General features: G+C 43.2%; 3 protein-coding genes across 5 annotated transcripts; 1 reads left to right on the top strand and 2 right to left on the bottom strand.

The window, feature by feature from the left end:
- Positions 1–39143: 39143 nt before the first annotated feature.
- IFTAP (intraflagellar transport associated protein) lies at positions 39144–107172 on the bottom strand. Of its 3 annotated transcripts, XM_075927509.2 has the most exons (8): positions 107042–107104; positions 96638–96693; positions 86576–86723; positions 67432–67589; positions 66135–66206; positions 64337–64403; positions 54595–54725; positions 39146–40714 (listed from the first exon to the last, which is right to left on the bottom strand). In XM_075927509.2, the coding sequence occupies exons 3-8, from the start codon at positions 86679–86681 to the stop codon at positions 40544–40546; spliced, it is 705 nt and encodes a 234-aa protein (XP_075783624.2). In that variant the 5' UTR covers positions 86682–86723; positions 96638–96693; positions 107042–107104; the 3' UTR covers positions 39146–40543. The 3 variants fall into 3 exon arrangements, with proteins under 3 accessions (XP_075783625.2, XP_075783624.2, XP_075783622.2); XM_075927510.2 differs by lacking the exon at positions 96638–96693 and having other exon boundaries at positions 39144–40714; positions 54595–54722; positions 107042–107172; XM_075927507.2 differs by lacking the exon at positions 96638–96693 and having other exon boundaries at positions 107042–107172.
- RAG2 (recombination activating 2) lies at positions 103535–110424 on the top strand. The gene is made up of 2 exons (XM_006124471.5): positions 103535–103784; positions 108008–110424. Exon 2 carries the CDS (start codon positions 108022–108024, stop codon positions 109621–109623), a length of 1602 nt encoding a protein of 533 aa, XP_006124533.1. The 5' UTR covers positions 103535–103784; positions 108008–108021; the 3' UTR covers positions 109624–110424.
- Positions 110425–118287: 7863 nt separating this feature from the next.
- Positions 118288–132115, bottom strand: RAG1 (recombination activating 1). Its single transcript, XM_006124470.5, has 2 exons — positions 132026–132115; positions 118288–125875 (listed from the first exon to the last, which is right to left on the bottom strand). The coding sequence occupies exon 2, from the start codon at positions 125829–125831 to the stop codon at positions 122712–122714; it is 3120 nt and encodes a 1039-aa protein (XP_006124532.1). The 5' UTR covers positions 125832–125875; positions 132026–132115; the 3' UTR covers positions 118288–122711.
- Positions 132116–144179: the final 12064 nt, after the last annotated feature.

Genomic DNA, 144179 nt, shown 5'->3' with positions numbered 1-144179 from the left:
TAAGATATTTTCTTAGATACCAAAGATATTTTAATATCCTTGCTACTATTAGATATTTAACCCTGGTGGTGACTCTTACTCCTGAGTTTGAGGGTGAATACTGATCACTCAATTTAGAGAAGTGAGAATTTTCCCCAAAGACACTTTGATAGGAATCGCGAAGGTTTTTCATCAGTGAGCACAGGGCAGCCGTTTGGTTCAGATACATATCAAGATACAATTCCGGTGATTAGAGTGGTAGGCACTGCAAGATGTGACCTCCAATCGCCTCATCCCTATGTCTCCACAACAGGAACATTTTGTATCACCTTTGCTTTCTCTCCTTAATGCTAAGAGTTGGCACTAAAATAATATGACTGGACATTTTTTAATACAAGAAGTATAGAATAGACTCTTAAATGTCCCCAGCTCTTAGCAATAGGGCTAAGGCTTCGGAGCTTCCCAGATCCTCATTGCATACTCCTCTTTCCTTCTCTTATTAGAAAGATTGAGACAGATTTATTGACAAGTTAGGGTTCAGTACAGGTGTTGGCTACAGTCAAACTAGTAGGTCTGTGATGCCAATTTATACAAGACTTAAGCAACGATAAAATGTTGTCTGTGCCAAGAAATGTCCAGTTTTAAATTTGATTAGTCGCAAAGGTGTCTCTGTGGATTAATTACTGGAATTTCTTGTGAAGAATTTGGCACAGATCCAGTGTCTGCCTAGAATAGCCAAAAAGTCATTCTCATGAAATAGCTGAAAGTCTTAGAGCAATGCAATTCTCCCCCCCCCCCCCCGTCACACACCTCCCATTAATTTCTAAAAATTGTCAGCCTTCAAAAATCATTCTTTGTATGTTACAGATGGTTGGTCTTTGTTCTAGAAAAGTCAGTACATGAAATCTAGAGGGGAAAGGAACAAACATCTTTTGAATGTTTTTATTTTGCTTTTTTTGCCCCTCTGTGAAATAAACCCTATATGTTAATTAATAATTGTGAAATTAAATTGATAGGGTGCAGCCCAGCAATTCATATTCAGGGAATATTCCCATGGAAGTCCATAAGGTTACTGAATGATGGATATTTCTAGAAAAATTAGACCCTTTATATTTCTGCTTCTCTGTTAGCTTTTAATCTCTTGCTGTAAAACATGAATCCGTGCAAAAATAAGCAAATCTTTCATGAAGCTTGCTACATGCCTATGTGATGCTCACATACTTGTGTTAAGTTCCCATCCATTCTTATTTTTCCCCTAAAACAAATTTCTGGTTTTAAGGCTATGAAATACAGCTCCTGAATGAGTCTGCTGCTCTGCAGTTAATATTGCTCTTTTCTGACATTTAATTTAATGCTGCCAACTCCTTCCCATTTCCTTGCATTCCCGTCCCCATCTCACTTAGATTTTTTATAGCTTTTGAGAAACACGCCATCAAATGAATAGTATTGTGCGATTTACTCCTGGTAGTTTTTCCCTAAGGACTATTGAAATTAAATTCTTCATTAACTGTTTTATGACAACCAGAAGGTTTGGTAGAACTTCCAAATATTTCCTGCTCTTGGGTTTTGGGGGGTTTTTTTTTAACTTAAAATCTCAATAGTCTCACTGGGAAAGAAAGCCACAATAAGCTTTAAGGGGCCTTAAACTAATGAATGAGACACAGTACATAAATAATGTGGGCTATCTGTAACAGCTATAAGTAATGGTGACACTACTGTAAACTACCTACTATAAAAGAAATGTCATAAATGAGGCAGAAGCAAAGAAAACTCTTGCATGCTTTGCATCTGATTAAATTGATTGATGGCAAGAAAGACAAATATAAAAAAGGTATAATTTTGTTCAACAGCATGTCAAGAGAAAGCTGAGACAGTTGCAGGGAAGGCCAAAAGGCTTACATTTCCCAAAGTGACTAGAAATTTTGGATGTTCCAGGTATTTGGTATACATTTTGAGATTGAAAGAGGCTGTTTCCACAGAGTGCTGAGCATCAGCCCTCTGAAAGCCAGAATTCCTCACTGGAATGCAAAAATGAGGAACCCAAAGTCCTTAGTCACTGGAAAATTAAGGCCAACATTTTCACTCAGTTTTAGGGCACTTATGTGATATCTTGAGCTTGTGTTTCCTAAGTACTGAGTTCCTATAGCTTTCCAATGGGAGCTATGGTGCTCAGCACATCTGAAAAATCAAATCCCAAGTGCTCCTATGCGGTGTCAGAAGCATTCTAGAAGGGATGCAGCCATCCAGTATTTCCCCACATTCCCCAGAAGTCGCCACCAGGTCTCACGCTGATGGTAAAAATTGACCCAAACCAATACATTTTGGTGAAGAAACATACCATTGATCATAACATTGATTTCTTCCAAGCTATCTGAGCTGTTTTTCAGTACACCCAAGGAGCTGAATTTTCTGAACTGTCCAACTAGTATTATTACATTTATTTTGGAAAGGAAAGGAGCAAAGTAAAGAATTAATGCGGAGACACAAAAGTTACTTGGAAAGGAAATATGTTAAGTAGCAAATTGCTCAGCTTCAGGATAATATTTATCAGCCAAATCCTTTCTGATCCACTCTGCAGCATTACATAGTATTTTACACCCTATGTAAACAGTTCCAAAATAACCGCATCTTAACAGCGTCTGTTATTTCGAAAAAGTGCTATTTCAAACTAGCACCATAAAGCGAATATGCAAATGAAACACAGGATATTTAAATCCTGACTTCATTTGCAATTTCGAATGTCTTCATTTTCATCCCTCTCTCAAAAGAGGATGCAAGTGTAGACATACCCGTAAACCAACAGTTAAAAAATTGAAGAACGGATTACAGCAAGCCTTATACCAGATCTAGCAAAATGATGGCTCTAATACATAAGGTAATTAAACCAGATTGTAAAAAAGCAACTGGAAGAGCAGCTGTCAAGTGCTGGAGAGGAAAAATGCATGAGAGGTAGGGAAGGGGTCCTCTTGGAGTTAGAGATCTTGCATGGTAGTTAGAATGAAGTTTTCAGTAGGAATCTGAAAGAGAGGGATCAGTTAGGAGAACAGGCAAGCTTTGGAATGGAAGGCAAGATCCGAGAAATGGTGCAAAGACTGATATATGGGATAACTGGACGTCTGAGTGTTCTGTGGGTAAAGAATTCCACAGTGTTCCCAACCCAAAGAATTATAAAATCATGAGTCAGGCCCTCAAAAATCATGAAAATGACTTTAAAATCATGGAAAAACTTAAAATCACGATGTGTTCATAAATAAATAAATTACTTCATTTGGGGCTCTGGAGCCTTTAAGGTTAATATTTTCAAGCTGTTCTTTACAACTGTGAGGGTAAGAAAATGACTTTAAAAGTGAAGATTGGTTTTCTCGTGTAACCCCATGACTTCCGGTTTCTAAAGCTACTTTAATCAGCACAAGATTTCTGACAAAATCATGAGGGTTGGCAATACTTGTGCTGTGCTGCTATCATTTTGTCTTTGACCCCAGGCCTTGCAAAATCTTAGGGAGTCTAGTCACCACTTTGATCTTTTGTTTCAGCTCCAATTAGTCAAAGAGAAATGAAATATTCATACTGAAGGTTCCTAATTTTGGAATATTTGTCGCTCAGATTCCCAGGTCATGTAATGTATATTATGAATCTTGCCTGTCACTAGCTGTACAGTTTTGACAAATAAAGCATAACAACAATCTAACATGGACTTTATGAAGCCACAGGTAGCATTAATCTTTCATCTTCATGAAAACAAACAGAAAAATAGAATAACCCTCCTTATCTGCAAACTGCGGAATAACTAAAAAATCTGAAAGAAGTCAAGAGGAAGGAGAAGGATGAACTAACACCATTTTTTAAAAATTATGCGAGGAAGAAAAAGGCCTCAGTATCAATGGAAAGATATGAAATACCATTCTCTGTGTTTGCACAGAAAATGTTCCTGCTTCTAGACAGTAAATTTGATCTGTAAAAGCCTCTAGAGGAGCTCAGCTCCCAAGTAAAATGGTTGAAAGTGAACTTTATCATGGTAAAGATCAGGCTCAATAAACTGTACAGCTATTTTTTGGGAAACAATAGGCTGAGACAGCATTATGTGTCTCATCCCCAAATTGCCCCAACAATGGACTACAGTGCTGTACGGAAGTGTATTTCATATACTATTTCACAAGTCACATGCTTACTATCTCGCTATTCACAGTGCACAAACAACACCCTGATCTTTTCAAAGAAGTCTGCACAATTCTAACTTCCAGAACAAATAATCCAAGGTCTTACTGATCGCACCAAAACTGCACAGGTTCAGTATCAGAGCCTGTTTTGGAGGCTGAAATGTTCTTAATCTTTATTTATTTATGTGTTTATTTATTTTTAATGCTGACACGGATCTAAATCACGAGTAATGTCCATTTAAATGAGAATTAGGTCCAACTTCTTTCAACACCAGGCATTCAAATCTTCACTTCTGTATCAAAATTTGGCCTAAAAAATGAACAGTAAAGCCAAGAAGAGCCCAGTTCTCTTCTGGGTTTTGTACATCACTGCATTAATCAACTCTTATGCCGAAAACCAAGCCTGGAGCACTGTTTCAATACCAACTCAAGGTATAGCTACATTGAGCTTAGCGATGTGATTCCCAGCTTGCATGGCTATACCCACACTAAGGCTACATCTACACAGCTTCCCTCTTCCACAAAAGCCTATGCAAATGAAGCACAGATTAGCATATTGCCGTGCTTCATTTGCAGAATTAATTACGAGCCAGTTTTGCGCAAAAAGGCACCGTCTACACAGCGCCTTTTTGCACAAAACCCCCTCTCTTGCGCAAGAGCCGTTCTTCCTGAAAATATGAGGCCCACAGAGGTGGAGGGCCAAGGGGGCAAAAAGGGGCCCAAGGCTCCTGGCAGCAGCAATGATCTGGTCCCTTTAAATTGCTGCGGGAGCAATGCATGGTGCACTGAGAGCCCCGGGTGGTGCACACTGCACTCCAGACAGCACTGGAGGAGGGATGGTCCAGGTGGCTCTGAGGGCTGGTAGCCCACCCTGCCCCTTCTGCCTGAGGCCACAACCCTTCGGAGAATGTGGAACTACCTCCCCAACTTGCCCAGGGCCCAGCGAATATGCCAGCTCCCCTGCCAGAGTACAGGCTGGGAATCACACCTCTCAGCTCAAATTATTATCTCTATATATCTCATTCAATCAGTTTCAGACTCCAGTGCACCTCTTTCTCTACTATTAGCAGCCTGTGGCATATAATAGTCCAGTCTTCTGTGGGCTGTAATACTTTGATCTTATTTCTGTCACTGGGTTTAGAGTGCAGATATTTCATGATATTGGTGGCCTGTGATAAAGGGGTCAGTCTAAATAATCCAGTGGTCCCTGTTGGCCTTAAAGCGTATGAGTCTCTGACAACTTTCCTGTGTCTTTGCATTGCCTGAACAGTGCAAAGTAGCCAGATCTGGCCCTAGATGTAAACAAGGTAGTTCAAGAGCTGTTTCTTATACATGTAATTTTCTTATGCTGTATGACAGAACTCCTAGGAACTGATGTTGCTCCTGTACATAGATATATAAAAATTTTCTTTATTTTCTTAATAATGTATCTAGATTTAGCCTCTCCTTTGCAACAAACAAAATTAAAAATAGTAAATCTGCCTTGGACTATGAGCCTATTATTAATATGGGTGTGCTTACTGCATGCTAAAATACTATTGCATTCCCTAACACTTTCAGTTCCATTTGCATGAGGGAGAGTGAGTTCATCAAATTGGAAATAAAAATGCATGACCTCCCGAAATGAATGTCCTGGATGAATGAATCCTGCTGGTTGCACACGCAGCCCAATGTGTTGCTTGTATGCTCTTGTTTTTCGTGCCGGTGAGTAATAGAAAGTCCCGTGTTCAGCGGCTTCTTTTGCATATGACTTACACACAATAATAATCCAATGCCAAGTGTATCTTTTCTAGAGAAACCTTAAGCAGAAATCCAGGGTGTTACCTTTGCATTGCTCCCCTTAAGGTAGCATAAAGGTTCTATTTGTAACCTACCTTCATTGGTTTGCTCCAAAATATGCCAGATCTCAGCCAACTTCTGTAAATACAATTGTCTACGCTTCATGAGCTATACTTTCAATCTACAGAACATTTTAAAATATTTCAACAGCTCTGTTCCAAGCTGTGATTATCCAGGAAACTAAAAGTGAAGCACATTTACTGGCTAATGTTCACTGCATCTTCTCTTAGATTCACTACTTCACTGCCTGTTAGCTTCTTATGTGTGTACATGTGCCCTTGAGAGCCTATGAATGAATCCAAAATATTAACTCAGCAGGGTATATTGATGTGAAGGCTACAGAAAGGGTATTAATGGCCCTATGTGAAAATTTCAAGCTGACCTAAACAACTCATTCAAAATCTCCAGGTACTATGCTGTGAGGAGGAAGAATAAAAGACCAAGCATTTCTTTGGCTGATGCTAGAAAGAGTACCTTCCTAATTAATGGCTCAGCTATTGTTCCCTTAGCTCTTCTATTCTGTCTCTAACTGTTTTTTTCTTTCCTGTTTGCTCTTTCTAATTCAATTCCATGTATTCAGAAGCATAGTATCAAGCGAGTAAATTGAGGCATGTATATTAACAAAAAATACAGATCTCCATACCTACATAAAAAGGGATTTTTGTCTTATAAGGAGCAGCCATGTTACTAGCCAAATGGTGTGTCTACACAGCAGGGCTTAACTTGAAATAAACTACGCAAACTGAGATATGTCAATATCTTATTTCGAATTAGCTTATTTCTAAATAGGGAGTGTCTAAATAGCACTTATTTTGAAACAGAGCACTCTTCCTCCGACTTCCCTTATTCCTCGTACAATGTGGGTTACAGGAGTCGGAGTCAGAAGTCCTCCAGCTTGACAGTATTTTGACACTATTTCAAAATAACTGCCTGCTGTGTAGACACAGCTGAAGTTATTTCGGAATAGCGCTAGTTATTTTGAAATAGTGTTGCAGTGTAGACATACCCTAAGTTACCTTCTGATCACTACAGTTATGTTACAAACATGGCTGGAAATTATTTCACATCTTAGGTCCAAATATATCCCTTTAGTCACTTCACTGACTCCAATCTCTATTGCTCTCAGTGCTCAGTCAGTTTATCACCATGTTTTAAAGGATGCTTTCTTCATTCACATCACCTCCAGGCAGCTCCACCACCATCTTGCTCCACCAACATCATGCCCTCCCCAAGCAGCTGCCAATCCTTTCCAGCACCAGCTGTCATCCATTCTCCATGCCCTTCCTCAGAATCTTCAGCACCTCTCAACCTAAGTACCAGCATGCCCACGATCCATCCGCTCCTAATGTAACCCCCTATGATGAAATTTGGATTTCTTTTCAGCTGTCTAGACCATCCAAATAGTATATGTATCCATATTATTAGTGTTTTCCTCCATAATGGGCCATTAGAGATAAAGTAGGGTGATGACTTGAATCATGGCTGACAGATCCTCCTATATTTTTACCTAAATTGTCTAGATTTTACATTCCCAAAAGTACTGACAGAAAACTAGTCTGGTTTCTAAACATCAATATATTTGTAATAGTCTGTTACATCTGCTGTAGAATTTGGGAAATAAACCATTTCTAAACAATAAAACCCTGAGTTTCTATCCAACTGTAAGTAATAAGTAGGACTGTTTGTTGTCCATAATTATTTTTCAAATACCAAATGGTAAACTCCAACTTCATATTAATTTCCCACATGAAATGACTCTATTGATTGTAAGTTGGTATTGAACATTCAGCTTCCAGCGTAGGCCTCTGTCACTTGAACTAAAGGAACAAATCCATTAACTGGTAGAAATAGTAAACTGTTATCCTCTATACATTGAGCACGCAGTAGGGGAATGCACACGTAGCTATTATACTAAATCATAATCATATACACGTAGCCATTATACTACAAATACAATTGAGGACTTCCTTAATGATTATTCAGGCAGGATTACAAAGCTGTGAATAGATATTCACAAATTACCTGGTAATGTCCAGCAAAAGATCATTTTAGAGATGGATCAAGGGAGCAGTAATCAAATGTGCATCCAGAGAGATGCATTATAAATTTAGGCCTGGGTTGAGCCATCTGTACTAGAGAGTGTACAAAGAAAGGGGCAGATAGAGAAATAGAAATAGAGAGAGAGAGAGAGAGAGAGAGAGAGAGAGAGAGAGAAATGTCTGGTCTAACCTGTAAGCAGCATAAGTACATAATTTTAGTAATTTCCACCTCTGTTCATTATGTATACATCCAACCAGTGGACCAATTAGACCATCACACCACAAGTATGAAATGAAAAATGTTAGAGGACATTGAACATGATTATTTAGTGAAGGTAACTTTATCTGTAACTGTGATATGCTGAGAAAAAAACCACAGTGTTTAATGGACATCATAAAGGCCGTGTCCAGACTCAGGGGTTCTTTCGAAAAAAGTAGCCTTTTTTCGAAAGAACTTCCCCTGCGTCCAGACTCAAGCCGCGTTCTTTTGAAATAATTTCGAAAGAACGCGGCTTTTCTTTCGATGGCGGTAAACCTCGTTTCACGAGGAAGAACGCCTTCTTTCGAAAGCTCCTCTTTCGAAAGAAGGCGTTCTTCAATGTAAAGAGGCCGTCTTCGAAAGAGAGCATCCATACTCGCTGGGTGCTCTCTTTCGAAAAAGCGGATTTCTCTTTCGAAAGATCCGCCTGCAGTCTAGACGTGATCTTTCGAAAGAGGCTCTTTCGAAAGAAGCCTGCAGTCTAGACATAGCCATAGAGACTTGTTTGCTTTCTAACATTAAAGTATACTAGACTGTAAGGGTATGTCTACACTACCCCCCTAGTTCGAACTAGGGGGATAGTGTAGACATACCCTAATATACTATGAAACATGCAAGAACACCAGCTGGCTTGGCACCTGGTTAGAACAAAATTTGCTATTATTATTATTATTTATTATTTAAGTGCCTGTCTCTCTTTTTTTCTTTTTTACATTACAAATGTAAGAGGGAAATATAATGAAGCATAGATATAAATAAAACAGTGATATCTATTCCACCCTTTCAGCTGTGTCTGATCCTGCAATTGCTCTACATTTAGAATTCCTGTTGAAATTAACAGAGCCCTCCTCCATGCAATCTCCTTCAGTCTATTCTCTATTTCCATAAGGTGAAGGATTGAGCCACTGGCAGAGCAGGGCTCACCAGCATCAGTGCCCCTACTGCATAGAGAACTTAACACCAGACAAGCATTTTGCACCTATGTGTCCCCTCCACCTATGTGTCCCCTTCTAGGCACCAGCAAATCAAGCACGTGCTTGGGGGAGCACATTTCCAGGGGCGGCATTTCCATGTAAGCAGCTGCCCCTGGCAATGCCCGGCCCCACCCCACCAATTTTACACGGCTGCGTGAGACTCCACTATCCACTGTGCAGCGCTGGCACCATGCGCACCCAGAGCCTGCTGGCTGCTCTCTGCCTCCTGCTGCTGCCCGGCTCCACTGCCTACTTCAGGTCAGCCCTGCCCACAGGGAGCTGGGGCGAGTTCACGGGGGGATGGCCCTGGTGCAGGAAGCGCAGTCTCCCCTCCGGCCAGGCCCATGGCGGCTGCTATAACATTACACATTATTTTAACATTACCAGTATCAGTGGCTTCTGGTGAGCGCAGTTTCTCAAAACTGAAATTACTAAAAAATTATTTGAGGTCTACCATATCTCAAAATCATTTGTCAGGACTCCCATTAATTTCAATTGAAAGTACCATTGCAGAAAATTTAGATTTTACAGAATTATTAAAAGGGCTACGCAAGTATAAAACCCAAAAAAGTTCAGTTCATATAAATTCTTTTAATTTATGAGAAACTGGGTGCACTGGAAGACACTAACATTTTTCATTACAATGTATAGTTGAACCCAAATTGTTTTTAATTGTGATTGTGTTAAAATTAAATGAGTTACACTAGTAGGAAATTGGTTTATTTCACTAACTAAAAATTTTCAGTTTTCATTTTTTTTTAAATTTTAAACAGTCAAAAACACAAAAGAAAAAAAACATTGCAAAGTGCAAACGTGTAAAAGCCAACAAAAAAGGGGGGGGCAGCCAAAAATTGTTTGCTTGGGGCAGCAAAAAACCTAGAGCCAGCCCTGATCCCCTCCACCTGTTTGTGTAGCAGAAGCATATTAGATTCATAACCAGGAGACTCTCTGAGCTGCGGATTTCTCTCGGGTGTTCCAGTTTTTCATTCTGAAAGTGGAAGAGCAGGGGCCAAGAGGAAAGGGAACCCATTTCCTGTCTACTTCCCTATTCACCTCCATTATTGCCCACTTTGACACAGCCCCCTTTATTTCCCACCACAGCCTGAGCCACTTACAGCAGAAGGAAGGAGGCTAGGAATGGAGGAGGGGAGCAGGCCACCTGCAATGTTTCATGTATTTTGAGTGCCATCCACCATGGGTACATACCAGCTCTTTTTTTTTTTTCTTCCATTTTATTATCTTGAACAAAGGCCAGACAATGATGGACTTTTGGACCAACAATGTTTGCCAAGGAAGTATCTAGCGGGAGGGGGATGCAAATTTCCAAGTTCAAAAACAAAAGCCCGAGGTTTTTTAAACTATGCACAGAGGAAGGGACCATTGTGTACTGATTACATGTTCCCAGAATTTGAAACTCAAAATCAACCGCTTTTCCGGAAAAAGTTGCCAGCTGTCTACACTGGCCGCTTGAATTTCCGCAAAAGCACTGACTTCCTACTGTAAGAAATCAGTGCTTTTTGCGGAAATACTATGCTGCTCCTGTTCGGGCAAAAGTCCCTGTTGCGCCAAACTTTTTGTGCAAAAGGGCCAGTGTAGACAGCTGAGATTTGTTTTGCACAAAAAAGCCCCAATCGCGAAAATGGCGATCGAGGCTTTTTTGCGCAAAAGCGCATCTAGATTGGCCACGGACGCTTTTCCGCAAAAAGTGCTTTTGCGGAAAAGCATCCGTGCCAATCTAGACACTCTTTTCTGAAAATGCTTTTAACGGAAAACTTTTCCGTTAAAAGCATTTCCGGAAAATCATACCAGTCTAGACGTAGCCTAAATGTGCTTGCTTAGAAAGAGCTGTGTGGTAACTGAAAACTGTGGGCAATTATACTGTCTATATCCTCAGGAAAGAGAGCAAAGAACAGATTTAGGCAATCTGGATTGGGAATAACAGAGTGTAGGCTAAGAACTCAGCAGCCTGGAAAAATCCCCCTCCAAGAGAAAGAAAGAGCTGGGCCTCTGCCCAAAAGAAGTGATAGCTGAGGATGTGGAAGCTTAGGCTACATCTAGACTACATGCCTCTGGCGACAGAGGCATGTAGATGAGGCTACCAGGCATAAGAAAATGAAGCGGCGATTTAAATAATCGCTGCTTTATTTAAATTTACATGGCTGCCACGCTGAGCCGATCAGCTGTTTGTCGGCTCAGCGCGGTAGTCTGGACGCGCGGGTGTCGACATCAAAGGCATTTGTCGACCACCCAGGTAAACCTCATCCCAGGAGGCTTACCTGGGTGGTCGACAAATGCCTTTGATGTCGACACCTGCGCGTCCAGACTACCGCACTGAGCCAACAAACAGCTGATCGGCTCACCACGGCAGCCATGTAAATTTAAATGAAGCGGTGATTATTTAAATCGCCGCTTCATTTTCTTATGCCTGGTAGCCTCATCTACATGCCTCTGTCGCCAGAGGCATGTAGTCTAGACGTAGCCTTAGAATGGGTGTCCTTGCTCAACTATGGGGAGCGAATACAGGCACAGTTGCCCTTAACTGTGACAAATATTAGAGAAAAAAGGGGATAAAAAGAGAAGTCTGACATAAAAATTCCTTTTTACATGGAAGATGATTTATAGAATATTTCAAACCCTTCAAAATCAATTCCAGAACTATTCAGAACAATAAAGGAATATGACTCAATTTCTTGCTGTAAGATAGATGACAAAAAACCAGCAGCGATGGTGCTAAACAACAGGTAAACAGATAATACTAGTATTATAGATATAGTTAAATAGAACGAAAGGGGATTGAAATACATAGGAAACACAACTAATGCCAGCTTTCAATGATTCATTTACAGAACATTAAAGTGAATGATTCCAAAGAATAAAAGATTATTTAAATTGATGAGATAACTCTAGTAAAGATAAGTCAGGCTAATAGAAATAATCAAAGGTCCTAGGAATACTGCATTTCTTCCGATATTTTCTACCCAACAATACCTGATAAACACATCAAAAGATTCATATGAACCAAAAACTATGGAAGAGTGTCTTGGCCAAATCTATGACTATGCTAGTGTATACATCAAGTTTATGATAGACTCAATCAAAGATAATGAGATCAACATGGTTACCAGATTGGAAAAGGTGAAACATAATTAATAACATTGAAAGATGTACATATTAGTCAAATAAATCAGAAAGAAACAAAAAAAATACGGCAAATAATTTGTGGATTTCCAGGGTACAGACAATATAAGACACACTAATGTGTTTATAATGTCCCATATGGCTGAGACTTAATTTCACAAAAGATGTAATTATAGAATGATTAGAATATATAGTAGTCAGACCCTGCCACTCTTATATGGGGGCTGGTCCTTAGTTTATTTACATCAATGGACAGACTGTCATAAATTTCAATCTGAGGAAGTGGGTCTGGCCCACGAAAGCTCATCATCTAATAAACCATCTTGTTAGTCTTTAAAGTGCTACATTGTCCTGCATTTTGCTTCATAAATTTCAATGGCCTTTGGATCCATTAATTCATTCTGTAGTATCAGTGACTGTGTATGTTGGACCAGATTCACATTTACTCTAAGGTCCCGGTCTAGCCCTGTAAAGAGATCTTATTACAAGAGTCAGCTATGTTGCCAGGGTAGTATTAATGGACTTTAGTGGAAATGACAATCTCTCCCATTAAAACCAGTGATTCTTGGTGATAGAATCTAGTCCTAGGAAACGTATTGAATGGCACGAGAAATATGTTCCTAAAACAGGGCTTTTCCATCTTATTATAGTGACTGCTTCTCCCCACACACCAGTGTAAATCAGAAGCAATTCCACTGAAGTCTGTGGACTTTTGCTGGGGTAAAATCAGAATTATACCCTGTATTTACAAAAATCGTAAGACCTGGAGGCTATTTAAATCCGATTAATCCTCAGTAGAGAGCTATGTGCAGAAATTTTAAGAGACGGTCACTAGTGACAATTTTTTTAAAAAGTAGACACATTGTTTTCAGATTTCTCTACAGAACTATAAGGTCATATTGATATCATGCAGCTATGTTGGGGGAAGAAAATGAACCAACAATCTCTCTGGAGTGTTGGAAGAATATAATGCGTTGTACTATGATCCCTCGCAGAGTAAATACCAGTAGAAAATTTTCATTAGATACATCAGTCTTAGACATGGCACATCAGTCTTAGACATGGAATTCAGAGCAAAATGCTCAAAGGAGCCTGATAATACTGGGAAGCCAATTCATGTAACCTTTGGCCAGAACGTGGCCCTCGCTGCATGTGTAAGAGGGAGTCAAACCTTGGGTCCAGGTGCACAGAAGTCAGTGGGCCTGACTGTGTACTCACTACTTCTGTGAGCTGTTGGGTGGGGAATATGGAAAACCTGGGTTCTGCTCCTGCAACACACCAGCCAGTGCAATTGAACCCGTACATGATGGAATAGTAATATACTTGTGATCCGAACCAGTAGTATTTTGCTATCACCCCGGAGCAAGGGCACAGCAGAACCAGGAGGCACAGTTTTTTTTATGTGTTGCTTCTAAAGTATTACTCATCACTGTGATGGGGTGAGGCAACTCTACACTGACCTGGGATGCTGTGAGGGCCGGGACAAGAGACACCCCAGCAGGGATCCCCGCCGGAAAGCAGTTGGGGACGATATTCCTGTCCCATTGGGGGACTGGCTGGGGTCAGGCCAAACGCTGGCGCAGGCACAGAGAGCGCAACAGGCGCTGGGGTGCTGGGCGCCGGCTGATGAAGTCACCCAGCAGTGAGGTGGTGACATCAGGAGAGCGCCGGGAACGCCACGGGAGGGGAGGAAAGGCCCTGGATCTGATCGGGGAGGGGTTAAAAAGGCCGAGGATTTGCCAACAGGACGAACGGATAGGGGCGTGCTGAGGAAGGTGCAGCCACTACGGTCGGGGTTAAAAGGGAGCACCCTTTGCTCCAGCGGGGGAGAGGGAAAACAAACAGGTGCCAACATGGAGGTAGGAAGTAGCCCAGGGTGGGGTTGTGGAGCCTGCAGGCTGATATGTTTAGGGGCAACTCCCCCGTCAGCCAGGCCAGGAAGGAACGATCCCTGCCTTAGGGCCCTGGGCTGGGACCCGGGAGAGGGAGTGGGCCCGGGGCCCCCTACCCCACCATTTGTGGTCGGGTGTCTCTAATAGGGACACTGTAAATGCTGATAAAAACTTGACAGATTTCGGGACGTATGGTGCCGAGGGGGTACAAATGGTGATGGGGCGATCACAATAAAAGGAGCCTTAATAGAAACTCCAAAAGTGGTCTGCGTACAATCACCCTTTAATTATGGCTGGAAATAAAGGGGCAATTTTGTCTGTTGGCTTCACATACATAACACCTACTATAGAAATGTGGTGGGCAAGAATAAAAGAATTAAACAAAATGGAATGGCTTCATTCTCTTATTGGCACTATTGGAGAAAGCAGTGGACCAAGACAGGAGAGATGATTAAAAAAATAAACCAATCACATTTTTGTGTGTGGCAAATAATAAATAATAATAAACTTTTTTCAAAGCAGCCTTGTTTACTATAACCCATATATATTCAACTCTACAGTATGCCCTTAGCTACAGCCAAGCCTAGGCTGCTTATTTTGAAAATATCTTTTACTGTCAACAGTTCTGTTTTATCATCAATAAAAAAATGGCAACAAAAATAGATGGTGTTTGATTTCCTTAGTATCATTTTAAGAAATCATACACGCCAAAGTGTAAAACTCTGTTTTCTTGCAACATCTGGGCAATTTCTGTGTGCTATGTTTACTTGGTAATGTGCATATTATGAGTTAACAATATCTTAATATTATTATGGCAAATTGGTAGCAGCCTTCTTACATACAGGGTCTTAGGGAAAATATTATCAGAAAATGCAGGTTATATGTAAATGGAGAAGGATGAGATTTTTTCTTAAATGAAAAGCTGGGAATAAAATTGTAGATAGAGACAAAATGTCATGTGGGAATCCTTTTGATTTGTGATCAATATGAACCCATAATTTCTGAGTTCCGAATAGGACTCCTTTATAAAGAGTTTGTTTAGCAAGAATGTGGGTGTTACATTTTTCCATGTCGCAAATTCTAATCCCATCTGGATGATTTATGTTAGATTGTTGTAAACAGCCAAACAAGGAAAAATAAAAAAAGTCAACATAACAAAGTACAGTGTGTCCCTCTAGCATGCGGCATCTGTTCTACTTCACAAAATGGAGCTGGCTGTGGACACGGCAGTTCTCAGAAATGTAATGGAGCCATCAGCAGAAAACAGGATTGTTACACTTATTTAGTTAAATAAATCAACGTGAGTACCATGGCATGGTTTCTTTGCTGCATTATTCCCTTACGTATGTGAGGATGGCAGCCCCTAAAAAATCAGAAAATTCCTTTCCCTCTGACAACACAGCTAATTCTTGTTCCAGGCAACATTAGGCTCCAATGTAGTTCTGTGCACCCACCATCTTCACAGGAAGTTAATACCACAATGTGGGCATTGATATATTTCTAAGAATATTATCATCCAGAGCAATTTGTTGTAAACTTAGAAAACCATTTCAGATTGAATGCTGCTCCCCAGCTTCTCTTCCCCTTTGCGGTGAAGAAGAACATCAGCCAGAGTCATTGCCTGCCCTCCTGCCCCCCAGTCCACCTTCTTGCATGTCTTTCTTATATGGGCATAAGGGAAGGGGAGCACTGGGTCTATAGCTGTGGTAAGACACTGAAGAGTAGCTTGGTCTTCCCTGTAGCACAGCCATTTGTAATACCTGAAATCAAAAAGTATTAGAGAAAACTAGACGAAGTAGCCTAGTTAGTCAGGAAAAAAACAATGTGAGATGCTGAGTCAGGACTTTGTTCCCACGTAGCTGTAGTCTTCATGAAACCTAAGCATAACTATCTTCTATTATTGGGAAAGGTTACAATCACAGTGCGTCATTCCATGCCATGAGCGGGCACAAGATAGCCCACACAAACCAACTTTCTGACATCAGGTAACTAGTTCAGGAAATTTGCATGGCAAATTCCACCAGAATGGAGAAAACTATGATGCAAATAACTTCCATGTGTTAGACAGTAACCCAGACACCCAAAAACCTTGCAATTGGCTTCAATGGTGACCTCATACGTGCAATCTCAGGTTGCCACTAACCAAAAAAAAATGCCATTGCTTCTGCACCTATCTGCATGAGAAGACAGATAGATCTTTCAGCATGAAGTCATTTAATAGAGATATTCTGATCTGGAGACATTCACATGTGGTCCAGCCTTTTAAGCTTATTGGCATTGTGGAGTTGGAGCTGATGGTATGAGACATGAGCATCTGCTTGAAAACGTTGCACAACAATTCATCAGTATTTGAGATGTGACATCATGTTGCCACTAGTGATGTAAGGGAATGGTTGAGTAGTCGACTACTTGCTTCCCCATCCCCTCACTGCCTCTGTATCAGAGAGAGCGAGGCGGGGAGACAGGAGCTGGTGCTGGGGACAGCCGGCTTAAAATCTGGTTCCCCCAAGCACTGTCCGGCAGCAGCCCCTATCCATGGGGAGGGTCCAGGACCACTGCAGCTCTGCCTTTTAAAAGTAGTAAGAGCCAGGAGGCTCCTCCTGGCACTTACTACATTTAAAAGGCAGAGCTGCAGCAGTCCTGGCTGTCCCAGCTGTCAGGGTCAGGAACCTACCCCAGCTGCAGTTCTGTAATTTAAATGTAGTAGCAGCCAGGCTGCCTGCATGTCCAGCTCCTACAACATTGAAACTGCAAAGCCGCAGTGGGGGTAGCTCCTGGACTGGCGCGAGCCAAGACAGAGCGCCTTCCCTTATCAGCTAATTGTGTAGTCAATACAAGTTGTATCGACTACATGATTAGTCAGTTACCTGCCTCTTAACATCTTCGTTGCCACAGTACAAACTTTTAAATGATTTTCTGAACCAAATCTCCAGCATTAGAGTTGCATTTGTCAGAGTCAAATGCAGCTGGCTCATTATGGACAATATGCCCACTCCTGCTCGTGATACATGTCTGCATACTTGAGGTCACAGATGAGCCCTTATGCCATACTTGTCTCCGTTTTAGGAGCTATGTTTTACACAAAATATTCCACCACCATAATGCTTTTTCTCCCTCAGTTGCATTCATTTCCAGTTTTCATGAAGCTTGCTTTCCAGATAGTTGGTTAATATATTTGCACTTCGTTCATATGTTAATCTCTGCAAACTCCCTGACATTTCTGCCTGCTGTTCACCTAGTCACAAATTATTACTTAATTCATAATATGTTATGAATCTATGTAATTCTAGTCATTCTAAATATAGGTAAAGTAAGACTTCAACTAGAACCTCACAAAATAAAACCAGCTGAAGGGAGCTTTATTCACAAATATAGAAGCAATGAAGTTTTTTTTTTTTTTCAATGTTCAATCTAATGAGCATTAGGGAAAATATTTTAAAGTTCAGCAAGTAGTTTTGAATTTTAATATACACATTTACTAATATAGTTCTTAGATGTGGTTTAGAATTCTAATCAGGATGGGAAAATGTCAGTGCACTATGAAGTAAGGAGTCATTTAATCTCTTCTGTCTTATCCCTTCCTCTATTCAATTTTCTATTACTAACAAGAGAATGCCATTAGGTTTCTCCAGACCCTGTGATGATATTATTTATTTCCCATCTGTAAAATGCAGTTCTGTATTAAAATTTAAAAAAAAAAAAACAAAAAAACCTTGGCTGGAGTTCACCAAAATCCATTGTTCCATATTACTGGTTAGAATGCATTGAAGCAGGAGGGGGAATGCTTGCCTCCACATCAAGAGAGAGAAGTCCTTTCCGTATGGATAATGCTACACTGCAGCTGGAGCCTTGTCTACACTATGACATAAGATAGAATTTATTAAGGTTGATTTTTTGGCACCAGATTTTGTAAAGTCAACGGTGCATGTCCCCACTGTGCACAAGAGTTCGCGTGGGTAAATCTACAGGGGGTGCTGCTGTGATCTAAGCAGCCAATGCAATCAATACTCAGCTACAGAGAGAAGTAACTCTGGGAAACTGCAGGACAAAGTAGATGGCTTTGCTGTGATGGGTTCCCTAACTGTGGTGGGGTGACAGATGGGATGCACACTCCTATTCTGGCACACAGCCACCTTGCCAAAGAGTACATCAACTGCAACGGGTACTTCTCAATGGTGGTGCAGGCACTCGTGGATCACAAAGGCTGTTTCACCAACATCATCTGGGATGGAAGGTGCATGATGCACGCATCTTTAGGAATTCTGGTCTCTTCAGCAATCTGCAAGATGGAACATTCTTCCCAGACTGAAAAATTGCCATCAAAGGCTTTGAAATGTCAATAGCGATCCTTGGAAACACAGCCTACCTCTTGCTCCTGCGGCTCATGAAACTATTCCCCAGCAGCTTGGACCGCAGTAAGGAACAGTTTCACAGTTTATTGACTAGGTTAGACCTCAGCGAAACCCTGTGTACCTTTCCCTCCCGTGCAACATAAGCAATAAAGTACCTGTTCTTGAACTTGAAAAATCATGTGTTTTTATTTAGGGAACATAAGGAATCAGTGACAGAAAAGGAATTTGGGGGAGAGTATCTGTGTTTGCAAATGGGGGGCCATGGTGGCATGGCAGTAGGACAGGACAGAGGCTCATGTAGTGACCATATGTTTAGCACCCCCCATTTGCCAGGAGAGTGCAACTTTCCCTTCCCACAGGAGCCTACAGGTAAGAAAGGGGGTCCAGGCATGGTGGCAGGGCAGGTGCTCAAACCAGGCTTTACTGGGCATGAGCAAATGGAGGTGCACTGCCAGTGGTATGAGTTACATATGTAGCTTTCCCTGCTTCATCATCTAGGTTGCCATGTGAGATATCAGTCTTCTCTGAATCACACAAAGTGATAGGGAGCAGATGCTGAGTGAATGTGGCCAGAAACCTGGACCTTATTCTGCAATGCCTTGTACTGCAAGGATTCCAGACCACTGACTGCTGGCTTGGGGTGGAAAGGTGCCCTACCATGGAGGATAGAATAAGGCAAGCCTCTCCAGAAACCCTGTGGGGAGTCCCCACTGTATAGGCAGAGTGGCCACCACAGATCACACCCCATTAACTTACTTAAAGCATGATTTAAAATATGAATTCGCCAGAAGTGCCCTCCCCACCCGGAAGACCTGGCATCGATACATTCTGAGAGCAGGGGATTGGCTCCAAAGTTACGAAAAGGTCATTCGTAATCTGGTGTGCTGCTGGAGTGTGATGCCTGCTCTGAGGTCTGCTCACCATGCTGGCCAAACAGAAAATGAAATTCAGATTTTCCTGGGGCTTTTCCTATGCTCTTGGAGTGCAGCAGAGTTGAAAGTGTGGGCCAGAGCGGTCAGACTGAGGCACTGTGGGACACCTCCGGGAGGCCAAGAATGTTGACTTTCACAGTGCTGCATCTGCACTCCCCTAAAGTCGAGCATGCAAGGCTGAATTTACCATTACTCCTTGTGGAAAGTAGGAGTACCAAAATCAACGTTTTTGGTCCTTACAGTTGGCAGAACTTGGTGGTTTAAACTCATAATTTAAAAAATTGATCTAATGCAGCTAAGTTCAATCTAAATTCTTAGTGTGGACCAGGCCTGGGCAAATGGACATAGGCTATCTCTGCTTGAGCTAAATAGCAGCATAGCTGGGATAGTCCAAACAGGTTTGAACTCAGGCAGGTAGCCTAACTTGCTGCCTATGCTATGCATGGCTATGCTGCTATTTTCAGCTTACCAGCTCAAACAGAGCTAGCCCACATCTCTCTAGCCACACTGAGAAACACATAACTGCAATGTAGATATAACCTATACTTGAAGCAGAGAAGGAGGAGCTGTACTACCCTGTGACGGGGCTGGCCAGCCCCGCATTGCCATGGGGGTGGAGAGCCCACCTACTGAGCAGAATATGCCCCTCCCCCGCAGCCCTGCTGGGCATGCTCGCAGTGCAGCCTCGGTATAAAAGGTTGCCGGGCTGCTCAGTTTGGGGTGGCCATGGGAGGGGAAGGAGTTCCTCTCCAGGCACCAGAGCCACAGCTGCAGCAGCTGGACCAAGAGGCGCTAGACCAGTTACCCCTGCTGCTGTTGTCTCCGGGACGAGCCAGACCGCACCGCCGGCCGTGCTGTGCAGCCTCCAGCTGTCTCCCAAGCCACGCCTGCCGACGTCGCAGCAGTTGCCAGACCCGCACCTACAGGTGGGACCACCATCAGACCGAGCGAGGGGGTAGGAAGCAACTCAGGGCGGGGTCCAGAAAAGGGCCCCACGGGCTCAGCAAGTTTCGGGGAGGACGCCCCGCTGAGCCAGTGGTGGGAACCACCCGCCACTGATAGGGCCCTGGGTTGGGGCCCGGTGGAAAGGGAGGGCCCGGGCCCCCCATCCCTTCCTCCCAGATCCCGGATGATGAGGGGATCCATTTGAAGGAGTAGGCCCCCGGGCCTGCATTGAAACGACTAGGCTGCTGGGCCTGCATTCGAAAAGACTAGGCCTCTGGGCCTGCATCTAAAGGACTAGGCCTCTGGGCCTGCATTTAAAGGGACCGGACCTTGAGGAGAAGAGGGCAGGGCTGGTGAAGCCGCCACACACCCACACAAATCTCACTTATTTGACTCCTGCATACATTCCAAAAATCTTAAAATTTCTTTTCTTCTGTGGGTGAATGTCATTGAATAATATTGAGTTCCTGTAACAAAAACGTTTAAAAAACTTTGCATTGCTGAAGGCCAGGATTTATGTTAAGGTCTTTGGTTACTAAACAATTAGAAAATCTACCCAATTCTGCAGTGGTGGTATTGGAAAGGGAGGCAGAGAGGTATATAACATAGTAGCTGGAGAATGGAAGGGGAGGACTTCTAGTCTGGACACTAGGGAGAACCTCTACTCTGACAAAACTGATGCAGGATGTTAAACATCCAAGCAGAGCAGACAGGGTACGATTTTTAAGAACAAACCAAAACATAAAATACAACCCAGAGTAAACTGCACTCTATTTAACTGTTTTTAGAAGGTTCTGAAGCTGTGATTCCAGGAATTTTAGGTGTTTCAAAGAAGATGTTTAAATTACTAAGCCATTATCATTTGACAGCTTATCTACTGCAGTTATACTGTTATCTGGAGGCTGATGCTTTCCACCATGTTAGATTCCCATGAAAATACTTTACATGAAAATGGCTAATGCAAAACTGCAGCTGTCAAGCGCCTGCGTATTTGAAAGTGGTTCTGAGCCATATTGTTAATGCTGGTGTAGAGAGTGACTGACTAATCATGGTTGTATCTTGCATTTTACTATTAATTAATTATAGTGACTCAGAGCACTGGTTGGGGATAAGGCACAGTGTCCCTGTACAATTTCAGGCTCAAGTTTGGGAATGTGGCACATTCCGTACCTATGGTGACTACTCTTGGGCTTTTTCTAAACAAAGACTTCCAGCTATGCAGCATTGTAGCCAACTGTGAGGTGGATTTATGAGGAAGACAAATTTCCAGTGTGGAATGAGTTCTTATCAGTAAGCTTAAGTCTTGAGCAGCAAAAGGTGGTGCAAATGACTCCCAACAGTTATTGTGTATTTTCCGAATACAGCAGTCTTATTGGTTATTTTAACAACATTGCATTATCTAGCCCAGTTCCTAGATTTCATAGATGACTTGATCACTCCATGTTTACTTACATTCTCCATACTGTATAGTGATATTAGACTCCTGTGTCTCCTTGTTCAGCAACTCAGGATGCCTTTTTTGTCACTGATTGTCTCTATTAGCGTTATTAGAGGCCTATTTCTTCCTTTTCCTATGTGAAATCTGGATAAAATCCAGGCTTTATTTTATTACAGGAATTTTTTTCATGTGAATTCTTTGCTTTTTAGAAGCCAATTACAGTAGTTAATCGTAAAGCATCTGAAGACTTCATAGGTTATAAGTGGGGTGCAATAAATAAATGTCAAGTCTTGCTGCTTCAGGCTAGAAAGAAATGCTCCTTATGTAATGATGTGTTAGAAACTGAAAAGGACAGAGTATTTCTAGGCCAAAGTTTACTAGCGACATTAGTGCCTTTATTCCTGAAATCCAGCAGCATAAAAGCTGAAACCAGTGTAGTGACCTTTTGTTAATTATTTTTTCAAACAACCTCAGTTACCTCAAGCAATAACATTTAAATTAAACAAAAGTTGGGAAAGGAGGGTTTTTCCATAGTGAAGATAGCTCTTTCTTTCCATTTCGCTCCTACAAATGTCTAGAACAGCAAAAAATCCTTTATAGCAATGCCATCATGTATCCATCACAGAAACTAAAACGACCGTCATTCCATCATGGATGGGGCATACCCCAGGACCTTGTCTGCTAAGATACCACACGACATGTGAAAGGATCAGGACACTGAGAGGGCTGTACCAATGGTGTATTTCTGTTACACTTGGTCACTCAATCAAGACTTTAAGTGATTTGGTCAAAAATCTCCATGTCATTTGGGCAAATGGTTAAAACTTTCAGACATTTGGTTAAAAAAGTAAAAGGAAATCCAAGTGTTAAGTCCACAGACTTAAACAACCCAAGATCAATGAGGGAAAGGCAAAGAGACTAGTTCTTATGATATGATAGCACTGATGCTAGCACTGGACTCTGGGGTCACTGCGAGATAGCACATGCCCAGTCTCAACTTTAGGTGCACGTGTGCACTGTTGTTTGTATCACGGCCACCTTCAAATGTCGCTTCCCCATATTATATCTTCGGGAAAGGTCATGCTAATGTGTAGTGCAGGTGGCAGAGCTTGCTGCAGTGGAATCTTCTTTAGCGAGGTGGTGAATTTCCTCTTAGCATTGCTTCATATGGGACCATGACACCTAAGTCAAACAAATCATCTCTTTGTTTCCCTGGTTGTACCCTGATAGCTCCCACCTGTTGCTTCTGAAATTACCTGATGGCATGAGATGTCCTTTCCCTTCCTGGGGGGGCAGGGGCAGGGGAGTTGAGGGAAAGGGCTAATCAAAAGTGTCTAGGAAACAGTGTCCAGAAGATAGCATACTGATCAACTGATGGGACTTGTTCATGATGTAATAAGGCATCTGTTATCACTCGTTACCCTGTTCGTCTTTATGTTCTTTGTTCTCCTACCCCAAAATAGGACTTAGCTTATTGACCTATTCATTATTATGTTCTTTGTTCCTCTGGCCCTGTAATAGGAATCAAGATATGCTATGAGGATCCCCTCTCCGAATTTCTGTCTGATCATTGCATCAGGAAAAGAAGCTTTCCCCTTGCAGAATGGGAGAGGGTGGAAGGAATCTAACCACCCCAAATTTGCAGGTATGGGGAAGGTCAGGCCTGTCCACACTGCCCAAATATCTACTCCAGCTCTCTTCTGCTCCCTGTCAGCATGATTTCCATGGAGCCACACTGACAGGGCTTCCTGTGCAGATAGCTATCTCCGGAACCTTCTTAGGGCATGTCTACACTAGGACATTATACTAAAATAACTTATTTCAAAATAATAACTCCCAAAATAACAATTTTGAAATAGCATGTCCACACTATGGAGAAGCCTCAAAATTAGTCCAAGGCAGGCTCCGTTAATGTGGACACACTATCTCAACTTAGAGGCCTAACGAGCACTGGGGAGTAATTAGTTTGAATTACTCTGGGGAGTAGTTATTTCGAAATAGCAGCACCAGACTGTCCACACTACCACTATTTCAAAATAAGCATTTAAAAATCAGCATTATTCCTTGTGGAAAGCAGGAATTATTATTTCAAAATAACCAGCCCCTTATTTTGAAATAATGGGCTTGGTAGTATGGACACCCCAGGGCTCAGTGCAGAACGGAGGTGCACAAGAGTTAATACAGCCTCAACTCATATCAGCCTCAAAGTGGATGGTCTAGTGGTTTCAGAGGGTGGGAGAATGAGGGGAGGGATAATTCATATAGCACAGCCATACCTCCACCAGCTTTTTCCCTCCTGGCTCCATTCCTTCCTACGTCTGGATCTCCTTAGTATATGGGAACAGACATAAGAACATAAGAATAAAAGAACAGCCATACTGGGTCAGACAAAAGGTCCATCTAGCCCAGTATCTTGTCTGCCGACAATGGACAATGCCAGATGCCCCAGAGGGAGTGAACAGAAACAGGTAATCATCACGTGATCCCTCTCCTGTCACCAATTTCCAGCCCCTGACAAACAGAGCCAAGCGACACCAGTCCTACCCATTCTGGCTAAGAGGATTATGTTTGTGCACAGGTGGCTGACTCCGTTTCTCTGACTCCAGTTCCCAATTAGGAATTTACTAGGTTTTCATCCCCTCTATCTTCTCAGAAGGAATTTGGCCCTAGGTTTCAAAAACCATCGGTATGACTCTCTGGAAAATCAAAGTTTTCAAAAACTGGTAATGCCCATATACTCACAGATAGTCTTTGCTTCCACAAAAACAAGATGATAGATCCATAAGACTCAAGTAAGCATCATACTCTTCTTTCTACTATGTATTAGTCTCTAAAAGAAAAATCACACAAATTTTCTGTCCCTCAGGCAATCCTTTTTAGAACCTGCCCTCAAAGTTGGACTATCTGTAACTATTTCTCTACCCTATAGTTCACCTACTGATGTATTTCCAGCTGCATAGTGGAAATAAATCTGCATGCTCAGGAATCCTTGCAAATGATTCTGGGAATGTGTTTCCTAATATTCCTCACACCATCCTTTAAGCTAGATTGGCACAGACCACTTGCAGAGGATCATTGTGACTTTAATATTTATTTATTTAAATATTTTTACCCCACCTTTCTATTTAAAATATTCAAGCCAGCTTTAATATAAAGCTCCGAGGGCATAATTTGTTTTCTTAATCAATATCAAACCTATTCTTCATAGTGCTTGTTTGAGACCACAGACCTAATATATTTTACCAATGTACGGGGGGCTGGGGAGGAGGACAGAAACAGTCCAAAGCTTTTTTTAAAAAAAAGGAAAAGAAGAAGAGTGGAAATAGTAAGGAATGAATCTTAATGTCCTTTTTTAAAACAAAAAAAATATATTGGGCCTCACATCTCTGTAGATCACAGGTAGTAGTTTTTACAAAAGGGAAATGATTTTCTTAATAATAGGAATAAATGTGTTCCATTTCATTTTCTGAATCAATTCAGAAAAAAAAGAAAGCATGTAACTCAAATTGTTTGGAGGTACAGAGGTTGCATATTCCTTGTGCCTGTCCAGATTAGGGTCAAGGGCACATAATGAAAATCCTACTCCTTTGTAATCCTCACAAGACAAAAAGAACAGCCTGAGAGGCAACAGATGTTGAAAATTGCACAGTATAGTGCAATTGCAAAGTAGTATTTAAGAAGATATAATGCAGATGTGAACTTGGAAGAGGCAGAATAGGGAAAAATTTTAAAAAACCCTTTGATTAAGGACCATAAGAGGTGTTTGTTATTTGTTTTGTTGTTATTGTTGTTGTTGGGGTTTTTAAAAGGAGGTGAGAAAGCAAGTTTCAAAGAACAAGATATATGTTGGGACTGATAGCAGGAGGCAAAGGTAGTAACCTGTATCAATCAACTCTGGTATATAGTGCCATCTGAAGGTTATTTGTTGGCTTGTGTGAAATGAATGTGATGGTCTCTGTCCCATTTCTAATCAGACCTCTAAGATAGAGCTCATTTCAAGGTAGGCCACTCATTTTAGTCCCAAAGTTACCACCATTCCACACAAATTTGGCTTCTCACTTGTCTTGTTGAAACTTACTAATGTCAGAAATAAAGAATCCTAAAACTCAGGTTAAATACATTGGTAGCTACACCTGCACCATAAGGAATGACATTTCAAGTTTCCTGCATGAAGAAATGTTCTGGGACTTGGTAAGTTCAGACACATATTTCTAGTTCTCTGTCTCAATTCTGAGACCAATGACTGTATGGATACTGAACTCCTGATTAGCAGTCAAAGTGGCCTCTCCATCTACAATTTGAGACAGTGATAAATGAGGAGCATTGCTCTATTACTACTAATACTGTGCTTGTTCTGTAGATAAAAAGAGAATGTAACAGTTCTAGGATTGCCAATCTTCACCTTAAACAGGCATAGGCAAAGTACCTTTTACATTACTTTTATAAGCCAATAGGTTCAAAATCATCCCTTGTGTAACTCCAGTGACTTCAATAGAATTCCCCAGGGATGACTCTAGCCAGCTATCCTCTTAGATGTGTGACAGAAGGGGATGCTTGTTTGCCTGCTTCCCAAACTTATTTTCCTCTCTTATGTATGGAGATGGATTATTCATGAAGACCAACCTGTACAGATCAATTTGTAGGTACTGTATCGTCGTCTTTAATGAGAGGTACGTAGTTCCCCTGCTATGGATTGTCTTTCAGTGCAAAACTTGTGCCCTTGCCTGCTTTTATTTATTTTTATTTTTAATGGAGTTTAGCAAAGCATTAGTTTTGAACCCTAGAAATCAGAATTGTCCCTCTCATGAGCTCTCTCAACCTATCTCCATTTTAACCCAGAGCAAGTCTGATATTCCAGCCCTGGGCCTCCCCTGATCAAGCAGTGGGACTGTTTTGAGGAAAATAGAACGACACTAACCAAACAGTTTCTCTTTTCACCAAAATCAGGATTTGAATTCAGGTAGATATGAATGGCTATTTTAACAATTCAAGGGTGACAGGTTGTAGCACTCCCTTAAAACCTACCTATCTTAAAAAAAGTCCTCTTAAAATGTTACTTTAGTGGAGGTGAAAGGTACTGATGTATTTGACATCTAAGCAGGGCATATAGCTACAGGAAAAGCAATGGCCTCCTCTTTGTGGCCACAAACATAGAGTCAGCTAGTGTGGGGGAGACAACCGAACAAGGGCAGGCACAGGTGTAAAGTCAAAGGTACAATAACAGAGCAGAATATCATGAAAGGTGTTAGACTGATAGTCCTGGAAAATGAAATGACAGTGCATGCTTCTCCCAAACTACTTGAATGTGCATCAGTTGTGGCTTTGGAGAAAACTCCTGCCAGGCTGAGAGGAAATTGAAGATCTATGGCCCATCAATTCTTGGATTGCTATATGGACTTTTTCAATGAGGGTTAATTTTCATGCCAAAATAGGTGGGTTTTGTGATATGGACAGTTACTTGCTGGCAACTGGTTCAGCAAACGCATGCTAATATCCCTCTTGAAGCTTTTCCTGTTGAGCTACATGAAACATTTTGCATTGGCACCATTTTTGAAAAGACATGTTTGGGCATTCAGTTCTAGAGAAGGGAAAGTTTACATTTAGAAGAGAGCTTTCTGATATATATATATATATATAGAGAGAGAGAGAGAGAGAGAGAGAGAGAGTTCATGGTAAGCACATTAGAACACCTTCTGAGAAGCAGAAAGACCTATGTCTTGTAACATTGGTGTGATGGGCTGCTGCTTTCTTTGTGTCCTTGGTGGGTGGTTTGTTTTATTACATTACGTGTTCCTCTCAGGCAGGTACTGTTGGTTTGATGCTATAAAACTAATTAGTTAGATTTTTTTTGCAAAACTTGGGATGTTATTGCTACAGAATTCAAGCTGTATCTGAGTTTATTATGCATTTGAATTATACAAGTGCAATAAAAAACAAAAATGTATTTTTCCCATACCATACTGTATATTTTAATAAGAAAACATAGTCAGTGCTACCAAGCACAAGTATAATGTTCTCTGGTTAAAACACCACTGTACTACATCTGCCTATTTATTGCTTAGTAAATTAATATTGGTTGAGTAAGTACTCTGAACTACTGTGTACTCAGAGATGGTGCAATATTGCCACCAAGAGTTCTCAAATGAGAATTTTTTTGAGATGTCAATGCCATTTTCCTGTTTTCTATCTTAAGCAGTTCTAAAAAAATAAGTGCTTCCAAAGGATGTATTTTTCCATTACAACTTGGATGTTTATTTTGAACTTAGAAGCAGGAAATCCGTACATAGAAATATCAAAGTAATGTGCTAGGACTGTGAAATGATGCCAACCAAAGGAGCCCAATATTAATGTTGTAATCAAGTTTTCCACACTCACATTTTTGCTCTCATTCATTTAATCTTTCTTCCTCCACAGACAATAGCTTCCTAGTTAGTAGCCCTTGTTCTACCCTCTTGTCATCAAGCTTCCCTGAAAGCCTGACTATCATCCTCTAACCTCTTATGGCAGCTCAACAACACTAGAATCACACTTCATATTCTCCTTCTGGTTTCCTCTATTCTCAGGGCAAAATTTGAGCTGTTAATTAATGATCCCTGATGCGAGTGGGAGACTCAGAAATCAAAATATACTACGCCCTGAATTCCCAAAAGATACAAAAGGACACTACCAATAATATAGTTGCTGAAACTCTGAGCCAAATTCATCCCTAGTGTCACTCTGTTGAAATTACATTTGAGTTACATTAGGAATGAATTTGGCCTTTAGTGACTGTGTTAGGGACCACAGGTAAGGCCTTTGCAGTTGTGGTTCTTCAGCTCTAGAGTTCGTGTCTGCCAAAAATTTACCTTGAGGGCATGCTGCAAGAAACATTTCTCTTTTCAGGATTTTTCCCTAGCTATGAATGTTAGCTTCCCTTTCAGACTTAGTCTCTGAGGGCACATCTGCACAGCAGGGCTAAAGCCAAAATAAGCTACACAACTTATGTAGCTTATTTTGGCTGTTGGTGCTGTCTACACAGCAGGAAGTCTGAGTTAGAGCACTCTTTCTCCAATTTCCCCTATTCCTCATAAAATGAGGGTTACTAGAGTCGGAGTAAGAAGTCCTCCAGCTCGACATTATGTTGACATTATGTCAAAATAACCGCTTGTAGTGTAGATGCGGACTATGTTATTTTGGAATAATGTCAGTTATTCCAAAATAACGCTGCTATGTAGATGTACCCTGACTTTGGTTTGCTCATCTCTAAGAAAGAAGAAATGGATGATAAGAGTGGGCTACAGTGAGAGTATTGTTCCCTAATCATGAAGCTTTTTTCCAGCTAGATTATATGAAAGGTGCCTGCTCTGGGATATTGCTGTGATAGTGAGTTCACCTCGCTTTGATTTCTGTGGACAATTACATAAAACAGAGGAATGTTCCAGTGGGGCATCTTCCCTTCCAAACATTTAATCCCACTACAAGATTTTCAGAATATTTCATTGCATAATACATCAAGAAAGCCACAACTGTAATTTGAGTTTGTGCAGATAATTACAGAACCAATTCATAAGGACCAGAAAGAGAAACAACCAGTCTAATTTCACTGGTCTAACTGAACAAAGTGTGAAAACAAACAAACAGTGGAGATACGTAAAGGAGATTTTTTTACTTTCTTTTTGTTAAATAATCTACTATGATATTAATAACACAAGGCCATATTTTCGTAAATACAGTGTCTCTATAGGTATGTTCCATTTAGAGCATAAGGAACTGGAAATATGTAAATCTTTCGAACTATTAACATGTTGGGGCACTGACTGTATTTTCTGTTGTGTTTGGTAAATATCTCGATACTGTATATGCTACCAGAAACTAATAAAATAAGAATAGTATTAATCCAATTTTTAAAAATAATAATTGTGTGATTATTTGGAATTTTTTTGCTTATCATGGAATCATAGAATCCTAGAACCAGAAAGCACCTCGAGAGGTCATCAAATCCAGTCCCCTAACCTCATGGCAGGACCAAGCACCATAGAACATCCCTGACAGGTGTTTATGTAACCTGCTCTTAAGTATCTCTAATGATGGAGATTCCACAGCTTTCCTAGGCAATTAATTCTAGTGCTTAACTATTCTGACAGGAAGTTTTTCCTAAAGTCCAACCTAAACCTCCCCTATCGTGATTGGACAAATTTATAAACCAGTTTGACTTCTCATTTGAACCATGTTCAGCCACTGAGCAGCAGAAATAAGAATTTGGATCCAGAGCTGAACTTTTCCAAAAATCTGGTGTATTTGAATCTGGGCTCAGAACATGCAATAATGTTAGCCAGCTGTGAAGTTCAAATCCCAAACTTCTCTAAAATTCAGAGGTGCCCTGAACTAGGGAGATTTGTGTCAATATCATTTCAACTATGTAGGCAATTTGTTTACTACTTCTACCTTCTAGAATATAACACAGTAATAATTTTTGTTTTTCCATGCATGGTAATGAACAGCTAATGGTGCCAACTCAGCAAAAGTGAGACTGAATGAATGAGCAATATTTATTTTCTACAGGAGACAAATATTGGTGTCAGCTAATTTAATCATTCCATGATACCATTTAGCACCACCATAACATGTATCAAATTAATTAACAGGCTTCCCTTCCCGTCAAAGGTATAATCAAGGCTCTTTGCTTCAAACATCATCAAGAAATTATGTAAGGTGATCTTAGCCATATGAGGCATTTTTTTCATGCTGAAAATTTAATTGATTTTCTAACATTTTTTCCTGTGGGATTCAAATGAAGCTCTATAAAAGTTGTGGTGCTTTTATGTGTAATTAAGCCTCTTGAGATCTTTGAGATTACTTCAAATTAGACTGGCAAGCTATTTTTTTTCTTCACATCTTGTGACAGATTGCATTGACCATCATAAAAATGTGATTTAGAAGCCACTGTAAACCCAAGTGCATACAACAATTTAAAATGCTGAAACCTTAACATGAGATAGCAATCAGCACTTTCTTTTACTGAATTCTTCAGCAAACATCTTTCGGAGTGCTAATAAGATGGTGTTGGTTTGAAAGACCCACAGCTTTGTTTCATCTGTGCTTGTGGGTTATGTAAATTCCATGTAGGAACAAAAGGTTAGGAAAGGTGATCTGCAAAACAAAATTGAAAAGTGAGCTAAAAAGCAGGTGCATATGCCGAATGAGCAGTCTAAAGTATTTGGGATATGCCCATTACCATAGCAATGGTGAGCACTCTCTAACTATGCTTTTCTTTGTAAAGGGTAGACATAGACGTGTACATGTGGCACAAAAATCAGATTCACCTTTTTAAAAGTCTTTTCTTCTCTGTGAAACCTCCTTGGTACATAATTGAAGTTATTCCAGAAAGAATGGCTCATTATATGAGATCATAAATACCATGGATTGAATTTAGATTTCTGTGATTTCATATACCAGTTCTGGGTCACCTTCAGTGAAGCAGGAAGGGCAAGAGGATTTCACAGGGGGTTGGAGAAATTATTTCTAAAAGGTTAATTGAATTTATTTCTATACTGATGTACCATTACCATTACCACTACCACCACCACTACCTGGTTGGCATCAACTATTCAGCAGAAAATGGATTGAACTGATTTTAACTAGACTCTCATTGTCTTAATTTACAGCCCACCTTTCGGTTCTCTTTGTAAAAAAGGAAAGCACTGGAGGAAAAGGACTTCCAACTAAGGGACATGTTTTTTGTTTCCCTTAGAAAATATTTCTTGCTAAATCCATTTCTGCAAAGGTAGTGATATAATCTCTTCACACTGATCCATTTGGTGTCAAATATACACCTATGATAGATACAGTGATAAGTAAGTACTGAAATAAACAACAGAAGAAGCTGATTTCTAAATCTGAAGCTGATTCACACCTACAATTTATCAATTCTGGACGACTTCTGCTTTGAGGCATCTCAAAGTCAGGCTAATCATGAATTAAACTCAAGACAAAGCTGAATCACAAAGTTCAGCTGGATTTGGAGTGGCCCCAGGGTTCCTGTTCGGATCCAAGTTGTGCGCCTGAGCAATGAAGTTCATAAGGGGATCCAGTTCCAGATGTGAGTTTTCCAAAAGTTCTGGGAGGGTCTGATCTAATTCCAGCCTGCCTGAAAATGAAGCACTATAGTTGTTGTAAAGGTAAAAATGAAGCCTTCCTCGTGCCTTCAGTACTGTTCAAATTACTGATCAAAGAGATTATTCATATAGCTCAACATTGTTATGTCTTTGTTGCAAATATACCAAAAATGTTGTATGTCACAGAATGTCTTATCTGTGTACAAATCAGCAGCTAGCAGATAATCCTTTGGGTTTGGGAGCACAAGAAAAGATCAAAATCCTGCTATTTAAATTAAAATCTCCTGGTGATGAAAATCTCAACAAGTAAAATCTCTCACTTAAAACTACTCCGACTCTACGTCTACACTGACCACAATTTCCGGAAAAGCCATGCAAATCAGGTGTCAGGATAGGGAAATCAGCGGGGCATTTAAATATCCCCTGCGGATTTAAATAAACATGTCCGCCGCTTTTTTTCCGGCTTGGGGAAAAGCTGGAAAAAAAGCGTCTAGACTAGTGTGATCCTCCGGAATAAAGCCTACTTTGAAGTAGGAATAAGAGATCCTCCGGAAAAGGGCTTTATTCCGGAAGATCACGCCAGTCTAGACGCTTTTTTTCCGGCTTTTCCCCAAGCCGGAAAAAAAGCGGCGGACATGTTTATTTAAATCCCCCGCTGATTTCCCTATCCTGACTTACCTGATTTGCATGGCTTTTCCGGAAATTGTGGCCAGTGTAGACGTAGCCTCATAGTATTGTAAATTAGAGATGGGAAGCACCATCAGGTTATTCAGTCCATTTCCTGGCTAGAGTAAGCATTGATCTCTATAGTGTATTTCCAGTGTTGGCTAGGCTAGCATTAATAACACCAGCAAATCAGTTTCTATTACTACCCTTGGGAGACTTCCAGCATCGACAGATCAGTTTCAGGAAATATTTTTGATGGTCATTCTAAATTTAACTTTGTTTAATTTCATCCATTACTTCCAGTGAAGCCACCTGAAATTATTCAAGCTATGTGGCCATTTGATCTGATTCTTGTTGAACTACTCCAAATATCTATTCATAAAAAACTAACCACCTGGTTGATATTTACCTTGCAGCTGAGGCTTAGGAAAAGGGAACACATAGAGTGGGTTGCAAAGCACAATACTGATGTGAGTTGAAAATGTGAGTTGCAGGAGTCTGATGTCCAGTTTTTTGATCCCTTAGAGTATTACTATCAGAGTCTTTGGTGTCGGTGCAACTGGATGTGTAAGAAAAAAAAATAGATATATGAATATATCTGCAAGCACTTCAATTTGCAGCTATTCATGTGATCAGTCATTATGGGTACTGCTCTACAAGGTGCTCATATTAAAGACAATGGAAGCTGAGAGTATTCAATATCTTGTAGAATTAGGCCCTCTCTGTGAATTTTCATATCATTGTAAGTGTTCATGGTGATGTTAATGACTGCAAACTTTCCACAAACTTGCACCAGAGAGGCATTATTCACTATTCATATCTCATTTCCATTATAATCTGTTTATTATTCACTGTCATTCATAGTCTCCTGATTAAAAAGCTTAAGTCAGCCAGTGACTCACTGAGCGAAAATATGCCATGTGCCAAATCACATGCCACAAATAGCAAACAGTCTCAGCAGGATAGCCGTGTTAGTCAGGAACTTTTAAAAAAAACAGCCTTAAAAAACTAGTGTCCCTGTTACACCTTAGAGACCAACAAAAAATACTATATGTAATCTAGAGACTAATAGTCTCTAGGTGTCACAGGATCACTCACAGATTTTTAAGTGTGTGGGTTTTTTTTTTTAAATTGAAAACAGTAAAGGTAAATCTTTCTGCATCCAGTCCATATAAAAGCCCAAGTCAGGAAAAGTCCAGTCTGTCTGATGAATGCTTATGACTGAGTGACAGACATCTGCAGGAACTGTTTTCAAGTGCTGCATAAACAAAACAAAGAGGCCTTAAATTGGTCCATATTTTGATTCAGTGAATACAATTCACCAAGTACTAGCTGGCAGTGTTTTGACAATCTGGATTTTGAACTAGACTAGTTAACAAAGGAGTGGGCAAAAGGGCCTCCGCAGGCCGGATCCGGTTCGCCAAGCGGGTGAATCAGGCCCACATAGGCCCTGCTGCTCCCCCGCCCCAAGGCCAATTAGGGCCTGGGGGCAAGGAAGCGCCCAAAGCCTTCTCCGCTCTGCCCCCACTCTGTGAGCAGCATGCGGCGGGAGCAGAACAGAGAAGGCTTTGTGTGCTTCCCTACCCCCATGTCTTAATTGGCCTGGGGACGGGGGAGCGTGCAAAGCCTCCTCCGGCCCTGCCAGGAGCATGTGGTGCTCTCAGGACTTGGGGGGGAGAGTGGAGGTGGCTTTGGCAATCAGGGTCTGGGGGCGGGGGAACTGCATGAAGCTTCCTTCGCCCTGCTCCAGCCCTGCGAGGAGCCTGTGACTCTTCAAAGTGCCATGTGCTCCTCGCAGGGAGGGAGGAGGCTTCCCACGCTTCCCCGTCCCCGGGCCCTGATTGGCCTGGGGGGAGGGGAACAGGCCAACCTTTTCCAGGGCATGGATGCATAGTGGGAAAGGGGGGCAAAGGGGCTCCTCCACCCCCAGAACAATCATAGTCTGGGGGTGGGGTAGCCCCACCCCTTCCTGTTTAGGCCCCGCCCATTCCGGGGTGCCCAAGGGCTACTTCAAAAATTTTGGAAGTGGCCCCCAGGAAGAAATTATTTCCCACCCCTGAGTTAACAGAACCTTTGGTGGGTTGGGAAGTAAGTTTGTCCTCTGTTTAAGTCAGATGCTTAATCCTGCATTCAATTTTCACTCAAGAAGCAGTCTGACCTTAATTTGGACTTTTCTAATCCTTTGTTTTTGAAAGCTTTGTAAATATTAAGCTTATGCATAAAAACACTAACACAGCATCAATAAAAGCATAAGCATAAAAATACTAACACAGCCTGGGACAGATACTACTAGCCTTCCATCTTCTTTTACTGTAAAAATATATCCAAGCAGGAAAGTAGCTCATTTAGATAAATGTATTGTCTTGTCATGTTTAGGGAAGGTGGTTGTAAATCTGATGCACACAAAAAAAGTGCATCTCAGCTTCCATCTTTTAAAGAGTGAATGTGCAATTTGCAGCGAATCTAAATGGCAGAGTCAACACTTCTAAGTAATGGGTGGAATTTGTCCTCTAGCTGAGTTATTCAGAAAAATAGAAGCAATATGATGGATGACACTTGCATCTTTCTGAAAGTTATGCATATTAAATTTTCTAAGGTTTTATTCATAGGAACAGGAGAGCAGATGTGTTCTACAACACCTATGAATCTTGAAGTGTATTTACTGCCAGGACCTATCTGCACAACAAAAGCAACCATGTCTGAACACCCAGTTACAACATTGTTGAAAACTGTTGTGCTATTGGGTTCTAACTCTGTTGTAACCATTGCATGCAACCAAGGAAAAGCCTTGGATTTTAGCTAAAGGCTGTAGCATGGTTATGAAACATAATCAAGTTCTACCTACAAACTTTAACCTTAATGTAATGAGGTTAAAGGACAGGTGTGTTGTAATCCCCTACCATCTACAGAATGTAATAGATATTAATAAACTTCCCATGGGTTTTTGAACCATTCTATAAAATTAGCTATAGAATTGTGTCTCTGCTATAGAATTCTTATAGGATGAGTCAATCTATAGAAAACATAATTTTCTACTTAATTTTAATGTTTTTACAATATTTTCTATAGATCCCAATTGGTTTCATTATTATTACATTCCATGGGAATTTTCCATGCAGGCAGATCCTTTTACTCCATTATTTTTCTAGTACAGATGGACTCTTAGGGTATTTCTACACTTGCACCCTCTTTTGAGAGAGGGATGCAAATGAAGTCATTCGAAATTGCAAATGAAGCCGGGATTTAAATATTTCGCGCTTCATTTGCATATTCGCATTATGGTGCTATTTCGAAATAGCGCTATTTCGAAATAACAGACGCTGTTAAGAAGTGGTTATTTAAAGAGAAACCCCTTCTCTTGAAATAACTGGTAAACTTCATTGTATGAGAAATAAGGGTTATTTCGAGAGAAGGGTTTTCTCTCGAAATAACCGCGTCTTAACAGCAACTGTTATTTCAAAATAGCGCCATAACTCAAATACGCAAATGAAGCATGGGATATTTAAATCCTGGGGTTCATTTGCAATTGCAAACTATCTTCATTTGCATCCCTCTCTTGAAAGAGGGTGAAAGTATAGATATACCCCTAGAAACAGAACTGAGAAACACTGCATACTGGTCCAAGTGTCAACTTACCCCAAGTTTGTGGTGTTCAGATGTGGGAGTCTGACTTGTCCCTTAATAGAATGAGTGGGGACAGCCCCTGAAGCTCAGATCGAAATCAGACCCAACAATTTGGTTTATGTCCATACTTACTTGCTATTTTGGAACATGATTATGTGAATAATTGTTCTGAAGAAGATATACAATATCCTATATAAAGTCACAATTAACTACTCTGGGGAATTTTCATTGCTATTATTTTTTTCAGAAATTATGTAAATAAGACAGCTCTTTTGTATGCTCACAATTTAGTACTACTGATTTCCATTAAGGTGTGGGTCCATGTGATCTTAGATAAATTAGCTTGACTCTGAGAATGGTCTTAACCATGGCTTTTATTCTTGAAAACATTTCATAACAAGTAGTAAAGACAAAATATCTCCAATTTGCTTCTTTATACCTGACAGTATTACAAACGTGTGACATGGCTATACAATCATCCTGCCAACAGAGAACAAGATGTCTCTTCAAGCAGCTTTTCCAAACTCCTAATCATTTAAGGAGTTTAGTTAAAGCCCTTTAAGAGAAAAACACCTTTTTGTTTTCAGAAAGGACAGGCAGACATTTAACACCTGGCAGAATTTCAGATGCCAGGGACTGGCCAAAGCAACCAACCAATCGGTAAAAAGGATACATTCCCTTCAAGAGAACCCCCAAGACACATGTGGCACCTCACGCCCACCTGTGCTAACTGCCAGTTCACCACAAGAAAGTTCACAGCGGTGGGAATGCCCTTACTTATCACAAGTTCTCATCTCTGTGGTGCAGGGAACTCATCTCGTGAGGCTGCCAAGAATCATTATCAAGGGTTTCCTCATCTTTCATGTGTCACTTCAACTATTGTGAGCTGAACTTTTCTGGTTTGTGAAGCTGACATTTTAAAGCCCTCTCATCAGGACTCAGGCTGAGTAGATGAACGATGTGCTGAAGAGGTCTGTTGGGATCAGGACAAATGAATCTTGCCCCGATATTTTCAGTTGCCATTTTGCATCCACTACTATAGCTTCAGAGATGCATAGCACTCACAGCTGCTCCACAATGCTTTAGTCAGGGAGTTTTGACCAGCAGAAGTGCATACCTGCATGCAACTAAACTAGGGCTCAGGACCCTTCCTGGTGTGGTCTGAAGATGCAGGCTCCTGGTGAACTGAAACTGAACAGGTTTCACTGTCTGCATGGCCTTTCCTGTCCTCATTTGGACAGCGGAATCTGGGCCAAAGTGAAAATCAAGCTATCACTGGTGTTATTAAAAATGAGTGGTAAAAAGCATGGAAGGCACATTTCATCCTAGTAGGTAGGTGGATATTTTTACATCCAGGCTGTTGGTTAGTCAAACTGCAATACATGGTGGTGTTGGATTTGTGCCATATATTGGGCCTTAGAATTGAGTTTTATGTTGAGTTCTACATCACAAAGGTTTGCTAATTCTTGAGTGGAGAGGAAGGGAATCTAGGGGTCAGCAACCTTCAGCACATGGCTCATCAGGGTAATCCACTGGCAGGCTACAAGACACTTTGTGTACATTTACCGTCTACAGACACATCTCTTCGCAGGTCACAGTGGCCGCAGTTCACCCCCATGCTGCTTCCCACAGCTCCTGTGAACTGCAGCCACTGGGAGCTGGGGTGTGTGTGCCTGCAAATGGCCAATATAAAAAAATATTTTAAAAAAGTCTCCCGGCCTGCCATAGACCTTGATGGGCTGCATGCTGCAGACTGCTGACCCCTGCAATTAAACAATACCAGATAGTTATCCATTTGTATCAGCTGAAGGAAGACTTTATGAATAATTAGAGGACAAGAAATATGGTTTCCCAGCAGCAGAAGCAAGGAAATGGGAAGTTAACAACTCGATCACATCTAAGGAGGTCAATAAAATGAGCTGATCAGCACATCTAACTTACTGTGCCTGATCACCAGTATCCTATTTATCTTTAGAAGCAAAGGGGAAAAGGATAACTCATGAGAGGCCTAAGTGAAGTAACCCATCTCTCTGGTGCAATATTCATCTTGTGCAGAGTTAAACCTCATTGTTTAATGTTGAACATTAGTTAATTTCTTTATCTCAAACTGAGCCATGTAATGATCAATCTGAGGGTATATCTACACAACACGCTTATTTCGAAATAAGCTATTTTGGAAAAAAAAATCGAAATAGCACATCTATACTACAGAGAAGCATCAAAATTAGTCCAAGGCAGACTGCCCTAATGTGGACGTGCTACTTCAATTTAGCAAACAGCCCCAGTGGCTGAGGAAATCAAGAAGAATTGAGTCCTACATACCTCATGACTCTCAGGAGAATGCTGATCCATACACTGAGGGTATGTCTACACTTGCAGCCTAATTCGAAATAGGGCTGCAAATATAGGCATTCGAAATTGCAAATCAAGGCCAGGATTTAAATATCCCGTGCTTGATTTGCATCTTCCCGGTCGGGCGCCTTTTTTTTTTTTTTTTTTAAATTGACAAGCCCGGAATAACTACATGCGGCAGTGAAACGGGCATTCGAAATAAAGCCATAGTTCAAACTACCTGTTAAACCTCATTGCAGGAAGAATAACAGGTATTTCGAACTAGGGCTTTATTTTGAACACCCATTTCACTGCCATGTGTAGACGCAGGCAGTTATTCCGGGCTTGTCAATTTCAAAAATGGCGCCCGGCCGGGAAGATGCAAATCAAGCGCAGGATATTTAAATCCCGGGCTTGATTTGCAATTTCGAATGCCTACATTTGCAGCCCTATTTCGAATGAGGCTGCAAGTGTAGACATACCTTCAGTGTATGGATCAGCATTCTCCTCAGTGCTTTTGGTCACATGTTCTCCTTTCCTTACATGTTATGCAGCACATTGAATGCATTTCCACTGGTATAGAATGTATGTCATGTGGTGAAAAACCTTGGAACCATTTCCCATAGAAATGTGTGAAATGTCCACATTCATGGTCTAAATTTTGCTTGGCAAGCTATATACTGGGTTAAATCACTGCTGTTCTGCGTCTCCTGTCACTTTGTGACCAAACTATTTTGTGACCCAAAAAAAAAAAAAAAACCATGATTTTTCAGGAATTATACACATTTAATTTAAATCACCATAAGGAGAAAACACTGAAAAATAGAACTATTACTTGTCTGAAAAACTGAAATCACACAGAAGGCATCAAAATTTTTCTTTTCATCATTGGTCCACAGATCTGTATCTTTACATCTTATAAGACTAAAGGCTGAATGCTCAGTTGCAACAAGCTCATGTTACACTCCTGAGGGAGCCAGGCAAAAACAGCTCTGAGGCAACACGGGGCTGGTTGAAGGCTGAAGCCAGCACAGAATATAGTCAGAGCAGTCATGGAGCTACTCTAATTTACACTAGTTTATACTGACCTCTAAGAATCATTATTCCAGCAAGGATAGTCTATAGCACTGCAGGCATTATATGACACTCGCTTTTTCTTCACCATGGGAATTCCTAGTTGCCTTTTAAGGCACCATTCCTTTTGGTTTGTGATGCCAGAGAACGACAAAGCAACTGGAAGAGGAGCTGAGAACCAAAACCAGTGATATATGATATGATGCTTATAGAAACCATATAGTCTGGTGGGCTGTCAAATGCTTTAATTTATCTGCATGTACTCAGGTATGGCTGCTTGCCGCTCCTGTTGGCAATGGATCATCATTCCCAGACACTGGGAGCTTCAGGATGTGGTATCCCAGTCTGCACCACTTCCCACAGCTCCGGTTGGCCAAGAACAGTGATCCGTGGTCAACTGGAGCTGCAAGCAGCCATACCTCATGACCGCATCTGGCCCCTGCTCTAGGGATATGGAAAAGGGGCAGAGAGAGAGGAATCTACCCTCACAGGCTGGAGCTACCATGCTTAGACTGTGAGTTCACTGGAGCAGGGGGCACTCTTTTGTTGGGTTTGAACAGCACCTACCACAGTGGGGTCCTGCTCTATGACTAGGACTCCTAGACACTATAGTAATATGAATGCTATGCAGTGAGCATTGCAGCCCAGTGCTGCACAGGGTAGGAATATCTGAACATCCCATAGGTTCTATGAGAGGCCCAAACTGGCCCCATTGCAAAAGAGGGAGCTACAATTGCAGAATAGGAGCTGGATTTTTCCCCTTAAAAATATTTTCCCAGCTGATTAACAGCGAATGCCCCACAAGGTACGTCAGCTTCCCTCTTCAGATCCTGTTGACTTGAGGCCGATCCATACTTTCTTCTGTTCAGACGAGTTCATAATGGCCTTCATCTCAGCCTCAGAGAACTTGGGGGTCAATGCCACGCTATCATAGTCAAATTCTTTATCAAGGGAGAATAGCTGAACCTCATCCCCACATGGCTGCAACAGGGACAAACACAGAAATATAAATAAAACAGCAGCAAGTAACGATAAAGAAGCTTACAACGGAAACTTCCGATTAATATTTAATTAACCTATTTTTTAGACTCCAGCACTCTCAGCTGATTAAGTTGTTTTTAAGTAAAAGAATAAATTCAATTATTCAATTTGACCTAATTTAAGCCATTTAATGTGCCCCATTTGTACCATACTGTATCTGAATGAATATCATTAACTAATTTTTGCTCAAGGCAAGGAATCAAAAAACCTCCCTTGCATACATCTATTACATTTACACCACTTGTAGCAGCAGGGCTGTGATGATATAGAAAAAATATGTAGAGCAACATTAAGTAGCAAGGATAGATCCTGCAACTTTAAAATTTGGCTAGATTTAAGTGTTGTTTGCTCAACTGCTACTACATTTTGCAGCATTGTGAATGTGTATAAGAAAGAAAAAAAGAAGCATGCAGAGAACCTGTATGCAAGGGTGTGCAGTGGGTTATTTTGGTTGAGGAAAGGTACCGTATTGCAAAATTACTATTGGCTCTGCTGACATGTCGCATGGAATATTTTTAATCACAAATGTGTTTTGAAAAAAATTCAGTTGGGCACAATTTATACATAGGATCAATAAATAAATAATAACAGTTTAAAGGCTGCATAAGGACAAGCAAAGGGACCATAACATAAAATGTTTTAGATAAGACCCGAGATAAGACGTGCCCGTCTGTAATTTCGAGGATTCATTTTATTAGCACATCTATCCACCAGTGCAGGATTGTTCCCTGTGTTTTGCCCAATTTAGCATAATATGTCTATGTCTACATTGCACTGTCACCCAGGGAGGTGGGACCTAGGTTTGTAGACTTCTGGTTTCCAAGCCTGAGTTTATAGTTCATAGTAACCTGGGTCTCAGCTGTGCTAACACGTCCATGCTGCACTACAAAGAGCTTTGGACTCAAATCTGTGGTTCAATCTGAATCCACACTGCTAAATGACAGGTTTGGGCCCAAGTCACCATGGGACTCAGGCTCTGACCCTCCCAACTAGCAGGGCCTTAGCACTCAGGATTTCAGTGCTTGCTGATCCAAATCAGACTAATTTGTGGGCGCACAGAAGTGGGGCTTGGGCTCAAACCTCAACCAGAGTCTGAGCTCAGTGCACAGTGTAGATCACGGGTGGGCAATAATTTTTTGCTGGGGGCCACTTTGGAAATTTTTGAAGAGGCCCCAGGCCGCCCAGGAAGGGGTGGGGCATCAAGCGGAAGGGGCGTGGGGTATCAAGCAGAAGATAATGATTGGTCTGGGGTGAGGGAGTGCCTTGACCCCCCTCCTGTTCCCTTAGGTGCCCATGCCCCTGGCATGGGAGGAGACTTGCCCGCTCCCCTGCCCCTAGGCCAAATCAGCATGCAATGCTTCAAAGCACCACATGCTCCTGGCAGGGCGGGACGAGGCTTCACGTACTCCCCTGTCCCTAGACCAATTAGGGCCCGGGGCAGAGGAACGCGTGAAGCCTTCTCCGTTCTGCCCCTGCCCTGCGAGCAGTGCTTCTCCTGGAAAGGCAGGAGTAGGCTTCCTGATTGGCCTGGGGGTGTGGGAGCAGCAGGGCCCCCGTGGGCCGGATCCGGCCCAGGGAGGCCCTTTTGCCCATCCCTGGTGTAGATGCACCCTCTGGACTTCAATAGCAATAGACAATCATCATTTTCTTGAGCATCAAGAAATCAATGCTACAAAGTGCTGAGTACTCCTGCCCCACCCCAGCAAATCTTAAACATACTTCATGTCAAGCATGTGATTAATCCCAATAAAACAATGACACTACTCATGTGCTTCAAATGAAACACATGCTTAGGTGCTGTGCAATCATCTTGCAAGATTGAGCCCCAAATGCTCTGCATGTGATGAGACGCTTCAGAATTCACAAGATGAAAATAGTGAAGGTGTGGCATCAACCAGCATGCTACAGCAGCCTGACGGCAAAAGAGAGGAATGATGAGCAAAACAAGTCTAGGCTGAGATTTTCAGTTTTCTGTTTTTCATCTGAGTTTGTGTCACATGCAGCTTCGTGCATGGCACTATTTGAACACTGGGATTGAGGTGTTTTTCATCAGATAGTAGCACCTCAGATTGTTCAAGGGAGGGGAGGTCAGATGGTGTAACTGAGGGCAATAGGATACAATTAAGGGGAAAATGTGAGCAGAATATGAGGAACAATTTCCTGAGCATGAGCTTGGTTATATTGAACACTAGCCTCTCCTGGGCACTGTCCCATCTCTTGAGTAAGTTTGCCCACTCTTATTTAAAGCACTGCAGAACAATTTTGTATTGGCAGTAGGGTGGACCAGATGACCCCATAATAATTGATCTTTCCTATTCCTAGTTCCTGTGTTACTATTAACTTTTTCCACTAGCACTTTCATGACAGAAACTTTGGTATCAACAATGACTTTGGCAGCAGAAGTAAAATGTAACTTGAAGCAGGCACACATAGGGTTTCTATTATAATCCACCTATTTCTCCTCAAGCGAGTTCATTAAATTGTAGTCGATGGAAGGAAATGTCTAACTTTTCCTTAGATTGCTTACAGTACAAGATCCTGGTACACAAATGTTCTCCCAACCTGCTGAGCACACACCCAATCAGTAAGTTACACAGGGCTGTTTGTTAGGGCTTTGGCCCAACAAATATGTACTGAAAGTGGGGCAGCTTCAGCAGAAAAGAGCAAGAGTAAGTCTACACTGCAGGGTATCACCTGTGTCTACACAAGGCGTCCATTATTTTGAAATATTTTTCGAAATAACAGGCATGCTATTTTGCCATCCCAGTAAACCTTGTTGCACGAGGGATAAGGGATGGTTCAAAATAGCATGTTATTTTGAAATTTGGCACTATGTGGATGCTCCAAACTTCAAAATAAGCTATTTTGAAATAGATTGAACATAAGATATGCAATTTGCTTGTGCAAATTGTGTATCTTATTTCGAGTTTAGAGTGCTGTGTAGACTCATCCCTAGGGAAGCCCCAGGTCAGAATAGCACCTAGGTATTAGGCCAGTCACTTAAGAGGTAAAAGACTAAGGATTTCTTGCCTGTGGAAGCTGTTTAATTAAAAGTTGGTCAGGCCAGGCATTGCTTCTAGCTTCTTCTGTAGCCCAGAGGGTTGGTTGTGGGCTTGGACTGGCAGGTGTGTGTTTGAGGCTATCCTGGGACCTATGCTTACCCATGTTCTGTAAGAGCCCTGAGCTTGCTGCTCCCTTGTCTGTTGAATCTGTTTTGGTTGAGCTAAATGTGCTTTGAGCCAGGCTCACAGCTACCATCACACTCTAGTCCAGTTGCTTAAATAAGACAGCAGGAGACTTGAGGCATTTCATATGCATTGTGAACAGCAACTGGGCGTATGTGATTTTTATCAGTAATAGGGATGTATTACTGAGAACTAGCCTCAAGAGGATGAAGTCTTCATTGCTCACTGCTAGCTGGAACTTTTTGGTCATATAGCCTGTGCCTGCCTCAGGGATAAAGTCCCTGCACATTGAGCCCTGAAGATTGGACTTAAGGTCGGGGGAGACGTTGCCCAGCCATGGACAAATGGCAGCCTTGTGCTCATCCCTGATTTAAAACAAAGTTGTTACTGATTTGATACAGCCAAATTAAACACCTGAAATAAGGCCATACAATGTGGCCATGGGCATTCAGTGCTATGGACCCACCTTGCCAAGCATATTGTTGTTGTTATGAAAGAACCCCCAGGTACACTGGAAGATTCATAGAACTTTCAAGCAAGCCTGAGCTGGTTTAAGGCTTTCCAAGAGAAACAAGTAAAATCCCCCATTTCCAGACAGTTTCAAACTTCTGTCTGTTTTGGTTTGATATTGTGGATTGACATGAAATGGAAGGTAAAATGTGTGTGTATGTGTGCGTCTGCATGGGTGCTAAGGTTGCCAGGTAGACCCCGCTAAAAAACTGGACACGCTTGTCCGGGGGGGGGGCGGGGGCGGGGCTGGCTGGGAGAGGGGCAGGGGCCGCGGGGCTAGATGGGAGGGGGGGGGCGGGAAGCAGAGCTGGCGGGGGATCGGGAGCCATGGGTCTGGAGGGGAGGATGGGGGGGACAGAGGAAGGGGAGCGGGAAGCAGACCGGGGGCGGGGGGGTGCAGCCACTGGCTGCAGCCAGAGTCCTTCTGGCCACGCCCCCGGCAGGCGCTCCATTTACTTGCCAGCAGAAGACGGACGAGGGCGGGGATGGGAGCCAGTCCCCCCGCCCGGCTTCTGCAAGCAACCAGAGGCTCCCAGCTGGGAGGCGGGGCTGCGATTGGCGCTGGGAGCCTCTGGTCCCATGCAAAAGCTGGGCAGGAGGAGGAAGATAGCTGGGAGTCCCGGTGGGCCCCTCCCCCCCGGTCCCACCCGCAACCCAACCCAGCTTTTGCGCACGACCACAGGGCTCCCAAAGCCAATCTCGCTCCACTTTCCAGTCGCTCCCCCTGCCAGGCTTCCCTCCAGCGCCCTGCCAGAAATTCACAAAATACCGGTCATTGCACATGTCCAGTATTTTCTGAATTTTTCTACCGAACAGACTGTGCAAATACCGGACTGCCCAGTAGAAAACCAGACACCTGGCAACCTTAATGGGTGTGTGTGTATACTCCTTTCCAACTGGTTGTCAAGAGGGCTGAGTCGTTCAAGACAGTGTGTTCAGATTGCAGCCTCCCACAGAGCCATGAATTCAAATCCCACTCCTGGTAGTCCTTTTCATGCCGCTTGGCAGGGGGAGTTGGGCATGGCGACCTTCTAAGCCTTTTTTTGATAGATTTTTTTTTTGAAGACCAGGACATTACAGGGTCCAAAAAAGAACTAGATACATTTCTGGAGGTTAGGTCCATCAATATTTATTAGCCAGGATGAGTAGGAATGGTGTCCCTAGCCTCTGTTTGTCAGAGGGTAGAAATGGATCACTTGATGATTACCTGTTCTGATCATTCCCTCTGGGGTACCCAGCATCGGCCACTGTCAGCAGACAGGATACTGGGCTAGATGGACTTTTGGTCTGACCTAGTACAGTCATTCTTATGTTCAGGGCTCGCCGAACCGTGGCGAACCCCGCTCGCCAGCCGTGCTGTCCGGTGTTCTGCGCACGCGCAGACCGCCCAAACCCGGCTCTTCTGGGATGTAATCTACTCACCACGGGCAAGTAGAGTACATAGACTGTCGAGCCCTTCTTATGTTCCATACTGAACAAGTGTTGGCTCTAGTTCTGGCCTGTGTTGAAGTCTCTCATACAATGAAATCATAGATTACAGTAACTCCTATAGTGCTCCTCCATGTATGTTTGAACAATGTTTTACCTTATTTATGTAAGCTGGTAATCTCTCCTTATGTACATACTGTGATGCTGGCAGACTAGTCACCAGCTCATGCCAAGGTCTCTGTGTCTCGGCGGGACGCTAACAGACACCTACCTGGAATATGTGTGGCTTATTTAATGCAGTATTGAGATAATAGCATGGGCAGTGGATATTGGAGTCAGGGGGAGTCTGAGCATCCCCAAACAGCCTATTGTGCCCCTTCCCCAGGCCAATGTACTTCCCACAGGGAGTCAGGGTTGGACTCATTGCTTGGCCAGTCCTCTGAGGCCTGGAGCCCTGTGGCTGTAGGGGCAGTGGCCACACCACCCAGGAGCTGTGTGTACTGAAGCTGCGGCACACCAGGGCTGAGACCTTGCCTCTCTGCCCCCAGGCGAGCAGTGCTGGGGTCATGGGCCCTGGTGGGTTTGCTTTGGGCTCCTACAAGGGTGAGGGGAATGAAAGAGGCGAGGGGTCGGAGCTAGCATCCCCAGGCAGCAGGGTTACTGGCCGCCCATGATGAGCAGCTTTTCAGATTGTAGAAAAGAAAGCAGGAGAGGAAGCTGGTACGAGAACACTGCCCAAAGAATTCCATGTCACAGCGTGAAAAATAAATCTCACCTTTTTCTTGTTTCGGATGAAAGCTATAAAATCCCCAAAGTCTAATTCAGAATTGTCACCTAGTGGAAATTCCTGTTCAGAATGCTCCTGCTTCCTATTAATTCTAGTTGACATTCAAGTTTTGAAACACAGTAACATGTCTATTAAACTACTAGTTACAGTACAAACTGACTGTTTACCTGAAATCCACAGAGTGTCTACATTGGGCCCCTTATTCCGGAAAATCAGCTGTTTTTCCGGAATAAGCTGCGAGCTGTCTACACTGGCCCTTGAATTTCCGGAAAAGCAACGATGCTCTACTGTACAAAATCAGCTGCTATTCCGGAAAAGCTACGCTGCTTCCGCTCGGCATAAGTCCTTATTCCGGAACACTGTTCCGGAAAAGGGCCAGTGTAGACAACCCAGTAGTCTTTTCCGGAAAAAAGCCCCGATCGCGAAAATGACGATCGGGGCTCTTTTCCGGAAAAGAGCGTCTACATTGGCCACAGATGCTTTTCCGGAAAAAGGGCTTTTCCAGAAAAGAAGTCTGCCAATGTAGACGCTCTTTTTCCGGAAATACTTATAACGAAAACTATTCCGTTTTAAGCATTTCCGAAAATTCATGCCAGTGTAGACACAGCCCAGCAGAATTCTACCAAGACCTATAGAAGGATCCTAATGGGGCTAACTGGAAATTCCAATCAGGACTATACAATGAAACAGAATTGAGCACCAGGGGAAAGTGACATTTAGATCACCGTACAATGATGAAGTAGTGCATCACGTTGCTGTGTCAAAATGTCACTGGGTCATAGTTCAACAGTGTTTACAAACACACATCAGTGATCTAGGATTAAGAACAGTAAGATCACCAGATGCATCTCCTGCAACAGCAGGTGTTGATCAGACAGTAGATATGAAATTGATCATACTCTACACCTGATTTTAGTCACAGGGCTAAGAAGCAATCATGATAATTTTAATGATGGTGCAGAGCTAGCAATGCTGCAGTGTGTGTTCCCTCATTAGGCTGGAAACTTGATTTGCTTTTCCTGGGGTAGAGGGAAGAGGAAATGACTTACAATAAAAAATATTTACCCTTCAGTTTGCAAAACCTTCAGGAAAGAAGCCAAAGGAAGCATGGCATATTAAATATGCGGGAGCAGAATAGTGCAGGTCTCAATGAATCTGACTAGTATTAAATTTAGCTTTAAGTTTCTTTGGAAGAATTGGAATCTTTTCTTTTCAGATGCACTTTCAGACATTCAATTTCTATAGTTCTGTTCTTTGAAAACTGCTTAAATGTTACCAACATTCTAGTTGCTGAACAACTCAAGGTTAGGAAATAAAGGCATGTCTACACTAGGAAATTATTTCAAAATTACTTATTTTGAAATAATAACTCCCAAAATGACTATTTTGAAATAATGTGTCCACACTAAAGGAAAGCCTAAAATCACTCCCAGGCAGGCTCCCTTAATATGGATGCACTACCTTAACTTAGAACCCTAGAAATCACTGGTAAGTGCTGGAAAGTCCACACTACACTATTTTGAAATAACTATTTTGAAATAAGCATTATTCCTCATGGAAAGCAGGAACTATTATTTCAAAATAACCAGCCCCTTATTTTGAAATAACAGGCTTGGTAGTGTGGACGCTCTGCCTGTTATTTTGAAATAAGGGGAGCTCTTTTGAACTAAGTCCCTAGTGTAGACGAAGGCTAAGAGTCTGCTCCAGTAGGAGCGGTCTCACTGGCTTCACATGAGTAAGGGTTTTCAGGATCTAATTTCAGGTCTGAAGGAAATCAGGAACTGTGGCTCCACTACAGGGTTAGTGTTGTAGCCCAAAAGCTTGTGCTCTGCAAAAGGTCAAGACTGTGATTCTAGGAATGAGCAGACTATACAAATGCTATTTGTGTCTTTATTTCTTTAATTTCCATTTATCAGTTATACCTGTCTAATGCCTGAAACACTTGCTATTGATTTCAGTGTGCCTTGGGTCAAACCTTAGGTGCAGAATGGTATATCCGTGATTTTTTTTTTTAAATAAATAACATTCAAATAAAGCTCTGTTGGGTCAATATCCACAAACAAGTTCTCTTGACCCCCCCAAAACTAAAGTTCTATCCCTTCAGTACGCATTCCACTAGTTCTCCCAAGAGAAGCCTATTAAAATACCACACCCTGGAGGATGCCCATAAGATCTATTTTAATGTTCTAAGTGCTCAGAGAAAAATCCAAAAGCAACCCCTTTAAAGTATTATTTAATCTCAAAGGGTATGTCTACACTACCCCGCTAGTTCGAACTAGCGGGGTAATGTAGGCATACCGCACTTGCAAATGAAGCCCGGGATTTGAATTTCCCGGGCTTCATTTGCATAAGCCGGACGGCGCCATTTTTAAATGCCGGCTCGTTCGAACCCCGTGCCGCGCAGCTACACGCGGCACGGGCTAGATAGTTTGAACTAGCAAGCCATTCCGCACTATCTAGCCCGTGCCGCGTGTAGCCGTGCGGCATGGGGTTCGAACGAGACGGCATTTAAAAATGGCGCCGGCCGGCTTATGCAAATGAAGCCCGGGAAATTCAAATCCCGGGCTTCATTTGCAAGTGCAGTATGCCTACATTACCACCCTAGTTCGAACTAGGGTGGTAGTGTAGACATACCCAAAATGTTTTCCAATTACTGTGGCTATAACTGTGACTGATACCATGCTTACAAGTATTTAAATTAAGAAAACTTCAGATTGCAGTACACCTTTGTAGCACTTCTACAAAATCAAATCTGTCACCTCTGTACCAAAGCTATTACAAGAACTGAGAATACACATTCAGACTCTATGGCCTTGTCTTGATTTGTATTTGACTAAAGCATTTTATGATCATGTAGATGAGTAATGAGAAAGTGTCTGTATGAAAGGAAAATGCACATGTAATTCCAAATTAAATTGGATGTAAGAGTAGAACAAACCAGACTTCACTCTGCTATCTCCTCATTGCAAGTTTCAAAAAGTCTAGTACAGCTGTATGTCTATTTGTGTGCTTCATTTCTCAGGCAAGTACTGGAACTAGTAGGTTTGGTTTTTATCTTCTTCTCCCAAGTATTAGTTCATTTCAGCATCCTCTGAAGGAAATCAGTCCAAAGGCCATTAGATTGGAAACTGAAATTCTGATTTATTTCAAAAGGAAGAAATTCAACTATGGAATACTGAATCCCTTGCAGCTGAACAAAAACAACAGTGAATCAAGTTATCTTGTTATTTTTGCCTAAGGAGCATAGAGAAATATGTGTATTTCAGGTGTCTAATTTAACATCTAATTGAAATCTTTTCTGGAAGCTCTCTGGGAATAGAATTTGTGCTCTATTAGAAAACTGCCAGTTTTCTTAAGATTGCCCATGTGATTTACTCAGAGACACCTCTGAAGGAAAAATCATTTCATTCACATCTACCACAAGTCCAAATTAAAGAGGAAAGAGCGCACTGTTCAGATTAATAACTGGAGCATTTTGCTGGAGGCCACTTTGCAAAGTAACTTTGTAAATTAAACACCCTAAATTGAGAGTTTCAAAAGTATATTAATAGTTGGCAATTCTGTTCCTTTTTATTTAATCTCTGTGCAGATACATTGATTTAAAAGCCTCGATTCTGTCCTTCCTAACATCTATTTTTACATAACTCAGAGTAACCTACACTTCCCTTGTTTAAATGACATAAAGGGTTTTCCCCATAAATAAATACTGCTGAATGTATTGTATGTTCAAGGGTAAACAGACCAGCTCAATAGCCATGTGGAAAAGATAGAAAAAAAATGTGTGTAGGTAAAGTACACATGAATATAATGAGCTAAAATACTCATAGAAAGGATTGGCTAGAGGGTAAGGCACTGGGGTGAGACTCAGAAAACCCAGCTTCAATTCGTGCTTTTTGTCACAGATTTCCTGTGTGACCTTGGACAAATTGTTTAATCTGTTGTCCACCAAGGCTTGGACTGGGCCACCAGCTCTCCTGGGGCTGGGAACCAACCATGCTCTGGGGCCTACATTCCCTCCAGGGCCGGGAGCCCACCCATATCCAAGTAAGGCTGTGGCCACCCACAGGTAAGACTGGAGCCACACACCACCTGCCCTCTCCCCATTCTCCAGCTGGGGAAGGCTGGGCCTGCTGTCTCCCCCTTCCTCAACCCTCCCCACCGTGGTCGCCAGGGACAGGAAAGGCTGGGCCCACACACCCAGGCTCTCGCTCTCTCCCATGCTCCAGCCGGGACTGAGTAAGGCTGGGGCCGCATGCCGCCCATCCTCCCTCTCCCGGGTTGCTGAGATGCAGAAGGGTGGGTCCCTGTACCACCCACCCTCCAATCTGTGATCTGGCATGGGCCAAGGAAGCTTGGGGTTTCGAGACAGGTCCCGAAGTTGCCAGACTAGAGAGGTTCAACATATATAATTATAAGGGGAAGTTCATGTGCCTAAAACCACTGAAGAAAGTGGAAGCAAGTTGTAGCCAAAAGTCATTCATCCTTGTTCTCACTGCATTTAGAGAAGGATAATTTTCAGGGTGATGAACATCCCTTTAACAATTAGACATGCTTACATGTACTTCACCTCATTAAACACATTAACTGTAGCCATTTGCTGAAAACTACACATTCTTCCAAGTCCTTCACACTTTATGTCAGGGACACCAACTCCCCTTCAGCATCCTATTAGTAGTTGGGTGTATTTTCAGGGGTGGGGAATGGAAAAGCCAGATCCCAATAACATAGCACAGAATAAGGTACTGCTCTCCTCCAACAGCAGTTTCGATGGGCTGGGATGTGTTTGGGTTGGAAGAAGAGCTGGAGGTGATTGTGCTAATTTGAACCTCTAGAAATAATCTTCCCCCTTGTCCCATGGCAGGTTCCTTGCTCTGATAAGATTAGGACATGTTTACCAAGGGACTGAGTACTTGCAGCACCCACTGACTTCAACTGCAATTGTAGAAGCTCAGCAACTCTGAAAATGAAGCCCCAATTGTATTGTCTAAATGGAAAGACATAGGCTTGTGTATCATTTGAGGCAGGAGCAGCTTCATTTTGTAGCTGGTAAAGCACTAAGCATGTTGGCTCACTTTCACATCCTTCCAAAATGCATGAACCTTTCCCCACTGTCCCCTGTAAGCAGTGCCATCCCTAGAGAGGTGTGGAGCCTGGGACAACTCTCCCTCTGCTGCAGGCCCCACCCTCACTCTGCCTCTTCCTCCCCTGCTCTGTGCCTGCCCCGCCCTCACTCCACTCCTTTCCCCTAAAGCACCACCACTGCTCTGCATCCACCCCGCCTCTTCCAACCCCTGCCCCATCCCCTCCCACCTCCACTGCACGCCTTCTTCCAGGTCCCCACCCTGAACAACATGACCTGGGGATCATGGAGGGGCCGGCACTGACCCCCTGCAATCACCCACAGCAGCAGGAAATGGAGCACCTCAGGCTCAGTCAGCCCGCTCCCCCAAGCCCGGCTCCTAGCCACATCACATGAGGGAGCAGAGCAGCTGAGGTCAGGGCAGTGAAGTGAGGAGCCAGCAGCCTGCTCTGCTATGCCCTTGCCAGGGCCCAGCTGCAAGGGCACAGCAGAGCAGGCTACTGGGTTGCTCCACTTTCCACAGTTCCCACCACTGCTGGTGAGTACGAGAGTGGCCCTGATCACTGCTGCCAGCCCCCAACCTCCTCAGTAATCCTCCAGGCTGCTCTGGGGCCCCCCAATTATGAAGGGCCCAGGGTGGCTGCCCAGATCCATCCAATGGATCTGCCTATTAACACTCAGTTTATTTCAGGTACAGTAGAACCTAGCAGTTAGAACGCCTCGTGAATGGAGACTGTTCATAATTCTGAAATGTTATGGTTGTTCATTCAAAAGTTCACAGTTGAACATTGGCTACGTACAGCTTTGAAACTTTACTATGCAGAAGAAAAATGCTGCTTTTCCTTTTCTTAAAATATAGCTTATGTTTAACACAGTGCTGTACATTGCACTAGTTTTGGGGAGATTGTCTTGCCTGACTGTATATTTTCATTTCAAAATGAGGGGTCAGTTTGTAACTCTGGTATTCATAATTCTTGGATTCTATTATGACCAAACTGTTCCTCCAATAGAAATAAATGCTGTCACAAATTGGATTTTCATCTTCTTCTGATAAGTTGTAACTTCTAGTGTCATGTACAGGCTGGACCTCCCTTAACCGGGACTCTCTGGTCCGGCAACATCCTGGACCACAGAGCCCAAGTATAGGAAGGTTGGGCTGTGGGGCAGCAGCGTAGTGGCATGAGGGGGGGAGAGGCTGGCGACTCAGTTGGGACTGCCATGGGGGGACGCAGAGGGGTAAGTGGTGCAGCGAAGAGTTCTGTCCCTGCAGCCGGGAGGTATCAGAGATTGGCAGCAGCAACGGAGCTTGGGGTCCAGCAGTGGCTGCAGAGCTCCAGCCCCGGCCACGGAGCTTGGGGTCCGGCAGCCACAGAGCTCTGGCTTCCACGGTAGCTAGGCAGCAGTTAAGCACGGGACAAGTTGGGAGGGACCTCCCCTGGTATGGCAACTCCCCTTATTCGGGACTGCTCCGGTGCTGAGGGTGCTGGACGGGGGAGGTCCAACCTATACATTCATTTATTAACACTTAAGATTTTCGCAGATTCCCTTCTTCTTTATGTCAACATATGCTAACCTCCTGGGATATGTGTTTCAGTATGTCATAATAGATTTGTATAAAAATGTCTGTTTCTAAAGGTATAAATGTGCACGTTAACTGCCATGTTACAGGCCATTCAGAGGCTTTTATTTTAATTGGAGAAACATATGGGTTAGAGCTGGAAAAGATTTATTAAAGCATCTAGTCCATCTCCCTGCCAATGCCAAATTGTTCTTTTTGGTATATTTTCTAGTGTTGATTGCAAAGAATCAAATATATTTGCACATGCAGTTTTGCTGCTGAGCTCAATGAAGTAGCATCAATCCTTCATTGGTCACACATCTTTATAATCTTGATTTAAACCTCATAGAACAATGATAACCAAATGAAACTATCAAAACTGCCTGATTTTAGCTAGAAGAAATCTTAACATTTCAGAGTCTATCATCATGATTAACCCAAAAAAAAAAAAAAAAGCTCAACAACACATCACCTCTGCAACAGAAAAATTCCTTATCCTAAATTTAATGTTCACACTGGCTGATTTGTCAGAGAGTTAAAGACTTCCAATAAGCCTGCAAGCATTCTAGACCTACATTTCTGATTTTAGTGGGGCTGAAATTCTAAGGGAAAAGGGCAATTTAAATTAAAACATGTATTGATTGCTGTTTTCTGACAAGCTATGGTGCTGTCGTAAATAGTACTAAAACTGAATTGCATCTTGCTGACAATAATTTCCAAAAGATAAATCCCAATTCTGTGCTTAAGATACGTTCTAGGGATTCTTTTTTGTTTTGTCTTGTGTATAATGTGGCATTAAAGAAATTGTTCACTCACTGCAATTTGGGAACTCACTCAGCAAGAGTGTAAGTGTAATGTAATACTACCAAAGCCATCAGGAAATTAAATATTCTCTCATTCTATGTACCCTAATGATTTGTTAAAAGTTCAGGGAGCATCAAAGGGTTTGTTTGAATAGCTTGTGAGTTTTACCAGTTATACAAAATGTATTGGCTAAAAGTACAAAAAGCAAAAAAGTGATCTATTTCACTGGATCATTTATTATATAGAAGAACTATACATTACACAAAGTAGGACCTGTTCCATCAAAGAGCATAATTACTTTAACTTGTCTGTGATTTTTTTAAATATATTTTAAAATGAATTGCTAACTCAGTCCAAGGCAATTCCACACAGCTCCCTCTACACCACTCTGTTCTTGTATGGAAATAGCTTTAAAAATCCACTTGGAATAAAAAAGAAAACTATGTTTAAATACATCTGACATCATACCTCTTGAGTTTTGCTGTTTGATGATTGTGCATCTGACAAGGTCCCGAACTCCAGATTAGTAGGCTGATTAAAGGAAGGTCTATAGCAAGTTGCTGTCTCTTCCACCTCTCCTGGAAGCACTAATGACCCTGCTGAATACAAAATACTTCCACTCAATATATGATTTAGCAAAATCATATTCTAAAATCTTGCAGAGCTCAGAAGCTTGGTAGCACTTGCATTATACTTTTCCTGTTGCACAAAATATAATAGGTGTACAGGCAATCCCCGGGTTATGTACAAGATAGGGACTGTAGGTTTGTTCTTAAGTTGAATCTGTATGTAAGTCGGAACTGGCGTCCAGAATCAGCCACAGCTGAAACTGATCAGTTTCAACAGCGGCTGAATCTGGATGCCAGTTCTGACTTACATACAGATTCAACTTAAGAACCCCAGGCGTCCCCAAGTCAGCTGCTGCTGAAACTGATCAGCGGCTGATTCCAGGAAGCCGGGGGCACAGCAACTCTGCCTCGGGCTTCCTGTAGTCAGCCGCTGGTCAGTTTTAGCAGCGGCTGACTTGGGGACGCCTGGGGAAGAGCAGCTGGGGTGCTGCTGGGTTGCTCAAGTAGCGCGGCTCCTCGGCGCTACTGGAGCAACCCAGCAGCACCCCAGCTGCTCTGCCCCAGGTGTCCTGATTCAGCCGCTGCTGAAACTGACCAGCAGCAGCTGAATAAGGATGCCTGGGGCAGAGCAGCTGGGGTGCTGCCGGGTTGGTCCAGTAGCGCCGAGGAGCGGCGCTGCGGGACCAAACCAGCAGCGCCCCAGCTGCTCTACCCCAGGCGTCGTGGGCAGAAAAGCCTGGTCTGCTGTGGGGGAGGGGGCACTAGCTGCCCCCCCCCCCAGCAGACCAGAGACATGGGGAGCAGCTTTTCTCACCCCGGAGGACGTGGGCCGCAGGACCGCGGCTCATCTGGGCGTCCCGCCACTCCCGTCCTCCGGGGCGAGAAAAGCCCCGTTCATAACTGCGGATCCGACATAAGTCGGATCCGCGTAACTCGGGGACTGCCTGTATTTATCTTTAAAGCACTACTGAAGCTAAAGCCAGATCCAAAAAACGCCTGTACTTTGGGAACTCAAACAGGCTTTAAACTTCATGGCTGGTCCCAATTTTTCAAATAAGCTAAATCAAAACCATAGATTGTGGAGACCCCCCATATTCTCAGGAAGTTTGGGCATCGTTTCGCCTCTATTCAAAAACGGAGGTAGTGGCCAGTGCAGAGGTCAGTGAACTGGGAGCCAGGAAACAGGAGTTCTAGCCTGAATGCTAGCCTGCTGAATGACCTGTGGCAAATCACTTCAGTTCCTCTATTTGTAAACTGGAGAGGATGGAGCCTCTCTTAGAGGATCCTGGAGACAGAGACTTCTTTTCTCTCCCCGAGGGATTTGTGAGTGTGCTGGGGCACCTGGGAAGTTTACAAGAGAGCAGTGCTCCAGCCACATGTCTTCACTTCTCATTTTTGCTCATAGTCCCAGTTAGGCTATGGATATCCCAAGGAGGCCTAGTTTCATCTAGCTTCTCCTCTGAAGATTGTTTATTGAATTACAGTCAGCAAGATTAAACACAGTGGCTGCGTCTAGACTGACAGCTGCTTTTGCAGAAAAAACTTGCCAGCTGTCTACACTGGCCGCTTGAATTTCCGCAAGAACACTGATGATCTCATGTAAGATTGTCAGTGTTCTTGCGGAAATGCTATGCTGCTCCTGTTCAGGCAAAAGCCCTCTTGCGCAAAAGCTTTTGCACAAGAGGGCCAGTGTAGAAAACGCGGTATTGTTTTGCGCAAAAAAGCCCCGATGGTGAAAATGGCAATCGGGGCTTTCTTGCGCAAAACCACATCTAGATTGGAACGGACACTTTTCCGCAAAAAGTGCTTTTTGCAAAAAGTGCCAATCTAGACACTCTTTTCCGCAAATGCTTTTAACGGAAAAACTTTTCAGTTAAAAGCATTTGCGGAAAATCATGCCAGTCTAGACGTAGCCAGTGGTTTTGTAAAGGGGACCCTTCTTTATTAAAGAGCTGAAGATCATTCCCCTTAGGATCTCAAATCAGGTTCAAATCACAAGTCAGAAGATGAAAGTCCAGAAATAAAAGTTTTACCTTTCAGCCTTATTTATTTGTAGTTTACACCATAAATAATTGCATTGGCACTCATTTCCATAATATTTGAGCACTTTCCCGACCAACTAGACTGGCAAAGCCAAGTAAAAGGAGCCTGTATAAAGTTGCTAATAAGCATGTGCTAAGCCTTGACATGTTCAACAGCTAACCATGGTGTGATCTCCCTAAATTGTTTCAAATTCACTGCTCAATATACTTATTGCAAGAGGCAGGTCTGAGCATCCCCACCTGGTGATGTAAATCTTTGGTCATTACTGTACAAAGAACAAATATGTCACTGTTTATTCCCAAGAGACTCATTTGGGGAGAGAAAAGGGAGGAACCCCCCAATGAAACCATCTGGCAAGAGCTCAAAAAGACAAGGCTTAAAAATGAGGACAACAGAAGGAAATTTATTTTTGCTTTCAGCTAGAAGTGCTTTGTCACACTCAGGATGTCAGTCCTAATTTTTTAAAGCTTGTTAGTAATGCAAACAATGTTTCAGATTTCTTTCAATCACTGCCATAAGAATGTGGTAATCAACTTTTGGATGCCTGTAGACATATGAGAAATGAGCATTTTCTCTGTACCCTGGCTGTGCAACAGCAAATGAGAGCCTAATCAGTAAATGTTGCTTTCTTTGGTAACGTTTAATCAAGAAACTCCTTCAGAGAGAAAAATTAGAGAGTCTTGACAGCCTTCCTACTCAGTAGGAGGTTCCACATGAGCTGTAGGGTTCTGTAAGATATAGCCAATACCTCACAGCTGGCTTAGCCCAATGCTTCTGCAGGACTAGTGGAAGATGATGATCCTAATTAAGCTGCTAATTACATTGTCACTGGAGGTGATTAATAAGCAACAGGACAGCCTTGGATGCTGCCAATGGCATCATATAGCTAGACATAATTGAACAGGTACTGATACTATAAAAGGAAGGATTTGGAATGTACTGTGCTTAACACTATGGAGAATCACCTTTCTAGATGAAGTGGTTTTGAAAGCTGGGATTCTAGTAATATACAACACAGCACGGCAGATTTGGAAGCTGAGCAATTGTCTTATGTTCAGCGTTATGAGGGATCTGCAAGAAGTGGTTACTAAATCAGTGAATACTGTTAATTGAGCCAGATTCTTAGGTAGTTTTGAAGAACTGATGTATTAATTAAACCTAAAAAACTATATTAATGTTATGGATCTGATCTGAACTCACACACTAACACGGCTACCCCTTGATACTAGTCAAGCCTTTGAATTTCTTCACAATTTGTATCTGCAAAAACAACTAGGAGGACTGTGGCACCTTAAAGACTGAGGGTATGTCTACACTACCACCCTAGTTTGAACTAGGGTGGTAATGTAGGCAACCGGAGTGGCAAATGAAGCCCGGGATTTGAATTTCCCGGGCTTCATTTGCATAAAGCCGGGCGCCGCCATTTTTAAATGTCCACTAGTGCGGACTCCGTGCTGCGCGGCTACACGCGGCACGGACTAGGTAGTTCGGACCAGGCACTAGCGGACATTTAAAAATGGCGGCGCCTGGCTTTATGCAAATGAAGCCCGGGAAATTCAAATCCCGAGCTTCATTTGCAACTCCGGTTGCCTACATTACCACCCTAGTTCGAACTAGGGTGGTAGTATAGACATACCCTAACAGAGTTATTGGGACATACACTTTCCAGGGGGTTTTCTCACAAAAGCGTAAGCCCAAATAATCATTGTTTTAAACTCTTGAGTGTATATCTTCATTACAGCCCACCATGTCTAACTATAAATGGTCCCAAACTCACTTTCAGAATGCATCTGACAAAAAAATTGTTGCTAAGAGGTGTCAGAAAACTGAGCCTTTGAGCTTTCTATTTATTTACCACCCCTCCTATCTCTTCCGATTCTCAAGCATCAGGTTGTCAGCCCCAAAGAGCTGTCTCGTGTGAAACTGTCTTGAAGCGGTGCTAAAACTGGGATGCAGAGGCTGGGAAGAAGCTATTTATGGATTTTTTTCCAGCATTAATAAAGCCTCACAGTATTTATCTGAATCTGTTTGCCCAAGCTGTTTTACCTGCATGCACATATAGGTTCAAATTTAAGGAAGCATGGATTATGGAAAATAATGGGTAACAGAAAAACACGCAGTAAAGTGTTGTTAGCTGATAATATCTGGCCTGATTTTTCAGAGGTACTGAGCACCCATAGCTCACAGTGTCTTCAGCTGAAGTTGTGGGTACTCCGCATCTTTGTAAATCAGGTCCATAGTGGCCTGTGGCCTAAACTATCTCAGGGCTAGATTGTGATACACTTACTCATATGGAATAGTTTGTTACTCTTCAATTACATTGATTCCAGTGGGATTATTTGTGGAGGAAGGTACTACTCAATATGAGAATATCACAATTAGCCCATTAAGTCCCATTCTGTAAAATCCTTACATCCAGCAAATTCCTTACCTAGCACATACGTAGAGGACTTGCTGAATAGAGATGGTTTGCTGAATTGGGCATTAGAAAATTATTCCCTTCTTCATTTCAGCATTTAGCCTGCAGTTTCAATAGGATACTGTGTTATTATGCACAGCTGATCCTAAGGCCCAATACTTCAAACTCACACACGCAGTCCCATTGAAAGGCCTCACATACCAGTATCATTGTATTTAAGGCCTGATCCTTCTCTTTAGTCAACGATAAAACTCCTGTTTAAAATACTTCCTGTATCCCAAAATAGCATTTTCCACATCTTGACAGCACGCCTGTTATTTCAAAATAGCTTTCAAAAAAAATAACGGGAGCACTATTCCAACATGCCAGTAAACCTCGTTCCACAAGAATTAAGGGACGTTTTGGAATACCGCTCTGTTTTGAAATTTGGCATTGTGTAGACAGTGCCAAATTTTGAAATAAGCTATTTCGAAATTAACTCAAAATAAGCTACACAATTGCATAGCTCAAACTGCATAGCTTATTTTGAGCTACAGGTGCAGTGAAGACACACCCTAGGTTCCCCTCAGTAAACTGAAATGGTTTCTCAGAGTCATTACAATCTGCACTGCCAAGAATTATTTGAAGCAACAGTAGCTCATGCACCATAACCTATGATGGAGGAGGGATAGCTCCGTGGTTTAAGCATTGGTCTGCTAAACCCATGATTGTGAGCTCAATCCTTGAGGAGGCTGTTTAGGGATTTGGGGCAAATCTATCAGGGATGGTACTTGGTCGTGCCGTGATGGCAGGGCACTGGACTCTATGACCTCTCAAGATCCTTTCCAGCTCTATGAGATAGGTATAACCTGGGAGTGGCCCCTAGCAATGAAAAAATATTTCTGTGTATGTGTCCTGATTCGCTTATCACAAGGAAATCTATTTATCTTAGTCATTAATTTTCCATAAAGATTTTAAAAGGCAGTTAAGCCTGGGAGTGGACCATCAGAACATACAATAAAATATCTTTAAACTCAAATCTTATCTATTAGTAACTAGACAGCTCTTTTATTAACTCCTGTAATTATTTGAGTGTATCTCCATGAGTAGGCATCATTTTACTTTAGCTCTCTTACACGTCACATTTAAAAGAGAGGATTTGAATGTTACAATGACTCTTTTACAAGAATGCCATACCCAATGGCTGCATCTAGACTGGCATGATTTTGTGCAAATACTTTTAACAGAAAAGTTTTTCCGTTAAAAGTATTTGCGCAAGAAAGCATTTATACTGGTATGTGCCTTTGAGCAAAATATTTGCTTTTGCGCAAAAGCGTCCGTGCTAGTGTAGATGCTCTCTTGCGCAAGAAAGCTCCGATGGCCATTTTAGCCATCGGGCTTTCTTGCGCAAGAAATTAATGTTCCTGTCTACACTGGCCCTCTTGTGCAAGTATTCTTGTACAAAGTCTTATGCCTGAGCGGGAGCATCAAAGTATTTGCGCAAGAAGCACTGATTTTGTACATTGCAAAGTCAGCGTTCTTGTGAAAATTCTCACGGCCAGTGTAGACAGGCGGCAAGTTTTCGTGCAAAAGCGGCTGCTTTTGTGCAAAATCTTGTCAGTCTAGACGCACCCAATGAGTTCATAGTAGGAGGGCATTTTTCCCATGAAGTTATGAACCCTTAAAAACAGGAGATTGTATATTCAAAGCTTAACTAGGAGATGGTGTGGTCTATGAAAAAGGCCCTAAAACTGGAAATCAAGAGGGTTCTCGTTTGCAGCTCTGCCAATGACTTTGGACAAATCACTTAATCCCCTCTTTGTGTTTCAGTAAAATGGAGACAGTGGTTACGCATTTGAGATCTGCAGATTAAAAGTGCAATACAAGTGCTAAGTGGGGTTATTTCTCATGCTCTTCTCCTCATGTGGCATTCAGAATAATTTTGTATTTATATTTTCATGTGTCCTTTACAAGTTTTGAGATCTTTATGATGTTATGTTTATTGGCATTTTTTAAAATTGTTTCATTTTATTTAGAGATGACTCAGTAATTGAGCCATTCTTGGAGCAGTGCAGAAAATGGTTTGTCAACACTCCTGAAAAAGGTTAGCTGTAAAATGAATCATACTGCCGAAGTGCGGAAACCAGGCATTTCTCCGTCTATCTCCTGAGAATTCCTGATCCTCTGTATTGTTGCCTTAAGCTACTTACAGTCAGAGATTAAATTTAATGAGAGAGAGAGATTAAATGGCCCACATGCACGTGCTGTCTGTACACTGTGGGTTAAAGCTGTGGTTTGGGGACTCAGATAGATTTGCATGGCTAACTAGAGGTTTTTATGCCAAATTCCCACAATTCAAAGTACTAGTTCCAGACTTTCAGTTGCTGTCTAATGAAAATAACTACAATTTATCTGTACTTTGGCCAGCTGATTTCTAGAGGCCACTGTATTTCTAAGAATTCTTTTGTTCCCAAGCAGCAGTTACATCTGGCCCTGATAGGGCAGGTTAGTTGAACATAGAATTAAAACGAGGAAAAAAAGAGAGTGATTAATCCAGCTGGGACACTTTAACACCTACAATCTAGTATGCTTTTTGCACAGTCTTGTGTTGAGCCATAATTTTTAAAGATGTACACATTTTACAGGTGTGTATACTACAGAATAGCCAGCAATACCTTCATTCTCGTTAGGCCCATTATGATGGTTTTTCCATACAAGATACAAACCAGTCTGTAAGTTCTAGAAATCAGAGTACAGGACTGGAAGCCCAGAACTCCTGAATTCTATCTCAGCTCTGCAGCTGTCTCCTTTGTTGCCCAATGCAATATATAGTTAACTCCAGTGCCTCAGTTTTCCTATCTGTAAATTTAGATTCTATGTATCCTATTCACAGGGAGATTGTGAGGAATTAGTTCATGTCTGAAGAGCTTTCAGGGCTCTAATACACTATACACATCCTCAGTGTTGTAATGTGCATTGTAGATGGCTGAGAGTTCATAAGGATTACTCCTGTGTTTATAGAGGTTTTGTGCAGTGAAAGTTTTCTCATGGGACAAGCTGAGGAGAACAAACCAAATCAAGTGTCACATAAAGGGACAGTAGTTAACTCAGTGATAATCTGCAATAGTAAAGGTAGAACATTATGATTATTTTATAATCATCCATAAAAGCAGCAATTGCAAGATCAACCCAACATGATTTGCATTCCTACTCTAAATCAGTATTTATGCAGGGCAAACAGATAATCATTTTTGTAGTTTCCACCATTTTAAATGCAACCTAATTAAGTTGGTGTTTTTAAATGTATGTGTTTAATACTGATTCTCTCAACAAATGACTGGTAGTGCATGAAACAGCTAGGCAAGTATGGGAAGCTTCAGCGTAAGCTATTATTTCCACCTTTGCCAATTCTCTGTGCTACTGACCATTTCTCTGTGCTACTGACCATCATCTGTGCTATTCTAGTGCTGGCCCTGCCATGAATGGGAAATGCCAGTCATTTCAGACTTATCACCATGTAGCCTGTTTTGAAATAGGGACATACATTCACTCTGGATTAGATTAAGATCATTTAATTCATTTCATTAGTGATATAAACCAGATCTGAATTCAGGTTTCCAGAGAAAAGGCAGCCGTGAGAGTATACTCACTGCATCCATGGAACCCTTAGTTCTTTAACAGATAGACTTAGATTTTGACCTAAGTCCTAAAAATGTATAAAGGGAAAAATGAGGGCACTAAGGACCATCACCATGATTAGACACCTTTGCCGTTCAGATCTAATATAGGAGTGCAGTCTCAAAGCCTGTGTTTTGAAATGCCCGGGGTAAAGAAAAAAAATTAACTCTGCATTTGTTTTCTTCTGCGATTTAAAACCAGACCTTGAATATTCTCCTATCTGAATGGAAACTCTCCATGCACAGAGAAGTGAAGAACAGTCAACTCATAACCCTCCACTCAATTCCATATGCTGCCACAGATTTTGTGTGTGATCTTAGGCAATACTTGTAAGGCACACCTACACTGGAATAAAGACTCATGGCACAGACATAGCTGCTTTGGGATCAGCTGACTCAGGCTCACAGGGCTTAGGCTGTGAGGCCAAAAAATTGTACATGTTTGGGCTTATATGGGCACATGGGCTCTGGGTGGATATGGATTATTTCTTGAGTAGATGATGTAGTTTATTTTGGAACTCCTCGGTAACATACAAAAAAACAGTGGGAGAACATTTTAACCTCCTTGGATACACAATTACAGACTTGAAAGTTGCAAAAAAATTTTCAGAAACAAACTGCAACATGAAACTGTGGAGCTGGATTTCATATGCCAATTTGACACCCTCAGAATGGGTCTGAACAGGGACTGGAAATGGCTCTCTAATTACAATAAATAATTTTCCCTGTTAGATATTCTCACTTTCTTATCCACGTCCACCCTGATTTAATTAGCTCTGATATAACACTCCTATCTATCTCTGTATGCCTACCATCAGTTAATTTTTTTTTTCAGTTCATGTATTTGGCGAAGTGAGTTGCAACACCCAAATTCTTATGACCTAATAAAATGGTTGTTTAAGGTGCCACAACAAGAACTTGTTGTTTTCAGTGGTAATGATGGGTGACAGGGGTCACACAAGTAGCTACAGAATAGACTCTAGCAAAATTGCACATGTACGATTTTTGGGGTGTGAATTAAAATGACCTTAGGTGTATGAAATATCTCAAATTAAACTTTGAAAAATCTGCAAATTTGTGAGGTATGTCCATACAAATTTCCAACTTTGTGAGATTTTAACACTAATGAAATATTTGTAGCAAACATATTTCCATGTTTGAGTTAAACTGTTTCTCCGCAGTACAAATAAACAGAACTTTAGTATTCTGCATCTCTTGGTAGCCTTGTTGAGATATTTTGCAAAATCAAAATGATTTATGGATAAAATAAAACTATGAGCAAAAATTCAGGAACAGTTATCAAAAATACCATTCACCAGTACTCAGAATAATACATCTTAATTTGTTACTTGTACTAAACCTCTTACAACACTGAATAAGGAAATTACTTCAATATTCTCTTGCAGAGTGTGAGTTACTGTTCCTAACTACAGCTTGACTCAGAATCTAAAGAGGAAGGAAAAGTCCCACATTTGGAGCTAGGGAGAGAGAGCAATTACAAGAGTGGAGGAAAAGAAACATACCACTGCATGTCTCTTGACCAAATTCGTCATCTGTGTCAAAATCTTCCAACTCCAAGTAATTGTCCACCTGTGAAAAGGCCCAAAATCAAAAGACTGGACATATAAAATTAAGTCTATTCTTTCCATTGTTCTCACTCACTGCACCTTAGAGCAAAGCAAAAGTTGTATCTGTCTACATCAGTTTCTCCATTCTCCTCTGGAGCTTTTACAAGAGTTTGAAAATTTATTTGGATATTATTTGAAAGAAAGAAATGTTTGGGTATAGTTTCTGTAAAAAGTAATTTAAAAAGAAATATTGCAAAATTTATATAGCAATGTTTTCCTTAACTTACAAGATTGCAAAAACAGGAGCAGGAGACAAATGTTACTATGCAGTCTTGGAAATCCCCTGCTTGAGACCAAGAAAGTGAAACCGACCCAAAACAAAAGAAAAACTTGCAATTCTAGTTTCATTGTTCAAACTGGCTAAAGTGAAAAAAAGGAAAAATCTTACATTAATTGTTTTCAGACTTAAATCGGGACTTTTTAATTATTTTATTTAGCCTTGACAGTGGCCATTTAAAAATGTCTTAGGCGTATTTAATATGCTTTGCAATAACGTTGCTTTATCATTAAGATTTCCCATGGGTGAATAATGGGAGGGTAACAATGATTCTCCCCACCAAAATTGTTCACATAAGGGTTAGGCACAACTTTATAAATATTCAAACCTGACAAAACATTACTAAGTTCACCCCCTGGGCTGAGGGATGCAGAGGATCAGAAGAAATGTTATGACCCACCTGAGCCCTTTCTAAACATTAAAAATAAATTCCCTCCTAAGTACCTATAAAAAATAAAATGAGTTTTCAGATTAAATATACAGCATGTATCAAAGTACAAGAGAAGGGACTAGAAACTTTTCTTCCTTGGGCTCAGAACTTGCTTTTCTTAGAAGGGAAACGTTTATTAGCACACTTTCTCTACAGTATACCTGTCTGCAACTCTGAACATATGAATAGTCTGGTCTCTATAGATACATTATTACAAAAATATTAAAATGACCCAATGTCATGCTAAAAAACTGAGACCTTGCCCACTCATTACCCTCAATGAAGCTCCTTAGAAAAAGCCTGGGAAAATGGATTAGCCTGGCAACAGAGGCTGAAGGTCAATGAATCTAAGCTCAGTAAGAGCAAAGTGGGGAGTCATTTTCACAGTAGAAAAAATCCTTTCCTCCAATTCCCAGACAAACATATCGAGGAACTGCCAGATAGCGCATCTCAACTGACCTCAGGTCTTAGATTAAAAGAAGGGAAGAGACACAATCCAGAATGGGATTTATAGGTCAAAATAAGCATCTTGAGCTACCCCTGTAAATGAACTGGAAGCGAGAGCAGACACTAGAGCACAGCTGTACTGTGCTTCTTTGAAGTGGCACTGATGAGTTGGAGAGTTGCCCTATATTGCACTGTGCTTGTAGCACAGAACCACAGAGAAACGAGAGATGCATAGGGTCTAATAATCTCATCCAGTTCAAGACCCCTCCCTCCATCCAGTCTCTGGCAATTTAAGCCACTGCTAAGAGCACACTCCTGTAAGATATTAAAAGTATAAATAAAAACTTAACAGAAAAAAGCTGGGTAGATAGTGCTGCTTGAGTTTTTCATTCCCTCAGAAGGATCATGGAAGCAAACACTGTATTTCCAAGCACTGTCCCCACCCCAAGTAAAATAATGTGTAAATTAATGCATGAGACAGAGATTAGATGTGTTCTGCTTATAATTCCTACCTCGAAAAGCATTGAAGCAAATCTTACCTTCACTCTTCTTGCCAGACTCAGGTCACCTTGTACACAGCAGCCCACTTTCCAGCCTTTGCCCATCATTATCTGTAAGTAGGCACGCAGAAATATTTACATGCATTAAAATGAAACAAGAATGTAGATCACATTCAAAACATCCACTGTGTTACACTAGCAAAAGTTTGGGTTCTTTAAAATGTATGTAAAATAAACATAAAGAGTGAATGAAATGTGTTTCTGAACAGGGAATAGGGAAACTATCATCCTAAATATATCCAAATGAGATCTAATGGAGAAACACAAGGGGCAACCAAAATAAGCACAACAGCAGTACTTCGAACAGAAACAATGTTTTCAATGGCAGTTGTTCTCTCTGTTCTTTTCCCAAGGCAGGTATAAAGGCTACAGCAGCCAATTCATTGCATTAGGAATGCTCTGTGCTATTACTGTAGCAATGTTTCTAGTGCGTCCAGTTATTACTGAATTTGTGTATTAAACGACCAATGGGACAAAAATTTGAAATCATGCCTGGAACTTTTGTTCTGGGGCAACAAAAATAAATATGAGGATGTTCTATTAACTAAGGAATAATAGAAGTCGCATGGTGCTTTACAAGGCAGAAAACCAGTTCCCAAGTGACTAAGACAAGAGGCCAAAAGACAGTTTATCCAAAGATGGAACCATATTCTCAATGAGAAAAGTAGCACAAAGCTTCTGTTTTCAGTCATATTATACAAAGGGTCTGAAAGATTGTGATTCTTTTAAAACCCCTGCCTGAGTTTCATTCACACAAGTCTATTGTCCCTGCAGGAGCCTAGCCTGTGTTGTATACTACAGCAGCTCTACAAGTAAATCAAACAGCTGGTGTGTTCCCCTCCCAGTACCTCTGAGGGCATCACACCTTACACAGGATTCTATGGAATCTGCTTCAGATCAGATATTCCCTTCAGTCACTACCACTCAGCTAGTACATCTCCTCAGCTTCACATTCTGAGTGCCTTTCGAGTCAGAAGAGTGCCGCCTCTTCTCCATCAAGGTTCCCTATAAGCTCCGCGGCAGCACAGCCCCATAGCTGCTTGTAGCACAGGACTGGGCACAGGGCTGCCGCACACGGAGCTGTCTGGCTGGGGGAGAGGCACTTCTCCTTCAGCTACAACAGCAGCTCCCTCAGCAGGGCGGGGCTGATTAAGCAGCTGTGGGGCTGTACTGTCGTGCAGCTTAGAGGGAACCTTTCTCTCCGTGCATGAATATTTTTGCCTTTCTTCACTTTAACTTAATGTTTGCCTCTGTGGACTGATGCCAGTCTCATTACCTGGTCTTCATCCAGAGATTGTGATGAGAGAGACACTGATGGCTCTTTGTTCCTTATAGGAGAGACATTCTGTTTATTTCTGTTTGACAACTCCAGCAATGAAAATTTATTTTCTATGGACTCCATTTGAGATACTTGGCTTTTCATTTCCAATTCTTCTGCAGAGAGAAATCATAGCGCATTAGAAAACATAATATACACTCCAAGAAAAAAAAAGAGGTCCATAACAAATGCACATTGTATCTTGTTGGAACACACATTATTACTGTAACTGCTTCTTTTGTCTATTCAATATCATTTTCCATTCATACTTGGAGCTTTTGATACGTGCGTGTGTTATGACATGAACTGTGTGATCTTTTTCATGAAACTGAATAAATATTTTGTATATAAAAAACACAAATTCCCCTTTACTCTTGTTCTCCAAGTACTCACTGTTATTGTGTCTCATTTTCTGTACAGAAAACCAGATGACAATAACACAGTGAATGGAAAACAGAAAAACAAAAGCCCAGTTCATGTTGAAGGATGCTACTTTGTTCTTCATTTAAACACTTCTGTTCAGAGGGTGGTCACCATGTATATGCTGTACAAAATGACACATACTTGTATGCATAACCTCACTTGGCAAGTGAACACAAAGAATCAGAACGTTCTGTGATACCAATGAAATACATGAATTAACTGCATGTAATTCAAAAGAATTTCATCCGATTTATACCAATATAACTCAGACCAGGATATGAATCCTGCTCCTAAACACTGGTGCAAACTCCAGCAATTATCAGTCTTCTTTCAATAATTTAACACATGTAAAAGCTGCATTTCCAAAACCCCACTGGCCATTTCTCATGCTGCCTCCTGCACCAAGACGGCCATCCTCCTCCCAATATGCTAAGTAATTTCCATCTCTTCCTTCATACCACTAAAATGTTGGAGCATCTTCTTGCTGTGCAAATGGGAAAACTCTAACTTTGACCTGGATAAAGTGATGACCAGGAGAGAGGAGTAATTCTTTTACTTCCTATCTTCTCCTCTAAAGTGAAGGCCAGGTCAAGCATCTGCTCTCACATATGTGGCTCTGGAGACAATCTAGGAAAATCCATTGGTGTCTAGAGAAGAAATACAGCTCTGAAGTTTCTTGTCAGCATCATTGCTACTGTGGGTGTCTGAAGTCTCATTGCAGAATTCAAGCCCCTTCATGGACAATGGTTCTGTTATCTCTGCCTGTCTAGGACAAGAGATTCTAGTGTGGGCTTGTAGCCTACTGTTACCCACAGTGCAATGGCTATCAGGAAGAAGGTGTGGGGGGACAAATGCTATAACTAGATAATAGGAGGGAAATGTGGAGGGGCCCCAATGGAGGAACAAACTAGATGACAAACGACCTGCAAGTATTATGATTGAGGAACCCCATGGGACAAGGTTAATATTCTATCCTGTATTGGTACACCCACATAGAGGCTACATTGGGAATTACTATGTTCACCCTTGTCTGTAACTAAGTTGCTGTACCTAATTTATTTGCTTCCTTTTCTTCTTTGCAGCCCAAGTAAAGAATGCTTTCATCTGAACTGAAACAAAAGACAGGACTATGCAGCACTTTAAAGACTAACAAGATGGTTTCTTAGGTATTGGTTCACTTTTTTTTATTGTATCACTTTGGTATATATGGTTGTGCCAATTTTCTTCCACATATTGATCTGAGGAAGTGGGTCTGGCCCACGAAAGCTCATCACCTAATAAACCATCTTGTTAGTCATTAAAGTGCTGCATAGTCCTGTCTTTTGTTTCAGCCAGACCAGACTAACATGGCTGCATCTCCATCATTCATCTGAACTGTGCGTGAGAGTGCTTATTGGGACCTCTCCAATATAGAATGAATGAATGCAGATCGCACTCTGCATTAGCATGGTCCTAATTTGGTTTTCCACGGCATTCCTGAAACCCCATTTGGTTACTTGCTGCTTGGTAGACAACAGTCAGACAGGATGCCTCTACTGATCTTGTTCGTGAGTGCAAAGATTAAGTAGGTTCTCTTGAAGGACTTCTCTGGTACTGAAGATTAAATTAGAATAGTGGGACTACTCTGACTTCTGAGTGGGATTCTTAAGTACTCACCACTGGCCTCAGTCTGCATCCCAATGAAGTTTTCACATTAATGATGAGGATTTTGAAAAGACACCAATGACTTTCATTTGACTTTAATTAGTAGATGGGTGACACCTCAGGCCTTTTGTGCCTGTGAAAATTTCCCCAACTTCAACAGGAGTTAGGAAACTGGGAATGCTTCTATGGTGCATCTGCTGAGGTAGGACTGACCAGATTTCAGCCATGAAAGCGCAGCCTAGGCTTTCCTGGAAATCAGAGCATGTTTAATAACCAGCTTACTGACTGCTGACCATGCACTGAACAAAGAGAGGGTTTTCTTTTTGCACCACTACAAAAAATATTTTGGAGGCTTCTAGGGGGAAAATCGTGAAGTGTAACTATTCTCTTTTCCTATAAAAAGTTACATTATAAGTTATTAAATGGCTTTGAGAACAACAGGCATAAATGCATGTCTCACTTCATGCCAAGAGCCAGCCCATGCTCATAATGCACAATCTAACGCTCTACCTTATTTTTAATTGGAAAATTATATTTTCTAATAAAAAGAAGCTGTCCACAATGTATTTCTAAGGCATGATTAAATGTCTCATGCATTTAAAGTCACTCATACATAATAACACCACTCAATGCGCAGTGTGAATGGAGCATTTTCCAAGAACTTAATGACAGCCTTACAGTTAATATTCACAGCAATCAACTCTCCCAGTTATTTATTAATCCCTAGAGGCACCTCTGTGCTCCAGTCATTATTGTGTACAAATCATGACAATACTATGGCCAACCCTGCAGTCCTCGCTCATATAAGTAAAGGCTGCAAAAATATAGGTTGTACCTCCCTGAACAGGCACCCTGAGGACCTGACTGGGCCTGAACCAGGGAATCGGCCAGACCAGAGGAGGTCAATGTTAGCCTCTCTTCTACCACTGACCCCTGTGGCCGCCAGGATGCACTCCCCACCCTACCGCCGACCACAAGACTCCACAGCCACCTTGCCTCTTCCCTGAATACACGCCCCACCCCGCCCCGCCCCAGGCCCTGCCCGGTCAATGTCAGCCCCTCAGCTGGCACCATAGGAAGAAGTGCTTGGGGGGAGTCAGGGTGGATGTGGAGCCCCAGGAGCACAACAGAAACATTCTCTCTGATGTATGGCTCAAGATTCTCTGAGCATTTCTTGCCCCCTAAATATCCCCTTTTGACACTGGTCTTTGCACTGTTCTTTTATAACTACACAGGCTTCTTTTTTTAAACAGTGTTTGAAGAAAAAATGACACAAGGGCATTCCCCACTTACTCTCCTCCCCACTGTCTCTTTTTTCAAACCAATGAAACAACTTTGTAACTCTCATGGGGCACCTTTATACTTAGTGCAAGATTGATGCTCCCAAGCATTTGATGTAGCGGATCTAGTATGGAACACTGAGGGCAGTCCCCACTGGCGTAAGATACTCCTCTTTTTGTGAGGAGTAGGGAAAGTTGACAGGAGCATTTGTCCCGTCAGCCTCCCGCTGTGAGGATGCCACCAACACTTGGTTTAAGGTAAGCCGACTCCAGCTACACATTTTGCATAGCTGGAGGTATGTACCTTAAGCCCACCTTCCTAGTCTAGTATAAACCAGGCCTAGAAGACCTTTCCTAAATGTCTTACAGCTGAGATGACTGGCTTCTATCTGAAGACATTCACCTTGCCCCACAAAATAACAGAAACAGCAAACTGAATAATTGGAAACGCTTTATTTTTTTAAGATAAAAAGTTAACAGCCTGTGTTAAGGACTAAAAGATATAGATCCTTTTCAAATGGGTGGTGGTGAGCCCTAAAATGCGGCTTGCCCTAAAGTTCCAATTATTTTGTTAGCCAGATGCCTTCCCATGTCTGTGCCTTTGGCAACATAAATTTGATACATAAATGTTGGCCTCAATTTGGTTTCTGTTTCTATTTTTCATTAGAGCCTTCTGCCACTCTTTCATCTCATCCCTAATATTTCATGCTTAGCAAGAACTGTCAGCCACGTGTCTTACAAAATCTGTTTCATGGAACAAGAAAGCTCCAGCAGCCTGAAAGCCTGTGTCACAACTTTAATACATATGAAACAAAAGCTTTTCCAAAGGTATTTAAATGTTTCATTATTCTGAAGAACTGATATCAGTTTATTTTGATACCAGGCAAACTTTGAGCTGATTGTTCTTGCCAGGCCACCAGACAACCAATATCTTTTTCACAAATATAACTCTGGAAAATAGTTTAAAGGGGCCCAATCCTATTCTCAATTAAATCAGTGGGGAAGAATCTCAATTACTTCAGTAGAAGAAGGATCAAGCCCATGCTATGTAAGGCTGATGCTCCATGATCCTGCTGGTACCAATCCATACCAATGAAGGACAATGCTAAGTGGCATGGATAGAGAACTGCATTGTAACTCAGGAGACCTGGAATCTATTCCTGGCTCTGTCACTGGTCTCCTAGGTGACCCTGGGCAAGTCACTTTGCCATTCCATACCTCCGTTTTCTCATCTGTAAAATGGGGGTAATGATACCGACCTCTCTTTGTGAAGCACTTTGAGATGTGCTGATTAAAAGTACTATGAGAGCTAGGTATTCTTGCTATACTGTAGAGCACAGCAACTCAGAACTCCGTGGAAGCAATGAAGATGGCCTAGCCCTATGACACACAAACAAGCAGTTCCAATTCAACCCTATCCACACAAATATGCACACAAGTTTGTTCACTGATATTTTCTGGGGGCCACTGTTAGCCCCTTGATTTCAAGACGAAAAGCTATTCAGCTCAAATGAACAAATAAGCAATCAAGTGTAATTTCAACAGATACAGACCTTCCATCTCTACAGGTAGTATTCTCCAGCCCAAAATAGCCAACCAGTAGCACTCTTTCCTTCCACAAACCAAAGGTGAGGCATTTGGGTCAGTTGTGAAGATCAGAAACGTTTTTGTTGCCAAAGCCTTTCCAGGGCTTTTGGAATATATAATACTAAGCATTTCATTTGATGAAATGTTCACAAAAGCCATGAGATGCTAGATTCATAATTGGAAAGGAAGCAAAAGTCACAGGGAAGAAAAAAACCCAAGCAACCCAGGTCAGTAGATAATGCATGCTGCAAACAGACTACAAGATATGCTATCATATCTGTAATGAGGCTATACCATATACATTGGGGATTGATTTTAACATTACAGAAGTAGCCTGGGGCATACTCCCTCCAGGTAAGTGAGATTTACTCTTGATTTGTATATACTAGCTAGAGCTGTGCATAGCTTCCTTACCACATGCATCTCAGTAACTAGCCTCTCCTGAAGCATTTGCAGTAGAGATTATAAATAAGTCATTTAAAAACACTCCATCATAAATTGGATAAAGCCCAAAGAAACTACATTTTGTAGACAAATCTTTTGGCTAAATTCCTTTGTCAGTGATCTGAAATCAAACTGTTTGTCCTTTGTAAAGGAGATGAAGGTGGGGGGTTGGGTGGAAGGAGGACGGACCACAGTCCAGCCAGTGGGTGGATAGGTCTGCCTTCCCGCCGGCAAAGCAGTAATTGACTCATTATTCACAGCCACATTTCTTGACCTGCCAAGACCCAAATGTGCAACACTGGCCTTTATTAGCATGTCACAGAGGCCCAAAATATAGGACACAAACACAATAAAAAGTAGCAGAGCAGGATGCCTGAAATTATACGGGGATTCAGTTATTTGACTTACACAAAGTTTTCTAACCTCAATTTTACTTTTCAGAATTTTCACTGTCAACATCTTAAAGCAACTAATAATGAAACAACAAACAGGCATGGGTGAGTGAGAAAGTGAATAGGAACCTCTAAGGAGGTCCTGATAAGTCTATGGGGGAAGGTATGAAATTGCCTACAGTAGCACATGGCCCAGATAGGACTGCTATTAGTAAATATCTCCAACAGCCAGAGATCGGACGCGAGGTTAGTTTACTATAGAAAATTTTTGGGCAGGTGATTGGCTTTTGGGTCTTGCCCACATGCTCAAGTCTAACTGATGGCCATATTTTGGGCTGGGTCAGAATTTTCCCCAGGTCACACAGGTAGAGAGAGACCCTGTGGGATTCCTGCACCATAGGGCATGGGTCACTTGCTAGTTTGGCCCAGAGTAAATGGTAAATTCTCTATTTCATGAAGTCTTTACATTGAGGATATAAGTAACTCAGCAGATGTTATGACCAATAGGAGTGGGTAGATGAGGTTCTGTGGCCGGAGATGATCAGAAGTTAGACTATGATGATCCTGTCTGGCCTTGGAGTCAATAGGACTCTTAGGAAGAGCCTCTGAGAAGTAGTACCAGGCTTTGTCTACACATCAGTATCAGAGAAGTGTATCCCATTTGATGTGCTGTCCAGAGCTGTCCTACCCATAGGACAGTTTGGGGTTGCTGCCCAGGCCCCAAGCTTTGGGGGATCCCATGGCAGCTGCCTTAACCATCCTATGGATGGGACCCACGGGGCTGAGGGCAGTCCAGAAGATAACCTGGAGAAATTGGCACAGGCCCCTCAGATAATCATTTTTCATCTCCACCTTTCATCTTCAGTTCACCATATTCTTCATTTTTCAATTAATGAGGTCAAACTGCTCTCTGGTGCAACAGTCAATATTCTGAAATGTCTCCACCAAAGTCAGAGGAGACACTCTGGATTTAATTGAGAGCAGAATTTGGTGCTTTATTTTACAATTTTATTTTGTTGTTTTTGTTTGTTTGTTTTTTGTTTGGGGTTTGTTTTTGTTTTTTTGAAGAAGAAAGTTCTGCTCCAATTTATATCCTTGCACAATTTCCTGGCTTTCAGAAGGTTTTCATGGGGTTGAAAGTTAATGTAGGGTTTGGACAACTTTGTGTTTCAAAGAAAAGGACCAAATGTTCCCACCAGTCTGAATTTGATATTAGGGATTCAGAAAGGTTAATACTCAATAGTAATTAAATGGCCAAATATTGAAGGCCTTATTCAAGCAAAACTCTCATTGATTTCAATGACACTGACTCCCACTGTGACCTTGAGAAAATCAGAGAAACTTCTCTAACACAGTTTCCCCATTTCTAACAGAGGGATAAGAGTACGCACTGGTTGACATGTAAAAGTTAATGACGGCAACACAACTGAAGTTATGAAATGTTAAGATCAGAGGTGAAAGTAAGTACGTGCACCATGGTGCACAGAGCTGGCAAGAGCTGGCTGAGCTGCAGCAAAAGCCAGCAGGGAGCTATTTAAAAAGATAGCAGGAACCTGGGTTGCAATAGGACAGTACCTGTAAGAAATGTTACGTTATGTTCACCGTTGTTTAACATTCTAAATTCCTAGACTATTCCTCTCTGTATCATATATTATGTCTTCTATCACAAGGATATTTATGGGTCTGATTCTTCTCTCACATATCAATTTTACAACAGTGTGCCTCCTCTGATTTCAGTGGAGTTATTCCCAATTTATACTGTTCAGAGTGAGAGGAGAATCGGGTCTTATAGTTCTCTCCCTCACTTTCCTGCAGTCTTATCCACTAGCCCAGGGCTATTCGACACGCCGCCCATTTGTTTGTGGCCCACAGTGCAGTTCGGTTTTACACGGGGCTCAACATATGGCTCGCGGGTGGGATCCTTTGAACGTAGCCACCACTAGGAACACGCTCCACAATGTAGAGTCAATATAACAGTCTTCTATTAATATGCGTTTTAGTAGTTAAATTCCTGGACTGTCATTGCTTATTAAATGTGCTGTCATATGGGTGGAAATTGGGGAAATATTGCATTTTACTAATATCAGCAGAACTGACTTAAATGGGGTCTGCGTGTTGTGTAGTCTTGCCTTAATCTTTGTATTCATGCCCACCTGTGTGAAAGAAGTTATTTGCATATATATTTGCATGTACATGCAACCACACTTAAGTTGCGGTCCTTGGCATGTGCTGTGAGTATCATTGTGGCCCCTGGGCCTTCCAAAGTTGAGTAGCCCTGCACTAGATCCTGATAAACAGCAAAGATAGGTTAGCTATAGTTTTTCATTAAAAGTTCTACTATAGCTGAGAAGGGGCCGATTCTCCGTTCACTTATGCTAGTTTTACATTGGTGTAACTCCACTGTCCCAGTCCCTTAGCTAATCAGTGCTCCATGAATCTGGGCAATTGATTTAATTGGAATTACCTCTGATTTACATTGGTGTGAATAAAGAATCAAATCTTAATTATTACATTTTGATTGTTCTGATTGTTTATATTTAGTTCTTTCCTTTTGAGAATCTTTGTCTTATTTGTTTATCATCCTGCAATAACAAAATGATTGCTGCTGGCAGGTACAATTCAACAACTACTGGCATACCTTATTTTAGTGTACTTTTACTTCCCTGCTCTAAATTTGCAGAAGCCTAACTATTCTCTTACTGTAACAGTGTTTCTCCTTTGTCCTTGTTGTAAGCTAAATACAATAGTTAAAAAGTTATTCTTTGCCTATGCTTTGCTTTACATGTTCTCAATGTCTGGAGATTAACATTTCCTGTTTGGGCCACTTTTTTGCCCATCTGACCATTTTTAAAAAAATATATATTTTTCTTCCACGGTTCAGCAATGATGTTGCTAAAAACTTTCCATATTTGAATATGCACCCATTCAGTTGAAACACAAGGCACACGATCACCTGACCATTTCAGCTTCCTCAATGTGCAAGATCCTACCTTTTCCAACACAGAAAGAAACATCTGTGCCACAACAATGGCCAAAAATAATTCTATAAAGAGTCAAAACATCCAAGACAAAAATATAAGGTCAGAACCCCAGCTGATGTACATCAGTCTAGGTCCTCTATGGATGGGATTAAATCAATTTATGTCAGTTAAAGAACTGACCTATACAGAGTAAAAGCAGTAGATTACATTATGTAATTCTGGCTAAAATGTTGAGTGACCATGTGGGAAAAAACAAAACAAAACAGGAGCAACTTCCTAAAGGCATATTTTGTACGATTTGCACTAGACTTGATTGCCTGGTTCCCATATAGTGTGATCTTACCATTGCTTGACCTGATCACAGGAACTACAACATATCAGGAGTGGACAAGCTATGGGTAATTAATTAATTCCTTCTAAAAACACACAATAAGAGGGGCATTCTGTAGGGAAAACTGGACAAATCTGGCAGTGAGCATCAAGGAGGCTCTCAGAAGAGGATGGCAGACACCCATGGGTAATTAATTCTCATGAACTCGACTGAAGTGAGCTACACTTTAGACCTTTATTTCTAACTTCCTAACTGTCAGGTTGGTTAAACACTGGAATAAATTGCCTAGGGAGGCTATGGAATCTCCATCACTGGAGATATTTAAGAGCAGGTTAGATAGACATCTATCAGGGATGGTCTAGAAGATGCTTGGTCCTGCCATGAGGGCAGGGGACTGGACTTGATGACCTCTCGAGGTCCCTTCCAGTTCTAGTGTTCTATGATTCTATCTTGACTGAGGGAAAGCCTGGTGTATTTGTCTCTGGCTCATAAAGGCATTCATTACATTAACTTTTTGGTTTTATAACAAAGCCTACCATAAGCTTTTAAGCTCTACCTGGAAAGTAAAAATACTTCCTTACTTCCCCAACACAATTCCTAGCTACTACATTTATATATGCTGGGAAATTCCAAGGAGAGAGAGAGAGATACAATATAAATGGCTGGATGTGACCCTAATAATATTCAAATAAGAACAGAGACGGGTTGAAAAGTTGTATGTAATGCTCATAAAGGTGGAATTCAATAAACTGGCAGATATCTCAGTTGGTTTCATTAAGCAGGGCAAGTATTATTGAAATTGGCAACTATTGTTGTTTAAATGGCCCAATCACCTGATATTAATTGTTCCATACATTTTATTTCTCCCATTTTATTTCTTTACTGTAATAGAAAATATGATACAAATGGGGAACAGGATAAAAAAGATTTTCAGAAGTGATTAGTGATGTGGAATTCATCAATTCTGAGGTGTCCAATTTGAGACACCCTGGCTTCTGTGTCTGTTGATTACTTCTGCACAAGATGGGGATGTAGACTTCTTGTATTATGTTCTTGGTTCATAATCCACTGAACTACTATATGATTTTGAACAAATCTGTTTACCATGTGTAAAAGGGAACTATAATATTTCCCTACCTCAGCAGGGTGTTTTGAGGCTTAGTTAATTGATGTGTATGAAGTATTTTGGTATCACTGGTGGAAGAGTGCACTATCAGACCAAATCATTGTTACATACTGCGTATTACTATTTCATAAATAGGCATACTACACTATCATACAATGTATAAAACATTAGAAAGAGATTTAGAACAAAATATTCAAACCCAAAATCTTCTTTCTGGAAATAGGAAAACCTCAGTTATACAACCAAGATAGTAACATTTTATCTTTTACAATTTAAAACAAAATAATAACTTCTTTTAATGTGCTTGATTAGAAATCCAAACAACTGCAAGAAACAATTGCTAGCATAGCACCTTTTAGAGGCAACAGTCACCACACTAAATCTGCCCCAACCCCCTTTCCAAATTTGGGCTGCTAACTTCCCCACTATGAGTCTCAGTTTCCCTTTTTGTAAAGTAGAGATAATGATATACACCTTCCCTTGGTAAATATTTGCCATCTATGGATGAAAATCATTCAGAGAATGGATGAGCTGTTATTATTCTACTGTAATATGAATCTGTAACAGCCCATTGTATCCATATAGCTGTTTTTTAACTTCAGAGCTCTAGCTGATTTTTGCACCATGATGAAAGGAAGTTACATAGAGATGGGCAGTGAATTTATAATCAATAGGAAATTGCAAACCTTTTTTCTCTCCACCAATTATTTTCCAGTGATCCAGCAAAACACACCAATAAAAAACTGAATTGAGGTTGTTTCCCTATTTCATGCCCTGCTTAAGCTCCCTGGGGATGACAGATTAATTTAATTAGTTTTATTGAACTGCCTAGTTGCTTTTATTGGCAAATCCACTCATACGAGGCCTACTACAAATTTCTCTTGGGGTTAACACCATCCTATTGGTCCATTTTTTAAATTAAAGTAAATTTATTGCTATCCCTTGTGTTATTTTCAGCTGTGCTTCATGCTGTTAAACTCACATGTGTAAAATGCCTTCATATCCACTTATGCTGAAGTTTAAATTTGTTGTGTTTTCTTAAACGTGGTTAACGAAAAAAAGGAAGCAGACAGCTATTGCTAAATGGAGTGTGAACTAACTACACCACTCAACGTTCCCTGGGGAATTAAATTAACCTGATCACAACAACAAAGAAAATGCCTTTTAAATGCCACCTGGAAGCACAAAACTGGTCAGTCAGTTTCCAATTTCCTCTGCTGGCCAGCCAGCCTGCTGCTGGGTGAAACAGTATCAAAATAATAGTGTTGAGGGTCAAGGTGAATGAGGTAATATTTTTATTGGACCAACTTCTACTGATAAAAAGGGAGACAAACGTCTCTGTCACCAACAGAATTTAGACCAAAAGATATTACCTCACTGGCTACAACACCTCTGAATACAGCATTGACAATGTAACTAGACACACAAAAAAGACAATTTTCTTAATGTGTCTGATCAAATATCCAAGATCCAAACTAAGCTCTGAGATGTGAACTACAGACTATATAATATAGACTATATAATATAAGAGTAGGGGATAAGCAGCCCGCAGACCAGATCTAGTCCACCAGGGTTAGTCCCGGCGGCCTGCCAGAGATTTTATTTACCTGCACGTCCACTGGTACAGCCGTTTGCAGCTCCAAATGGCCCCAATTCACTCTTCCCGGCCAGTGGGAGCGCCGTGAAGTACTGCAGTCCACACAACCACTTTCTGCAGCTCCCGCTGGCCAGGAACAGCGAACTGCAGTCAACAGGACATGCAAATTACTGTACCTACAGATGTACAGGTAAATAAAATGTACAGCAGCCCGAGAGGAGGGCTAATCCTGGCAAACTGCATCTGACCCATCAGCTGCTTATTGGCTATCCCTGATATAATAGCTGTAATGCAGTGAATTTAAACACAGGACCCAAAAAACCTCAAAGAAAATTCAGACCATACTTTTACTACTGACAGTCTTTTCTATGTAACAGGCCAATCCAGATGCTAGATCAAAACATCTCCACATTTTTAGAAGGGTGATTTAAAATCCAGATGCAAATTTTGCAGCTTGGACCATTTCTAATTTTTCTCTACATTTCTGTGGAAGGGAGGAAGAAGATATTTTATGCTCTAGTGAACTTCCCATTCCACTCTGAAGTTAGAAAAACAAGCAGATGCTGTCTTATTATTTTGTACTAGCAAATTTCAAAACATGTTTTTAGAGCTGGAAGAGACAGTTAAAATATGTGACTTTTTTGCTGAAATTCAAAAAGATCTGAAGCATAAATCAGCTCTATTGAATGGTCAGTACTGCAAATATCATTCATCTTCCCAACCTCAATAAAGCTGTGCCATCAGTTCTATTGTAAACCCACTTTCCTCAGGCTTCTAACTCAGGCCCTTATCCTGCAACTGGATTTCTGTACCATGCAGAGTTCCACAGACATCAAGGGGATTTCACCGAGCCATGAAGGTCCATCAAAATGGGTCCAATCTTACAATCAGCATATTGTTAATATTTGCTATTCACTGAAACTTAACCTAGAAAGGTAATGCAGCCTGAAAGTAAATGTTTGTTATTTGTGTCTATTTCATCCTTTTTATATTAAAAATTTAAAGGAGCATACGAACCAAAAGCAAACCCTAGCACAATAAGTTACAATGAAACTGGGAAAAATATAAACACATATGTTAAAAGAAATAAGATCTATAAAAGAATGCTTCTTTCCACTGTTTTTATTACAGCTTTATCCAAATCCTATTAAATAAACCAGCAGTCTGATTCTGCCCAAGCTGAAGTTCTGAATACCCTACAAGGAAAATGCAAGAGTTTCTTTCTTCCAGAAACAAATTATAACCACTAGACTGCATTGCCTGCCTGATGGTCCATCATTGCCCATGCTTTCCTGTAGATGAAGGAGACTCCAAGGACAGTATTGAAAGGGAAACTATAGGACTTACTGGGGTTAAAATTTAGCCCTCAAGTGTCCACCCACTACAGGGTCAATAAAAATTATTACAATCTCTACCAATTATGCCTGGAGTGTTGCCACGTTTTGTCAATTTTTTCAATGATAATATATTAAAAACATCTGGGTCTTCTTTTGCAGGCGTGTACACTTTTAAAGTACTGAGTTCACTCTTTTTTCAGAGTTGGTAGACAAGAGGCATAATCCTTACTAATAAATTAATTTCTTGAACCCTGTCATAGGTAGTAAGCAAACTTCAGTGATTGGACTCATAAGGGCATAAGAACAGCCGCACTGGATCAGATCAAAGGTCCATCTAGCCCAGTATTATGTCTTCTGACAGTGGTCAATGCCAGGTGCCCCAGAGGAAATTAACAGAAAGGTAATCATCATGGCTACGTCTACACTGGCCCCTTCTTCGGAAGGGGCATGCTAATTTTGAACTTGGGAATAGGGAAATCCGCGGGGGATTTAAATAAACATGGCCGCCGCTTTTTTTCTGGCTTGGGGAAAAGCCGAAAAAAAGCGTCTAGACTGGCGCGATCCTCCGGAATAAAGCCCTTTTCCGGAGGATCTCTTATTCCTACTTTGAAGAATAATTCCTACCATGAATTTATCTAGTTCTTTTTTGAACCCTGTTAAAGTCAGAACATCTTCTGGCAAGGAGTTCCACACAGTAAATATGTGTTATGTGAAGAAATACTTTGTTTTGAACCTGCTACCTAGTGAGTTCATTTTGGTGACCCTTAGTTCTAGTGTTATGGAAAGGAGTAAATAACTCTTCTTTAGTCACATTCTCGATACTAGTCACGGTGTTAGAGCCTTCTATTATATCCCCCTTAGTGGTCTCTTTTCCAAGATGAAAAGTCCCACTATTATTAATCTCTCCTCATATGAAAGCCATTCCATTGATGTGATCATTTTGTTGCCCTTTTCTGAACTTTTTCCAGTACCAAGGTATCTTTTTTGAGATAAGCTGACCACATCTGCATGCATTATTCAAGATGTGGGCAGACCATGGATTTATATAGAGGCAATAAGATATTCTCTGTCTTATTCTCTATCCCTTTTTTAAATGATTCCTAGCATTTTGTTTGCTTTTTTTATTGCTGTTGCACACAGAGCGGATGTTTTCAGAGAACTGAGCACAATGACTCCAAAATCTCTCATGAGTGGTAACAGCTAATTTAGTCCACATCATTTTATACTTATAGTACGAGATTATGTTTTCCAAGATGCAGTACTATGCATTCATCAACATTTAATTTTATCTGCCATTTTGTTGCCCAGTCAACTAGTTTTATGATATTCTTCTGAAGCTCTTCACAGTCTGCTTTGGACTTAACTATCTTGAGCAGTTTTGTATAATCTGCAAATTTTGCCAATTCACCGTTTATCCTTTCTTCCAGATCATTTATGAATATGTTGAATAAGACTGGTTCCGGTACAGCTGCCTGGGAGATATCCTCTCCATTCTGAAAACTGACCATTTATTCCTTTTCTTTGTTTCCTATCTTTTTAAGCAGTTACAAATCCATGAGAGGATCTTCTCTCTTATCCCATGACAGCTTACTTTGCTTAAGAGCCTTTGCTGAGGGATCTTGTCCAAGGCTTTCTGGAAATCTAAGCACACTGTATCCTCTAGATTCCCCTTGTCCACATGCTTTTTGATCCCATCAAATTGTTCTTCAGGTTGCACCTCTCTAAAATAGAACTCTCTGGTTCAGCAATATCCGTGGTCCAACAGGACCATAGATGTTCCAGGATCAGAGAGTCCCAGGGGAGGGCTGGCAGCTAAGGGTTGGCAGGGCAGTGGGCAGCCAACAATAGGGCTACCCAGCCAAGAGCCTGGTGCACAGCAGTAGGGTTGTCCCACGGGACCAGAAGCTCAGTATGCGGCAGAGGGGCTGCCCTGCAGGACCAGGAAGCCCAGTGGACTGGCACAAAGGGAGGGCTGGTGTGAGGAGGGGGACTTGGCTGGGAGACCAGCAGCCAGCCAAGGCTGGGGAAGGTCAGTACCTGGAGGGCCAGAAATTACCTCCTCTAGTCCAGCAAAATCCCTTATCTGGGACAGGTCAGGTCCCACGGCTGCCAGGCTAGGGAGATCCAACCTGTAGTAGATTGGTCAGAAATGATTTCCCTTTATAAAAACCATGTTGGCTCTTCCCCCAACACACCACATTCAAATAGGTGTCTGACAATTCTGCTCTTTGCTACAGTTTCCACCGGTTTGCCCAGTATTAAAGTTAGACTTACTGGCATATAATTGCCAATAGGATCACCATCAGAACCCTTTTTAAAAACTGCTGTCACATTAACTATCTTCCAGCCATATGGTACAGAAGATGATTTAAAGGATAGGTTAGAAACCACAGTTAGTAGATCTGCAATTTCACATTTGAGTTCTTTCAGAATTCTTGGGTGAATGCCATCTGGTCGTGGTGATTAGTTATTGTTTCATTTACCGAACTGTGTTTTAACAGAGACCCATAGTCCACATTAAAAACGTGGGTATGCCTACAGATCTGAGTTTGCACACATAAGGGCATATATATATTGGCTGAGTATGCATATAGGTATTTAGAGGTCTAAAAATGTATCTGAAATTACTGCGTCACAGACAAAGCTTGGCATTTGCATGCATATATGCCTGGTGTGTAAAAGTATAATCTTGTTTACAATGCATGTACATTTAATCATGCAAACTAATGTGCAAAACGTTAGCAGTCTTTTTTTTTCAACTCTGTCCCTACAAGGATCTTGAATTTGTGCTGACCTAGAAGTGAAAATCTCTGTCTATCCAGATAGACCTTGAGCTTGCCCTTTAAAATTATTTTCATTAAAATCCAAATGGTTCTTTTTTTCTTGATATTTGAGTGCCAAAGAAAGAAAACAGAAATGCAATAGTTTAAAATGCATTTTTGCACTGTTCCAGCTCTTAAGGCTTTTGTGCTTTAAGTGGATTTTTTGCAGGTCATTAGTTTATAATGTGAACCAGTGCCTTTGGGTATTCTGAAAAGGGAAAGAAAAAAAAAGCAACCCAAGTTATTTTATTTAGAAGTGCACTTTCCTATGCTGGTATAATCATTTATTTCAGCTAGAACTTCAAATATGTTTTATATACGCATTTGGAGCCAAATGTTATGTTGAGAGTCAAGGTGAATGAAGAACATACTGTGGTTTTCTGCAAGCTGTATAACGATATGCACCCTGCATCTGGATCTGAGCTCTCTCCAGAACAACAGCTGTACATCAAGAAGTTTGTTTCAGACCAGATCCTAGTATTAACCCTCTATTTGATCTTCCAATGTCTCACCTTCTCTCTGGTTTTCTAGGAGGGTGAAAGCTGTCATGGGAGCACTGCTGAAACAGTTTCCACTCCCCCGACTGCTTTTCTGCTCCAGTGCCTATGAATAACACTCAGTTCTGCCTGACAGACAAGGACAGAGCAGGAGTGCCAATCAATGGAGCATGCCCCATGGTGTAATTGGAAAATACTCTGCTTCTGGAATAAGATGAAGATATCATTCTTAATAAAAAGCTGTGGCCAAGAGCAATGTAATTGGAGAATATTAAATTGTCATGCTCATTTTGTAAGGCTGGTTTAAAGAACCCCTGGGTGCACTTTTTACCAGTGATGAACCTGAACAATAGTTTGAATCCAGATCTGATCTTTGCTAGAGTCTGTGGAAGTTTGGATCTCAGAGACTGTTTCAGCTTCACTTGCTAGGCTTACTTTGTTCAGAAAGCATGGCTGTCCGAAAGAAACAATTTAGTCTATAATTTGCGACAGGGCCTTCCTTCACTTTCATCAAATCCTTCCTTTGCAATTGTTGAGCTAAGTTATCCATGTGTCCAGCACAATGCATTATATAGATTGCAGAGCACCTGTAAACAGCACTTATATAACACGCCAATTAGAATGTATGAATAACACAAGCCTGAGTAAGGAAATTTTTAGTAGAAAAAACAGTAAGTCCCAGAAAGGTCACCAAATAATATAGTTTGTTCTACAACATACACAAGAGCATAGTGAAAGTGCTGAAAGGTGAGAGCCAGTGGGTGAGGGTTTGAACAGAGAGTCCATCACGCATTCACATTACAGCAGCAGTTCTTGTACCGCAAAGCTGGCCCACTTCCCCACTCCTGGAACTGCAACTTGTCTCTCGGGGTCATGGTACAACTCAGTTTCCCACACACACATACCCTACCATACATGGAGATGGAGCAGCATAAAGGCTGAACTTGCAACTCCGTACACCACTTTGCAATGCAATTTGATTTTGGGGCCTAATCAAATGTGTTTTTAACAGCCAGTTCCAAGATTTCACAAACTTTATTCAAAATCGTGGTTTCCATGGCCTCTAATCTCTGTGACAAAACCAAAGCCCTAACTGTGAGTAGGGGTGCAATAGTACAGTTGATTAACTGATTAACCAATAAGCAAAAGCTTATAGGTTAATGCTATAGACTACATGCATTTCCCCCTACCCCTTTCGACTAATTTTTTTAGCAGGCTGGCCAGCAGACCTGGCTCAGTTCCAGCTTGACTGGGTCCAGGACCTACCCCCTGCTGCAGCTCTGGATTTAAAGTGTATCAGGAGCTGGGCGGGCAAGCAGCCTGGCTCAGTTCCGGCTCACGCCTGGTCCGGGAGCTCAGACACTCACTCCGGACAGAGCCTGCTGCCACCCCACTCTGCTGCCTCTGTACCCGTGGCAACAGCACAGGGCAACAAGCATCCAGTCCATGAGGGGAGCTGGTTTTTAAACTAGCTTCCCTCACGGACCAGCTCCCACCTGGCACCCCATGCTGCTGCCTCTGACACAGAGGCAGCAGTGCAAAGTGGCAAAGGGCTCCTCGGAAGTGGGGCCAGATTGCACTGGCTGCCAGCCCCACCTGGGGACTATAGAATAGTTGAATAACTAATAAGAACTCATGAGGTTAATCAACTTTTCAGTTAACTAATATTTAACATCCATAACCATGAGCCACAAGGCATCATATCTTCCTTTCTTTCTTGGATTCAAACTTTTGGTCCCCTTCTTATTAAAGTGATAAACTCAAGACAGGTATTAAATCACCCTATCAAATCAAATTAAGGTGGTAAGAACAAAGTTGTCATGTCTCTGGGGTTAACCCTTTCCAGGCAATGTAATTAACTAAATGGCTGAGCCGTCTAGAAAAGGATAGTATCTCTCCCATCAATCACAAATGGTTGACTATTTTTATTAGCATTGTTCCTGAGGCGCTGATCAAATCAGTCAGTCTAAACAACCAGCAATTGAATTCAGTGAAATGTGCTCTACTGTGCAGTCAAATTTTTCAAGCAAGGGGAAACTAAATCCACATTCAAGCACCTAAATAATAATGGTCTGATTTCAGAGATGCTGAAACCCCACTGCCAATAACATCAGCCAGGGATGAAAATTCTAGCCTGCACGCATCCAAATGTACCCTGCAATCTTCCACCTTCCACTGAACTGCATACTCAACAAAGATTCAGAACTTCATATATAATGTACACATAACATTACGTCAAGTTCAAGGGAAGTACAATTGTGGATAGCAGTGAATTCCAGTGCGCTGGCTCCAACTACTGTATCTTAAGAACACAAAAACCTTGCCAACCTATTTTCATTCCACTCGTACCTGGAGACCCCTGCCAAGACTGAGACCTCATTGCTCTAGGCACTGTACATACAGAGAGTGTAATCTAAATAGACAAGACAAACAAAAGAAGGCACAGGAAATAAATGCACAGAGAGTTGAAGTGACTTGCCCAAGGTCACAAAGCAGGTCAGTAGCAGAACCAGGAAAGCCTCCCCCCCCCAAGTATCCCATCTCCCAAAAGAGTTCTATTCACAAGACAACACTGCCTCTCTTTATGCACTCTTCCTTTTTCAATGTAATTTACTATAAGAAATTCTAGAAACTGACATACCTTTAGAAAGGTAACTGAATGTGCTGAGAAATTCTTCATACGTTTGCTCCTGGCTATTAATAAACTGATCGAGGACACTGTTGTTTGACGGTTGCTTTTCCATCATCCACGATGGTCAAACAGGCATATCTGTTCTAACAGTATTCCTCTGCAATGAAAAAAGAAAGAACCCTATATAATAACAAAGGCAGAAAACAAATCCGAGGGTCTTTTAACTTCAGAGGGAGTTTCTGCGGTTAGCATAGGGCAACTGAGTGCTGGAATTCAGAAAATCAGCTATTTTTCTCCTATAAGTAGTGATTCCTTCACTGGGGCTCTTAGGAGGAATAAGGGAAGGCATTTGTAGAATTAGGGCCATAGTTATTTCAGATACATTTAGGTGAAAAATAGTGACCTATTTGAATCCTAGGAGAAAGGTTGTATCCACAGAACAGGCACTAAGTGAGCAGCACAACAGTTCTTGTGCCCCCCAGAATATCCTATCAAACTACTTGCACCCTGTTCAGGGTGGACTATGTCTAAGTAGTTCAGTTCAGTCACAATGACTGACCCAGCTTTGCTTTCTTTGCTGAGGGGGTGCCACTTAGCACTACTTTGTGGGTACTGGATTTTATAATAGCGTTTCCTGTACACAGGGAACTTGGGCTGAATCCACCAGCTAATTTCACAGGTGCATTGTGTGCTATATTCTCAAGTCCACTAAAACCCAAGCTTTGGGAGTAGTGTTGCCAGGTGTCCGGTATTGACCCGGACAGTCTGGTATTTTTGCCTCCTGTCTGGTAAAAAAATTCAGAAAATACCGGACACCTAAAATGTCCAGTATTTTCTGATTTTTGGAGGCGAAAATCCTGGGTGCTTACAACTCTTGGGTTCCTTTTGTTTTTTGTGTTTTTTTTTTTTTTGCTCAACAACTTTGGTCTCCCCCTTTTTTTTCCCTCAACAGAATTTTTTCCCAGTGGTTTTTTCTTGGAGGGGCGGGAGGACGGGGGGGGGGGGGGTTGGTACTTTTGGTTAAACCATCTGGCAACCCTATTTGGGAGAATGTGATCTTGCAGTATTATTTTTTATATTCAAGTGGAACACAAAGGCCCCAATCAGCTCAAGAGACACTGTGCCAGGCATAGAGGCATAGAAGAAGGCATCAAAAAAGTGCCAAGAGCTCACCGCTACTGAGAATGTTCTGCCTTGTCTCCAGGATTTTAACACAGTGGCTACTCAGCTACAGTATTTCAGCTGAGCCTGATTCTTTCAAGAGGGCACAGGGAAAATGGTGGCCCCTGAGATATTTGCAATCAACTACATCAAAGTTAATGCTGTACTGTGCTTCAAAGTACTATGCATTATTAGTATGGGGATTCTGTACAGGTACAATCAGATTATCTAAAAGAGAAACTCCAGGCTAGCATGCACACAGACATGCATAATTTGTGTGCATCACTGCAGTCTCACACTCAGTTGGTCATGTGGGACTACACAATGCATACACAACTTTATAATTGTGTATGCATATTAAGGATGCAATTATGCACACAAAAATTCACGCTGCCCACAGTTTCTCACCTTTTGGAAATGCAATCTTTAATTGAAAGGAAATAACTCATTAGAAGTACATTAGAGGTAAAATTCTGTTCCACTGAAGTCAATAGCAACATTACTAGTGATTTCAGTGGGGCAAAGCTTAGTTATCCCTTTATTTTGGATTGCAGTTAAAGCAGAATGAACTCAGGACGTCCAAACCACAGCATCAAAATAAACCATGAATGCTAATTCTGTCCTGCTGTTGCTTGTCACAGGAGGTGATTGTTCTGAAGTTTAAAATAAACCAAAACACATTCAGCCCAAAACACAGAACTTTAAGTTTCATTAAAAACAAGCTAATATTAACCACTCTAGGGACCAGTAGATAATTATTTACCAGACGGACAACGTGGTTTATGCAAATACTAGTGGTTTTCAGGAGGAAGCAATGGGTTTTTTTTAATTTTTTCATCGCTGTTCAGTTATTAGAGTCAAAACAACAGTGAATTTCACTGTGAGTAAAACTAAGACTTATAAGGATTTATGAAAGAACCTCATTTGTTAATTTAAGATCTAAATAAGAATGACAACAATGCCCTTCTGCAGAATCTGTTAGCTAAGGATTTTGAAGTGCTTTACAAACATGAATGAATTCAGCTCACGATCCTCCTGGATGGTAGGTGCCAAAACATATATTTCCCCTTTACAAATGATATAACTGAGGCACAGAGAGTTAAAGTGATTTGCCAGGGAGTTAGTGGCAGTGCTGGGAATGCAGCCAAGATCTCCTAATGATCCTTTCCTCTGTGATGTGCTAAGTATTTTACACCAGTGGTTCCCAAAAGGGGGCAACTATAGCCCTCTTAGTTTGGTAAAAAGTTAAATCAGTGTCTATCAGTGACTTCCCCATCCCACAGGTTCTACAACCACCCTTCCTTAATGATCAGCTTGAGTCCCAACCTTTGTGCTGGCTCTTTGATCAAGGCCATTCCCCATCTTGCTAACTTGTGTACTACCTAGCTTTTAACAAACTTTGAAAGGCTCTAAATCCTGAAACTGGAGCAGTCTCAGCTCACTGTAGGTGCAGACATCTCGTGATGAATACAGACAGGGCAACACCAGGTGACACACCAGGATTTGCCACAAAAAGCCAAGACTTAGTTTTATCATTAAGGTTGAAGGGAAGAAGCAATGTTGGCCTCTAGGGGTATGTCTAGACTACAGGGATTTTTCAAAAAAACGTGGCCTTTTTTCGAAAAATCTTTACCTGTGTCTAGACTGCTGCCGCGTTCTTTCGAAAGTAAATCAAAAGAATGTGGCAGTTTTTTCAACCACGGAAAACCAGTTTTATGAGGAAGAATGCCTTTTTTTGAAAGTGCTCTTTCAAAAAAAGGCGCTGGGTAATGTAAAGTGTGCTTTTTCGAAAGAGAGCATCCAGGCTGCCTGAGTGCTCTCTTTCGAAAAAGCGGCTTGCTTTTTCAAAAGTACTGATTGTAGTCTAGACATTCTTTTTCGAAAGAGGCTTTTTCGAAAGTATCTTTTGAAATAGCCTCTTTCAAAAGAGGCTTGCAGTCTAGACGTAGCCTAGGTGAGAATGTCCAGTAAAATACCAGGGGTAAAGTCTGCACCCCTATCCTCTTCAAGAACAACTCCTGGATATTGTGGGGAGAGGGGGCCATCTACCATATTGTGTCTTAAATCTTTCCATTTTCCTCCAAAGAGTAGTAATCCCAAATTACTAACCACGCTGCATTCCTAGTTTCATTTCACTGAGCCTATAGATTTCCCATCAACCCAAGAGTATATTACATACATGCATTATAGGGAGAAAACCCACTGGTTCTATTGCTTCTGTTTCAAGAGAGAAATTTTCTCACTGGTTTTCCAGGCTTGCCAAAGGTTGCTTTCTCAAGTTTTGAAAGTTTCTATGCAAAAGAGTGGACCAACTTCTGCTCTCAGTTACAGCAAATGTAACTGTGGAATCAGTGGAGCTGCTCTAGATTAACACCAGTGTAAATGAGACCAGAGTTTGTTCTTAACCTATGCTGATGGGTGAAAAATAATTCATCATTGCTAAAGAAATAAAATAAGTACTGTAATTTGTAGAATTCATAGGGTGCATTTCCTTTATTTTTGAAAACCACAAAAGTGCATTACAGAACAAAATAATTAGTCATTAATTTGATAAATCCTGACATGAGAGATAATAAATTACATGGAGGTAGGTTTTTTATCACCCATATGTATATTTTTCCCATGTTGATGTGTATTAGAGTTTTGCTCTTTTAAAAAACAAGAGTAAGAAATCCAACTATATAGGCCCAAGATGTAGTGTTTCAGTTTGGATACAAACTTTCCCTAAATTTCCAGCAGTTTATTTAGAGAAGCATAAGGTTCTATCAATCATAAATAAGGGTGTCTACACTAGCTCGGTAGTTCGAGCTAGGTAGGCAAATGAGGGCAACCGGAGTTGCAAATGAAGCCCGGGATTTAAATATCTCAGGCTTCATTTGCATCTTCCCGGGCGCCGCCATTTTTAAATCCCCCTTAGTCCGAACTCCATGCCCGCGGCTACACGCGGCACTGAGTAGGTAGTTCGAATTAGGATCTCTCATTCGAACTACCAGTATACCTCGTTCCACGAGGAGTAACGGTAGTTCGAATTAGAGATCCTAATCCCGGGCTTCATTTGCAACTCCAGTTGCCCTCAGTTGCCTACCTAGCTCGAACTACCGAGCTAGTATAGACATACCCTAACATTTTCCACACTATGAAATATTGCTTTACGCACTCCAATTTTCTGTTCATTCTAATTCTAGGCACTCTGGAGAAGTTTTGGTTTCTGTGTTGCATGGATCTGGACGATAAGAATTGAGAGTTGGTGCTTATTAGAATTCTTGTAATTGACAGGCAGTACCTGACTGGAAATATGTTAGGAAAATTGTCCCAACACTATCTACCTGTGGTCTTATACTGGCACGCTTTTATTCTGTTGTGGCCTCCTGCTGCATCCCTTTTATACCAGACCTGTGTCCCTTTTTTCATAAAGACCAGCAGCTGTTTCAGACTATCAACTCTGTGCAGAAGTTTTGTGGTGCAAATAAGGGAAACCAGGCTGACCAGCAAACTCTCATTTTCATTTTTGAGCAAGCCCATATCTGAACACTGCTCTCCAGAAGCGAAAGGCTAGTGCATTCATGCAATTCACAGTATACAAGAGGCACCCTTGCTGAACACATATGAATAAAACAACTGAGTTTGTTTGACATGGTCATATTTCTCACGATGCTACTTTGTAAGGATTCATTATACTGTGGAGTTGCCAAGCAATCTAAAGGAAAAAAGACAATATAGAACCAGAAAGTTGGCAGGGCCTGAAGTCAGTTCTCCTTGTCTTGCAAGATGAACAGGGGCATATATAGCCTTTCCAAGGTATGATGGCTGAGTGGCAAGGTGCTCAATCATAGTCCTGAAAGATCTGGCTTTGAGTCTTGCTCAGTTTCACAGTGAAAGGCAACCTCCCGTTCATTCAGCTGCAAATCAGATATCTGATCTACGTGGCTGGGGCACTCAAAGGCAATTGATCATGATCATGCTACCTACATAATTTCTAAATATACTTCAGAGGGGTAGCCGAGTTAGTCTGTAACAGGAAAAACTTAAAAAACAATCAATAGACGGTTAGCACATTAAAGACTAAAAGATGCAGATGGCATCATGAGCTTTCGTGGGCACAACCTACTTCTTCAGATGACCAGAGTATTAGAAGTCCAGATCCAAGAATAAATAAGGGAAGGAGAGGTGGGGAGAGGAAAAAAGGAGGAGGAAAGGAGAAAGAGGGGAAAAAAGAGAGAGACAGTGAATAGATGGTTCAAGTACCTCCATTGTTTGGTTGGTTGGTTAGGTGTGTTGCGTGGTTACTGGAAAGAATTTGTTTGAGGTTAGGGAGATGTCTGTAAGTGAGAATTGGCCTTTCCCACAAGATCTGAGAGTGAGGAGTCATTTTCCAGGACAGGTTGTAGATTGTTGATAATGCGTTGGAGGGGTTTAAGTTGTGGACTGTAGGTGATGACAAATGGAATTCTGTTTTCTTTTTTGGGCCTGTCCTTTATATACTGTTACCTATGACATGGATGTGCCTTAACCCCATCAGCCTGATAAGCCCTTGGCTCAGGAGGAACTTTGGACTACTAGTTCACCAGTTCAAATCCAACTCAGGTTGATATCAGCCAAAAGGCAGTGCTGCATGGCAGCTGGTTGGCTAACTATATAAAACGTGTTGATCCTACTAGATATGATGTCTGTTGTTGCTGACAGTCTCTCAGTAATGAGAACAATGCCTGAGTGGATCATGGAGACTGATACCACCCTCTTTCTCCTCAGAGGTGGTCCCTCCAATACATCAAAGGAGTTTCTCTTTGGGGGAAGAGCACGTCAAAGACTACTGAATCTTCTCGCCTTGTTAGAAGCTGTATCTAGAGTCAAAAAATAATTGAATAAGTTCATGAAGGATAGGTCCAGCAATAGCTATTAGCCAACGTGACCAAGGATGCAAATCAATGCTCTGGTGTCCCTAAACTGCCAACTGCCAGAAGCGGGGTCCAGATATGGGAGATGGATCACTTGATAATTGCCCTGTTTTGTTCATTCCCTTTAATGCATTGGCCTGGGCAACTGTCAAAAGACAGGATACAGGGCTAGATTGACTATTGGTCTGACCCAGTACAGTTGTTTTTACATTCTGATGAATAGAACAGAATAAGAGTTTCTGCAAATGATGTGTTTAAGCGGAAACCAATTTTTTTTCTTTTAGAAAAATTTGCATTCCTTTCCTGCTCATCCATCCAAGTTACAGTAATGAGGTTACTTCAGGCGATCATTCATTAAGCTTTGCTGATCATCAGCAGATTGTGCAGAATCAATTTTATTTCCCAAAATGTAGTCTTCCTCCCAGCTGTTTAAACCAAACCAGAAATGTCTGCAGTAAATCCCAGAGGCAAGCTGGCTGAGTATTAGCATGATTTCAATTACACAGTTATTAATTCCATTAAAGAATGAAAAATGTAATAGCTACAAAACATGGATTTCTTGTTTTATACTGCATTTTGACACTGCATTATGATTCTTAAAGCCTTTTTATTTTTTTAAACCAGTGAAATCAAAATGAACTTACAAACTTATAAACTCAAAAAGCAGGAGTGCCTAACTACACACAGAAAAATCCTACATAATTCTACTACTACATTATGCAGTGTAACCTTTCTGATTATCACACAAGGGGGGAAATCACATTCCAACACTGGTAATTTGGATCTATCAACAATCATGCTCAATAAAAACAGGTAAGTCATCAGTACATTTATTTATAGAGTACTATTTAAATGCATGGAGAGATATAGAAAGACAGTCACTGTTTTGAAGGGTTAATAATTTAAATCTCCGTGTCTCAGGCTCACAATTGTATTAATTTAATATCTGACACTCTGTTTTCCTTGTATTGTGCCGGATCAATTTCCTCTACAGTCACCCCATTACCTCAAACATTGTTTTCCAAAGCTCCTTGAGATACCCAGATTATAAAACCAAAGTCTGTTCTCTTTCAGCCTAGATGACAGTGATAATCAACATATTTTTCTATGGCACCCTGCAAGGAACTCCCTTTGGGCTGAATTGAGTCTGGGTAGTGTGACAACACAGGGGCTGAGGGAGAGCAAGACATGCAGCAGTGTAAGAGGGGAAGCAGGCTCTAAAGGTCTGTTACCTTCCTTCCTCATGCCTTTGGGCAGGACAGAGGGGAGGATAGATGACGCCTTAGCTACACTGGCAAATTGGGACCAAAACACATCACTGTAGCAGGTATAGACTCAATGCCGTTTACTCCCTCCACAGAGCAGCAGACTGACTAGAAGGGAGATAGTACCTCCCTGAGTCACACTGTCCCTTTCAGGCTCCTAGAGTGTACAATATGCTCTCCCTTACTCAGGGCAGACTATAATGTCACAATTTACCCCTTTGATGTCAATGCCATAGAAATCCAATAGGTTATTAAATAGAGAGATAGATATACATATTTCTATAACCTCACAAGTAAGGATAATGTACCACAATCACCTACTGCATAGAATCAGGATGGCTGACCTGTGCCTTCTAAAGCCTATCCTGCTAACTCCTAAAGACATATCTCACTTAGCCTTAGTAGTAGGCAACTATGTTGCTGAAGCAGGAGTGTCTGCGATCCGTCCCCGCTGTCACAGTGGTGATCAGCATGGAGGTCACCATGAACTCTTAGGTGGCTGTGGATTTGCTACAACATTATTAATTTATTATTAATAATTATTGCAATTAGCGAGCCAGCATCTGTAGGGCAGAAGTAAACGCTAGTCTAAATTAAGCAAGAGTACTTTGTAACATGGTGCAATTGGCAGATGGGGCATAAGTACCATGCATTTCACAGTACTATCCTCTATTTGCTGGACAGCTCTAGACCGTCAGTGACAAACTCCTCAGAAAGCTGCAGTGTCCATGCACCATAGCCAGAATGGCAGTCCCTGTAATACAGTGGTCACCAACCAGTAGATTGGGATCTACTGGTAGATCTTGGAGCCTCTGATAGGCGATCTTGACTGGTTTGGCCAAGAGGCTGTCAAGTGCAGCACTTCAGCTGCCCCTTGCCCCACTGCTGCGCATCTCCCTTTGCCTTGGAGCTGTTTCCCTCTCCCACCCTGTATTCTGCTTCCACAGAAGTGGAGGGGGGGGGTGAAGGACACAACAGGGTTTAGGATGGAGAGAGTTTGCTGGCTGCTTATGAGAGTGGTGCAGGGCCAGTGCAGGAGTGAGCCTGCCTTTAGCACCACTGCACTACCACACAGGAGCCACCTATGGTAAGCAGTGTCTAGCTGGAGCCTGCAACCTGTATCACTGTCATGGTCATGTGCCCCCTCCTGAACTCAACCGCTGCCCCAGGCTAAGCTCAGAGCCCTTCTCACACTCCAAATCCCTTAGCCCAAGACCAAAACCTGCACCCCAACCCTCTGCCCCTGCCTGATGAAAGGGAGGGAGAATGGGGGAGGGAGGGAGGATGAAGTGAGCAGGGACAGGGCCTTGCGGAAGGGGCACTAAGGAGGTGGGGCAAAGGTATTTGAGTTTGAGGTAGATCCTGGTTTGTACTTAAATTCAAAAATTGATCTCATCCTTTAAAAGGTTGGAGACCCCTGCTGTAATATATTTACTCATAGTATATCATTTAGCCACTAGATGGCCCTGTATGCTGTATGGATCCAGACAGGTGTGGTTCCTTGTAAACAGTAGAGACAATGGTAGAACTCAAGTTGAATTAGCCTGTTTGTCTGTAGTTATACTTTTTTCTTCCTGTTTAAGAAGAGTTTACATTGATTCCACATATCACAATAGTCAGTACAACATGGTACCTCAAGAGTATAGAGCAGTGTTTCCCAATTTTATTTGGCCACAGAACCCTTTTCAGCTTGAAAGAATTTTAAGGAATCTCTAGGGAGAAACATTGTTCTTCCTGGCCTCTGAGGGTAGAACAAGAAGCAATGGGCTTAAACGACAGCAAGGGAGGTTTAGGTTGGACATTAGGAAAAACTTCCTGCCTGTCAGGGTGGTTAAACACTGGAATAAATTGCCCAGGGAGGTTGTGGAATCTCCATCTCTGGAGATATTTAAGAGCAGGTTACATAAATGTCTATCGGGGTGGTCTAGACAATACTGGGTCCTGCCATGAGGGCAGAGGACTGGACTCGATAACCTCTCGAGGTCCCTTCCAGTCCTAGTATTCTATGATTCTATGAGGGTTGCCAGGGTAAAATTTGTCAAGCAAAAAAAAAAAGACCTGCCAAGTCCTGCCACAAAGAAGGGGATAGGGGAGGTGCCAAGTTGTCAAGGAACCCTTACTTTTGTTTCATGGAACCCCGGGGTTCCGTGGAGCACTAATTGGGAAACACTGGTATAGAGAGTAAAAGAGGGATAAGAGGGGTGATACTTGGGAATCCTCAACTTTTTTGAGACAGCAGCAACAGCCTTTTTTAAAACTATATTCCCCTATAACAGTTCAACATGTTCGTTGGATTTCAACAATGCAGCTGTGCTAAAAAGCTCCCTCCCCTACGTGTGCTGCAGTCTTGCCCTACCTACCTTCTCTCCCCACACCCAGCCACCTGCAACTAGACAGCAGCTCCTGAAATGAACATTAAAGAAGAACCTAAATCTCTGGTTATGAGCAGGTGCAGAACTACATGAACGAATTCCAAGCATGGTTGTTTCAGTTACGACTTTCAACCTTTCAAACAATTCTTGGATGTTTCTTGTTTCGATTGAAACTGTTTTAAAGAGTTAAGGGCCTGATCCCACTGAAGTCAATTGGAAGTTTCCTGCTGAGTTTAGTAGGAGCGGGATCTGGCCTTTAGATACACAGATGGACAGCACTCATCTGTTTGTGCTTTTACAATAGTTGACCCTAAATCTCATCTTTGCAGATACCCTGTAAGCTACCATAATGCTCTTGTTCCTCTGTGGAAATATTACCTGAGTTCAGTGCCAAAGTAGATAGTAGTTATGCATTCCAAATGGCTCTGACAGTGCTTTAGGGAAAGAAAAGAATTGGATTAGGTACAAGGGTACATTTTTTGTGTGCCAAATTTGTTTTTTCTAAAACCAGCAGCCCCAATCCCAAGAGGTATGATCTTTTCAGATTTCATGGACTAAGCACTGGTGGGTTTCAACAGATCTGGCATGAGAGGCTTCCAAAGATATCCCATTTGCTTCAAAAGGCGATATTGGGAATATGGCTGGGCATTCATTCCTATCTGGGTACATCTCCATAGTGAGCAACATCACTGCAGTGAGTTTCAGAGCCCGGATCAACAGATATGGGCTCGCAGGGTTCACGTTACTGAGCTAAAAATAGGTATACAGACATTGCAGCTTGGGCTGGAGCTTGGGTTCTGAAGCCAACCCCCGCCCTGGACTTCAGAGCCTGAGCCCAAATGTTTACATGGCTGTTTTTAGTGCTGTGGCACAGCCTGAGTCTGTCCCCTCGAGATCTGAGTCTCGCTGCTGCAGGCAGTGTAGACATAGAAGTCCATGTCACTGATGAATGCCCAATAAGGTTTAGTGTTAAAGGGCACTGCTCTGTCTTCAGATGACACACAAAGCTCTGGTCTTGATCACTAGAGGTCATTAAGGACTTTGTGTTACTTTTCATCAAAGCCAGTGTTAGCCCTACAACCCAAATTCCAGACTGTGGAATCTACATTTTGCCTGCCTACACCCTCACAATTGAACAAGACATCCTTCACTCTCCATAGCAAACTGCTTATATTACTGCATGGTTAGCCAATTGATGAGTTCTACCACAAAGGAGAATGCTTTACAAATATAAACAAAAATCTGTCAAGGACAGGCAATCTGGAATCATTTGGAATGAAGGATCCTGTATTAAATGTAAGAGACATATTTCAAAATAATACCCGTAGAAGAAATAAACCGGTTATAAATAAACATTATTTCCAGACTAGCAAGTGACCAGTTAAAAGTTTACTGCTACCTAAATTCATGTTATTAAAATACTGTATTTAAAGAAATGGGTCTGTCACATGGATACTGTTTCTGTTTGGTGCTATGACTTTAACTGCCAAACAAATTTAGGAAGAGAATCTGACATTTTCATGTAAAAAATCTTAGTATTCTGAATGCACAGAAGTCTTCTGATTTCTGGACAGGTGACTCTAAAACTACCTCCTTCAGGATTTCAGGCTCCTTCCTCTGAAGGAGCTGATCATTTTTCGGGGAAAGGAAACTGGACTAGGAAGACCATTGTTCTCATTCTGTAGGACAGTTCTTGTGATTAGCATTTTGTTGCAGGAAAAATTTAACCTCCCTTTCTCCTGAACTAAATTAATCATGTCACAAAGACAAGCATTTTCTAAGGACAAGACACACTAACTGACCCAGGAAGAGTAAAATAAACCTAAAATATGAGGTGAGACACTAGGGAAAAATTGTCTATTTTCTTTTGGAATCTGTGCACAACTTCTGCAGTAAGACTGCCTTTCCCTCTGTTCACAGGAACTAAAGGGGGTCATGGTGGGTCAAGTACTGGATGGAAACTTGACAAATATCATCTAGGTGCTACTGGAAATAGGGATGAACCTGAACTGAACAGCCCAGAGCACTGGGGAATTTTAATTTTGGATCTGATCATTGTGGTTCAAGACTATATATATCAATGTGATTGCCTCTGAGTGTCAACACTGAAACAATATACCAACATGGGTGTCAGAGGATGCTGTACTAAGATGTCATATTGCAAATGAGACATAATGCCATCCTCACATCTGCATTACAGTCATTGAAGGTTTCTTGGCAACTTTTTACAAGAGTTCAGTGTATTCACCCTACTGTCCTAGCAGAGGCGTAGTGAGGGTGTTATGCGCCCAGGGGCAAAGGAAAAATTTGCGTCCTCCCCGCCGCCACCAAACGGCCCCAAACCTGGTGCACAGATGAGGGGAACTTGTACCGCATCTTCCCATGGGCAGAATGAATTTTGTGTTGTGCACCAGTACTGAGTTCATGGGGCTTGTTTGGATGTGCCACTGTGGCACCCAAGTTATTAATAAATATTTTTAAACCTTTACCTTTTCTCTCTGCTGCCATGTCTCCTCCCCTTGCTCCATCATCTCCCCTGGTGTCTGCTGCCCCCCAACTCCTCACCCTCCTCTGCTGTCCTGACTCCTGCCCTTCTCACTGCCCTCAGCCCTCCTGCGACCTGCCCCCTCCACCAGCCCTTCTCTCCCCCTTGTGCCCACTCCTCCAGTAGCCCCATTCTGATCATGTGAGCTACCCCTCCTCCTCCCCTCTTCTAACACCTCCCTCTACACACCTGCCCTGCCTCTCTCCTCTGGTGCTGGTCCCTCCCCTGCAGGTGTCTGCCCTTCTGCTTCACCCCAGAACCCCCTGGCACCTGCACCTTCCCTTAGCCCTGCACCCTCCTGGTACCTTCCTCTTCCCTCACTGCCCCTTTGCCCTCTTTTTCCCTGAAGCCCACCCCCTCACCACTCTCTGTCCCCATTCCCCTCATGCCCCGGTGCCCTCACACATGACTTGCTCCGTTTCCACCTTTCTCATGCCCACCCCTTCTTTCAAGCCTTCTCCCAGCACCTCCTCCTCCCCACAGAAGGCACAGTAGCCACAGAAGGGAGCTGGTGAGGCAGATGTGAACTCCATTCCTGCTTCTTCCACTTAAATTGCTGAGTGATCACCTAGGCAAGTCACTAAGGGTATGTCTACACTACAAAGTTAATTTGAACTAACAGCCATTAGTTCGAATTAACTTTCATAGGTGCTACACGTGCAAACCGCTAGTTCAAACTTAATTCGAACTAGCGGAGCACTTAATTCGAACTAGGTAACCTAACACCTAGTTCGAATTAAGTAGTTCGAATTAAGGGCTACGTAGCCACTTAATTCGAACTAGTTGGAGGCTAGCCGTTCCCAGCTTGCCCTGGTGGCCACTCTGGGCCAAACCAGAAAAACTTTTCTGCCCCCCTCCCGGCCCCGGTCTGGCTACACTGCTTGTGCCAGTTGCAAGTCTGCCAGCACCCAGCCAACAGACCCTGTACCTACCATGGCATGAGCCAGCCATCCGCTGCCACCCAGCCCTCTCCCTCTTCCCAGGACTAGGCTGGCGGTTCACAGGAGCCTGCCCGGGGCCACAAGAGGTGGGCGCCCAGCTGGTCTAGTGCGGAGATTGTGGACTTAATCGAGGTTGGACACAGCCTCCAACGTCCACGATCTCCGCACTAGCCACAGGAATGCGGCCATCTACAGCCGCATGGCTGCCAGCCTGGCCACCCGAGGCCACATGAGGACACGGGAGCAGGTTCGCTGCAAGGTCAAGGACCTGCGGCAGTCCTACTCCAGGGCCTGCCAGCCAGGGGCCGATCCAGAGGCCTGCCCCCAATTTGAGTCCCTGGACCGCATCCTGGGGGCTCACACCGTCCATGCCCCCTGGGGGGTGATCGACCCCAGGGCAGAGGGACCCGTCCCTGACACCGAGGAAGAGGAGGAGGACGCTGAGAGCCAGGAGCCTGCAGGGAGCCTTCCCAGGATCCCCGAGGCACCCCACAGAGCACATCGGCTGTGTCATCCGAGGCCGGGGAGGGCTCCACATGTGAGTGCCATCTTGCTCCCCTTATGTGTATGGGGTGGGGAGAGAGGGAGCCCAGGGACCGTGCACCTGGGCCTTGCCCACCATGGAGCAGCAGCTGGGTGCCATGCGGGGGCCCTGGCCCGTTCCCCACACGCCGACCTCGCCTTGCAGAGGGGGGCTGGGTTTCACCCACAGTGTCCCTAGGGAGAACTGACCACTACTTTTGTTTCACCACAGCTGCAGCACCTGGGACTGCAGGGCCCACCACCCCACCTGCAACAGCCACCTGCACCCAGGCCAGCAGGCGCACCAGGAACCTGGAGGACAACCACCAGCGGCACCTGCGGCTACCTGAGCACCAGCTCCAAACCCAGGACCACTGGGTCTGGAAGGACCTGCAGCTGCATTAGCGGAGTTTGAAGGCACTGGAGGAGCAGGGCCGTGCCCTTGGAGGCCACCTCCAGACCTTGGTCGACAGGTTCCTGCCTCCTCCTGCTCCGGCCCCTGCAGCCGTCCCAGCTCTCGCTCCCCCTCCCGCTTCCTCTGCGCCCCCGTCCCTCCTGCCCCACCCTCCACACCCACTCCCCCCCGACACCCTCGCACCCGCAGTGCTATGAGACGGGAGAGCCAGCAGGACCCCCAACCCTGAGCTTTCCCTTCCCTTCCTCCCCCTTCTAGCTCCCTCCTCCCAGGTTTCCTCCTCCTCTCTCCCACCCTCATTCCTCCCTCCCCCCCACCCCAGTTCTGTAAAATGTAAAGAGATTGTTGTTTTCAAAACAAGTGTCTTTATTTAACATTAGGAAGGGGGGTTAGGGAGGGGAAAGGAGAAGGAGGGGAGGGTGGAAGAAGGCCCCAATGGTGCATGCAGGGAGAGTTCAGTCCTCCTCCTCCACCTGGAAGCTCTCCCGAAGGGCTTCCCGAATCCGGACAGCCCCCCGCTGGGCCTCCCGGACGGTGGCGGTGCGGGGCTGAGCGTAGTGGCCAGCCATGCGGTCAGCCTCAGCCATCCAAGCTGGCAGGAATGCCTCCCCCTTCCGCTTGAACAAATTGTGCAGCACGCAACATGCTGCCACCACGGGAGGGATATTGTGCTCGGCGAGGTCAAGGCGGGTGAGGAGGCACCTAAATCTGGCTTTCAGGCATCCAAAGGCCCCCCTCGATCAGATGCGGGCCCTGGTGAGCCTGGCATTGAAGGCCTAGCGGGAGGGGTTGAGGTGCCCCGTGTACTGCTTCATCAGCCAGGGCTGTAGGGGGTAGGCCGCATCCCCCACCAGGCAGACGGGCATGTCCATGTCCCCGACCCTGATGTGGCAGTCGGGAAAGAAGGTCCCAGCCTGCATCCTCTGGCACACGGAGGAATTGTGGAACACCCTGGCGTCATGTGCCTTGCCGGACCAGCCCACATTAATGTCCGTGAACTGGCCCCGGTGGTCACACACGGCCTGTTGGAGCACAGAGAAGTATCCTTTGCAGTTAATGTATTGGGAGGCCTGGTGTTCCGGGGCGTGGATGGGGATGTGCATCCCGTCGATGGCCCCCCCGCAGTTGGGGAAGCCGAAGGCGCAGAACCCCCAGATGACAGCATCTGGGTCGGCAAGGCGGACCACCCTGCAGAGCAGCACCCGGTTGATGGCCTTGACCACCTGCAGAGACACAGCAAACCGTGAATCACTGGGGCGCCCGGGTGGCTGGGAGTGTTTGTTCCCTGGCACTGCCTCGTGCCCGACTCCCAGAAGCGACCCCTGGTGTGATCCTGGCCACCACAGGCGGCGTGTAGTACAGCTGGGATAGATCGAACCCTCCTGTGCGGGGCACTGTCGCCTCCTCTCCCGCCCTCGTTTTTCCTGGGGCGGCCCATTCCCTCCTTATAGTGCCCCTCCCCCCCGGCCCAGTGGCTGGTGAGTGCCGTACCTACATGAGCACTGCTCCGACGGTGGATCTCCCCACGCCGAACTGGTAGCTGTCCGGCATGGAGAGCTTCCAGAGGGCGATGGCCACACACTTCTGGAGGGGGATGGTGGGCCTCATGCGAGTGTCCCGTCGCTGCAGAGCAGGGGCAAGCCACTCGCAGAGCTACAGGAAGGTGTCCCTCTTCATCCTGAAGTTCTGAGTCCACTGTCTGTCTCTCCAGCGCTCCAGGACGATGCGGTCCCACCAGTCGCTGCTGGTGTCCAGACGCCAGATGCGGTGGGGCACGCTGGCATCCGGGCGCTACTGCAGTTCTTCCACAGCTCCCAGGGAGGCCAGGTGGAGAGGCAGGGGGCTGACATGCACCAGGTGGTGCCAGGCAGCCTTCAGCCATTGCTGGCAGGCTTGCAGCAGGAAGTCCAAGAACTGGAGCAGAATGCCCAGGGCGAGTTCTGGCTCCATACTGCCAACTGCGGCGGCGTCCCCAGTGGGAACCACCGACACAGGCAGGCGCAGAGAAAAACGCTTTGCTGTCCCTCGGCGAGGTGGGCAAGCAAGCGGAAAAGCTGAGAACCGGCTATACAAGGGGTCCCTTTAAGCACAAGGCTCAGATAGCCTCAGACAGCAGCCACACAAAGCAACTACTGACCTGATGCCCTGCCGGAACCGGTTTCAGCTGCCCTTAAATGCACCCCAACGTCCAATCGGTGTGGATGCGCTAGTTCAAATTAGCAAAATGCTAATTTGAACTAGTTTTTAAATCTAGATGCGCTAATTCGAATTATCTTACCCTTACTCTCTCTCTCTGCCCCAATTGCTCCATCTGTAAGAGGGATGTATCCTCAGAGGAGTTGGGAGGCTTAATTATGGTTTGTATGAAAAATGTTCTGAGGAACTCTGGTGAAAAGTGCCACCGAAGTTTGCAGAGCACTCATATTTTTTCAAGAGACTGGTCCAAAGCCTTTAAAGTCTTCTATTGATTTCAATGGGCTTTGAATCAGAGCTTTAGTCAGCCTTCACTTATTGGGCTGCATGCACTTAACACTTCCTTTATTCAGTTTCAATGTCACAATCTAGTTATAGCCTAAGAATTCCAAAGGGGAAAAAATGATCCCAGTCAAAGTGTAGGGTTGGGGTATTTTAAGTTTATATAAATTAAAATTCCAAATGTTGTCTTTGAATTTAGCAGTGACTTTGTAACACAGTAGTATCCAAAAGCAGATCAAGCTGGTCATCACCGTACAAACATCAAGTAAAATACAGCATCAATCCTTTCCCACCCCTCCACTCCCCATGATGCATTTACAATCTAAATAACAGCTGTCCACTGCCACTCTGAGTTGGCTAGGCATGAATAGGTTAAACTTCTAAAGATGCAAGATGGATTTCTTTTTGAACCATCTGAAGAAAAAAAAAAACGGTCACAGGCAGTTAGCCACATCAGAGGAGCACTAAGGAGCACATCTGCAATCTAAGCATACATACCCTCTGCCTGCTTACTGGCCCATGCCACAGCCCCCGTGTGCAGTCACAGAAGATTCCATAAGTGCTGACTTTTGAATCCCAGCTACAAACAAAGGTTTCAGGAGGAAGCAAAATCCCTCCGTCAGCCAGGTACGTCTAATATGTTTATTGTCTTACCCAAGCAAACTCTGGGAGCCAAAGTTAGAGAAAGCTTTGATAAATGCTATTTATGTGCTTCAGTAGATGGCTAGTTTAGACTAGAGTTGCCTGGAGGATGAAGGGTGTCCAGATGGGAATCTGATCATAAAGAATTTAGGAGCCACATTTGCTCAGTCTACAAGTCTCGGGGGGGGTGCTGTGGGGAATTAGCCCCAGCTCTCTCAGAAGGTCCTGGATTAATCTTATTGAACAAAATGCTGCAATGGCAGGATCATCAAAGAGGAAAACAAATATAATCTTGCAAAGTAGCTTTCAATCCCTGTATTAAGCACCTGTGTTCCTGCCAAGAGACCAATGATTTCAGACTGATGGGAGAATTTGGGAAACAGCAAAGGGAGCATTTACCAATTAAATCTCAATGTTCCCCTGGGATCTGATCTCTGAGAGAGTCAGCAGTCTAACATTCTAATCAAAGCTGTTCAAATTGCAAATACAGTGCTTTGCAAATCTGTTTGTGACCAGAAGCTGAGTTGGTTCACTAGGATTCATGGGGTCATATAAGTCATTACTTGCTAGTGTCCAGACATATACCAGGTATTTATGAAAACAGACGTGGGCAGTAAACTTTTAAGAATTTTAGTCCAAATTATTATTTATTTGATAATCATATTAATTAGAAACATTTGTTATTAATTATTCTCCTGTTTAAATTGCTTCAATCATCCAATTGGGAGCAGAAACATTATCATGTGATTTACATGACCAGTCAAACAGTATTTATTGTCAAAGAGGACAGTTAAGAAAAAAAAAGCTGTTATCTAAAAACTATACATCCCAAACTTTTCAGCGGATATTTCTGAAAAACAAAAGACATTTTTGTACCCAATAAGCTTTGTTTCTGCCAAGGGGTTTGTGTCTATCATCACCTCAATCAAACTACCTGTGCTCTCCATGTCTACTGAAAGTAGGACAAGAATGGGCTTAATCTGCAGCAAGGGAAATTTAGGTTAGATGTTGAGAAAAGCTTTCTATTTAGAGGAATAGCTAAGCTCTGAAATAGTCTTCCAAGGGAGCTTATGGAATTCCCATCACTGGAGCTTTTTAAGAACAGGTTAAACAAACACCTGCGAGGGATAGTCTACATATACTGATCCTGCCTCAATGCAGGGGTCAGGCCTTGATTGATTTCTCAGGGTCCCTCCCAGCTGTACATTTCTATGATTCTGTAATTGAATTGTGTTGGCACAATCCTGTTATGACAAAACGGATGCTACAAATAAACTACTCAGTCTTTTTCATTTCAAATTTCTCTCATCCCCAGAGGTGAATGGAAGAATGGACCATTCAGTGTTATTTTCCAACATGTTTTGTATATTAACACACTATTTTAAAGTCAAGTTTTAGAATAAAGAAAGCAAATGTGAAACATTCCAGTACAACCTGTCTCAAATAAGCAGGCGGTGAATGACAAAGGCAAATAACAAACAACAAAGAAATTGGACATAAAATAACAACAAACAAAAAATAACAGGATTTTCAAACCAAACAGAAGGTGATTAGCTACTCAACACAAGAAGTTTGATACAAATAATGAGGAGTCCTGTGGCATCTTAAAGACTAACATATATATGGGCATAAGCTTTCATGGGCTGGAAATGGGTCAAATTCCTCCCTCCCTGAAATATTATGGCCACCACCCTCTATGGCCTTCATAGTACCTACAAGGTGTAATTAAATCTACATTAATTTACCCCACACATTTAAATGCACATTACAGTATTTTTATTGTGAATTCACATTTCTCAAAGTTCAAATGAATTTTCACTGAGAAAATTACAGTACATCTGGTCTTGTGTATGGAGAAAAAAGTCCTTTTTTATTGCCTAAATTGAAATGTTCCTTCACCCACACACTACAAATTATTGAATAGGGAGTTATGAATTGTAATCCACAAGCAAGCAAGAGATATATTTCTGATGCCTGGATAGGCCTGTATCATGTTTATGCCATGCTCTGTTCATAAACTCACTGGCCCAGGGAAAGAAGGAAAAACCTACAAAACTGGATTTTCCCACCAGCGTATTGGTCTTTCAGTTTCTGTAACCCAGACCAAGCAGTCTCAGCCTTTTTCTTGATTTACCTCCCACCCCCATGCTATAAAAACTCCACAGTCATAGCAACTGTTTTTCTGCATATAAAAGTCAAGGCCTCTGTGGGTGTGTCTAGACTACAGGGTTTTGTCGACAAAAGTGGACTTTTGTCGACAAAACTAAACCTGCGTCTACACTACCGCTGAGTTCTGTCGACATAACATCGACAGAACTCAGCAGTTTTGTCGACGCTGGTAAACCTCATTTTACGAGGAATAACGCCTTTTGTCGACAGAGTTCTGTCGACAGAAGGCATTATTGCATCTAAACTGTCCTTTGCGCCCACACTGTTATGTCGACAAAGCAACTTGCTTTGTCGACAGAACTGAATGTAGTCTAGACGCTCTTTTCGACAGAAGCTTTGTCGACAGTATCTGTCGACAAAGCTTCTGTCGACAAAACCCTGTAGTATAGACGTACCCCGTGGGGGTAGCCTCTTAGGGCTCCACAACATAGGTGGGCCCTGCAAAACTAAACTGATCGGGCTTTGGCTTAAACCTCAGGTGGCGGGGCTGACGGTAAAGGGCTTCCACTCTGTGTGGTGGAACTTGGTCTTTCTTTTCTGCCCTGGGCCGCACTGACTCTAACACTGGCCCTGCTTGGCAGAACCCCTGAAATCGGACCATAGGCTTCCCGGAGGGGGGGGGGAGGATCCCCAGATCCTGAGAACTGCTTGAGCCAGTTTGCATGGAGGTTCCTTGTGCTCTGCCCCCTTCCCTGCTCACACCCACGACACTCTTCAGTGCCACACACCGCAAGGACAAAACCCGGCTCTGGGGCACCCGCGCATCCTAGGCGCTTCAGGGCGATGCCCCCTCCGCCTGCCCAGGAGCGCGCGCAGCATCGGCAGGTGGTACCCGCCCCCACCCTGCCCTGGGCAAATCAAGGCGCAAAGGCAGCGCCAGCGCCCGAGCGGGCAGCCCCGCCCCCAAGCTGGGCGGCGGCGGCTCCGCTCCTGGCAGGCACAAGGAAGATTTCCCCCGCCTGCCCTAGCGCATCTCCCGAGCCCAGCCCGCGCGGCAGCCTCCTTCCTCCCCGCTCCCACCTCATGAGCCTGCAGTTTAACCCTTCACCGCCCGGCCCTGGCAACTCCCCTACCTGAAACCCACTCTGCGGATGCCAGGGCACAGTACTGGGGCTCAGGTGCCTGCTGGGAAATGTAGTTCCCGCCGCTGGGCAGTTCCTATTGGGAGATGGAAGCTGGAGGGAGAAGACGGACTCCACTTCCCAGAAGGGGCGTGATTCCCAGCGCCGCCTTAAAAGCCATCCGGCTGGCAGGCAGTGGTGGGGCAGAATGGTTCTGTTATAGGCCTGTTAAGGATGTGCATGAGTGGGAACCCCCCCCCCCCACACACACACACACACACACACACACACACCTGTATCAGAGAGGTAGCCGTGTTAGTCTGAATCTGCAAAAGCGGCAAGGAGTCCTGTGGCACCTTATAGACTAACCGAAGCGTTGGAGCATAAGCTTTCGTGGGCAAAGACCCACTTCATCAGATGTATGTCATCTGACAAAGTGGGTCTATCTGACAAAGTGGGTCTTTGCCCACGAAAGCTTATGCTCCAACGCTTCGGTTAGTCTATAAGGTGCCACAGGACTCCTTGAAACTCCTGTAATAACATTTGAAATACCAGCAGCAATTACATACAACAAAACCAGCCTTCAGCAACCATCAGGCTGAGCTTAGTTTCTTAGTTTGATCTTTAAATGGACGACATATATACTAAGAGCTCAGAGAGGGCCTGGTTCTGACCCTTTATCCACACCAGGGGTATTTGCTAAAACGAGTAGTGCCAATTAATGGAGTAAATGGTACTTCATATATGCTACATGTCTTAGCATGGAATCCAACCCAGAGTTCCTATCTAAACATAAAATTCACCGTATGAATATGTTTTAAGGCTGAGTAAATACCATCACTCCATTTGACAGGTGGGGAAAGAGAGATACAGATTTAGCCTGGCTTGTCCAAGGTAACAGTCATTTGCTGAGCTGATCACCTTGACATTGTTTAAAGTGTGTCTTATGTGGTTTTCTGTGTCTTTTTTTTTCTTCAGATACTGTCAGTACCATGACGCAAACATCAGACATAATGTCCCTGCAGATGATATCAGTCATTAATAATTCATCCTTGATTCAGCCAGGCTTTTCTCTGCTGAATTTTGGTGGGCGGGTTTTCTTTTTTGGACAAAAAGGCTGGCCAAAGAGATCCTGCCCCACTGGAGTTTTTCTCCTTGATTTAAAAAAAAACGAGCTCAAATTGAAGCCTGCGTTTTTCTCTAAGGAGTCCTGCTATCTTCCCCCTCTCCGTTACCCTGCTCTCTGTGTTCTCAATGGCAAAACAGAGTCTGAAAAATGCCAGTATGTCATCCACGGTGGGAAAACACCAAACAATGAACTATCTGATAAGATTTATGTTTTGGATATGGTATGCAAGACTAGCAAGAAAATCACCTTTATTTGCACTGAAAAAGAGTTAGTGGGGGATGTTCCTGAAGCCAGATATGGCCATACCATTAATATAGTTCATAGCCGAGGTAAAAGTATGAGTGTTATATTTGGGGGAAGGTCATATATCCCTCTTGGGCAAAGAACCACAGAAAAATGGAATAGTGTAGTAGACTGTATGCCCCATGTGTTTTTGGTTGATTTTGAGTTTGGATGCTGTACATCTTACATCCTTCCAGAGCTTCAGGATGGACTTTCTTTCCATGTCTCCATTGCCAGAAATGATACCATCTACATCCTAGGGGGTCATTCCCTTGAAAATAACATCAGACCTCCCAACCTGTACAGACTGAAAATTGATCTGCCACTAGGCAGCCCAGCTGTGAGCTGCACCGTCTTGCCTGGGGGGATCTCTGTCTCCAGTGCGCTTGTGACTCAGACTGGCGATAAAGAGTTTGTCATTGTTGGGGGCTACCAGTGTGACAACCAGAAGAGGCTGGTTTGTAACACAGTCACTTTAGAAGATAACAACATAAAGATTATAGAAAGGGAGACCCCAGACTGGACACCAGATATTAAACACTGCAAGATATGGTTTGGTAGTGATATGAGCAATGGGTCCATCTTGCTTGGTATACCAGGAGACAACAGGCAACTAATTTCAGATGCAAACTACTTTTACATTTTGAGATGTGGAGGAGAAAAAGAAGATGAGGAGGAGGCAGCACAAATTTGCAGTCAGACATCTACAGAAGACCCAGGGGACTCCACTCCATTTGAAGATTCAGAGGAGTTCTGTTTTAGTGCTGAAGCCAATAGATTTGATGATGATGATATTGACACCTATAATGAAGATGATGAAGAAGATGAATCAGAAACAGGCTACTGGATCACCTGTTCGGCTAACTGTGACATTGACATCAACACTTGGGTTCCTTTCTATTCAACTGAACTCAACAAGCCAGCTATGATCTACTGTTCCAATGGAGATGGCCATTGGGTCCATGCTCAGTGCATGGACCTGTCTGAGGGCATGCTCATACACCTTTCAGAAGCAAATGTCAAGTACTTCTGTAATGAGCATGTTGATCTTGCTAGAGGGCTGCAAACACCAAAGAAGGTTCTGCCGGTGAAAAAACAACCTATGAAACCATTGCACAGAAAAACATCCATGAAGATAGCAACTCCATTGAAAAAATCTTTTCTTCGGAGGTTATTTGAGTAGATTTGAGCTAAGGATTAAGGTTCAGCTAGGAGTAAATGAAGAAATCACAAACCAAAGATAGTTAATAATGGTTGCAACAAAATTTAATATTAGTGCTCTTAGTGATGTTCTATTTTTTAATTTTAATTAGATTCAGTTTAACATAGCTCACAAATCAACATTTATTGTTTGTATTTTGATAGCATCCAGTGGCCCCAGTCAAGATTAGTGCCCCAGTGGGATGGGCTCTATACACACACATAGGATTATGGTTATTTAGCCTTCCTCAAATTGAATAGTACCATTACTCCATCCATATCCCCACTGACTTTAAAGAAATTATTTGAAGAGTAAGGCAATACCCTGTGTGAATACTGATATAGACTCTGTCCCACAGGATGCACAGTGCAAATCAATCTATTCAATCAGTAGAACTAGAAATACCAGGTCTAATTCATGACTGCATTACTCCAGTTTTACACTGGTATAATTAATTAAAATCAGGGGACTTCAAGTGATGTTAAATTGGGGTGGGTAGTTTAAGCCCATTGTATCAAAAATATGAAGGCATCAAAGGCCATCTCTAATTTGGGAAGCCTCTATTTTGGTGTGCCTAATTTTGGACCCTATTTTGATTTGGAAAGCACCAGCTGGAGTTGTGGAAGCTCAGCTCACTGGAAAATCAGGCTCCTTGTTTAGGTGCCAAAATATTTGTTTTGTTTTTATTTTTCAAAGTGGGTCCCATGGCCAGGTACTCCGCACGTAAGAGGTATCAATTTGTTCAGCCTCCCATTTCTATGTGTGTTTTTAAATGTACAGTGAACTAATAAAGTTTATAAGAAAATTGCCTTTACTTTTGTTTCCACCTATTGTCTGGGTACCTAAGTATTGTGAGTGTCAGACTGGAAATAGCTAAATAGCTCCATTGTCATTTGCAAACAGTGACTCATATGGCTACGATATATATGCCTGAGATGCCTATGTGAAGTCTGATGAAGAGCCTGATTCTGCAGCTGCTCCATGCCCAGAATTCCCATTAATTTCAAAAGGAGTTGTGAACAGGACTTTAATCATTTCCTTTGGGTCCACTGTCATTCCTTTACTCTCCCTGCATCACTCTGCAGCGTGTGCAAGCATTGAAGTGTAGGCTGTAGCAGCTTATAGTGTCTCAATGGTCCATTGTCAGGGTGGCAGCAGCAGACCTTCTGTACTGCTGCTGGTGGCAGACTTCCTTGTGTGCTTGGCTACCGCACACTCTTGCTGCCCAGCTTAGAAGTCAGAGCCACTGGCAGCAGCAGCACAGCAATACTGTAACATATTACCCTTCCTTATGGGTAGCCATCTAGGTTGGGCACCTAACCAGTTGCTGCCAACATCCCCTTATAAGGCAGTGCCACTGCCATCAGGAAAGGAGGCAATACCTTACCGAGCCAGCCTTCCCTCTCCACCGGCTGCCCAGACTAGAAGATAGAGCTGCTAGCAGAAATGGTGCAGAAGGAAAGGTAGCAACACCATAAAACGCTTCCCTTTGTTATGTGCTGCTGCTGGTGGCAGTGCTGCCTTCCAGAGGTGCCTGGCCAGAGGCTGCAGTTCTGTGGCCTCCCAGTTTGGAATTCAACACTGCCATCAGTAGTGACACAGAAAGAAGGGTGGCAATACCATGCCATGCCACCTTTCCATCTCCACCACTACCGGTGATGGGACTGCCTTTCCATCTGCCCAGCCTGAAAGGTAGAGCTGCCACCAGCAATGGTCCAGAAGGAAGAGTAGCAATAAAATTCAATGACACCCTTCCTTTTGCACTACTGCTGGCAAAGGCACTGCCTTCTTGTTAGCTGGAAATCCCTTGGCCTAAAGAACACCAACTATCAGAACTATTAGGTCCATCCCCACACTTGCATCTATATCAGAGGGGGGGTCACAATTTCTCAAATAATTAAGATAAACAGATGAGGTAAACTAACAGGTTTTTATTATAACAGTATAACAGGGAAAGATAAACAGGCAAGTAACTATTTAACAGGATTTTAAGGACCCCACTACACAAGAATATAGCAAAAACAAATAAAAGCTAGACTGCGACCTAAGATAGCCAAGGTAAAAAGGTGATCAGAAGAGTGATCACTGGCACAGTACCATCTTTCACAGCATGTCTTGCCCCAGCCACCCGATTCTGATCTCGTCTCAGGAAAAGTAGGAACAGCAACTGGATAGCAGCGATGACAGACTTCTCCCCAATTATTCCCTTCCTTGCGTCATCGCGGCGGCAAGTGTGAACGAACGCAAAGAGGAATGGCATGTGGCTGCATACTCCTTGCTTGTGAGGCATGCTACCCAACCCAGAAATCCTATGACGTGATACCGACAGAGCACTGGAGAGGGAGGAGGATGTATGGCATGGCCCCAAGTTTTGAGTGACTGCATACACCGCCACACAGATGGGCAGCCCCAAGCTAAGCTAGAGGTAACCCTTATATAGTAAGCTGTCATCGGGCAGACTGCAGTTACATGTCTGCTGCCTCTGGGCAGACTATAGCCATGTGACCACAGGGTTTTCCAGCCACAGCGTGGGAAAGGCGGGAAAAATGAGAAGACGAAGGGCGACCAAGTTGGAGTCTGGTTGTTGTTTCAGAACTCCAAGATGGCGTCTGTGCCCAAAATGGAGCCTATTGGAATTTTGCTTTAGATTCTGAGATCAGCACCTGGCCAGTAGCACCACTTTTCTCCAGCTACCCAGCTCAGAAGGCAGCCCTGCCACCAGCAGCAGTGCAGCAGGAAGGGAGGCAATACCATATCATTCCAAACTTCCTTCTGCACTGTTGCTAGTGGTGGCACTGACTTCTGAGCTGGGTGACCTGCCAGCAGCCACAGCTCCGCTGCTGCCCAGATCCAAAGGCAGTGGCATCACCAGCAGCAGTGCAGATGGAAGGGTGGCAATACCATACCAGGCCACCCTTCCTTGTGTGCTGCTACTGGCAGTGGCGCTGTCATCTGAGCTGGGCATGTGATCAGAGATCATTTCTCTGTGGTTGCCTAGCACAGAAGGCAGCACTGCCACTAGCAGCAGTGAAGAGGAAAACATGGCAATAAGATACCACCCTACCCTTCCTTTTGTGCTATTGTTGGCAGTGGCATTGACTTCCATGCTGGGTGTAACCTCCGCTCTCCAGTCCCTCAGCATGTAAAGCAGTGCTGCCCCAAGCAGTGGCATAGAAGGAAGGGCGACATGGTATGGTATTGTCACACTTCCATCTGCACAGACAATGCCACCTTCCTTCTGCACTGCAGCTGGTGGAAGGTTGCCATCAAGGCTGGAAGGCAGACCAGTTGCTACCAATTCCCAGCAACCCCCCTTAGAAGGTATGGCTGCTGCCATGTGGCACATAAGAAAGGGAGGCAATAGCATACCATGCCACCCTTCCTCTCTGCCGCTGCTGTGGTGGCACTGCCTTTCCAGCTGCCCAGATTAGAAGAGAAAGCTGCTACCAGCAGTAGCGCAGAAGGAAGGACAGCAATACCATAACATGCTACCCTTTGTGATGTGCTGCTGCCTTCCAAGCTAGGTGCTTGGCCAGAAGCTCTCGCTCTGAAGCCACCCTGTTTTGAATTCAGTGCTGCCATCAGCAGTGGCACAGAAGGAAGGGAAACAATACCATGCTATGCCACCCTTTCTTCTTTGCTGCTACTGATGATAGCACTGACTTTCTGTCTGCCCAGCTAGAAAGACAGAGTCACCACTAGCAATGGCAGAGATGGAAGAGTGGCAATACTATACACTGCCACCCTTCCTTTTGCACTGTTGTGGGTAGTGGCACTGCCTTCTGAGGTAAGTACTTGGCCAGTGGCACCTGCTTTCTGGCCTCCCCCAGTCTGGAAGGCAGTATAGAGGAAAGAGTGACAATACCATAATATGCCACCCTTCCTTTTGCGCTGCTGCTAGCAGCAGTACTGCCATCTGAACTGGGTTTCCAGACAAGGACCACTGCTCTCCAGACAGCCAGCCTGGAAGGCCAGGAAAAGATCGCAGACATTTTTTAATATTTCCAAAATGTGCCCAGAGGAAGAGTTGAGAACCAAGAAAGAGGTCATATTTGGAAAAATCTGGATGGCTAGTGACTCTACTCACAACCCCCCTACACTAGCCTTGTGATTCTCTTTTGATATGGGAGCCCCAGTTGAAGAAAGGCTGCACTTTGGGGGTTCCCCAATGAATCCCGAGGTCCAACACTGCAAAAGGTTCTGGCAGACTCTTTCTCACAACTTCCACTGAATAGTTCATAGATAAGGCTCTGCTAAATTCACCATGCATTATTGTCAATTTCACAGCCAAATGTTTTCCAAATTGGTCAATTTCACAATTTCGGATGTTTACATCTGAAAATTCATGGTGTTCTAACCATGCAGATCCTAGCCCAAAATAAGATTGTGGGGGGAGGGGAAGTTTGCAAAGTTATTGTAGGATAGGAGGTCCCGAGATTGCCACCTTCAGTTCTTTGCAGCCTTCCTGGCAGGGCTACAGTAGGTTCCCCCTTCATTTCTGCACTGCCTCTCAAGGCGGTTCTGACCTCCCCACCAAGAATGACTGTGTAGGGGAAAGACAACTCCTGTCCCTCCCCAGCCTGGCCGGACAAGCAGCTGGGTCCCCCAGGTTCCAATGAGCATGGGGAGATCAGATTTCAGAATACAGGGAAGATTTCATAGACTGTGACACATTTTTTATGGCTGTGAAAATGATAGGGCCCTAGTCAAATTCTCAGGGACCTTTTCCCTTTAGTGGTCTGCACTGTATAGTAGTCTTTATTGGAATGTTCTGGCAATGCTACAAACGCCAAGGGGAGGTCTACAATTCATTGTCTTTGCTATTTCTTTTCTTTCTAGCATCATTCATTAATGATGCTGGCAGCCTAAACTCTGGTTCTGGTGAAAAAGGCATGATGAGGAGGCCCTTTTAGTCTTTTCAAGTCTTCACTAGGTCCACGTGACATAGCCTCTACCTCATTTCTCCTTCCTGGATGACAGATTTCATCATCAGCTGCCCTTGCCCTACTTATAACCTTGAATGGTCCTTGCCACTTGGCCAGCATTTGGGGAAGGGCGGGCCTAGGACAGAACAGGGGCACTGTGGAGTGGGACTTGGGGTGGAAAGGGGGTTGTCTTGGGCATTGCTCCCCCCTAGGAATGGCCCTGCCTAGTATAGATCATTTCAGGAACCCACTGGTCACCTCCCTCCTTTGGGAGCTCCTGTGAACCATAGTCCACCTGCCATCCGTCTGTGCCAGAGCGAGGGGCTCTTTAAAGAGCACAAGGATAACTTGAGCAGCAGTGATATTTGAGACAGATGGACAGAGATCCTGGAGCACCAAAACTTGGGCTTAATAACTTTCTATATAATCAGCCAGTCTCTTTCAGGGATTTTCCTTTAGCTCGGAATTACTGGAAAACTTGTTTGTTCCCTCAGCAATGCCCTGTTGTGGCTATTAAAGCTCCCCCCATGCACCTGTTTTGTACCCTCCACCATTCTTTTGAACCCCACAAACCGCACAAAATCCACCATCCAAGCCTTTGTTCTCAAGAGCTAAGGTCCCAGTGCCACACAGTAATGCTTTTGCACCTGCAGGCTCCAAAATCAGACATTGTTGTCTTGCAAGCAGGCAGGTATTGGCACGTGGACACAAAGAGAGAAAGGCAAGAGGATGTGGTGATTATGCTTTTCATTTGGAAATGCAGGTCCAAAGTCAACTCAGCCAAACCGTCTGCTAAGGAAAGGTCCCTTTCCTGTTCTGTCAGGGGGAAGTCACCCACAAGGCCTAGTCAGCACTGTAGTGTGCCTTATACAATGTGGCTGGTGATCTGGTGATTTCCTACAAGCTGAACAAGGCTGGCACCCAGAGGAAGGAAAACCAAGGTACCGATGATTTTAATGGCATTACTCTCTCTGAGGGTATGTCTACACTACAGCGCTAATTCGAACTAACTTAGTTAATTCGAACTAAGCTAATTCAAACTAACGCATCCAGACTAAAAAACTAGTTCGAATTAACGTTTTGCTAATTCGAACTAGCATGTCCACATTAAGTGGACCCTGAACCAGGGTTAAGGATGGCTGGAAGCAGTGCCGGCAGGGCATCAGATGTGGACTTAGAGCGTGGAGCTGCTGCCTCAGGCTAGCCGAGGGCTGTGCTTAAAGGGACCCGACCCCCACCCCGGACAGACAGTTCTCAGGGGTGCCCCGCTTGCAAAGCAGTCCTGTCTTGGAGAGCCCTGAGTGCCCACACTGGGCACATCACAGCACTCGGCCATCATACTGGCTGCACTTGCCGCAGGCTGCCATCTGGGGAGAGGGGGCAATTGGGGTGCTGCAGGAGAGCTTCCACCCCCAGAAGCCCGCAGAGCCAGCCCAGTCCTCCCCATCGGGGGCTCGTACCCCATTCCTCCCTCACCTCCTTCCACTTACCCTTCCCTAGCCCCCTTCCTGATGTACAAAATAAAGAAAACGTGTGGTCAAAAATAGAATCTCTCTTTATTGAACAAAACTGGGGGAGACTGGGAAAAGGAGGTGGGAGAGGGGAGGGCAACTAAAATGATCAGGGGTTTGGAACAGGTCCCATATGAAGAGAGGCTAAAGAGACTGGGACTTTTCAGTTTAGAAAAGAGGAGACTGAGGGGGGATAGGATAGAGGTCTATAAAAGCATGAGTGGGGTGGAGAGGGTGCATAAAGAAAAGTTCTTCATTAGTTCCCATAATAGAAGGACTAGAGGACACCAAAGGAAATGAATGGGTAGCAGGCTTCAAACTAGTAACAGAAAGTTGTTCTTCACAAAGCAAAGAGTCAACCTGTGGAACTCCTTGCTGCAGGAGGCTGTGAAGGCTACAACTAGAACAGAGTTTAAAGAGAAGTGAGATAAAGTCATGGAGGTTGGGTCCCTGGAGTGGTATTAGCCAGGGGGTAGGAATGGTGCCCCTGCCCAAAGTTTGTGGAAGGCTGGAGAGGGATGGCACGAGACAAATGGCTTGGTCACTGTCTTCGGTCCATCCCCTCAAGGGTCCCTAGGGTTGGCCGCTGTCGGCAGACAGGCTACTGGGCTAGATGGACCTTTGGTCTGACCCAGGACGGCCATTCTAAGCTCAGGACTCAGGGTTGGGGGTCTCAGTGGACCCCCTTGATTTTCATGCACACCTGCTCCTGGGTGGCCAGGCTGGCAGCTCTCCTGCCCTAGACGGCCACTTTCCTGTGCCTAATGCGGAGGTCATGGACGAGGTCCACGATGTCCGCACTAGACCAGGCGGGTGCCCGCCTCTTGCGGTACCGGGCAAGCTCCCGGGAGCCGCCAGCCTGGTCCCGGGAAGAGGGGGAGGACTGGGGGGCATCAGATGGCCGGCTTGAGCCGTGCCAGGTGCAGGTTCTGCTGGCTGGGTGCTGGCAGGCTTGCACCTGGCACGGGCACCGTAGCCAACCCGTGCCCCTTTAAGGGGCAATAGAGTTTCCCTGGTGTTGGCCAGAGTGGCCACCAGGGAAAGCTGGGGAGGGCTAGCCTCCCACTAGTTCGAATTAAGGGGCTACACACCCCTTAATTCGAACTAGTAAGTTTGAACTAGGCTTAGTCCTCGTACAATGAGGTTTACCTAGTTCGAACTAAGCGCTCCGCTAGTTCGAATTAAGTTCGAACTAGCGGAGCGCTAGTGTAGCGCCTATCAAAGTTAATTCAAACTAACGTCTGTTAGTTCGAATTAACTTTGTAGTGTAGACGTACCCTGAGCTAGTGCATTCAGGCAATGTGGCAGCAGGGCAATAAGGGGCACAAAGCTTTTGGTGGTGCCCTTTCACAGAAGGGTTATAAAATCCAAGCTCCTGGCCATGGAGGATCCCACGAGAAGCAGCGGTCCATCCTGTGGTCCCAACAAGGCATGGAGGGTAGAGAACATTAGGCAGGGATATTTTTTGGTCAGGTCGATCAATCCGCCCCAAGCCTGTGGGACAGCTGTTGGAATGTGTGTGTCCCTCTCCCTGTGCAAACCTTAAAGATAAGAAGGTAAATAAAAAGACCAGTTGCACAGTATTTCTTTTTAACAGGAGGTTAATGAACTTGATATGTACTGCTTGTTTCTGATTGATTGCCATTGAACTCACTTGAATCTGAGTAATTTTACCAGGTGTCCTGTATTCAACAAAAGAAAATATGGTCACCCTATGCAAGTGAGAGTTAATTTCTGCATTTGGCTTTGAACTCAAGAACAGGAATCTAGAATTTGATGCAGAGGATGTGAAGAAGCAAGCGAAGAGATTTGAAGAAGGGCTGGACAAGGTAGATGAAGTTAAAGAGACCAGATATCATTTCTAAATGAAGCAGTAGGAGAGTCCAAGGAAGGTATAATGCATGGTCAAACCGTACCCTGTGAAGTAAGATGCTGGATTGGGCTTTTGGGCTTCAGAGGGAATCTTCCTAGGTGTTTGTACAATGGCTACCACAGAAGGTTTTTGGTCTTGCCTGGGGCCCTTGGTTTTATTATAATGTAAATGTTGGCGAATACTGATGATTTGTTCGGAAAATACTGAATAAATGCAAGCTGATTATCATTAACTTGTTTGCACAGTTACAATACTGTTCAAGACACCCAAATCCAAATCCAATGTCTATTTCTAATAACTTTATTTAAAACACATTTTAAACATAAAGAAACTGGAATACAATAAGTAGCAATAAAAACATTAGGCAAGTGCTGTATTACAATGCACTGAAAACATCTTATTCAAGTAAAATATTATGGTATTGTAAATATCTAGGGTCTGGTTCTGAACTTGTTTACTCCACATACATCAGGAATGATTCCATTAATGTCAATGGAGCTATCATTATGAAAAAAATGGTATGAGACCAGAATCAGGACCCTAGCTTGCTACACATTTCATAGTACAACAATTGAATACACCTTTAATAAGTTCTTACAAAAACATTAAACAAAGGAAGATACAGAATGTGATTGTATAAACCTAGCAAGAGTTTAGTACAATTTTCACAACTGGAAAACCATTGCCCACAATCATCTGAGGTATTTAAATTAATTATTAGAGTAGAAAAAAATGTGATTTTTGAAAGCATAAAACGAATACAAGTGTCTCCACTTATTTAAAGACTCTTCAAAATCAAACAGCTTAATGATAGACCATTTTTCAAATATGAAGTGAAAACACAATGTACTTTTAGCAATCAAGAATCCCTTGCGTGCAGATTCATGCCTGTGTGTTTGTAGTATTGTTTTTCTGGTCTCTGTTTACAAAAGCTTCACTTGCAGGTGTTTAGTATTTGAATTGTTTGGTTTAATGAGTTCCAAACTCTCAAGCAGAAAGTCTCCTGATTTAAATACTGTGCCAACAACGGAAAAAGAGATGAATCAAAATTCAAGTTTGTTAAAAAAATAACAATTGCCTTTTAGATGAATGCCAGCCAAACAATACATAGTTGCTAGCACTTATAATACGTCTTGCCGGCTTAATAGTGTAATTTCCATACTGTTATTTCACAAAAGAATATTTTTAATTCCATTGCACACCTAAGTCCCAGTCCATGTACTGTTCAGTGTACTGAACTTCTCCAGAGTATGTGCCCAGTCTTGTTAATCCTTACCTACACGAGTAATCCTTAATTAGTCCTGTTGAAATCAATGAGTCAAAATCCAATTGCTTTTACCTAAGCAGTCTGTTGAAGTCACTTTTTTTATTTGAGAATTTCAGTAAAATCACTGAGATAATTTGTGCAAAAAAAGAATATGGCCCATTGATTTGGCTGGAACAATATGCGAGTAAGGAGAACTTGTAGGTGAAATTCGCTCCTGAGCAGAGGGTTAGCGTACACTACTTAAATCTCATTTAAACCCTTATTTAAGCACTTGAATCAATGATTCTCAACCAGAAGTACATGTACCTGTTGGCATAGGTGGAGTCTTCCAGGGGGTGGGTCAACACATTTAGGTATTTGCCTGGTTTTACAACAGCCTACATAAAAAGCACTAGCAAAGTGCTTCTGACAAACTAAAATTTCATACAATTACTGGTTTATACTCCTCTGTATATTATACCCTGAAATGTAAGTACATTATTTATATTCCAATTGAGAAAATAAGTCATTTTTCAGTAATAGGGTGCTGTGACAAATTTGTATTTTAATGTCTGATTTTATAAGCAAGTAGTTCTTAAGTGAAGTGAAACTTGGGGGTATGCAAGACAAACCAGCCTCTTGAAATAGGTATAGTAGTCTGGAAAGGTTGAGAGCCATTGACATAAATGATGCATTTGCCTTATGCCAACCTTCAGCACAGGAATGAATTTCACTACAAGTGAGTAAGGGTTGCTAGTTTGGGCCCCGTGGAAATGAAATCGTTCAAGTATAAAATCTGTATATTACAATCACAGAAAATAAATATGCAAAGAAAAATGGATACGACATTTTTTGCATGATGAAATATTTCCCAACCAAACGAAGGAATATTCTTTGAGTTGGTTTCTGAATTTATTGGGAAAGAACGCTACTTTATGTAAAACTCACATTTATACATTACGGAAAATAACTGTTATAGTCCCTAAAGAGTTAAAAAATTAATCTAAGAAGAAAAATATTTAAAATAATCAAAATCCTTATGTAGTATAAATGGAAAATTATACTGCAAAGGCACCATTAAAACATATTTTAAAAGCACCTTTTTTTTGCAATGCTTCTGACAAATATTTGGAAGCATGTAAGTTCTGATGCAACGCTTAAAAGTTGTTTAAGGATATTATATGAAGTATTAAATATAAATTATAAAACTTTATGAGAAGTGGATATTGCTTCCAATAAAATCAAAAGATGAAGCCCAAATAACACTTATATATAAATCACTAGCATTTAGTTCTCCCTATAAATTCTCTATAAATGGTAAATACGAAATTATGGTATATAATCACAACGAAAAACAACTACAAAAGAATAAAAACTATATTTTACTGTTTAATTGTTCTTATCTACTGATGAGCCAAATGTAGTATCAAAACACAATAAAATTGAATTATTTTAAAAAGTATGTGCATTTAATCCTGTTTCATTTATGATTCTACAAATATCAAAATGCCTCAGCTAGTGAGCACTCATTGTGGGATTTTCAAAAGTGCATATGTGTTTTAGGAGCACAAGTCCGTGTCATACAGGTATTTCTGAATTATATTTCCTAAAAAAAATTATTTAATGAATGTTGTGACTTTTTGCTGAAAAAAGTTATTTGATGAATTTAAAAAGGTCTCCCAAATTTGGACCCCAGTCAGCAAGTCACTTAAGCACATGTTTAACATTAAGCATCTGAGTGGTCATACTGACAATTCCCTTGCTTACATTTTAGTGTGTGCTTCGGTGCTTTGCCACATCAGGGTCACAGAACTGTGCTATTAATTAAACAAGTATGTTCAGAAATAATTTAGTTGTAAAATTTCACAATATTTTAAAATAATTTTACTGATGGTCACTTTTAAAGGCTGATTATTTATCACTTGTAAGAGTCAAGTTTGCTGTGGCATACGATCTATTTCCTATTCTGTAGATAAGGCATATAGTAACATCTGTATAAAAGAAAAATGTTATCATTTTAATGCCCTTAGTAAAATGAAAACTGCTCATATGAGCTGTCTAAATATTGAAATAATAATGCTTAGCACTTAAATAGCAATTTCATTTTCAAATCAGTTCACCCATGCTAACTAAATAGTTTTCACAACATGCCTGTGAGATAGGTAAAAACTATTTGCATTCTATAGATGTAGAAAGTGAGGCAGAGAAGTTAAATGACATGCCCCAGAGAGCGGTGTCAATATTGGAGACAGGGCTAGAACACAATGAAAGGTTCCCTTAGTCTGTAAAATATACCCTACAGAAGAGCATAATAGCAATATATAGAAATGAAGAACAAATCTAAGCCAGATGCTTGGCTTCTGTATCTAACTGTAGTTCCATTAAGGTCAATAGGGGAATTTCTGGCTCTGTTGAAGTCATTATGAGCTGTGCCAGTGTCCTCTTTGGATTTCACCCACTGAAGCTAAGATGATATACACCAGTTAGGATCTAATCTTGGAAGTACAGATTGCCTATTGAACACAATTCCTTGTTGGTTCCAGCTGTTAGCAAGATTTACAGCAAAGCTTCAAAGTATACAAGGTACAAAGAAAAAATATATTGCATTCTAGGGTCTGATTTCAAAGTAATGCACAAGCTTGCATTTTAGAACAAATTGACTAGGTTACAATTATTATTATTATTATTAATTATTAAATGCCCAGTACATGTTCTCTATTAGGCTTGCTAACTCTGTCTAAAACTATTCCGGGAGCTTCCCCTCCACCTCAATATGACATAATGTCATTTTCTTAAAATATCCTATTACAATCTCCAGAATTGCTTTCAATAGGGAGATGGATTCCAGAAGACTCCAGACCAGTCCTGGAGGGTTAGCAACCCGATTCTCTGTGCTTGTACAGTAACTAGCACAATGGGCCCTAAAACTGATTGGTCTCTAGGACCTATCACAATATAAATGTTAAATAAAATAATATTGTAAACTGTTGATGAAGTCAACCTCTGAAGCTTGAATCAGTGTGTTATATTAAAAATACTGACTCTGTACTTCAAAATGATTGTCTACAAAATTCTATGTTTAATTTTTACTTATAAGAAACAAGAGGCCATCAATTAAAAAAGGAAGACTAGTACTAAATAGTAAGTAAAATGCAAAAATAGCCATCCTTACTTTTTTGTAACTGCCATAACACTTCTGAATCCACTTCATTTCACAGATATCACATAGTCTAAAAACTTTGGCTCACTTTGGCTATTTATTAAACAATAAACCCAAGACCAAAGTTGATCACCTTTCTTTCCACTTTTACCTCACAAAATGGCTGGAAAATGACACCAACCAGTTACTCTGCATTACCATTTTCTGGAAACTATCATCCAGAATAGATGTTAACCAAACTCCTCTGAGCAGGGACAGATTCCCTTTAATGGCCAGTGTAAAAGTGATGTTTACAGCATTAATGCACCCCATGTAGGAAAACTTAATTGCAAGCCCAATTCAAAGACCATTATGCTTAGAATTCCATAGAATCAGTAATATCTAAAGTGCCTTCCAATGCTAGGGAGTCTTCTAAACTCTGCCCTGGATCGATTGTGAAGCCCTGTCCTTTCAATGTATTATGAGCATTCATGAACTTCTGCAGGTACTTAGAGGTATATAGCCAGTGATGCTTCAAAACATCCTCCATTTCATAGCATTTTGACTGCCTGGCATTCATTTTTCGGAAACGCCTAAATAATTTATTCCCGGACTCATTCCCTTCACTTGCCCAGGCACCAATGGAACCATCTCTTTCAATGATTTCAGGAACGTGAGCAAGAGTTTTGTGAAAATAATTTGTAATCTTGCCCTCATATCTGTACTTGAACTTTGTGGACAAGAGCTCAGCAAAACGTTGTGAGTTAAAGCTATACTGACACAGCAATTCTGGGCATTCTTTAGCTGGGCATGAAGACCTCCACACTGGTTTCATCTTAAGGTAAAGGTCCATCAGTTCTCTTAGGGCTTCATGCCTTTCCTCACACTTTATTAATTCACATATGGCTTCCACTGTCTCTTTGGTCATAAGCTTTCTAGCAAAGTTTCCATTCATCCTCATTATGGGTTTCAGGTTCATCTTCTTCCTGAGATGCTTGTCAAGAGTTGACTGCCACCTCTTCCTCTCTTCTTTAGATGCGTTGGGGTTCTTGTACACCTCACCTATCTCAAACTGGAATATCTTGTAGAACTCAGCTGCATTGCCAATATCACAGTGCAATGCATCTATGGAAGGAACAGTCTCAATAAAAGGTTTGGCAGAAACACCCTTCACTCTGTCACGTAACTCATCAACTGATTCATGATATGGGTTGGACCTCCATACCTCATACCGCTCCAGATTTTCAGCATGACTTCTTGTTATGGAGTGGAGGACCAGGTTCTGAGAGGCTTCCAGGCGGGTTGCATCACAAAGGGTGCAGATGTAAGTAGAGCCTGAGGCTTCAAGGCCTTCCACTTCACGGACAAGTTTCTCATCATACCCTGTACCCCTAAAGATGAATTTGAATGTTCTGAGGATGCCTCCCATTTCAAGAAGCAGGACACTGGTTTTCATGGTCTCCCTTTCTGCTATCAGAGGGCTCAGAATGGCAGTTAGAGTCTCATGGTCAGATTCATCAGCCAGCATAAGGCACAAGGGCTTGCAACACAGCTCTGAATTGGGCTTGACTTCTTCAAAGACCCTTACGTTTTCATTCCCATGAGCTATGCTGATACTCATGAGTGTGAAAGAAAATCGAACTGCCTTCTCCGGAACAGCTGGTCCACTTCCATGCTTCTCGCTGACATCTCCCATCCCATCACAAGACTCCTTCACCACTACAGTGAAGGGGCCATTCAAGTAGTCATCCAGATCTTTTGCTTTCATGCCTTCCAAGATGTCTTCCTCCATGTCCATTAAGGCAGAAACCAAGGCTGCATCATATCGAAACCTCTTGGCAATTGTATCTACTGGGTAGTCATCAACTGAGAGTGGCAGCCCGGACAGCCCATCTATAATTCCCACTTCTGTATTAGTGGACACATTTTTCAAAGGGGGTTTCCACTCAAATGGATGATAGCCTGGCAAGAGGGCCTTCTCCGCAGTGCGGAGAGCGTGCAGTGGCTGGAAGATCTGCCTCCCAGTTATAGCTTTTACAGTTCGGTACATTTTATGGTACTGGCTACAGCTGAGAAAGGTGTTGACTCGGATTGCCAAGCAGACCGCTGGGTGAAGCCCTGACCCCTTCCCTTGCATCATAGCTTCCAACTCATCTGCTTGTCTGTGTTCATTTCTTGCTCTCAGAGCCAGAAGGAACAAAGTTAGGCACACAGCCTTTATATCCCCTCCTTCTTCTTTCTCAGCAAAAGCTTTGACTTGAAGCTTGAGTTCTCTCAGACGATGCTTTTGCGCTCTCCTGGTCAATGACAGCAAGTGTTGTCTCGGTCGGCCCCCTTTATTTACGTGCGTGTAAATCTCTTTCCTTTTCAATTCTTTGTGACTGGACAGATGATGGCAATATTTACCCAGCAAAACCTCCTCATCACATTCTTTCACTGGGCATCGCACAGCCAGGGAATTGAGGATGTTCAGGAAGGATTTCACTGGACTCATCAGGTCGGTAGGGAAGCAAGGGTATCGGCAAGAGGGGCAATAGCTTCCCATAACTTTGAGGCACTTAAGGATGCAGGTTCTGCAGAATAAGTGGCTACATGTTGTTTCCACTGGGTCTGCCAGAATATGCTCACAGACCTGGCAAGAGATGGACTTAACAAAATCTGCAGGGTAATCAACTGCAAGAAGTTTGGTGCTAAGATGTATCTTCTTGCAGTTGGCAATCTTTTTCATAAGGTTTTTGCTGTTAATCTGTGATTGTTTTTTTACACCCTTGGTTTTTCGGGCACGTTCTGCCATGATCTTGAGCTTTTTGCCCAGCTGTAAGTTGGATGGCTGGTTCTTCCTCTTCACCCCACGAGGAGCAGTGCAACAAACAGTGCAGTTTGGGGAGTGGGACTTCCACTCCATGGTGCTGTTCCTTGGGAAATACACTTCACACGGGGCATTGCTGAACTTTCTGTGGATGATACTCCAACAGTTGTGACAAAACCGAGTGGGATGGATTGTGTCGATATCTGCTCGCACATCAATCTTAAAAACCTTGGCAATAAGATCTGGCCAAGATGTTGCCTTTTTCTCTTTCTTTCGCAGAACTCCCTGAGTTTCACTGTCTACTGGTCCATGCACTGGATGACTTCTCTTGTAACGATCAGTTTTAAATGAAACTCCGCAGACGCGGCAAAGTTGCTGCAGGTTTGCTTGGTGAGCTGCATTCTCTTTCATTTTCAGGTTGTCAGCATCTTTTTCAAGAGCCTGCTTACTGTGCTTTAATTCTGCATCTGCCAGAAGTGGCTTTTCTGCCTGTGGGACAGCTGCATCCTTCTGCACCACAGTGCCTTTGTCCAAAGAGACCACCTCCTCTGCTTTCTCTTTATTTGCCACTTGGCTGTCTCCAGAAGGTGTTTTTTCAAAGGATCTCACTTTAAACAGCTTGAACTTCCATTCAGAAAATTTAGTATATGGATGTTGGATTTCTTCTGGCATGGTGTGCAGGCTCATGCTTGGTGATGTCAGTATATCCCTTCTGGCAGGAACTGAATCTCCTGAGAGAAAGAGAGAGAGAGAGTGCATGGTAAGGAAATGAAATACTCCAAAATGAACAATGATACAAATGTAGGAAGTGTGGGCTTTAAATGGCATAAATATGCAGTCGTTAATGGCTGGTAAATGCTTTGACAGGAAGCTGTTTCCCAAAATATGAAATACCATTATAGATATAAATTGTCATGCCGATAAAACGTCTAGGCTGGGGTAGGGGACTCTTTTGGGTTGGAAGCTGCTGGCCCATGTAAAAATCAATCAGGGGCCACACACCCAAGTGAGAAGCAAGGGGAAAAAAAATCCAAAGCAAACCCTCATTGATGTGGCCCCCAACTGAGAGGGAGAAAGACACTCCCGACATTCCCCTCACACAACAGAGCCTACAGAGGCACAGCCTGGTAGGTTTTGTGTACTCCATCCCTGAAATAAGGCAGCTGGGGGGTTGGAGTGCCAGTATGGACTCCCCAATTCTGGGGGCAAGCCAGGGGCTGCATCCAGCCCTTGGGCCTTAGGGTCCCCATCCCAATCTAGACAATCACAAAGAATAAAATCACCTTTGTGCATAAGGCCAGCAAAAAGATCTGTGTGTGCCACTTCAGCCCCATTTAGATCCTCAGATCATGGTTTAAGTGAGGCTTTTGTGCTATATAGGCTTTTGTTGCCACTATTTCACCCATCTTGCAAAATAAGAAAATGATTCCATGAAAGGAATTCCATGACTGAGTTAAACAAACACAGGATACAATATAATTCCATTTTAAATTGGGAGGAACAAAAGTATAATGAAATGGATAGCCTATGTATGTCATTGCCTTCTACTGGACAGAATTGGAACTGATCTGCTGTGTGTCATAGGCTCCATACTGCTAACAACCAAAGGAGATGTTTCTTTAGTTCAAATGGTAGAAGCCTAAGCTTTTGGATGAAAAATATTTAATTCTATTGCCAACTTTGCTTTAAAGTTACAGTACAGTGACAGCTGTTAAACCTTAGAGAGCCACTAAAGCTACTAGGGGAGATGTTATGGGATGGATGGGACTGTGTGGGAATGCAATAGATTTTCATCAGTTTTCAAGTACCACAAGTTACAAGTAAAATCAGTTTGATGACCTCAGTGTATCATGAGGATATTTACCCACACTGCAAAGTTGCCATATAACACTGTACAATTGGTAACCTTTGCCTAGGCTTGCAGGGGAATCAGGGCTGTGGGTACTGAGAAGAAAGGTAGAAAGGTACACTGGCAGGCCTGTGTAAAGGATGTTTGCTCAGGAAGAGCACCTGCACTGTGCTTTCTGCACTCCCAACCCCAAACACTTCTTTTGCTGCATGTTGTCTACTGAGATTATAAACTCTTCTGAGGTGGAGGGGGGTCCATCTACATATATGTCAGTAAAGCATCACAACACATTTAAGATGCAATAAGAATACACAATGAAAATGATTATCATGCATGCTCTGATTTTATCCAGAAGGGGATGGGATTAAGGTACTGAGTGTGCATGACAAGTACTGGATAGAGATCCCTGCAAATAGCAGTTCACCCTGTTTATCTACAGGACGGGGCCAGCATAGATAGGGACACTGTATAATTCCCCACGCAGCCCCAATGTGCCTCTGCCCTGATCCTGATGTGGACAAATGGCCACTGGTACATGCATTGAGATCGCCAGCTCACTTCACATACCATAGGACAGCTAATGACTAACAAACAGCAGTACCTAACTCTCCAATCTTTATTACTCCACATTCACATAAGGAGCTCTACAGAAGTCAATGGAAGTATGTCTAGACTACAGGCTTTTGTCGACAGAGGCTTTGTCGACAGATACTGTCGACAAAGCCTCTGTCGACAAAGAGTGTCTAGACTACATCCAGTTCTGTCAACAAAGCAAGCCGCTTTGTCGACATGAGAGTGTAGACGCAAAGGACAGTGTAGATGCAATAACGCCTTCTGTTGACAGAACTCTGTTGACAAAAGGCGTTATTCCTCGTAGAATGAGGTTTACTGCCATCAACAAAACTGCCGAGTTCTGTCGACGTTATGTTGACAGAACTCGGCGGTAGTGTAGACGTAGGTATAGTTTTGTCGACAAAAGTCCAGGTCTAGACGCACCCTGGAACTACATGAGTGAATAAGGACTAGGATATCTGATGACTTATGATCAGTGCTTACATGAAATAGAGTTACACTGAAGGCTGAGACGTGGAAATCTATATTTCTCCTACCATATTTTAAGTCATTGAGGCCACAACCACTGATTCTTTTTTTTTTTAGGCCCTGATCCTCAAATGGGATCACTAGTGGGTGATTCCTGTAAAGACATTCCATGCTAGCCTATCCCTGTGTGGAATAATGACCTCATTTAGGCCCCAGTTCAGCACATAAAGACTTCAATTTCATAGAGCAGAAGCAGAACCTCAGTAGACATCACTGGAGCCATACAACTTACTCCAGCTGAGGATCTGCCCCACAGGCTCAACTCATGAGATTAAGCATTTGTCAAATTTTAAGTGCCTCTCTGAACTGCAACCTTACTTGGAAGGGTTAGATGGTTTGAAGGATTGAAAACGTCCAGCCAAATTTGGGCCAAATTTTAGATTTTGCAAAAACAATCTTTTATCAAACACAGCACTGATGTAGTTGCCGTGGAAACCTGACACAATATACAAATAAATATCCCCTGGAGGGGGTTGCAATTCAAACATTGCAACATTGTGCTAGAGGATGAGAGCCTGAAAATAAAATTGGCTAAAAGACAAAAGTGAAACTGACCAGCCTATTTCTCTATGCCCAGGTGGGAGAAGTGCAGAAAGTAAGCCAGTGGCAATATTGTAAAGTATTTAGAATTGTGCTTTTAATATTTAAGTGGCAGGTAGTAACAGAAATGAAGAAAATTGTACTTTAAGAATATGTGATTTTATAGTATTTGTTTCAAATAAAGGCTGTAGCTTCACTTTGCGGTAGTGTTCGCTAAAACTCTAGACTGCGCCTGTATCTATTCTGAGGATGCCTTACACAAGAACACATTCTTTTCAGTGTCTGAAATTTTGATCTGCCTTTCCTGCATTATGCCTCTGAGATTATCTCTTTAAAAATATAACCTTTCAATAGAGCAATATTTCAATACAATCTTCCAAAGTCCAGCTGGAAAGGATTACTGGCTCTGATTAAGTTCCAAATCCAGAGTGACATGTCAACCTGCTCAGCTCTCGCCTTAAGAGTTTTACTTCAAAATCCTTCAAGTGGACCTTGGCAAAAAATGAAAGGTTTGTTTTCTTGCCAGCTTCTCTTAATTCCATCCCACTGAGAACAAGTTGCCTACACTGCTATATCCATCTGCCTGCACTGCTGTAGCCCGCTGCCGGCAGTGCTGAATACAAGTGTCTGCATTGCCATCACCGGCTGTCCCTTTTGGCTATGGCCTGCTGTCCTGTTTGTTTGTACCCTGCTATCTATAAAATGGTAACCTACTATCCGCTGCAGCTGTACCCAGGTGCATGACTATTTTACCCACTGTTTTGCTTAGCTTGACCCTGCTGTGGACCCTGCTGACCTAATTGTCAAACCTTCTACCAGCAGAGCTGAGTCCTGCTTGCCCCACGTAAGTCCTGCTTGACTACTGAGCTATACTCTGCTGCCTGCAGAGGGACTGAATGGCTTGTTGTCCTTCATTGTTTTACCCTATTCTCCTACAGTTTCTTGCGCTGTTCTGCTGCCTTACTAGAATTCAAATGGGAGGGAAAAAGGTCAGATCATCAGGACAAAAATAAATATTACAAACTATATTTTCCTCAGGGGATTGTCAATACAGAGATAAAGCCTCTAGAGCACTTTGCAGTGAGCTAAATATGGAGTTATTTGTGTGTTACTGCCAACAGTTTTACATGGGAATACTGAAATATCTACGTTGATAAAATCAGATGCAGAAACTGGGACTTTTGCATGAGAAAGGATTTAGCCCTCTAACCAGTGAACAATTTGGTGTCTTAGCTGTGCTATTAAATTGTAGTTGTAGTTGTGTTGTACACCGTATATGAGAAAAAGAAGATAGGTGAGGTAATAGCTTTTAGTTTCCAACTTTTGATAGTGAGCGAAACAAGATTTCAGGTGACACTGAGTCCTTATCAGGAATTTTGTGTGGCTGGATATCTTGTCTCTCTCACCAACAGAAGTTCGTGCAGTAAAACCTATTACCTCGCTCATCTTGTCTGTGCTATAAAATACTGACATAAGCATGCAGTGAATTTGTAACCACACAGGACTTTTCTGTTTAATTCTCCTGATACAGCATAGTACATATTCATCAGTTAGACGGTCAATATTTATTCTGCAAGTAACATATAAAACTGTTGTTTGCCTATAGCCTTTTCCAAAACATTTGTCAATGGAATATCTGAGCACCTCATGTGCATTAGTCAGTTTATCTTTGCAGCATACCTGTGACATAAGGAAGTCCCATTTTAATATTCCCATTTTACTGATCACACACATACTAGAAGAGACCTTAGATCTTATGATTTTGCAGCCAAAGCAGAACATGTTCACAGGGACTTGCATCAAGATTACCATTGTCTCTAACTGCATCATCAGCACCTCTTCATCTTTGGAGAGCAGCTAGCAAGCTATGCCCCCTAAGGTTTGCTCAGGGCTATCATTTGCTAGGGGTCCAGCAAGGAGAGTTGCCTCCTCTGATCTTAGGTTGCCCCTAAAAACTTTTTCTTGGCTCTTTATGCCCCATTATTTCTTCCACTCTCCCCTCCCCCAAACTTTGCAGGATATAATATAATCACATCAAATGTTCTATATGCCAACACAACTTTGGCCTTCTTCTCCTCCCCTCTGCCATAATTTTTTTTAAATGACATCCCTGAGTTTGTTCACTAGTTATTGAGATAAACCAGCCAGCAATAGGTATGATTAGACCAAAATAGCTAATACCTTCTTTCCTTGTCCTACCCTTGCATGGTGTGTCATCTAAGGGTATGTCTACACTGCAAGCTTATTTCGGAAAAAGCTATTCTGGAAGATATCTTCTGGAATAGCTCATTTCAAAATAAGAGTGTCCACACTACAGGGAAGCTTCAGAATTAGTCCAAAGCAAGCTCCTCTAATGCAGACGCACTATCTCAATTTAAAGCCCTAGCAGGCACTGGGGAGGAATAACTTAGAACAGCTCTGGTGAAGAGCTATTTCGACATAGTAGCAGTGGAGCATCCACACACACCCTCTTCCAAAAGAGCTTTTTCAGAAGAGTTGTTATTCCTTGTAGAATGAGGTTTACCAACGTCAGAAAAAACCCTCCATTATTTCAATTTTCTTTGCTGTAGTTATTGTTTTTCCAGAATAACAGCTATTATTCTGCAATAGTGATGCAGTGTAGACACACCCTTAGTACCACACCTGATTCCATGCCCCGGGCCTTGCTGGCAAACTGCAACTCAAATATAGCAGATGGCTCTTACCCCCTACTGGGAAAAAGTTCAAAAATGCATTTGCTTCCTTTCAGCAATATGTCCCAAAAAGAGAAGAGACAAAGAAAACCTATTAAGTCACCTAATCATCCACTCTGTTGGTCCAGGATTGTTCCCTACAGTCTATGCATCAAATACTTTATCTAGCCTAATTCTCTAGCTCCTAAGCAATAGAGCTTCCATCCAGTCCCTTGGAAGACTATCCTAAAGATCTCAATGCTAGGAACATTTTGCTGACATCCATTAGACATTTGCCTCTGCTCTGTTGTTCTAATTGGGCAGTGTTGAACAATCCTCGGTCATGAAACACGCCCACACCCCATCATCTAATACACTGGTAATTTAACGGGATCTGATAGCTGTATTTAATTTCACCTCTTTTTAGCTTGGAAAGAAAAAGAAAATTCCTTTTCTGGCCACCCCAGAATACCTCAGGCAAAGTCCTTCTGAAAGGGGATCAGACAGTGTGAATAAGAGCATGACAGAGCAATCCCTTATTCTGTGAGTAGCCCCACTGAAATGAAAGGGACTGTTTGTGGAGTGAGATGCTACTTGTTGGAAAAAAGAGGTTATAAAATCAGACTAATGACATGTACATGAATAGAGGAAAATAGTTGGATCAATACTTGTATGTCTCGCAAGCAGCTGGGTTATTGGAGTTAAGACTGTCAGCCTACCTTCTCTCACTGCCAGAGTGTAGAGTTGTTTGTATGTCTGTTCAGTTGGTTGCAAACGTCAAGATCTCTGTCTCCCTCTCTCTCCCTCCCTCTCCCTTCTGATTTTTAAAGCTCACTGCAGTGCTGTTTGTGTCACCCTATCCCTGACCCTCCCATCTCCCGGTACCGCTCTGGTGCTAACCACAACTTAACATCAACCACACACAATACAGAAGTCTCTACTCCAGGTGCCACCTGATAATTTATGAGGCTTAACTTCGACGTTAATAAAAACAAGGTCTTTCTCTAAGAGACCTCTAGCCTCGAAAATGCGTTTTAATTCCCTGCAGAGTCACCGCAGGAGCGTGTCTGCACCTTTATGTGACTAAACTTTTATATTTGCTTTTTTTATGCCAATTGCTCCAGAGCTAATTTCTCCACTAAGTTACACAGTGGGAAGAATGTGGGACCCAGTCATGCCAGCCTTGCTCACAGGATTAATCCTTTCAAAGGTCCCTGACATTTAAGCCTACATTATCATAGCCAAGCTTCCATTATTGTGGGTGCAATTTTGTGCTGACAATATTACTCATATTTTTGCCCTTTCTTCTGACTTTAGAGTCCCATTCTGATAATAGTGCTACCCCTCTGATGAATACAGATGGCCAGGCTCTTGCAGTCAGGTACCCACTGGAAGAGAAATCAGTGATGTAGAGTCTAGATAAAGTCTGTGTGTAACTTGTTTCACTTGTTTAGCTCTGGAATAGGCATCTGAGGGCGGTCATGGAGTCCCCATGATTGGAAGCTTTTAAAAACAAGTTGGATAAACTCCTGTCATGAATGGTCTAGATTTATATGCTCCTGCAATAGTGCAGGGATCTGGACGTGAAAACTTCTGAAGATCCCTTGCTTCCCTATAGTATGATTCTGATATACATGAGGCCTGGAACAGAAGTAGTCACAAAAATCATGCAGATAACCCCCCTTTTTTGGAATCTCAGCTCCAACAACAATAACTAGTTCCCACAAAGAAAGTTTGCCTCAGAAATTGACTCCGATCAGAGTATAAAGAGGAGAGAAAACTGTAGTGTTGCTTACGCAGTGGCCTCTTCAAGGGCCATTCCCCTACACAGAACCTTGCACAACAAAATCTAACTACCCAGTAAGTCTCCCCAAAACTGAACATTTGCTTACATGCTAAAAATAGGCTATTGACAGACTAAAACTACATCTATACTTGGGGCTGGTGATTCCCACCTTATGCAAACATACCCGTGGTACCTGTGCTCGAGCTAGCATGCTAAAAATTGTAGTGTAGCTGCAACAGCATGGACAGTGGCAAGCAATGGCACAAGCTAGTCATGTGAATGCAAACCCACCTACTCACTACTGGCTCTGCTACACAGCTATTTTTTACATGCTACATAGAGCAGATCTAGTGCATTTATGTCTGTGCAAATTAAGAGTGAAATCCCGAGCTCCACGTGTAGACGTTGTGATACCTGCTGTAACTACATAAATACTTACATCTCTGACTGCACACGCAAACGGCTCTTCTTTCATAGGGTATTCTCAACGTGTTTCCAGAAGATTCCAGGTTGTCTTACTTATTCCCCCTACTCCTTGCACGTACCCTTATTCAGCAGGAATGTGGGCCAGTCTGAGGATTAGTAAGGAAACATGGGCTATGCTGAAGAGTGGCAGCCCCATGTCCCCATATCTACTCATCTCAGTACAGGTTAACCCTCTCTAGTCCAACACTCTCTAGTCTGACAACATCCATGGTCTGGCATGATTTTAATTAGCTGGTTGTCCACTTTTCATGGGTGTGGCCAAATTTCCTGTGGTCCTAGAAAGTTTTTTTTTACAGCCACCAGTCCTGGTGTTCTGTGCTGTTATTAGCTCTAATTTAAGGATATTAAGAAGTGGGTATTTGGCTAATCATGTAGTCAATACAATTTCTATCAACAACACGATAAGTCGATAAACAGAGGCACTCTGCAGAGCCATAGCGGAGGTAGTTCCCAAAGCTGGCGCAAGCGGGGACTAAGCAGTCCCAGCTCATGCCAGTTCCAGGACTGTTGTGGCTCTGTATATTAAATGTAGTAAGAGCCACCGGGCACTTACTACATTTAAAAGGCAGAGCTGCAGCGCGGGTGGCTGAACTGGAACTGAGCTCTTACTACATTTAAAAGGCAGAGCCGCAGCAGTCCAGGACCATGTGAGCCAGGACTGCTTGGTCCCAGCTTGCCCTGGGTCCAGCAGCCCCTGTCTGCAGCAGCCCAGTTGGGCTGTGGGCAGAGGCTGCTCCAGCAGCAATCCCTGTCCATGGCCAACCTGGGCCACTGCAAACAGGGGCTGTTGCCAAAGCAGCCTCTGCCTGCGGTAAGCCTCAGCTTGTTGCAGGCAGAGGCTGCCTCACAGCAGCCTCCCCTATCTCTCACCCGCTGCTGCCTTTGATAGAGGCAAAAGCAGGGGAGGCAGGCAGCACTACAAAGATGGTGCTGGGCAGAACCAGGTTTTAAGCCAGCTCCCCCATTACCTGCTCCTGCTCCCGCCCCCCTTTACTGCCTCTGATACAGAGGCAAAAAGGGTGGGGGAGAAGCAAGTAGTCAAGTACTTAACTATTCGCTTACATCCCTACTCTAATTTACCCCTAAATGTCTTCTATGAGCCCAGTAAGCAGTGAGAGCATTGGCAATGCTGCTAGACAAAATAACCTCCTGTAGTTTGGCAAATTCTCTGATTCAGCACTGGTCAGGTCCCGAGGGTGCTGGACTAGAGAGGTTCAACTTGTAATGCATTCAAGAGCCTTATGTGATGTCTGGGGCAGGGATGAGGGCAAGCTGGCTGAGGTTGAATCAAGACGAGATTGCAGTGATGCTGAAAGACTGAGGAAAGTGGTCAGAAGATGCAGCAAAAGTTATAGCTGTTCCCCAGATCCCATACTTTGTTCATCTAAGTCCTGATTAAATGACAGTATATGCAAACAAGGAATTTGGACATCTTCTTAGGCACACACTTTTGGGAACTGAGCCTTAAAAAAAGTATTCTAGATCAAATAGTAAGAAAGTGTCACAACTGCCATTAGGTTTCAGGAGCCTCAGCTTCCTTCTCTAACTATTACTAACACTTAGCTTTTCCATAGCACTTGTCATCCAGAGAGCTAAAAGAGCAAATATCACTATTTTCATTTTACAGATGGGGAAAATGGGGCAATAAGAGGACAAGTAGCTTGTCCAGGTCACAGAGCAGGGAGAGCCCAGGGAAGACCTAGGTTTCCTGAGTCGTAGTCCGGTGTCTTCTCCTCTGGCTCACACTGCCTCCCTCTCATTAGACTGTGCTCCCTAAAATGTTATTTATTTAAATCTTCTCATATGAGGCACAGGTAGCTTGCTACTGGGGAAAAAGGTGGGAGGGGTCCATACTTCCCCTCCAGTGTCCCTTAAGAATACTTGCTTTAAAGGTGAGGTGAGGCCTACAGGGCTACGTCTACACTGCAGAGCTATTTCAGGATACTGGAAGTATCCCGAAATAGCTATTCTGTGTCTATTGAAGCAGTCCATTGTTTTGAAATAGATTTCAAAATAACAGGCAGCTTATTCTGATGTCCCGGTAACCCTCGTTCCATGAGGGCAAAGAGGCATTTCAGAATAGCGAGTTATTTCGAAATTTGGTGCTGTCTTATGAAATAAGCTATTTCAAAACACACTCGAAATAAGAACATAAGAATGGCCATACTGGGTCAGACCAAAGGTCCATCCAGCCCAGTATCCGGTTTGCCAATAGTGGTCAATATTAGATGCCCCAGAGTGAGGGAACACAACAGGTAATCCTCATGTGATCCCTCTCCTGTCACCCATTTCCAGACAAACAGAGGCTAAGGACACCATTCCTACTCATCCTGGCTAATAGCATAGTGCAAACTGCGTAGCTTATTTTAAGCTAAGGGTGCTATGTCAACGCACCCTAGAAGTGCAGCTACTCTTGAGTAAGTGATTTATATTGTACCACCTACTACACTGGGTGCTAACAGTGCCCCAGTAAATGGGTTTAATGAGCAAAGTGTTCACAATGATCCAGACCAAATGCAGAGCAAGATCCTGACTCAAATTTGGACCCAGGCAAAATTCTCACTTAAAAGGAGTAGAACTTTTAAGATTTTTGCTTGAGTAACAAATAAGCAGGGATATCAGGGTTGGGTCCATAATAGGGATGTTAATGGGCAGTCAATTAAACAGCTATTAGTAAGTATCACCCTTAGCAGGTGATGCTTACCAGGTAATGGTTAACCAGTACCCAGTACATGGGCAGAGGGCTTTTCCAGCCCCGCCAGGCCCCCCCCCCCCCCCCCCCCCCGTGTGAAGGCTGGAAGAGGTAGCCACAGCAGCAGTGGCAGCCCCTGCAAAGGAAGCGGTAGCAAAGGTGTCAGCCAGCGGCGGGCGGGGGGAGCGGACGGTGAGGAACCACAGCATGGCCACTCCCCTACAGCGGGGACCACTCTAGCCCAACTAGGGTTGCCAGGTGTCTGGTTTTGAACCAGACAGTCCAGTATTTGAGCTTTCTGTTGGGGAAACAAATTGAGAAAATAGAAATGTCCAGTATTTTCTAAATAAGATGTAATGTAGATTGTGATGTAATGTCAAGTGTGTCCAGTATTTTTGTTGAAACCATCTGGCAACCCTAAGCCCAACTCCAGAAGGCGGCGGGGGGAAGGCCGCTGGACCAGCCCCTGCCCACATACCCCTTTAATCAGTTAAACGGTTAAACACCGTGTCAGCGCTATGTTTACCTGTTTAACCAATGAACAGGATTTTACATCCCTAGTATATAGTGAAAAAGAAAACATGGAGGTTATTCCTGGACTAAGACAGTCCCTGCCATGTGTCAGCAGGATCTCGCAGTTGAACTGTGAATTTCTGTAAATGTTGGACCCTTAACAAGAGTGCTTCTTCTGGATTCTGCTTCCTCTTAGATCCCCCTTCTGCAAAGACTTCCTTGGAACATGAGTGGAACTATTCACCCACTAGCTCTTGGAAAAATGTTTAAACGTCCTCGAAATCTGGGCACAATAGCAAATACCAATCAAAATCCCTCTCCACTGACACAGGCTATGTTTTCCTTCCTTACATGAAGCAGCAGATGCAGTTTACTAACTATGTGGATTGTTGGAGGGGTAGTTTGGCAAGTAGTTTAGCAAAGCCCTCTCTGAGGTGTTTACTAAGAACTTCACCTAGATGGCTGGATGCCTGTTCTGTCTCCCTGAAACAGGGATTTCAGCCCAAGCCATCAGGTACTCTAAATAGCTCAATTATTGCAGTAACCATTTGAGTTATTAAGCTGTATGCATAATACTTTGCTTCTCAAGAATATGTGGGACTGTCTTGTAGAGAAGGCAGCTTATAAATTCATCCTGAATTGCAGTAGCTTCTGCTGTGGTTAATTCCCAGCCAAAACCTAATTGCTGCAATCCAGTGAGCGGCATTGAGCCAGATGGGTATTTGTTTTCCCCAGGCAGCTAGCACCACCAAGTGGTGAACAGTATTTCTGCATCACTTTATGTCACAAGGTAGGCATCTGACAGCAATAGCAATTCTACGTTGGAGAAGGAGGTGTAAATTCCCTCTTGAGATGACATGTCTGTGCTAGCTCTGATCAAGTTAGCATGCTAAAAATAAAGTGTAGATGCTGAGGAGCATCACCTCCCCAAATACATACCTATCCAAGAACTAGTCGCATTTAGGGGGTAGCTAACTCTTCCTGCCAGGACTATACACTGTTTTTAGAAGACTAGCACAGTCAGAAGAGAGGTATATTCCTTGAGCTGGAATTTACACCTCCAGCTCTATGTGTAGACATAGTCTATAAATTACCTAATGCAGGACAGAGTGGATAGGCCCTTAATTTTGCCCATTTTGTTACCATGTTACTAAGTGTTACAAGGGGAGGATCTCAAAAAAATCACCACTATTGTTCCTGCCTGCAGCCATCTTTAAACGTCACAGGCACCCAGGATTAGCATTCTGGCAGCAAGCCAGCTCCAGCCAGGACCCTGAGACTGTGCTGCTCTTTCTGGTCACGCAACTCAGAGCCAAGTCCCAGGGACAAGTCCCCCAAGACCTCCCTTGGAGCTCTGGTCTCAGGAGGAGGCTCTTCAGGACCCACAGTCCAGGCAGAGGAACGTGGACATCTACACCTGACTGGCTGATGGCCTGGCAAGGAAAGACTACTGTGCAGCAGTGGCCACTCCAGGGTGAGACCCGTGAGGAGGAGGAGGAAGACAGCACCAGGAGCACCCAGGAACCAGACGCCCACACTCAGGCCTCCCAGACAACATCAGACACCAGGAAGGGAACATCAGGTAAGTGCTGTGAAGGTCCAACACACACAGGGCAGGGCAGGTGGGAGCAAAGTGCACTGCTGATGTCATGCTGATCACAGCCTGGGGGAGGGGGCACACACATGGCCAACCTCAGGAAGGGCCATCCTACCCCTGCAACCACATGGCTGCGAGGCACTGATGCCAGGGGCAGGCATGGGTTGGGGACACTGGGATTGCCACATAGCAACCTGCGGGAACTCCAAGGGTACGTCTAAACTACATGGCTCCGTCGATGGAGCCATGTAGATTAGTTTACTCAAAAAAGAGAAATGAAGCAGCGATCTGAATAATTGCGTCTTCATTTAAATCAAAATGGCCACCACGCTGTGCCGATCAGATGATTGTTGGCACAGCGCGGCAGTCTAGATGGGGATCTGCCGACCCCAGAACCCTTCATCGGCAGATCCTGTAAGCCTTGTTTCATGAGGCATAAAGGATCTGCCAACTAAGGGTTCTGGGGTCGGCAGATCCCCATCTAGACTGCCACGCTGTGCCGACAATCAGCTGAGCGGCACAGCACGGTGGTCATTTTGATTTAAATGAAGACACAATTCTTCAAATTGCCACTTCATTTCCCTTTGCTGTCCTACCTAATTTACATGGTTCCGTTGACGGAGCCATGTAGTTTAGACGCATCCCAACAGTGGCCTGACACTTGTCTGTGCTGCTTGCCATGGGATGTGCATAACAGGGGGCTGGATGGTGGCCTGCACACCTTCTGGGCTCCAGGGAGGCCATGACTACTGGCCAGGCCACACCATGCCTTCCTGAGATGCACATATGCATCTTCTGACCCTAGGACAGGCACTGACTGCTGAGAAGAAGGAGGGCATGCCCTCTCAGGGAAAGTGTGAGCATGCATGACTGAAGACTTTTCCCTCTTGTCCTCCACAGTCAGACCAGCTGACCAGGAGGGGGGTGTCACACCTGCCCCACAACCCAGATGGTTGCAGAGAATCCGTCAGCACTAGCGCACGTATTTGGACCTGGTGCGCTAGCACATCTCGATCCTGAAAGGGATGCAGGACGCAATGAACTGGAGGATGGAGGCAGAGGCAGAGTGGCACAGGCACTTGCTGGACGAGTTTGTCCAGAAGCACACTAAAATTTGCGCTGCGATCCAGGAGGCCATGGCCTTCCCTGGTCCTGTGCCTGGTCATGCTCCTCCTGCTCAGCCTGCCCCCCCTTCAGCCCGTGCCCCCGCTCAGTCCCTGCCATCCCAAACCCAGGTACAGCCCCACCCCCTGCCTAGCCCCCTACTGTCCCAGCCCACATGCGTGGCTGTGTGCGAAAATGCCTCCGCAGCCAAAGTGCCAGGGGATATTCATCAAGGCAGTGCCCTCACCTCTGAGCCTCCCTCCCCCCTTCTAGGTTGACATTCCCCCTTCCCACCTGTGAGAGTCACTGAGGCTACGTCTAGACTGCAAGCCTCTTTTGAAAAAGAGCGTCTAGACTGCAAGCAGTACTTTTGAAACAGCAAGTCGCTTTTTCGAAAGAGAGCACCCAGGCAGTCTGGATGCTCTCTTTCGAAAAAGCCCTGTTTGCATTCAAGAACGCCTTTTTTCGAAAGAGCACTTTTGAAAAAAGGCGTTCTTCCTCGTGAAATGAGGAGTACCGCCGTCGAAAGAAAAGCCGCGTTCTTTCGATTTAATTTCGAAAGAATGTGGCTGTAGTCTAGACGCAGGTGGCGTTTGTTCGAAAAAAGGCTACTTTTTTCGAAAAAACCCTGCAGTCTAGACACAGCCTGAGGGAAGCACTTTATTTTGTTTAAATAAAAGTCTGTCCTTCAGACTTTATTTTTCTGAACAAAAGAGTATTTTAGTTTTTCAAAAAAACAACAGTGAAATAAACTGTAAACATTTTTTCACCAACACCTGTCTCTGTTCTCAGTGTGTGATGAATGAGTACAATGTGTGAATATGGGGCTGGGAGGGATTTTGAGGAGGGAGGCATCGGTGGCATGGGGCAATCCCACATTTGGAAGGCCTTGGGGAAAATCATCGACCTCCTTAGGAGAATTGCTCCCTCAGGGCTTCTCGAATGCACAAGCCCAGCTGGTGGGCTTGCCAGATGGCAGCTGTCCAGGGCTGCTCAAAATGCTTCCCCTCCACATCAGCCTATGTCCCCCATGCAGGGAGGAAGGCCTCCCCTTTCCTCTCCACGAGGTTGTGCAGCACACAGCATTCTGCAACCACATCGGGGATGTTGTGTTCCCCCATGTCCAGCCAAGTGAGCAGGCATCTAAATCTGCCCTTCAGACAGCCAAAGGCGCACTCCACCTGGAAGTGAGCCCGATTCAGGCAGGAGTTAAACAGTTCCCTGCTCACATTCAGGTGACCAGTAGAGGGCTTCATGAGCCAGGGCATAAGGGGGTACGCCGCATCGATCACAATGCATGTAGGCATCTGCACATTGCCGACTGCATAGTTCCTCTCTGGAAAGAATGCCCAGTCTGCAGCCTGCAGTACAGGTAGGAGTTCTGGAATATGCGGGCATCGTGTGCCGAGCCTGACCACTCAACACAAATGTCTGTGAATTATCCCGGTGGTCGATCAGGGCCTACAGCACCATGGAAAAGTAGCCCTTTCTATTAAAATACTGTGCTGCTCGATGGGGTAGTGCGCGAATTGGAATGTGAGTCCCATCGAGTGCTCCACCACAGTTCGGAAAACCCAGTCCCGCAAATTCGGCCAAGATGGTATGTAGGTCTCCGAGGCAGACAGTCCTGTGAAGCAGTTCCTAATTGATGGCCGTCACCACCTTCAGAAAGGGACAAATACAAACACACATAACAGGACATGAGTGGAGTTGCGTGAGCTGGTGAAAGGTGCTCCCTTACCTCTCCCTTCCCGGACCCCAAGAGCTCCCCCTCAGGCAAACCCCCTGTGCCTCCCGCACCACCGCAGGGTGAGGCCAGGCAGGCTTCTACCACTCCCACCCTATTCCCTGTGCCCGGTCCTGACCGTCCCCCTTATCCACCCTCCTCCTGCCCCCATGAACTATCCCCCAAGAGTGACTTACCTCCATCAAGACGGCCCCAACAGTAGACCTCCCCACACCAAACTGATGTCCCACTGAGTGGTAGCTGTCGGGGGCGGCCAGCTTCTACAGAGCAATAGCAACGCGCTTCTCCAGGGGGATGACTGCCCACAAGCAGGTGTCCTGGCATTGTAGGGCAGGGGCAAGCCAGGCTCAGAGCTCCTGGAAGGTGGACTTCCGCATCCGGAAGTTTTGGAGCCACTGGTCGTCGTCCCACTGCTGCATAACAAGCTAGTCCCACCAGTAAGAACTGGTGTCCAGCCTCCAAACTTGCCTCTCCAGGAATAAGTTCGGGGGCAAGGGCAGTAGGGCTGAAGCCTAAGTGAGGGGCTCAAAGCTGGGCTCTGAATCTAGCTCTGCTGCAAACGTCATGATACTCTCATGCAGATGCAGCAGAACTTCCATCATCACAGTGTGGGGCCATTGCCTGCCCAGGGAAACTCAGGCTCCATGGCCAAAAACACAGTGCAAAGCAAAAAAACAAACCTGAAAATAAACTGCTGTGGTGTCTGAGGAAGCAGGGCAACCAGAGCAAAAACTGTAGCAGCTTTGCTTTCCCTCTAGGATTTGGATTCTGACCTGTAGGTCTGATCACTTAGAAGGTGACCTCCTGCCAGCTACCTATACTCATTGCTGCCCTTGCCCGGTTCTTGTGCCTTTTGAAACATGATAGACAGACAAGACCATTAGAGGTCCCCCAAATTATTTAAAGCAGGGATGGGGAATCTTTTTATAGTAAGAGACAACTGACCCCCCCTAAAAATTCGAGGGCCACGCACTAGTGAGAAGCAAAAAGAAACCAAACAAACAAAAAACCTCGCTGGCCCAGCCCTAGAGAAACAAAACAAAACAAAAACCAAAAAGAAACAAACCTCACTGACGTGCCCCTCTCCCAAGAAACAAACAAAAACAAACAAAAAAATCCTCACTGTCCTGGCCCCCAAGAAACCAAAATAAAGGCATACAAACACACTCAGGACAAGGGGCACCCTTGCACTCTAGCTCCACAGGGCCTGCTCCAGGCCCCATCTTCCCTTGATCTGGCCCTTGGTGAGATTCTGGGTTTCTGTTCCACCTGCCCCTCACAGCTAGGGTTGCCAGATGGTTTCTGGAAAAAGAGAGAGAGAGAGAGAGAGAGAAGAGCATAGCCTCTTTAAGAAATGCTTTTGAGGTTTTTGGTTCTAACAGGCTGCTAGCAGCTGCCTGCCATCTTGCCTCCCTGTGCGGGGCCGGACAGCTCCCCTGCAGAACCGGGTAAGCACTAGAGTTTCCAGGATGCCTCTTTATTGAGCTGGACAGCTCAGGATTTTCATTTTAGGTTTCTGGTATTTTCTGAATTTTTTTACTGGACAGGAGGCAAAAATACCAAACTGTCCAGTTCAATACCAGACACCTGGCAACCCTACTCACAGCCGGACAAGCTGGAGCTAGTCCTCTGGCCTCACAGTAGAAGAGGGGGAGCATCAAAGCAGAAAGACTTGCAGTAGGACTTGAGTGCTAGCACCAGTTCGCCCACTGCAGAGAAGGAAGGGTAGCCCAGTGATTCACCGTAGGCCAGATTACGGGAAGCCAGACTGGATCTGTAGAGTCCTGCATGGATACAAAATCTGTAGCCACAAAAAAGAGCTGTGGGTCTCTGCACTAACATCCACAGATGTGGATAATCACGACTACGAAGTGGATATCTGTGGATCTGCAGTGCTCTATAGATCTGGCCCACAGTTCCCTGCCCCAATTTAAAGACATAACTACAGAAACATAGCCTAACTCTCCTGCTCCAACTACTGACCAATGATACCTCCCAGGGTAGGGTGATCAGACATCCCATATGTAAAGGAACAGCCCATATTTAAGCCCTCCAAGTGTTCTTTTCTTTAAAATGGGCAATTTGTCCTGTATTTTCTGTCTCCCCTCCTGCCCCTCAGTACTGCTGGGTCCTACTGTTGGCTAGATACCCTCTTGCCAGCCACCCATTCATCAGCAGTGAGTGGGAGGAGTCAGTGGCCAACGATAGGGGTAGGTATGCAAGGCTGGTGGCTGGTAAATGCTGCAGCATGCGGGGCTGTACGCTCCCCTTGCTGATCTGTCAGCATAATCCCTGCTGTGTGCATCCCTTGTCCCATTTCCAGACAGCACTTGCTGCACTCTGTGGCAGCTGGTGCCTGCTAGGCAGCAGCCAGCTATGTGTCACCTCTGCTGCCCACCATTGGCCTTTTAGATGCTCCTCCTCTCACTTCCTGCTTTGGCCCTTCATCCCCACGCACCCTGCTCCCTGCTACTGCTCCATATTCCCCTGGCAGAGCACATCCTGTTCCCAGCACTGTGCAGAGAATCAGCCCCTGGTCAGAGTCCTCAGCTCAGCATCAGCCTAGCCAACAGGTTCCTTCCTTCCCCCATTGCCTCCAGCTGGGCCAGTGCCCTAGGAAAGCCCTACCCTCCAGCCCAGGGCACTGGCCAAGAGGACCAAGCCCTGCATATGCAAAAGTCCCACACAGTGCTGACATGGGAAGCTTTGTAGGGATAACATATTAATGTATTGAAAATGATTCCTCCAAATGGAAGTGACTCCCCATAATTTGTTCCCCACAACTTAGTGTTTAGATTTATTATTAATTCTTCTTCTTATTATTATTATTATTTGTTAAGATTGTTAAATGTTTAGATTTATTATTATTATTGTCCCTTTAGAATATAATGTATTAGGTAATGTAACTTAGAACTGTTAAAAATATAATCCTATGTAACCAGAAACAG

This window comes from Pelodiscus sinensis, chromosome 5 (genome assembly GCF_052426305.1).
Source record: "Pelodiscus sinensis isolate ZL-2025 chromosome 5, ASM5242630v1, whole genome shotgun sequence".
In the NCBI taxonomy this organism is placed as follows: domain Eukaryota; kingdom Metazoa; phylum Chordata; order Testudines; family Trionychidae; genus Pelodiscus; species Pelodiscus sinensis.
This window is presented reverse-complemented; position numbering and strand designations above follow the sequence as displayed.

Coding starts and splice junctions, on each gene's coding strand:
- IFTAP (XM_075927507.2), bottom strand. CDS start 86,681: ATGATGGAAAAGCAACCGTCAAACAACAGTGTCCTCGATCAGTTTATT. Junction 66,207..67,431: donor AATCTCTGGATGAAGACCAG/GTAATGAGACTG, acceptor GCCTACTTACAG/ATAATGATGGGCAAAGGCTG. Junction 64,404..66,134: donor GTCTGGCAAGAAGAGTGAAG/GTAAGATTTGCT, acceptor GCCTTTTCACAG/GTGGACAATTACTTGGAGTT.
- RAG2 (XM_006124471.5), top strand. CDS start 108,022: ATGACGCAAACATCAGACATAATGTCCCTGCAGATGATATCAGTCATT.
- RAG1 (XM_006124470.5), bottom strand. CDS start 125,831: ATGAGCCTGCACACCATGCCAGAAGAAATCCAACATCCATATACTAAA.